We start from the raw sequence: 136,666 nt of genomic DNA, 5'->3' as shown, positions 1-136,666 counted from the left end.
GCAAAGCAAAGCTGCTCTCAGGGGCTGGCCCTGTGCTGGATTTTCCTCTCTGAGCAAACAACCCAGCTCCTTCCCTGGCGCGCTGACCGCATTCAGCTGGATGGGAGTGTTTCGTGCCCCAGACACTGTTCACATTTCAATCCCGTCAGCCCCCAGAGCCTTTCCGGGCTGGGGCTGTGTTCCTCCGGCTGTAGAAATGTCGCTGCATCCCGGAGAATGCCGCTAGTGCTGTTATTTAAACAATAATGGGGTTAAAGCTAATAATTAGGAGGAGAAACTGAGTGGCTTGCGCCGTTTCTGATTACTTTTCTCCTCTCGTCTGTGTGATCTGAGCTCTCTCTTCAGCATTCCCTGCGGTGGAGGCAGGGTAGGGGTTTAAATAGAAATAAATCCCTTTAACATCAGTTTTGCAGCAGCAGAGCTTGTGTTAAAATGCCTGTGCTGCATGGGGTGGGTTTGGGACCCTGCTGGTCCTCTGGCCAAGCATGGATGCAACATGGCTACAGATGAAGGGATATACTGCAAAAACCTGGTATTTTGCTGATGGACAGCAAGGGACGGGGCTGCACAGGGCCTTTCGAAGCATATTTGGGTCTCAAACTGGAATATGCCGAGGCTTTCATCCCCAAAAGCAGTGCAAATGTTGGCAGTGACTGGGAAGGATGCTGGAGGGAAGGCAGGAGCCTTGATTGTGCTGCAGATCCCCCGTGTCCAGCACCAGCACACCCCGGGGCACAGCTGGTGCTGGGTGCTGATGGGGTGGTTCATACTCTTCTGCCTTGATGAGCTCATTTGTGGGAGGATGGGTTAAACGGGAGGATGCATTTTAGAAGCATCCACCTGGGGAACGTGTCCCTGGAGAAGCGAGCATCAAACAACCGTTTGCTGGTAGAAACCAGGGTTGAATCATTGCTCCTTTGCCAACCCCCCAGTGTTTTGTGTTGGGCTCTCTGCAGCCACGCAGACAGGTTTGACTGTATCCAAGCACAGCCTTTTCCCTCCTTGGCTTCACCCACAGAAGTCCAGGCATGCCCGGGCAGCTCCAGTGGGGCCTTCATTGCAACACAGGCAGGAAGAAAACTGTATTTATCGTGTGCATCAGCACAGCTAATGAACGTGTGCACACAGACAGCTTTTGTAGAGGCAGAAAGCCCTGCATGGTTTTGAGGTGGAAAAGAGCCGAGTGCCGCTGCTTTTAGCACTTGCGTGGTTTTCTGCCTGTGCCACAGACCTGCTGTGGGTTCAGTCTGTGGGGTTTTGGGGTTGGTCTCTGTTGCAGAGTGAGCTTATAGGAGAGCTGCGGACCCTGGGGTGCGCAGCACAGACCTGCCTTCAGCTGGGGGCTGCCAGGACATAGAGGATGCTTCTCCTCCAGCTGAAGGTGTTGGCGTCTCACCAAGGTCACCCCATCCCCAGGCCCTGAGCTCAGCCCTGCTTGGGGCTGCTTGCTCCCACCACCAGCTCCCCTCTCCCCATCCTTGCCCCCAACCCCCCCAGTAGGACACCCCTCAGCAGCGGGGCCCTGCCACCCATCACCCCCCCTTCGCTTCCCGACATTTTCCTCGCGTTCCTCCCAGCGGAGCAGCTCTGGGTGCGTGTGTCCGGGATCCTCCCCCCGCCAGGAATACCCCCGATTCGTGGAGCGGGGCCGTGCCAGAACCCCCCCTTTTCCACTCCCCCCATCCCTATCCCGCAGCGCGGGGCGGGGCTCACCGCTTCCCCCCCCCCCCCCCCCCTTTCTCCGCTTCCCCCTTCCGCGCTCCCGCAGCGCGGCCGCGGCCGCTCCGCGCCTGCCGACGGAGGGTGCGTGTAACCAGGGGCACGCACACCCAGCGCGGCCCCGCGCCCATCGCTTTGCGCCCGAGCCCCGCTAACAAAGACCCGACCCGCACCCCCTGCATCCCGCTCCAGCCCCGGCCCCGGCCCCGCCGCGGGATGTAGCCGGGCCGGGTGCGGGCAGCGAGGCTCCGCGGCGCCCCCGATGCCCCCGCAGTGAGGCCGGGCGCGGTGCTGCGCGCTCCGCCGGGGCTGCCGGCCACCATGGGGAAATCCAACAGCAAGTTAAAGCCTGAAGTTGTGGAGGAGCTGACCAGGAAAACGTACTGTGAGTGACCGCAGCGGGCCGGGGACGGGCACGGGGGGGCCCTGGGCTGTGTTGGGCTCCGCGGGGCCGCCCCCCCGCGCCCGCAGCGCAGGGCTGTGATTTCTCCGGGCAGCGGCGTGGCCGGGGCCGTTCCGCGGGGAGGGCGCAGGCTCGGCCGGGCTTTGTTGCATGGATCCCGGGGTTAGCCCGGGAGGATAATACAGCGCACCCCACACGGCAGCAGGGACGAGGAGAGGGGCAGGGAGACGGGCGAACGCTCTGTTTCCTCGTTAAAACAACCCTTCGTGGCCTGTTTCTCAGTCTCCAGCAACCGCGGGGCAAGGGCCGCATCCTGCCTGCCCGGAGCAAGGCGCCTTCCCTTATTAATTCCCTGCTCCGAGCATCTTTGCTCCCAGGGCCCCGCTGCCGGCCGGGGATGCAGGGACCGTGCTGGTTGTCCTCGGGCGCTGCTTCCCAGGAGCCGGGGGGCTTCTCCATCAACAGGGAACCAAAGCGCCTGGGTGGGTGTCTTGCAAAGTTTGGGTGCGTTACCTGGAGGGTTTCCTTTGTTATTATGCTCTGAAGCGGAGCAAAGAGCCTGGCACCGGGGAGTTGGGTGTTTTTCTATGAGTATCTCAGTATCAGTTTAATAACCCGATTTTCTAAGTGAGTGGCTTTCCTGTCTGAATCTCCGCTGTAATCTTATTAACGTGGCTGCTGTCTGAGCCATCCAGTTTTAGCACAATCAGATGGGTTTGTTTCCCTGAAGGATGCACAAAGGAAACAAAGGGTTTGGTGGCTCAAGTTTGCCTCCCCGCTTGCAGGTCGGAGCTATTCCCCTCCTGTGCAGCAGCCCCGCGAGCTCTCCCCGCTGTCATTGCTGCAGTCCCATGGCAGCGCTTACCCAAAAAGGCAATAGATCAGGATGCAGCAAGTTCTCCCATATGGAGGAGAGGCAACACTGGTGCATTGCACAACCCTGCACGCGGGGCTGCTCTCTTGTCGGGCGCAGGCAGCAGGAGGGCAGGTTGTCTGCATGGCCAAACCGTGAGCGCTGGGAGGAGAGGTTGGGTACCCCATTGGACTCACGGGGAAGAAACAGTGAGAACGTGGCGGTGATGCTGGGCTGGAGCTGAGCGCCGGGTTGGTTTTGGTGTCCTCACTGCAGCGGTGACCCGCAGCAGGTGCCGCTGCGCTGGGTCAGGGACGGTTGTTGCTGTGCTGCAATCACCCGTGTGGTTTGCAGCCACCACGATGATCGAGTCTCCAATGGAAAGGGATCTGGGAAGAGCCGGCTCTGGTGCAGCCGCATCACCTGGGTGCTGGGCTTTCACAGCCCGGGGTGGCTCCTCTCTGTGCGGGGAGGATACTGGCCCCAGCGCGGCTGGTGATGATACCCCACGTCCTACCAGCAACCAAACACAGCACTGGTGAAACCATGCTCTGCTGGCACAGGGATGTCTCTTTTTCTGGATGAGGCCAGCAGAGAGTCATTGCCTTTGGAATCACTTTATTCCCAACTTTAACTCCTCTCTTTTGAGTGCTTTCCCCTTTCCATCACACCCCATCCAAGAACCACTCTGGTCCTCTGGTTGCTCCATCAATGACTTCGTGGCCTGTGTGGGGTTTTGCCTGCCTGCTCCAGGCCTCTCACTGCCTCTTTTTCAGAACCCATTTACCTGTGCAGGTGAGGCAGGAGCCCCGGCAGCCGTGCCATGGGGCAGCACGTGGCCGGCGGCTGGTGCAGCATCCCAACGTGCCCCGGCAGCACGCGGCTGGCGATGCAGTGCCCGTCAGGGAGAGCCCCGGCTAATTCCAGGCTCAGTTTTGAGCTCTGCTCGTTCCACCTCTCGTCTCTGGGATTCATGACTTCTGCTGGGTGTTTCTGCCCCTTTTCTGCAGCTGTCAAGGCGAGCGCGCGTTCCCTTGTCTGGTGAAGCCCTTCGCAGGGCCCTCCCAGGCACGTCTGAGAGCCTCTGATTTATCTCCATCCCCTGGGAGGCTGGGAAGGTATTCATTTCCTTTTGCGTTCTGGGGAATCCAGGCAGGGGAGGTGCAGGTAGGAGTGCAGGGTTGCACTGAGTGCAGTGGGAGGGACTGATCCGGACCCCTGTGTCATGGCTAATGGTGGTTGTACCCACAAATCCATGGCAAACTCAGGAATTCCTGGGACGTTTCTCCTTGGGAAAGGTTTTACTCCACAGCGCTGGCACCTTTCTGGCAGTGACCATCCTTCTAAGAGCATCCCTGCCATGTGCTGCCCATCCCGTGTGCTGGCTGCTGGCACTGGCTCTGCTTCATGCGTGGTGCTGCTTCTGCTGCTGTTACAACACATCTGGGCAGATGCTTCCAGGAGCCCGTACCTGGGTCCCACGTTTGTCCCGGGGAGGTTCCTATTGCACTGTGAGCTGTGGCTGTGGAATGTGCAGGGTTTCTCCCACACTGGGATTTCCTTCCATTGCATCATTTTCTGTCTGTGCCATTTCCAGACAAAATGAAGCAAATAACAAAAATCCCCTCCTTGGTTTTGTAGGACCAGAGAGATGGGGCTTTGTGTCAGATTTACCTCATCCATAGCACACAGAGGACCCACAGCCTGTGCCGGGTCCCCTCAGTGCTCTTCCAGTGCCTGGTAGCTTCTTGTGTCCCCCAGCCACTGTCCCCTCTGGTCTCTCCATCTCCTCTTTGTGGCATTTCTCTGGCTTGCCTTGGTCACAGCAATCTTGGGGCAAGCAGGCGCTGGGAGCGTGGCACTGTGGGTGCATGGCACGGTGCTGTGCCGAGGATGCTGCAGGCCCTCCATGAGATGTGACACTACTGCAGGCATTCAGAGCAGGTTGTCCCAGGCCCTGCTGGGGACTGCACACAGAAGGGCAGGAGTCTGTAAACCTCATCTCTTGGCTCCCCTTCCCACTCCACCCCTGACTTAACAGTGCTGGGGACCAGATTTTAATGGCCCTTGGACACCTGAAGGCGAGGGAGGACATCTGAGGGCTTCTCCATAGTGCTGGCTGCCCAAATCCTGTTGACTTGAGCCCATCACCGTGAGCCTTTCAGGATCTCCAGGCACCTGAATCCCAGGAATAGCTGTCAGTGCCAAGCTCACCTGTCTGGCTGCGGGCAAGGATTTAACCTTCCTCAGAGGCCAGGCCGGTGCCCTACAGGAGCATGTGGGAGAAACCAATGCTGAGTGATAACAATAATGAATAATAAATCATGTAATTCATAGAATAGAATCATAGAATAGGGTTAGAAAGGACCACAAGATCATCATGTACTTCCTTGTACTTCCATGGAGCCGTTCATCCCAAAGCTCCTAAAGTGCTTTATGATCATCCATTTATTCATCTTCCCGATGCCATGTTGAGGTACCTCCGAGATGCAGTTTTGGCCTCTGTGTGTTTTGTCCCAGGAGGTGATAACACCCGAGGCTTGAAGGAGCCACCGTCCTCCCTTTATCATGGCCCCTCTTTGGCAGGGATTTAAGCCAGGGCTTAACTTGGGCCAGGTGCTTGCTGCTGAGGGCTAAGGTGGGATTTGGGATTGTGTTTAAGAGCCTTGTGGGGATGAGGGCAAAGGGTTCTAAGCTGGAGCTTTATGAAGGTGCTGGGTACCGCTGCTCCCTGCAGCCTGCTTGGAGCTGTGTGAAGGGCATGTGTGCAGCTGTGGGTGCAGAGCATGTGTTGTGGGTGGAAGTGCTTCAGTGTGGACCATAGGAGGAAAACTTGGTGCTGAGCATCCCTACACGCAGCGGTGGTCCCAGCCACAGCATCCGCAACCCTTAAAATCATGAAACGGGCTTAAAAATAAGAGGTTGTTTCAGAAAACCACATTCTAGCTCCTATTTTAAGTCATTTGGGGCGGTTTGGATTTCAAGGTTCGTTTTCATCATGACTTCCCATGTCCAGAACTCCAAAACCTGGGTTTTTCTGATGCTGGCTGTGACAGCCGTGCAATCCCTCACCCTTGGAGCCATGCAGGTGCAGCAGCATCACTGCTGGCACAGGGTCAGGATGATGGTCCTGAGGCTCTGGTGAAGGTGTGGGAGCCGTGTTGAAGGTACCAACGTGATACCCACAGCACTGGGAGGCCCCGAGCTGCAGAGTGGGAGCAGGCAGAAGAAGATGCTCTTTTGCCAAGAACTGCATCCCACCCACTGTGATCTATTTTGTGGATTCTAAACTCACTCTGGCAGCATCATTTTCTGCTCTTTTACAATAAGCCGCAGAATTGGCTCTGTGGCTCGACAGTAATGCTCTGAATTAATGGGCATTAGCTTAAGAGCAAACTACAAACAGATTGATCTGTAGTTATGGGGGTGCGGCGTGGTGGGGAGGATTCAGCCGGAAAGAGAATTCTCCAATTGCAGCAGTTTTCAGCCAGGGAAATGGGTTGGTTCTTCCCTGGAAGCACTGGGATGGGGCTTTGCTCCATGGTTCCATCCTGCCAGTGGGCAGGAGCAGAGGAGGGACCTCAGTGGCTTCCTGCTGCTGGGTTGTTCTTAGCCTCCGAAGTGTTTGGCCTCGGGTGCTGGGTTTCTCTGCCAGGTTGGTTGGTGTTGAAATCCCTCCTGTTGCTCATCCAGCAGCAACAGGGCAGGACAGCCTGGCGGTTACACACCCGTTGTCCCTCAGCAGCAAACACTGGGTGAAATACCCAAAGCACAGAGCCCCCAAACAGCCCCGAAGCTCTTCTCTCCCTACAAGCACCCGTTTTGGGGCAGAGAACCGGGGGCAGCATTCCAGGCTGGGATGCGAGCCCTGTGGGACTTGCTGCTGGGAGAGGGGTATCAGGATGCTGAGGCGGATGCCTGCCTGGGTGTGAAGCTGGAGCTGGGCTGCTGCTCCCTGCTTCAAGTGCTCTCAGCGTGTAATAGGATTTGGAGGAGCCCAAAAGAGGAGTTCTGGGGGGGAGGACGAGAGCATCTGCACAAGCACCCTCGAGATGCACTGGGGAGAGGGGATAAGAGCAGGTCTGCTGTCCTGTGCCAGCCAGGGAGCCTGAGGGAGGGTGGTGGATGCGCTGGAGGGATGCCCATGGGCTGGCTTCTGGTTTGGGCCTGTTTTACCTGCAGCCGCATGGAACCCAGAGCTGCAATGATGGGAGCTGCGTGCAGGTTCACTGCAAGCTCGAAGTGGACCTGATGTGATGTACCCAGAGGGCTGTGGGGGTCTGGAGGCATCTCAAGCCCCTTCCTCAAGGAGACGCCAACCTGCTCCCAGCGAATCTCATGACTGGGCATCCCTTGTGCGTGTGGACCTGGGGCTCTGCAGATAGGTGCAAGAGAAGCAAGTTTTGGAGTGTCCTTGAAGCCACTGGGAGGTGGGAAGGGGAATACGTGCCCAAGGGTCCCTCGGGCTTCCTCTGCAGCAGAGCGGAGCATCAGTGCCCACCGGCCACACTGCTGCTGCTGCTCAGGCATCAGAAGAATCACGTTTCACTTATCCCCTGGCATGTTAATGGATCTGCTTAACCACTCTCCTGACCTTTGCTGCTGCCGCTATAATTAAGGTTGTGAAACAAGAAGCTCTGAAGGCATCAAAGGAAGCGGCTGCTTCAGGGAGGAGCCCGCGGATGCCCTCGCTCTGTTATCGGGGTGACACTTGCAGGGTCACTTTGTTCCTCCCTCCTCATCTCATCCTCCCGGGTCTTCTAGGGAGCTGGGTGGGAAAGGAGCCAGGATCCACGCCCTGCATCCCTGCTCGAGGGCCGGGGGACTGGGGGTTCTCAGCACGGTGGGTATCACTCCCATCACCACATTGCTCTGTGTTCCCAAGCCCAGTCGTGCTGGCACAGGACTTGATCCCCACACCTCCTGCACATTGTTCTCCCTTTAAGGCATCTTTTTGCTTCCTGCACGGCAGGAGAGCTGCCAGTGCTTCATCCATCTGTGTTTCTCCAGCATCTCCTGGCCAATGGCTTCACCTGTGGATTTGCCCTGGGTCTGTTACCTGCCATGGAGCAGCGGGTGTTCTGTGCCTGCAGCACCACCCCTCAGTGCAGTGTGGTCCCTGCTGAGACGGGGAGGTGGCAGAGGCCCTGTTTCCAGCGAGGCTTCACCCTGCAGCATCCTCTGGACCTCTCCTTGGCTCCAGAGTCCCATGGCTGAGTCAGAGAGACTTCCCTTCCCTTGCCTGCGGCAGGAATCACTCCGTGGGTCGGGACAGCACCTTGGAGCGCGGGGCCATGCTGAAACCCCCATTCAGGGGAGGACAGAGCAGGGGGACACAGTCAGTGGGGCTGCTCCATCGCTGCTCCCAGCAGCACTGGGGATGCTCTGCCTTGCCATGGGGTATTGTTGTGTGGGCTCACTGGGAAGCCGGGATTAAATCCAGCCTAGAACAGACCTGAGCCACAGGCTCTTGCTGTGGGTGTGTTTCAGCCCCATTCATTAACTTCCAAAGGAAGGCACCGTCCTTTGCCCTTCCTCTGCTGCCTTTGCTGCAAAGAGCGACTGCTGCTTGTTCCCTGAACCCAATTTCCAAAGCCTAATGTTGGGCCTTTAAATATTTAATAAAGTCTAAAAAGGATTTTAACTGCATCTTGGCTCTGCTGTTGGTGCCAGCCCCGGGGGAGATGAGAACAGAGCTGCTCATGGACCTGTTTATCCAGTCTGGGAGCAAGACAGACCACTAATGGCAACCGCCGGCAAGAAGGGTGCCAAACGCACATGCAGTTCTCTGCACATATTGCTCCGTGTCTCAGCAGTAACAAATGACACCAATAACGCTGTCGGGTTTGTGCTCTGAATGTCTCGGAGGCTCCTGGACCCGCTCTGTTGCCGGTGATGTCTGTGTCTGCTGGGGAGAGGAGCCAAATTGTGCATGGGGAGATGGGCAAGCTGGGATGGGGATGTTCCGCTCTGACAGGTAGGCAGCTCCAGCTGTGTTGTGCCTGCGGGGTGAGGCTGCTCCGACATCCCGTTGTGATGGGATGCTGCAGGGATGGGTGCTTGCATGGGGATGATCCCAGCACGGGGACACTACCGGTGTATTGCATTGAGGCTGGGAGCAGGGATGGGGTGCGCAGGGCTGAGATGGGGGCACGCTGATTCAGACAAGCTGCTGCTGGTCATCTCTGAGAGCAAAAGCAGATGTCATCGGGCAGGCTTGTGCCACGGTTGTGTCCATTGGGGTGACCCTGGTGCTGCAGGAGGGGTTTGGTGTTTTAATGCTGCTTCCCCAAAGCTAATGAGCAGGAGCAAACCTCAGCCCTGGGGCTACCAAACCTCCCTGGAGCTCGGATTGAGCCCTGATGGAGGGAGGGCGGCAGGAGGTGTGCTCTGTAATGTTTAACCAGGACACCGGTTGTGTACTGACACCTGAATTCGAATGGGCCCGAGTCACCAGGGCCAAACAACCCACGTGCCCAAGGTGCCGGTGTGCAGTGTGTCTTAAAAGTTACTGCATCAAATGGGGACCTGGGTGAGCCAGCACAAAGCCACCCAACAGCCCCGAATGGCTGGAGATGCTCTTAGCAGCAGATCCTGCCTGTCCCTGTGGAAGAAGCCCCACAGCTGCTGCACTCGTTGGTACCTCCAACACCTTGAGCTGCCGCCGTGCTCTTGGGTTTGTGTTTTGTAGGGATGAGGCCTGAAATTGGTGATGGCTGCTCAGGTTACAACGTGGTTACCCCCTGGTGACCTGCTCTGCAGAGAGCTGGGTCCGTCTCTGACTGATGGGACCACTTTGGGTCTGTGTTTGCAGGAGCAAGGTGCGAAGCTTGCACCGAGCATCCACTCAGGCTGCTGTGCTGAGCCCTGATTGCTGCTCTGCGGGCACCAGGGGCTGATCCTGCAGTTTGAGCTGTGGTGCTGAGCCCCGAATCTGGGTCCCAAGACAAGGAGTGAAATCCACAGGAGCGCATGTCCTGTCACCCACTAGGCAGGGAGGGAGGGGGGAGCTCATAATTGGTCAGTATTAACATCGCGGTGATGTTGTGAGTGGGGTTTGTAGCAGGTTTGTGTTCAGTCCTTAAATACACGTTCACAGAGGCGAGGGGTGAAATGTGTTGGGTGCAAATTGCAGGGTGTGCGGGATCACCCCGGAGCACCGTGGCATTTCGTGCATGAGGGGCCCATCAGCTCATGCGTGAGCACCCAGTCATTTCCGCATCAGCACCCAGTAAGTTCATGCATGAGCACCCGATTCATACACACATGAGAGCATAATTAACTTAACATAGAGCACCGGCGGGTTTATGCATGAGTGCCCACTTAGTTCACACTGGTCCGTGCATGGGCCCCCTGTTACGTGCTGCATGGGTGCCCAGTTGATGCATGTGCTCTCCATCAGTTCATGCCCCAGTGTCCAATTAATTTCTGCATGAGCACCTGATCCATTCACACCTGAGTGCCCCATTAGCACTTGCACAAGTGTGTCACCTACTAATTACACTAATTCACCCAATTAGCTCACGCAGGAGTGCCCAGAGAATTCACACCTGAGATCTCTATCAGTTTGCACATCACCACCCCACTGGCGTCAAGAGTGCCCATAAAATGTATGCATGAGCACCCCTCTCATTCACACCTGAGCACCCTGGTAGTTCATGCATGAGCACCCAATTAGTGCACCGAGAAGCGCCCAAATCTTTATGCTCAATTAGTCCATGCATGATCACCCGATTTATTTCTGCATGAGTGCCCAGCTGGCTCAGGCATGGGTGCTCAGTTAGTGCATGCGTAAGTGCCCCATTAATTCATGCCTGAGCACCCACTTTGCTCACGTGGGAGCACCCACTCTGCACATGCAGAGGTGCCAATCTGCCTTCATCTGGGCACTGCGCTGAGCATCTGCAGCAGGTTTAGGCAGCCCCAGACCTGGATGGGGGCCCCAGGATGGGGCAGTGCTGGCTCCCCTAGAGCAGGATGCGCAGGGAGCTGCGGGGACCCCTATAAATGCTGCAGGACCAACAGTGCCGTGCCTTGGTGGGTGATGCTGGACCTATTGCCAGTGGGTTGGTGGTGGAGACCAGGCCTGGCAGGGCTGCAGTGCCCTGCAGGGGAGGCAGAGCTGCTTTGTGCTGGAAATTATTAACTGTGGCTCCCCTGATAAGGCAGCGGTGGCACCATGGGATCAAGGTGCTGTCGTAGTGGCTGGAGCACAGGGGGACGTGCAGGGGCTTGGTCCAGGCTCCTGCTGGCTGCTACACTGAGACAGTGCTTGCTGAGCCTGTGGGAGCTCAAAGGGCTGGAGCATCATGTCACCTCCTGCATCCCACCGTGGCCAGGGGTCTCAAACCATTCTGAATCCATTCATCTCCTGTACTCCATACCGCTGTGGTCCAGTGAGCACCCAGCTCTCCTGCGGGCAGGGCGATGGATGGGGATTCCAGCCCCGGGCCCCTCCTCTCCTGCTGCCTGGCAAACACAAATTAACAGGCTTGAGCACTGATTAACCAGGGCTGCTTGCTGCAGTGGCAGCTGGGTGGTGGGTAGAGAGGGGGGCACGCAGAGGGCGGGTGGTGATGGAGCTGTCAGTCCTTGCTGCACTCTTGGGGGTTGATGGAAGGGTGGGGGTAGGGATTTAGGGGGTTTTGGGTACCGGTAGCTGGGAGGAGGGGGCTGGAGGCTGTTTGTAGTGCAACCGCATCCGATGCCTCTGCCCCTCTGTGCTGCGTGAGATGTGTGGCAGAACCCCCCCTCCCAGATGAGATGGGAGCAGGGATGGATGGCCAAGGGGCAGCTCCTGTGCTGCCCTGTGGTCCCTGTCCCTGCCTGTGGTGCGAGCCCCGGGCTCAGCGCTTCCCTGCGCTGTGCTAAGAGCATCAGAAACAAAGGTGCTGCTGGCACGAGCTGTGTGCGGTGCTGTACGTGCAGGAGGGTGCCTGCGGCGCGTACCCGGGGCTCCCGGCTCGGTGATGCCCCTTACAGCGTTGTGGCTCAGAATGAATGCTGATACCCTGCCTTTATTTAGTGCCTTCCATCCCTAAGGATCCCGGCGCACGCTGCATCCTCTAACAAGCTGCTACGTGAGCTATTTATAGTCATTCCCATAGCGGCTGCGGGAATGGTGGTCCCTGTGGAGCACGGTTCAGCCGGAGCGCAGGGAGGGAGCTGGCCCTGCTCCGGTGGGATGCTGCAGTGGGGATGCTGTGGGTCATCCCTGTGTCCTTGAGGAGTCAAACCTGGCGGAGGTTTATATCCCTGCAAATTGATTTGCATGGGCTCAGCATCGCGCTGTAATCGATGCCAGGGGAGGGAAATGCAGCAGCCGCCACTGCACAGGTACCTTCTATGGGCATGGTTGGGATCTGTGTGCCAGGGAGCTGCAGAGGATGGATTGGGGAGGGTGGAGGGACAGCCCTGCCCCTGCATGTGTCCCCTGTCCCCAGCCCCAGCACAGGTGGATTGGCCTGGCCAGGAGACTGCTGTCCCCAAGGCTTCCATGGCCACGGGTCCCTGCTGCAGGGATGGGTGTGAGCATCCCTAACCGGTGCCACTGGGAGTGTCAACACCCAGCAGGATCAGAGCGGCTGGAAGTGGCAGCACAGTCATCCTCTGCCTTGGATCCATAAGAGGGATGCAGGTACCTGCTCAGCCCCAGCTTTGCAGGTTCAGGACCGTGATGTTTCCTTGTGCAGGGCACACTCTGCCCGGGGAAGAGGGAAAACTTGGTGGCAGCAAAGGGATGCACCCAGAGGTGGTGGTTTTCCAAGGGAGATGAGGCTGCGTACCCATCCCAGAGCAAACCCCGCAGCTTCCCAGTGCAGGAGGTGCCAGCGCACTGGAAGAGGGATGCGCAGGAGCAAATCCAACCTCGGGAGCCCTGTGCTGACACCTGAACGTTCCGGTATCATCACACTTCCCTCTTCAGGCAAAGGGGAGCCGGCCCCATCCCTCCCCTCCCACCCCAGCCCAAGTGTGTCGCTAGCAGCATTTCTCCTGTACCAAAAAAAGCACAAATTCCTTAATTGTTTCCTACTGGGGTTGAAAGGCAGCTCCAGGGCCTGAAATAGGGCACTGGGAAACACAGCGAATGAATGAGGGAGAGCAGAAGGTGATTTGCCCCGAGGGGCTGAGCCGAGCCCTGTCCATAGCCCTGGGCTGCTCCTTCCTCCTGCCCGAGGGCTGCCTGGAGCCCTGCTGCTCACTCTCCTCCTCTTCCTCCCATCCGCCTTAGTCAGTGTCTGCAGGCAACTGGGGCTGCAGAGCCGGTGCCTGGGGCATCCCCCGAGCATCCTTGGGTGGAGGGCTTGGCTAGTGTCCCGATGCTTGCGGGGAAGCCTGTTTCTGTTAGAGACATCACTCAGCATCTTTCTTTTGGAGGGATGTTTCTGCACAACCCTTTCTATTGGGAAGGGGAATCCTTCAGGACTGGCACGATTGCTGGTTTTTGCCCGCCCCAGCTCAGCTGCTGGATGCAGCGCATCCTTCCCAGCTTCCTCCTGCCAAGAGACCTCTGTCCTTTCCCTTGTCTGCTCTTCCCCTGCCAAGCAGCCCTGCCAAGACAACCCTCCAAATCCCTCCTGCGGCACGGCCAAAGCCCTCAGTGTCCTTCAGCCCAGGATCTGAGCATCCCTGCGCCTGCTTCCCTTCTCTGGAGGTGCTGTGGTCCAGACACCCCATGGCAGTATGGTGGGCGCTGCTACCCTCCCAGCACAGCCCTGCAGCCCTTTGCCAGCTCCCTGGGGAAGGGGGGGAGATGCTGCTCCGTGCTGAGCCCTTCTTGAGGGGGTTTGCAGGCTCTGTCCCTCCAATGGAGCCTGAGCCGGGATGGAGAGACCCCCTGTATGTACAGGGACAGCAACTCCTGCCCATGGGGATGTGGGGCCCAGCACTGGTCTGTATGCGAGGTGGGGGCCGGCGTGTGTCCTGCAGCCCTTGCCTTCTGCAGTGTGCGCCTTCTGCCAGGCATGTTATAAATCTTTATGAGGGAGAATTGCTTTCTTCTCTTTGCCATGCAAGGTAATTGGCATCTGTTGATGTGTCTTGGGTCTCTATTTTTATCAGCCGTTTGCACACTGAGACATCTCCACTCTGCCTCATTATCCCAGCGCGGTCCAGACCTATTGCTTTTGTGTTATTATTTAGATGCAAGATGCAAAGGAAATGACTAACGGGGCTGTTCCCCCTGCCCCTGCCTCCTGGCACTGGGCTCTGTGCTGGCCGAGCACTGCTCTTGCAGTGGGACATGTGGGGACAGGTACCAGCGCCTTGCCCCATTGGGATCCCCAGCATCCCGCATCCCTTCAGAGCCCTTCCTCTGCTGAGGACATTGATGAGCTCAGCATCTGTCCCCAGGCTGGGGACGCTCGGGGTTGTCGGTGCTCACCATTTTCTAGCTTTTCACATTTTTGGGGTTTCTTCAGAGCCCAGAAGAGCTTCCTGGGGCCCTGGGATGGGTTTGGTGGTGTTTGTCCCTGTGGTTTACACGCAGGTGGTACATGGGGGGATGCTGGCTCCGGGGCTGTGCCTGTGCCATGTTCAGTGTCTTGATGTTGGGGCCTGGCTGGTGCTTGGGCAGATGTTTCCAGACACGTTTTGGCCTGGCCCCTGCGTGATCCACAGCACCTTGCAATGGTGGTGCTGCACTCCTGGGGCAGGGAGCAGCCCATCTTTGTGCTGTGATTTGGGGGCTGGAGGGACCCCATCATCCACCCGGGGTTAACCCAGGCTGTGCCTTGATGGCAGTGCTTGCATGCAGGGAACACATGGAAGCGCATGGAATGAGTGGGTCCTGGGGCATCCCTCGCAGGGAATCCACTTATGGGAGGTGCAGAAGCGCAGCTGTCGCTGGGAAAGCACTAAATTCCTTTCTTCTTTCTCTTTTCTCCTGTTTTCTCTTGCAGTTACGGAGAAGGAGGTGCAGCAGTGGTGAGTGTCTGGCGTGGTGGCGAGTGCTGGGGCGAGGGGATGGGAGCAGGGAACGCTCAGCTCAGAGAGCAGACAGCAGGAACAGAGGGGTTTTCCTTGCACACCTTCTGGTGTGGCTTGGCTCTGGCTGCTCTCGGCTGCCCATATGGGATGTCGCACGCTCCCTCTTGCCTCTTCCTCCCCATATGGGTGGCCAAGGCAAGCAGGGACATGCGGACAACCCAGCTGGTGGCCGTGGCCCTGGCTGGGGGATGCTGCTGCTGTCCCACCATGTCCCGGTTTGCAGCAGGGCTGGGGCTGGTGGCAGGCTCTCACCACCCCAGCCCCTCCACCCCACCGAGCACGATGCCCTAGAAAAGCCACCGCTTCCCTTTCATCTCCCCACCAGCCAAGGGTTGCTTTCTTTATCTCCTTCTCTCATCCTTCCCCCCTCCTCGGTGAGTCATAGCTGCAGCAGCGTGAAAAAGATGTCACCGGCGCTTCGGTTTCCCACCTCGCCACCCCCTTCCCCTCCTCCTCCAGCCCTAGGCCTGCTGCAACGGGCGCCTGACAGATCTGGGAGACACGTTGCATAATGTTCACACACCCTCCGTGGTCCCTGTGTGGTCCCTGGTGGTCCCTGCATGTCCCGGACTGGTCCCTGATGGTCCCTGCTTGGTCTCCTCATCCACGGAGCTGGCAAGCCTCTTCCCCTGCGCCCCCCCTCCCCATATGGCACTTTGCAGCATCCAGGTCCAAACCGGAGCAGGGATCAAGGGCACTGGGGGTGTTTAAGTGATGATGGGTTTGGGAGATGCCCTGGGCTGGACCACCCTGAGGACACAGTCACCCTGCTGTGCCCACAGCTCCTCTGAGCGGCTTTCATGTGGGGTCCTCCAAATAATGCTGTCATAGTCACGGTGCTTCAGGCCACTGTGCATGGTACATGGCCGCAGCTTGTGCTGAGTGGTGAGGCTGCAAATTGCCTGTGGGGTTGCTGCCGATCCCAAGTCCCTTTCCTGGCCATCTCCATGCTGGAAAGCCAATTGGATGAGTTGGTGGAGCCGTGGAGCAGCAGCGGAGGGGAAGGCAAGCTCTGGCACAGCGTCCCATTTACAGCTTCTTGCTCAGGAGCTGTGTGTATCCAGAGTTGTGAGAGGGGGATATAAGCACTGCTGCTGACCCCGGGATGCTTCAGTGCTGAGCAAGGCATCTCCTGCCCCAGCACCTCCGCCTGCAGCAGGTGACTCTGTGCAGGGGCTTTTTGTCTTGAAGGGGGTTTAGAAGACTCCCCATGGTGCTCGTGGTGCCCATCCGCTGCCTTTCCTCCGCAGGTACAAGGGCTTCATCAAGGACTGCCCCAGCGGGCAGCTGGATGCCGCGGGCTTCCAGAAGATCTATAAGCAGTTCTTCCCCTTTGGCGACCCAACCAAATTCGCCACCTTCGTTTTCAATGTCTTCGATGAGAACAAAGTAAGGCTGGGAGCGGGGGGCACGGTGTGAGGGGGGTCAGGGAAGTGATGCTGGGATGGGTTCGGAGTGCGGCTGCGGGGCACTGGAGAAGGACAATATTCCATCGTTCCTCCCGCCCCACGGCCTTTTGGGGGTGCCCCGCAGGCATGGGCAGGGAGGGCTTTGCGGGGCAGGGGTGGCAGCGGTGCCCTCACCCATCCTTCCCTCCCCCAGGACGGGAGGATCGAGTTTTCCGAGTTCATCCAGGCGCTGTCGGTCACCTCCCGGGGGACGCTGGACGAGAAGCTGAGGTGTAAGTGCTCCCCATGGCCAGCAGTGGGCTCAGCCCCATGACAGGGGTGGCGTGGGGACAGCTATGGGGGGGGGGGTGTGTGCAGGTGCCAGGGAGGATGCAGCCCCCAGCACCTCGGTATCACTCTGCCTTGCAGGGGCGTTTAAGCTGTACGACTTGGACAACGACGGGTACATCACGAGGAACGAGATGCTGGACATTGTGGATGCCATTTATCAGATGGTGGTAAGTGGGTGATGGGGACTGTAGGGAGGATGCTGAAACATCCCTGAGTCCCTCCCTGGGATTTTTTGGTGGGAGTTTATGGGCACGGTGGCCAGAGCAGGGCTTGGATCCGGCCACTGAGGATGGCTCTGGTGCCAGTGACGACTCCTTGTGCTCTGTCCTGATGTGGGGGATTTGGGGGAGGAAAACACATCTGCTTGCCTGGAGACACCATCCGGGCAGGGCACAGATGGGTGCGTGACCAGGTCCCATCTTGCTGCCACAGGGAAACACAGTGGAGCTTCCTGAGGAGGAGAACACACCGGAGAAGAGGGTGGATCGGATTTTTGCCATGATGGACAAGGTGAGGATGCTTGAGTGTTTTTTCCCCTGCAGTCAAGGGATTTAGGAATCAATTGTGGCCCCCCCTTGCTGCATCTCAGCTCTTGCATGTGCCTCCTTCCTTTGGCAATACAAGGTCTCAGCTGTTGCTGCAGACTGGATACAGGATCCCTGTATCTGGGATATCCGGCTCCCCAGTGTGCCGTTGTACCCTCTGTGGCGCTCCTCCCTGGCTGCAGGCACTGATGGCTTGACAGGGAGACTGAGGCTGCTGTGGTGGTGGGGACCTGTGTGGGATGGTGTGTGTCCATGGTGTGGTGCCAGGGCCCTGGGGTGCTCGGATCCGGGATGCTCGGTCCCGGCATCCCCTCACCAGGGCAAGGTGATGCTGAACAGGGGTGTTTTGCAGAACGCGGACGGGAAGCTGACCCTGCAGGAGTTTCAGGAGGGCTCCAAGGCTGACCCCTCCATTGTGCAGGCGCTTTCCCTCTACGATGGGCTCGTATAGTCCCGGGGCCAAGCGGCGGTGAGTGCAGTGCTGGGGAGTCCGGGGGTCCCCCATCTCCCACTTGCTTTGATGCCATTGCCACCTTTCCCAGGGATGGGTGGCTGGTTCTCCTCACCCCCCCCAAATCTAGCTGGATGGGGATGCTCCTACCCCATACCGATGTGTTTCTCCCAGTCCTCCCATCCCATAGAACACTCCTGGACCGCAGCCCATGAGGATGCAGTAGAGTCACCCAGCTGGCAGGCGTTTGTCCGTGGCACAGCTCAGCTCTTCCCTGTGGATGTGGCTGCAGAGGAGGCAGCTGGTGCGCTGAGGGCATGGGGATGCTCCGGAGAGAGATTATATTGAATGTTTTATTTATATTATATCTCATTATATCGCACCCTGGAGCTGGCAGGGTTGGGCATGGCCGTGTCAGGGATGCAGTGGTTCGCTGAGCACACTGGGATCCTCACCATCCCGCATGGGGCCATGCAGATGGGATGGGTTTGGTCATCACAACCCAGGCAGTGTCCAACCAGGGTGGTGATGGGGGTTTTTTAACCCCACTGGAGTTCTGAGCTATTCAAAACCATCACTGTGCTTCCAGCCTTGCCCTTCCAGCTGTGCTGCTGCTGTGTGCGGCGGCCGCGGCGCTTTCTGCCCTTATTCTCACCCTGTTTTTCTCCTCCCCACCCTCTCCTGCAGATGCCTGGGGGAAGATGCTCTCCGTGCCATCCGACCACCGCCGCGCGAAGCTTGCCTGCCCCTCTCGGCCTTCCTCTCTGTTCCGCGAGCAGAGGATGCCCTCGAAGCGCGAGCTCTCTCCCTCTCTCCGCACTCCGAACCAGCCGCTGCCATTCGCCAACTTCTGCTTTTCCCAATACAAAACCCACCTCAGACCCCGGGCTGAGCGGCAGCGAACACCCGAGACTGCAGCGCCGGGGGAGCGGGTCGAGCATCGCTGCGGGCACAGCCCGCCCCCGGCCTCCTCGCCCCCTTTGCTCCCCTTTTCCTATGTTTTCCGATGGGACTGTGGATGCGCCGGCGTTGTCCTCTCCCGGGAATCAGCCGGCTGGAGATGGAGCCCAAAGGTACCGGGGGACCCGCACCCCGGGGTGCTGCCTGCGCAGGGCAGGGGAGCCGAGGCACTGACGGCCATTGGGAACACACAGCGCTGGTGTCTCCAGCCCGGCCCGGCTCTCTAGGGATATATATTATTATATTATTATATTAATTTTTTTTGGTGAGACAGTATTGTGCTTTTTTCTCTATTTTTTTTTTTTCCTCTTTCCTTTGGTGAAAAAAAAGTGAGGTTTGGTTTTTTTTTACATGCCTATCTCAGCAATGGATATCCTTATTTATTTGTTGTAAATGTTGCTGCCGTGTTTAGTCTCTCGTGTGTGTGTCCGACCACCCAGGTGATGATGATACGTCAGGTTTACATGCTCGTACACTATTGCGGGGCACCGGGAGCCTGCAATAACAATGAAGCCAAAAAAATCTGCCTTCCCCCTTTCTCTTCCCACCCCCTGTATCCCGAGCTCCGTGGGCTGGCTGCTGTTTTAAGGGGGTGCTGTAGCTTCTTTTCCTCTTCCTGTTCCCCCCATTCCCTGTGTTTTTCTGGTCACCCTTCCCTTTGCAATCTCAGCCCAGGCTCTGGGCAGACTGAGCCAGCTCCATCCCTCAGCTGGGCAGGGCAAGGGAGCTGCCGGGCACCAGAACATCCTCGTTTCCTTTTCTTTTCCCCGTTTTCTCTCTGCATGATGAAGTATTAATGGAGCCGAGATTTGGGGTTTGCTTTCAGGGGGATTCCTTTACTCTTTTCTGGTGTGCTGATGGTGGGAAGGTCTGTTTGCACCCCAAGGGGGTGGCTGTGAAGTGTCACACATGTGGCGGGGCTGAGTGAGCTGAGAGGATGCCCATGCAAATGGCTTGGTCCATCTTCCTCATCCCCGCTGGGGTGATGCAGTAACTCCTGCCCTGTGGCCGCTGGGCCGAGAGATGCTTGAGGTGTCTCCTTATCCCCTTTCTCCCTGTTTAGGACATGGGAAGTTTTGCTGTAATCCAAGGGCACAGCTCCAAAGCAGAGCGGTCTGTGTCCATGGTGGGAAAAGGCTAGGGAAAAGTGACTGGAGACACCCAAGTGTGGGGCTTTGAAATGGTCCCCCATCCACAAGTGATACCTGTGTGGCTTCTCCATCACCTACCAGCACTCCGGATGTGCTCCAGCAGGGCTCAGCTCCAGGATACAGTTGGCATCTCCACTGAAGGACAAGATGCTGCCGCAGCTCTGTTTCCATTTGCCTTGGTCCCTGCAATGGGGAAGGAGAGATTTGCATCTCATCAGGAGCAAAGTGCAAGATGCCTGTGGGACCCCTAAAGCCAGCCGGGATGGCTCCAGCGTGGTTTGCTCCTGGCCCAGCAACCCCAATGCCATGCTCCTACCACCCCAGGGGCTCACGCCCCTGTCCCTGGTCAGGTTGATGCTGGCAGTATCTTTCCACCCGCTGTTTGCTGGGATGTCTGCAGCTCCCATGGCCAGGATTTGTCCCCATAGTGGTGGGAAGTGACATCTGGATGTGGAGGATGTTCTCAGATGATGTAGGAGACAAGGCAATACTCCAGCCAAGTGATGCTGATCCTTTGCCATGCAGCCCTAATCCCCAGTTTCGGGGCCCATGTGCTGGTGGCGTTTCCTGATGCCCATAAGAAACACTCTTCCCCATTCCCCAGGGAGACCGACCTCATGTCCATGTGCAATATTTCTGCCTCTTCTGCGGCTCCTGCCCCTGAGGGTGCCCATGTTTCTCTCCTGGAGGGTGTCACCTCGCTCCCTCCCATGGAACCCCCTTATCCTTGATGCTTTGTGGCCAAAACGCAACTCTCTTGGGTAGATCTTTGCAGTGCCTCCAACTTCTCTAACGCTTGCCTGCCAGACCGGTCCCTTCCTGGTGCCAATCAATGTTCCCACTGAATGTGACACTGCTGTAATCTCCTCTGCTGATAAATGATGGACCCTGCGGTGTTTGACACAATTCCCAGGCAAAGGCAAACCTCATTTGCTCTGATGCTTTGTTCTGAAAGGCTTTTAATTTTCAGAGGACCTGCCGTGCTTTGAGCTCCATCAGTGCTTGACAACGTCTGACCAGGAAGCAGCCCCATCACAGGGGGGATGAAGGACCAACATCAGCCTGGGAGAGCTTCAGACCCCCGAAATACCAACATTCAGTGTCCATCAGGATGGTGCTGACATTTCTACCAGCAACCTCCTGCTGCTGCTGGGCTCAGGGATGGAGCCCAAGGCCCTGCCCCTTGTTAAATATTTGCACATTATCCAAGAAAAAAAAAGAGCAAAAAGGGATTACGTTTTTGGCTGTATTCAAAGCTCTGTGCTGGCTGCGAGGACCCTGTTGGGTTGGTGGCAATGATGAGTGTTGCTGGGCAGGATTGGGGCTGGCTTTTGTCCTGGGTCTTGGCTCTGGCCCTGCAGTGGGTCTGTCCTGCCCTGCTCTTGGCATGCTCAGTGTCCCCATTCATATCGCTTTGTCCCCAGTATTCCCCCCTGGCTGTGGATCTGGGGCTCTAGCTGGATGCTTCTGGCCTGCCTTTGGGCAGCATTGGTGGCCCTGACTCCTGAACATCACCAGGACCTGCAGCTTCTCTGTACCACCACCAACAAGGCTTGAAGCATCTCTCGCTTGGCAATGTTGGCCTTAACCTTCTCGTGCCTCAGCTTCCCCATCGGTGAAATGGCCTGAGGGGTGAGCCATCCCCTCTGGAAAGTGATTCAATGCCTGTGCCCAGGGAGGCGCGAGCACCGGATATGGCTCCTGAGCTCACGACGGTTTGGCAGGACCCACCGAACATCAGGCACACCGGGGGCGGTGCAGGAACCACTGCATCGGAGCTCACGTCAGTGAACAGTTAAGTGTGGTCTTCTTCCACCCGCTCATGCTCAAAGCAAACAGCCAGCAAGACCGGGGTTGGTTCTGCTCATACCCAAGTGGGTTCCTGATGCCTGGATGAAAGCGGCTGCACCCTGGTGATGGGCAGGGGACCGGAGCAGAGCGCAGGGTCCAGCCCCGGCAGCTGCAGTGTCCCCTCCACGTCTCATCTGTCCCGTCGGTGTTGCCCCATTAAACTGCAGTGTCTGCACTTCCCATTCTTTTCACTCTTCTGTCCGTGCGCTGCCTGTTGCTGCTCTGTATCCGCCTTCCCGTGAGCTCTGGGGCTGGGCTGAGCTGTTCTCTCCCTGGAGAAGGCTCTGGGGGCAGATCCCAGTCCCCATCATGGCACAAACCAGGACCCAGGAGAGATGCAAAGCGGGTTTTTCCTCCACAGCAGCCCTTTAATTGCTGTGATTTGTAATGAGACCGGGTGGCCCCTGGAGTGCTCCCCATGGGGTTTATGGAGGCGGATGTTTGCTGTTTGTGCTGGGTACCAGCTGCATCCCACCCCACCGCACAGAAGCGGGTGCCTGTTGGTGCCTGCCTCCCATGCCACCAGGACATGCGTCCCAGTTGGATGCTGGGGAGGATGGGGCTGTGGAATCGCCATCCCAGAGCCACTGTTCCACTGGCATGGGCAGGGATGGAAGTAATACCACTGGCTGTCGTGGGGCTGTGCCATTCTGGAGGGTGGAATGGTTTTGGATTTGGGGCTTTGAAGCAGGGCCATATGTGGCAAGGGGGCAGCCAAAATCATTGGCATGGCTGCCCTCTTCCCATGTATTCCGAGCTGGGGGGGTTGGATGGGATGGATGGGTGACCCACAGCCAGCTCGCTGTCCCATCGTCCCCATCCTGGGGTACACAGGGAGACCTGGGGCATTTTGGGAGGGTATCAGTACACCTTCACAGTGGCGTTAGAGGGGATAGGTCCACCTGGGGTCATGATGGTGGCAAAGGTGGGAGCTGATGGCCCTGGCCTTGGCACACAGCTTGGGGGTCCCCTTGCAGAGCAGTTCCGGGTCTCGGTTCCATGTGCCAGCCCCAGCAGCACTGCAGGGAACCCTTTTGACCCCCCCTCTCTCTGCTCCTGCAGCCACCAGCGCCGGGTTGGGTGCTGTGTCCTATGGGACCCCTGCCTGGAGCCGCGGGCTGAGAAACAGCAGCTCCAGCAAAAGAGCCTTGTTTGTAAAGATGAAGCCTGTTTGTGCGTCCGTGCCGGTGTCTCGGCTTGCATGCCCTGCTGCCTTGTCTTGAGATGAATTCAAGAGCAAACCAAGCAAACAAAACAGTTTAATAACGACAAAGAAAACAAAACAAAACCCAGGAACTTTGTGACAGTGGAAATAAAAGCTTAATGACAATAACGAAGCACCCGTGGTCTGTGATGGTGGGGATCAGGTCAGGCTTATCCCAGCCTGGTTTGGGTTGAAGGGACCTTAAAGCTCACCCAGCTCCAAGCCCTGCCACGGGCAGGGACCCCTTCCACTGGAGCAGCTTGCTCCAAGCCCCTGTGTCCAACCTGGCCTTGAGCACTGCCAGGGATGGGGCAGCCACAGCTTCTCTGGGCACCCTGTGCCAATGCCCTGGGCTGGGAGCCATTGGGTCGCTTTGGGCATGCACTGGCAGCTGAGGAAGCTGGATATTAATATCCCATAATAGTGCCCCAATGGAGGTGCCCCTTGGCAATCCCCCATGGCTGGCGGGGTGAGCAGGGGCTCCCATTGGGCTTCTCACGTGCGGTGGCATCGCGTTTGCCGTTCTGCCCTGCCAAGTCCCCCGGAGCCCAGGGCCTCTCTGCCCACCCCTCTTCGTTTGTTTGCTCTCCTAACGAGGCCGGCTCATTAATTCCAGGAGGCCAGAGCTGGTGTCCTGATGGCCTAAACAAGGAGGCTGTGTTTGCACAGGGGGGCTTGCTCGGGGGGGTGCCCTGTGCCAGCGGGTGATGGGGGCACCCAGGGCTTTATCCCTTGTGCCGTGGAGCGGGTGAGGATGCGCACAGGCTCCAAATCACAGCGGTTACCCAAGGCTGTGCCTTGCGGTGCTGTGCCCACCAGCACAAAAGGGGTTAAAGCCCAGGTAGTTCAGGTGCTCCTGGCACTGGGAGCACTGGTGAGTGTGGGGAGGCATTAATTTGGTGGTGGGGAGGAGCTGCTGGGTTTCTTTGTGCCAGCAGCACTGGAGAGTGGTGCTTGCTGCTGGGGTGCAGGATGGAGCTGGGTGCAAGGTTCGTGGATGGGGGTGCTCTGTGGTAGGTTTGGGGGCACTGTGGGGTGGGGGAGCCCCCCTGGGCTTGCAGTGAGTGTGGGGCTGGGGGTGCCAAGCCTGGGGGGACAGGAGGAGGACAAGTCTCCAGCACAGCTCATGGCTCAGCCCCATGGAGCAGAGGTGCCAACCCCTGCCCTGCTGCAAGGGGGGTCCTTACCCACCCTAGGACTGTGCTGGGCTAAGCCCTGGCTTGTGGGGACGTATGGGGCAAAAGGGTGCACAGGAGGATCCCACTGTCCTGTGGGGGGGGTGTGGGATGGGTGGTCCCCGATCTCCCCCAGCCCTGTGCGTGCTGCCAGTGAGACGCTGGGGCTGGAGGAGGTGCTCAGCCCCCTGGGCTGGATTTGGTCCTTAGTGCACAGCTTCACCTGGAGCCAGCCCTTGGCCGCGGCCATTCCCTGGGTCCCGCTGGGAGGGAGTTGAGCAAGAGCAGAGCATCCCTGCGGAGCAGCCGTGAGCTCAGCGCTCCGCTTTGAGGGGAGCCAGGAAAAGCTCCTGTGCTCTGTCCAAGCGCTGCCTTTCCCAGCCAAGGGCTGCTTTTCCCACCCCTTGTCCTGGCTCCCGCTTTGTCTGCGCTTTACGTGGCTGTTTGCTCCCTGTTCCGGGGGCAGCTGCGCTGGGGAGCCCCCCCAGAGCCCCTTAATCCCCACCAGCCCCACCGCAGACCCCTATCCCAGGGAGGGCCCTTAGCCCAGCAGAGCAGGGTGATTCCTCAGTCCCTTTCCCAGCTGGCTCTCCCGCTGCCTGCATTTGGCAGGGTGTCCCTGCAGGTGCTCAGCTCCGAGCCCCCATGTCCTCCCCTAACCCCGGCTCCCCCCAGCAGAGCAGGGGCTCTCTGAGCTGTTGGGGGGGGGCTCTGAGATGGGCAGTGTTTCTGACAATCCTGTGGGCTGCAGGACCCGCTTCCCCATCCCTACATCCCCGTCCCAGCTTCCTCCAGCTCCCACCCACCTCCCTGCCGCGTCGCTGCCTCCAAAAGTCCTGTTTTCCCTCCCTCCATCCCTGCTTCCCTCCCAGAAGCTGAAGGCTGGAGGAGCCGGCGGTGGCCGGGTGTCCCCTGGCCGGGGTCCCTGCTGTGTCTCCACTGTGTGTGGCCCCTTGCACCCTGTATCCCTCCCTAGCGCAGGGACGGTGACCAGGGGGTCTGGGAGAAGGAGAGGGCAAGGACAAAGGGGTGTCCCCAGCGATGCCGCCCCATGGAGGGGTGTTTGTGGGTCTCTGGCTGCTGCTGGTCCCCAGTCTCACCGAGCACCCCCGCAGCTCAGGCTGGGCCACCTTAGCCTTCGTGTTCGATGTCACCGGCTCCATGTACGACGACCTGGTGCAGGTGATGGACGGGGCCTCGCGCATCCTGGAGCGGACGCTCAGCAGGAGCACAAAGCCCATCAACAACTACGTGCTGGTCCCATTCCATGACCCAGGTATGGCTGGGGCACAGGGAGGGCGCGTGTCTTGCTTGGGGACGGGGCTGTGGGGAGCTGGGGTATGGTTCTGGCGGAGTTCGGGGCTGGAACATGCACTTCACAAGTGCCTGCAGGTCCCTTCTCTCTGTTTTAATGCCCTGATGGGGATGGCATTGCAGGATGAGCTGCAGCTCCAGGGTATGGTGCTGAGCAGGGCTCCCATCCCAAGCCACCCTGCAGGCACAGGGCAAGTTGTACCTCTCTGCATTAATCCAAGGGATGCTGGCTCTCACATGCGGGTGGCTCTTCTACTTCCAGCCTGTTCCCGTCTCCCCGGACTAATCATGGGGGGAATTTCTGTACAGTCTATAACGTGCTGCTGCCAGAGGTTTTGGTAATTTACTGCAATTCCAGAATCATTCCTATCTGTCCCAGCCTTTGCCTTGGGATTTTTGTGCACACCCATAAATAGCAGCTGCTCTCCAATAGATCTCAGACCCCCTACGAAGAGAGCAGGACCGAGGGTTTATTCTCAGCAGAAACACTGAGTTTGAATGGAGCTGGGCAGGGATGGAGGCAGAGGCAGTAAATGGGTTTCAGCATCGCTTTGGTGGGAGCCTGCCCCAGCAGGAAAGGGTTTGCAGCTCACCCTGGCTGGGTCCACTGGTGTATCGAGGAGAGCTTTCCATGGGAGCGGTGTTCCCACATCCGCATCCCACTGGGATCCAAACCAGGGCAGATGCTCAACCCCGAGTCCCGCAGGTCCCATCAGGATGTTCAAGCCAGGGAGCGTGGCACCAAAGGAGGCTGGTGCCGGTGGGGGGAAGGCTGAAGCAGTGGTGTCCATGTGCTTGCAGAGGTGGGACCCGTCACCCTCACCACGGACCCTCGGCTCTTCCAGCGGCGCCTGCGGGAGCTCCATGTCCAGGTAGGCATCCTCAGCCCCATGGCGCTGAGCTTGGCGCATGGCCCTTGGCACTCGGTGGGAAGCCTGGCCCTGCATTCCTGCATGGTGCCGGGTCTCCAAACCGGTCCCTGGTGTCCCCTGGGAGAGTGGAGGGGCTCGGGGCTGACCACACCAGGGTGGGAGTAGAGAGGATGGTGACGGTGGCCCTGTGCCCCCGGGTCCTGCGATGGGGCAGAGTGCTCTCAGTTCACAGCTCAGTCACGTAATGGGAGTGCGTTCCCCAGGAGAGTCTGCGCAGACTCTCCATGGAACCAAAAATCTCTTCTTCTGGAAGTGCTGCTTGAAAATTGAGTTGTTTGTAATGTATCTGTTAACGATGTCAAAACACTCTCTGGGAATTCAATCATGCTTTATCCATCCCTGCCCTGCCTCCCGTGCATTGCTAAATATCTGCGGTGTTTCCCTTCGGACGCAGCTGTGTCTTGGCACGAGGTGTGAAGCTGTGGCTGCAAATCGTTTCCCAGCCCTTTGGAGTGCAAAGCCCTGTGGAAACAGGAGCTGGTCCTCCCTGTGCCTCTCTGCTTGCCTGGAGGGTGATGGGCAGGGGTGGGCATGAATGTGCTCACCCTGTAAGTTTGTGGGAAGCCAGCAGCTTCTGAGTCTGGATCCCAAAATGAGTGTTCTAGTCATCATTAGCAGTGAGACAGGGACGGGTCAATGTGATCCTGCATGTCCCTGAGGTCCCATCACGCTGCTTTGGCTGCGCTTGGGCTGATTGCATCAAACTGGTGCAGGTCCTCCCCATGAGCAGACGCTGGGTGGGATCCTGCTGGGAGCGGAGCGCTGGGTGTCTCGGTGCCTGTGCCACATCCCTCATGTGCGCAGGGTGGAGGGGACTGCCCGGAGATGAGTGTAGGAGCCATCAGGATGGCTGTGGAGGTCTCGCATCCCGGCTCCTTCATCTACGTCTTCTCTGATGCTCGGGCCAAGGACTACGAGCAGCAGGAGGAGCTGCTGCAGCTGCTGCAGCACAAGCAGAGCCAGGTGAGCTGCTTGTTAACGGTGGGGTTTGAGCATCCCCTGGGCTGGCTCTGCGGGAGCTGGTGCTGGATGCACAGACACCCTGTGGCTGTGGGATGCTATGGGCACCACTGCTTCTGCAGGTGGTGTTTGTGCTGACGGGGGACTGCGGGGACAGGAGCCACCCCGGGTACCGCGTGTACGAGCGCATCGCTACCACCAGCTCGGGGCAGATCTTCCACCTGGACAAGCAGCAGGTCACAGAGGTGAGCGGGAGCCTGCGGGAGCAGGGATGGTGTGCCCAGGGTGCGCGTGGTCCAGCACAGCCTGGCTGCTCCCATATTGTCCCTGGGGTTAATCCCCATGCTCAAAGCACCTCCAGCTTCATCGGGAGCCCTGCGTCAGCCTGAAGCCGGAGAAGGCTGGCTGCTCTTGAGCTTGCTGCTCTATGATCCCTGTGATGAGTCCTGTGCAGGGGAAGTGTTTGCTTGGGGCTGAGGCTGGCGTGCTCCCATTGCTCTCAGCATCCTGGGAATCAGGGAGGTGTCATGGTCATAGGGAGAGGAGCCTCTGCCTGTCCCTGATCTTGAAGCTCTTGACGGCCATGACATCTTGGAGACCTGAGGAACAGCAAAGTGCTTTTCTGCTCATTACTGGGCAGCATCTCCCTCATTGCCCCTGCCCAGCCTCCAGCCATTGTGTGTTTTAATGGTTTCTGTTCCCCTAAGCGAGCTGGGGGTAATAACATGCCTGCTCTGAGTGTCTGAGCAATAACAGTGACACCAAAGTACTCAATTCCTTTTGCCACTGCTTGTAGCAAAGTGGGGCTCAACAAGGGCTGCCACCTTCTGCCCACCGGTCCCTGTGCCACCTTTGTGTTGGCACCCAATGGGCATGGCTGGGGCTGGTCCCTTGACTGGGCGCTGTTTTGCAGCTGTGCCTGTGATTTTGACCCAGCGCAACCTGACCCCAAAATGGTTGTGCCTGCTGGTGGATAGGAATCCAGGTTAATGGCCCCCGCATGCCCCCAGGTGCTGAAGTGGGTGGAAGAAGCCATCCAAGCCTCCAAGGTCCATCTGCTGTCCACGGACCATGAGGATGGTGGGCAGCACACGTGGCCCGTCCCCTTTGACCCAAGCCTGAAGGAGGTCACCATCTCCCTGAGCGGTCCTGCCCCAGGGATCGAGGTCCGGGATCCATCAGGTAGGAGCCCAGGGGAGGGGAATGGGCAGGATGCGATGCTTTGCCTCCTGGAGAGCGTTCATACCAGAGGGGAGGCTGGGTGCTGGGCTCTGCAGTGCAGTGAGCCCTGAGGAAAGGGGCTTCTCGTTGGCTGTAGGGACCAGGGGATGGAGCTGGGTTGCCCATCCCAGAGGTTCACTCTCTGTTGTAGGAAAGATCCTTGAGAAAGGCCAAGGTCTGAAGGAATTGCTCAGCATCCCCAACTCAGCCATGGTGGTGGCTGTGGAGCCCCACGAGCCAGGGACATGGTCGGTCACGGTAAGCTGGTGGCAGATCCCTCACCCATCTCTTGAGGGACATTTAGCTGGACAGGCTTTGCCACCTCCAGCTGGGCAGAGGATGCAAGAACGGCCTCAAGGGGATGGCTGTTGCCTTCTCCCTTCCCCATCACCTCTCCCTTCCCCTGCCCTTGGTACATGCCTCTCAACCCACTTCCAGACCCAGAGCAGCGGCCGCCATTCTCTGAGGATCACAGGCATCAGCAGCATCAATTTCCAAGCCAGGTTCTCCACCCAGCCGGACTTCGATGCCAGCCAGCCCGGAGAGCGGCCGGTGCAGGGTGAGCCTGGTGCAGCCCAGGGCTGTGGATGCTGCATCTGGGCTTCCTGCATCCGGGAACGCAGCTGGGTTATTTCTTCCCTTCCCTGTCTCCAGGTCTGCCCATCTCCGTGCTGGTGAACTGCTCCGGCCTGAAGCCACCGGGGCACTTGCAGGAGGTTGAGCTCTTCGACACCTCCGGCCATGCCCTGCTCTCGGTCCCCATGCGGCCCCTCTCCAATACCTCCTCGGGGCAGCTCTGGGTGGCCTCGCCGCTCCTTGTCCCCCCAGGTGACTTTCTGCTGAAGGTGAAGGGTGAGGATGCTGAGGGCCACCCCCTGCACCGCCTCTCCGGGGTCACCTACACCAGTGTGGTCGCTGGTGAGTGGTCCCCATGGCCCCCGAGGGTGCTGAGATGGGATCAGAGGCTCCAGCACTGCCTCTGCTTTGGTTTTTGCTTGGGAATTCTTTCATCCTGCTTCCCAGCGCAGCTCTTGGTGAGCTCCTGATGAGTGCAATACATGTGTGTGTGTGTGTGTGTGTGTGTCCAACTACTTCCAGGTCTACCCAAAGTGAACATCTCCAGCAAGATCCAGGCTTACAACCGTGAGCCGCAGCTGATCTCCTGCTCCGCACGGAGCGAGGTCCCTTTCCGCCTGCAGCTCAGCCGCGGTAGGACCAAGCTTGGGGAAGAGCAGCTCTTCTGGTGAGCCTTTGGTCTGACCCGTGATGGACCTGTGTAGGCACCAACAGCCCCCTGAGCTGTGCTGGCCGGGGGGATGCTGTGTGTTGGATGGGTGCCTGCACATTCTGAGCATCCCAAGGCAGCAGAGGAAAATCCCATGGGATGTGTCTGCACCCTTTTGCCTCACTTGGATGGAAAAAGTCCCAGGGATTTGGAGCAGGGTGGTGCCATGGCAGCCATGCCATGGGGGTGACCCTGTAGTTTCTCCCTTTTCATAGGAATCTGGGGAACATCAGCTGGTTGATCCCTGCGGTGTCCAAGAGTGATGAAGGGTTTTATGAGTGCACAGCCAAGAGCAAGGTTGGGGTGACGCGGGCTCGTGCCTACATCTCTGTCTCAGGTGGGGACTGCTTCTGCCAAGCCTCGGTGCCCACCGGTCTCTGCTCTGCGATGGGCACAAGCTCATCTCGCCCTCTCATGCCGTGATTTCAGAGCCGCCACCGCGTCTCATAGCTCCGGCCAACATCACCGCATCCCCGGGCCAAGACGTGGTCATGTCCTGCCTGGTTCTGGGTGACGTCCCCTACAACCTGACGTGGAGCTGGGATGGGAAGGCGGCACAGCCAGGGGACGGCCGGACCCGGCTGCTGCAGAACCGCTCGCTGGAGATCAGCCACGTGCAGCCGGGGGACGGGGGCCAGTACGAGTGCACGGCACAGAGCGCCCACGGCACGGCCACTGCTTCCCTCTGGCTCCTCATCGAGGGTAGGTTTTGCCCCACTCTGGCCCGGGTGATGCCTCACCCCATGGATCAGTGGTGATGGCACACCAGGGCTGAGCCCTTTCCAACCCATGCAGAGGCTCCGTGGGTGATGGTTGACGCCAGCCCCCAGCGCTTTGGCAGGGGCCAGGAGCTGCGGCTGAACTGCACGGCCGGGGGCCACCCCGTGCCCCGCACCGCATGGAAGCGCTGGGGATGGGCACTGGAGCAGGGCGAGAGGTATCCCATGGGGATTTGGGTGCCCCCATCCTCCCTGTCCCATCGCGGATGAGCTCCCTTTATGGGGATGTATTGGTTGAGGGAGAGGAGATTGGGGTTGCTCATAGCGCCGGAAGGAGGAGGGCACTGCAATACCCCTGTGCCCTGCACCTGAGATGGTTGGAGCTCTGCTAAGCCTTAATTCCATATGTTTATTTTTAAGCCATCCTGCCTTATCCAGGTCGCTGTCCCCACCGGGGGCTGTTTGAGGCGCTCTGTACACCCAGCGTGTGCTCAAAATACTCCTTGTGCTTTCCCTTAATTTCTTCTGCCTTTCGGCTTCCACCTCCCTGCCCGTGTCGGGCTGTGAGCGCTGGAGTGGGCTTTGGGGAAGGTTTCTGTTGACTTTGAAGATGAAAAAGCCCAATTCTCAACGCTTTTCCCTGCTTCAAAGCAATGTCCTTCCCTGCAGCAGCTGATGGAGCTGGCTCTAAGTGCTAACCCACATCCGTCATACCCACCACTTGCTGTGTGTGTGGGATGGCCTTAAGCTTGCTCACTTATTTCAGCCCATTTTAAATTGGCTCTGTTTTCACAGGGCACGTTTTCCCCTCTCTCCCCGTTTGCCACAGGGTTTTCACGGATGCTCAGGGTACCCTGCACATCCGGGCCGCTATCCCAGAGGATGCAGGGAATTACAGCTGCTACGCCAGCAGTGCGCTGGGCTGGGATGAGCGAGTCATCACCCTGGAGTTCACTGGTACCTGCTTCCCACTGGGGAAAAACCCGGGCTCAGGGGGATTTGTTATCCCTCCTTGCTTCCCTCAGCTGCCAGCCGGCACCTTGCAGCATGCAAGCTATGGGATGGGGCTGTCTGCAGGGGAAGTTCCCTTTGGTGGGGGGGGAATGGCATCACACCAGTGCTGCAGGGAGTCACCGGAGCCTTGTGTCTCCCCATGGCACAGAGCCTCCTGTCATCCTGGCACTGACACCCAGCCTGAAGGCACTGGTTGGAGAAGACGTGACCCTGGAGTGCTGGGTTTTCGGGGTCCCCCCACCCTACATTGCATGGTACAAAGGTGAGACTGGGTCCGACCTGGGGGGCAAACCCCCTCCATGGAGGGACATCACTCACGGGGTCTCCTGGGGCACTGTGGTGCTGACGTGGGGTCCCCGGGGCAGGCGAGCAGGCGGTGGCCACGTTCCTCCCCGGCACGCAGCGTGCGGTCCTGCGGCTGCAGGCGGTGCGGGAGGAGGATGCGGGGCGATACGGCTGCGAGGGGCTCAGCGAGGCTGGCGTTGCCTTTGACAGCACCGAGCTGGACGTGGGGGGTAAGTCTCTGCCTCTCCTTCTGTGTCCCACCGAGCCTATCTCCGCTGCTCTCCCTCCGAGCTCATCTCCCACTCGCTGCTTCCCAAGGCTCCTTTTGCGCTCAATTCCTGTTGTTGCCCAGCATGCAGCAAACTCAGTACAAGCATGCTGAAGCCTGGCAGGATTTCCAAGGTTTAGGAGGATGGATGAGGCTCAACCAGTGTCAGAAGACCAGCACGGATGCTATTGCATGGGGACGTGGCAGCTGGGGACTGAACTGAGAATGCAAAGTACAAGCAGTGGGGATAGGCAGAGATGGAGACTTGCTTCTGGGTGCCTGGAAAACAAAGTACTCCAACTGGTGCTCAGGGGGGCGGAAGGGAGGGAAAAGCCTGAGGAGGAGGAGGAGGAGACGAGGTTCTGTGTTGAGGCAGCAAGATTTGAAGCAGTTAAAGGTGGAAAAGTGCAAGAGCTTTTGCTGAGTGTAAGGGATGGAAACTGCTGCGTCTACAACAGCTTTGGAGAAACACCAACCGCTTGAAGTCAGTCTCATAACCCCTCAGGGCCCTGCTCGTGGGTTCTGCAGTCCCATGTCTCTGGGCTATGGGGACACTGGGGTGCTGGACCTGCCTGACCCCTTCTCCGTGCTGTCTCCTCCAGCTGCCCCTCACTTTCCTGAGCCCCTGGGGGACGTGGTGGTGGAGGTCGGGGAGCCCCTGCGCCTGCTGTGCCGTGCCGAGGGCTCTCCAGCACCGCGGGTCTCCTGGTCCCGGCAGGATGGGAAGCCCGTGCCGGGCTGGCACGAGCCTCGTGGTGTTTCCAGCCAGCTGGATGCTGCCGAGCTCCTCGTGGACAGTAAGAGCCAAGCGCACGTTGCGTGGCTTCCAGCCCGGGTGATGCTTACACGGTGTCACCCTCGGGTGCTCTCCCCCTGCCTGCTGCAGGCTGGTGTCCCAGCAGTGGGATTAGCCCTGCACCCACTCATTCTGTGGTGGTAAAGCACGGACATAGCAGGTTTATTGGCACTTTTGAATCATGCAAGCTTAACAGCCTGCAAGCCTTCAGCATGGCAGGGTCTCTCCTCCATTGGAGGTAGTGGTGGGGCAGGGGAGGGTTGTGTCTCCCCATCCTGGAGCCCGCCCATCGCTCTTCAGCCCCGCGGGGCTCATCCTTCCCATCATGTTCCAGGCGCCTCGCTGGATGACCAAGCCATCTACATCTGCAAAGCCCAGAATGAGTTTGGGAAGATCCAAGCGGAGATCAAGCTCACGGTCACCGGTCACGGTTTGCTTTTACATGCTTTTCTTGGTGTGTTGACCCTGGCTGCTGCCAGCACCGGCACCCCGGTGCAGCCACGTCTGCTCCTGAGCAGGCCAATGAAAGCTCAGGGTTGGGATAATGCCCCTCCATTTCTTTTGGCTTAATGCACTGACACACACTTGAGCCCAAACCATGGATTAATATCCCCAAAGTCCTGGGGCAGCTGAGTGTTGGAGCTGGCTTGTGCCAAGCCGAGGTCTGGACCTTGGAAGCAAGGCGATCCAGAGCTGTTCTGAGCGTTCTTGGCCAGTTCAGCTCCAGTTAATATTGTTTCCCTTTCCTGTCTTTCAAGCAGCCCCAGAAATAGCTCTTGCATCCCCCGTGGTCCGAGTGCTCCTAGGCCAGCCCGTGTCACTGTCGTGTGTGATCCTGGCTGGGAGGCCATTCCCAGCCCGACGCTGGCTGAAGGATGGGCAGCCGGTGAGGGTCCTGTGCCCACTGCAATGGTGGGAGCTACAGTCATGGTGCTGTGGCTGGGGCTTTGCTACAGGATGGATGCCCCAACCTCCTGGGGCCAAAGCTGATGGTGAAAGATGCTGGGGAAACCCTTGGGTTGGGAGGATAATGTGGGTTTAACACCACATCAGGATGTTCCTGTTGCTCAAGATTCCGTTTCTAGATATGCCCCAAAGACAGAGGGATATGGTGATGTCTGACCCCCGGTCTGCCTTGTTTGTGCTCTCTGCCTGTGCCCAGGTAGCCCCAAGTGGACACTACTCCATCAGGGCTGATGGAAGCCTGCACATGGACCAGGCATCGCAGGGGGATGCGGGCAGGTACACTTGTGAGGTGACCAATGCCCTCGGCTCGCACAGGCAGGACGTGTCCCTGGTCATCCACAGTGAGTGGCAGGGCGCTGGCTGTCCCGGCATCTCTTGAGCAGCAAAAGCATGGCTCTGGTAAGTGTGGCCCTGGCCACAGGGATGAGATGCTTCTCTTCCTCCCCAGTTCCTCCCAGCATTGAGCTTGGCCCTGTGCTCATCACTGCCACTGAGGGAGCAGCCATCACCCTGCAGTGCAATGCCACCGGTGTGCCCCCCCCTACTGTCACCTGGACAAAGGTAGGTGACAGGGCCAGGCTGTGCCCCTGCCAGGCAGGCTGTGAGTCAGCCTTGGTGCAGGGCAATGTGTCTGGAGGGGGTATGGATCACCAGTGTGGCTGTGGTTGCCTCTGATGGGTCCAGAGCTGCTGCCTTGCCCTTGGAATGCTCAGCTCATGGGAGACTCTCTGCTGTCTTCCTCCCTTCCCTTTCTTCCGCAGGGCACAGAGCCCATTTCACTGAGCTCACGCTACCACCTTGACCCCGAGGGGAACCTCCTGATCCCTTCATCCTCGCCTGAGGACGCTGGGACCTACTTCTGCACAGCTACCAATGCAGCAGGCTTCTCCAGCCGGGAGATGCAGCTCTCCATCAGCAGTGAGTGCCCGGGCTGGCTCTGGCACCAGCTCCCAGTAAAGCAGCTCCGCAGGGTGACTGGCTGGGAGAGCAGGACCTGGGGACTCTCCTTGGCCACCTAGCCCAGTGCCAGAGGGGTTTGTGGGATAGGAACAGCAGCAATGAGGGCTGTGGGGTACCTGAACTGTTCCTGCACCAGCTGTGCTCCCTTTCCACCCAGCAAAGCCCAGGATCAGCGTGAACGGATCACAGGCATCGGATCCCATCACCATCCTGGCTGTGCTTGGGCAGGAGATCACCCTGCCCTGCGAGGTTCAGGGCTATCCCCCTCCCTTGGTGGTGTGGACCCGGGCATCCCAACCGCTGTCTCTTGCCACCACGAGGTAAGGAGAGTTGTGGGTGCCAGGGCTATGATCCCTCAGGGTTGTGTCTCCAGGCAGGAATTTTGTGCCATGACCTCTTGGGATTGTGTGAATCCCTTAGAGGGATGCTGGGTCCATGAAGGGACTCAGCTGCATGGTAGGGAGGTGCAAAGACACCCAGTGCTGATGCTCAGTGCTCTGGCAGTAGCTGAGACAAGAGGCATTATCTCTGAGACAAGGTATAGCATTATCTCTGCTCCTCAAGAAGAGCAGAACAAGAACCACCAGGCTGTTAATTCCATCATACAAACACCTGCAGGGATGGAGCAGCTGTGGCCTGGGGAAGCAGGGAAGGCATCTTGGGTTTGCTCTTCTTGAGGGACCGTGGTGCCTTGTGGTGTGCTCTTGGTTGACTTGTGCTGCTCCCCACATCTCAGCTGCCTTGTCCTTATGTACCCGGGTGATTTATGGAAGCACAGGAGCAGGGATCCCCAGCCGTGGGCTGAGATGATGTTATGTCTGTGGAACACAGTACTGGAAGTGAGAGCACGGCCAGCTCCAGCTGCAGGGGCTGTGCTCCATGGGGAACCCTGTCCCACTGCATCAGTGGCTTGTGCACTGCCTCGTGCTGAGCTCACATGGGGGCTGAGCAAAGGGGATTTGCCCCCATGGACAGCTCGGCCATCCTCCTTGTGCAGGAGGTGACCCTTCTCTTGGCTGTCTCAAAGCAATGGTGATGTCCCAGCTGTTAGCTCCTGCCCAGGGGTAGGTGATGGATGACATGGCTGTTCCTCCCATCCTCCCATTCCCTCTTCCCAAGCTACAGCATCCTCCCTTCGGGGTCCCTTCGCCTGACAGAGCCCCGGGTGATGGACGCAGGCCTCTACACGTGCACGGCCACGAATGCCGCAGGGAACGCCTCGCTCAGCTACAGCCTGCGTGTCCAAGGTCCATGTCTGCTGCTTGGAATGCTCCTCCTGTGGGCCTTAACGTACCACCGGGATCCTGCCCCCTCCAAGCCCTTGGTGGCTCTCGCATCCCCGTGCCAGGGCCTGAGGGTGATCCCAGGCTGACATCCTCTTCCCCACCAGTTCCCCCCGAGATGCTGATCGGTGATGGGGAAAGCCACCTGACGGCTGTCACCAATGACTCCCTGAGGATTCACTGTCGTGCCATGGGCATCCCGCCACCCCGGATCCAGTGAGTATTGCAGTGGTGGGTCCTGCTCATCTTCCCCCTGACCTCCCAGAGGAGCTGCAGAACTCCCTGGGGTGCCCTGCAGTGAGATCAGGATGGACTTGCAGCATCTCCTTTTCCTTGCAGGTGGCTGAAGGATGGGTATCCGCTGCATCAGCGGGATGGTGTGGTGGTCTCCGAGGATGGTGGGACTCTGCTGATCGCCCGTGTGGGGCTTGATGATGAAGGGCTTTACATCTGCCAGGGAAGCAGCCAGGCAGGGGTGGCAGAGGCAGAGGTGCAGGTTTTGGTGCAAGGTGAGCACAGCACCTGGGGTGAGGCCTGCTATCCATCCCATGTGTCAGGGAGAACATGGCTGGCCGAAGGGGTGCATGTTCTTGGTCCTGTTTTAGGGAGGTGTAGGGTCACTAGCTTGATCCATTGGGATCTTTCCCTTTGGAAAAGAGGCTGAGAGCTGGTGGGTGCTCCCCAGTGGAGGCTCTTCTCCCAGCCCCGTTTGCCCTTTGGCCAGGGAACCCCTCAATCAGCGTTTCAGGACGTGATGCTGAAAGATGTTGGTTGAGAAACCAGGCAGGGAGCGGAGTTCCCTGCGCTGGAAGGATGAATAGCTCATTAGGGCAGGGAACAGCTCTGCTATAGCTGACTTGGGGAGCAGCAGTGGCACCGTGTGGTGATGTGATCCCCTTCCAGAGCAGGGAATGAGCTCTGGCTGCTCCCAGGACTCAATACGTGCTGAGTGCCCCCGTGAGCCTGGCCATGCCCGTGCTGCTGCACTGTGTGCCTGTGGCCATGCGGAGCTGCTGACTGTGTGTGCTGTGTTGCAGTGCCTCCGAGCATCGAACCCAGCGCTGTGGACCTGGTCACCCCGGAGAACAGCACAGTGTCCCTGGAGTGCCTGGCCTCGGGGCTGCCTGCTCCTGGTGAGCTGCTCCTCTCCTTCATCTCAAGCATCCCTGGGGCTTTCCCTGGTCCCCTTGGCAAGATGGGCAGCAGCATCACTCCTGACAGCTCCCTGCTTCCCTCCAGACATCACCTGGTACAAGGAGGATGAGCAGCTCTCGGAGGGACCAGGCATGATGGTGTCCAAGGATGGGAAGCACCTGGAGATCCAGAGTGCCCAGCTCTCTGACACCGGCAGCTACCGCTGCGTGGCCTCCAATGTGGCCGGGGTCACTGAGCTCTGGTACAGGCTGCAGGTGACCGGTGAGTCCGTGGTGAGCAGGGGATGTGCCTGCTTCCCACATAGCATCTCATGAGTGCATGGGACCAATGTGGCTGTACCAGCCCTTGGGACACATCCCTGGAAAATGCTTTAGCAGAGCCACTGTCCTCTGCAATTCCAGCCATGCAATCCCCTGTGTTCATCCCAATGTCCTAGAAAATCATGGCCCAATGGATGGGTATTGCCTGGTCTGCATCAAGGTGTCTCCTACCTATTCCATCCTTTTTGCACCCTGCTGCTCCTGGTGACACTTCTCTGCTTCTCAGTGCCCCCATGGATCAGAACTGGCCCAAGGTCCCTCAGGGTGCTGGTGACAGAGCCGGTGACACTGGAGTGTGATGCCACGGGGACCCCAGCTCCGGTGCTGCTGTGGCTGAAGGATGGCAACCCGGTACCCAACGAAGTGGTGGGTGGCCCGCAGGTGAGACAGCTCCTGATGGAGGGGATGTCCCTCCAGGAAGAGGCTCCTATTCCTCATTCTGGCCTTTAAAAAAGCAATTGCTGGAGCTGAACAGGTACAGTGCTGCCCAGACCTGCCCCGTGTTTGGTCCATGGGAGCATGAACCTGCTCAGTCCTGTGCTGGGCTTCCCTGTTGTGAGGGCATAGATGGGCAGAGGGTCCATGGGATGTGACAAAGACGGGCTCAAGGCAGGCTTATGCCCACCCAGCCACCCCTGTTCCTGCTGGCTTGCAGCTCAAGCTGCCTGTGAGTTTCTTTGGTTTCATGCTCATCCGGGCTCTCTCTGCACCCCGGGGAAGCACAGATCCTCTCCAATGGGCACGTGCTGTCCCTGCCCACTGCTCGCCTCCAGGACTCGGGGACGTACACGTGTGTAGCCAGCAGTGCTGTGGGGGAAGACAGACACGAGGCTACCCTCGAGGTACAGTGTAAGTACCCCGGTGCATCCCCAGGCCCTTCCCAGCTCCATGGCTGTTGGGTTGGAGGTGATGCTCAGGATAACAGGGCTTTCCTTGTACCTCGCATGGGTACAAAGGGGGTGTCCTGGGGAAGGTGTTGCCCTGTTGATCTGTTTTCTAGTGCCCACCACCACATTGGGTGAGGAGGAGAACATCTCTGTCATCGTCAACCAGACGGTGACCCTGGAGTGCCCAGCTCCGAGGGTCCCTGCCCAGGGGTCCCACTGGCTGAAGGATGGGAATGTGCTCACACCACAGCCAGGCATGCAGCTCTCTGCGGAGGGGACCGTGCTCCAGGTGATGTTTTGGGGTATTGTGGAGGATGGGAGAGGAAATGGGGCTGAGAGGATCCCCCCATTTCCCCCTTCTCTCCCTTGGGTGCAGAGGGAAGGGGCGTCCCTCCTTTCTGCCTATGCTCAGCACCATTCACACCCCTCACACTGATCCCATCCCTGTGGTTGCTTCTGGCACCCAATCTCCTCATGGAGGGGCTGTGTGGGTCCAGTTCTACTGTGGATCATCTTAGTACCTCTACTTGTTCTGTAGATCGAGCGAGCCAGTGTGCAGGATGTGGGCAGATACACATGCCAGGAGAGACACTACAATCTCCATGTGTGGGGTAAGGTTGAAACAGCCCACTGGGGCAAAAATATATATAGTGTGTGAGTATATGTATATATACATGTATATACTTTATGCTATGCATGTATATACTATATGCTATACTGTTTATATTAAAATATGCACCTGGAGTACTTGAAAAACACTAAGACCTGAATTTTTCAGCTCTGCAAACAAGGTGGTAGGGAATCCCCACCAGAATAGGTGTCAGAGGGGAAGACCCCAATGTTTGCATGAGTCTTGAGGGGAGATTTCAGCGATGATGCAGATGTGGTGTCTTGGCAAAATTTGGGCAGGAGGCTGAAGGGATTTCCTTGGCATTGCCAGGACTCCTCTGTCCTTTCTTTGCACTCAGTGCAGCGGTCACTGTAAGTGTTGTTCCCCTTCTCTCCCAATGCCTGAGGTGCAAGCCAGCGATGATGCCCAGGATGGGCACCAGCCACTTTAGCTCTGATTTGAGCATCCCACAGCCTCCCATCCCATTCAGCATGTCTGCAGCACCCAGGGCTGAGCCAGGGCCTGGCTTTTCTCAGGGATGCTCTAGGCCAGTTGGTGGAAGTCCTGCAGGCAGGTAGCCAGAGAGTGGAGAAAATCCAGTTTGCCTGATCCGGGCTTGTTCCTGCGATCCCTTCCCGGGGAAACGTTTGCACGTCTGGTGGCCTGGCTCGGGTGGATTGTTTGGGTTCTGCTGTTTTTGTTTTCCTGGGGTTTCTGGGTGTTGGGGTTTTTCTTCTATGAACTGATATCCCTCCTGGGAAGGAGTTACCGTTTGCTAGCCAGCTGTATTTATGAGCAACTCGGAACAGCATCCGAGAATGGAAAGAGTTAGGTAACCTTCCCAGCAAGCAGCGCTACCTAATAAGGCTGCGTCTGGCCAACCAGGGTGGCTGGCACGGGATGCTCGGTTGTCCTCTGCTGTAGGCCACGTGCAGTTGAAAGCATCACTTGCTCAACAGCTGCAGAGTCAAGGTTATTGCTTCCACATGGAACCAGTGCAGGGGAGTCTTGCTGGTTCTTTCTGCATAGCCCAGCTAAGCTGCAGTGGTCAGGACTCGTCTGGTGCTGTCAGCAAACTGCTCCTCTCCTCTCTTCCCCTGCAGTGCCCCCTTTCTTCTCCTCACTGGAGCCCACCACCGTGTCTGTGCTGGAGGGACAGTCCATCAGGCTGGCCTGCGAGTGCCATGGCATCCCCTTCCCCACCCTGAGCTGGTGGAAGGACGGTAGGGTCCTGCTCCTCATCCTCATCCTTGCGCACTTGTTGACCCACCGGAGGGATGCCAGTCTCCCTGGAGCAAGGAGTGTTAATGTTCAGCAGTATCCAGGTGGGAGCTGGTCCTCCCGGGAACCTGAGAGGAGGTTGCTGTCCCTTCTCTGAGCAGGTGAGCCCCTCTCCACCCATCCCGGGAGCCAGAAGCTGGTGTCCACAGGAGGGAGCGTGCTGTACATGGAGAAGGTGCGGCTGGAGGACAAGGGGACGTATACCTGCGAGTGCAGCAGTGCCGCCGGCAGCAGCAGCAGGGAGCATCACCTGGAAGTGCATGGTGAGCCAGGGGAGCCAGAGACACAGAGAACCTGTAGGGGTGGCTGAAGGTGCCATGAACCATCTCAATGCAAGGTCCAGATGGATCCAAACGCTCACAGCCATTGCCTGCTGCCTTAGGTGCTTTGGAAAGGATGCTGCTAGCTGGGCTAGCTTTGCCCCCGCAGCGTTCCTCTTGTCTCCAGGCGGTTGCAGTTGGTTGTCACTGGTTGTGCCTACTCACATTTGCTTTGTCCTCTTGCTGCCATCATCCAGACCAGTGGTGTTTGTATATCCTCTTGCATGTAAGGGAGTAGCTACAGCATCACCTCCACCCTGTGTCCCTTTGCCCGCAGCGCTGCCGAGGATCCTGGGCAGCAGCAAAGCCCTGAGGAAGGTTTCTGTCATCAAGGCTGGCGAGGTGGTTTTGGAGTGCGAGGCCATGGGGACACCGACACCCACAGTGACGTGGGTGAAGGACGGGCAGCCCGTGGCCGGAGGGGCCGGGCTCCTGCTTACGGAGCAAGGGAAGCGGCTGCGCATCCGCAAGGCAGAGGTGGCCCATGCAGGACGCTACACTTGCCTGGTGGCAAACACAGTAGGGCAGGAGCAGAGGGAGTTTGATGTTGCAGTGCATGGTAAGGGTGTGGGATGGGGCTGGTGGTTGTGGGGTATGGATGCAGGCAGGCTCAGGAGGGTGGCTGTGTCCCACCATGGGTTTGATACAACCTGATGTGGAGGAGATACTGGACAACCCAGCACACAGAGGTCAGAAGGGGTATGCTCTAGGAATAGCTGTAGGACTGGCTCCATCAGGCAGGAGTTTCTTTCCAGGGCCATCACAGCAGGCCATCTCACACTTTATAAAGTCATTTACTTCCTAAGGCCTTGGGGAAAACTCACGGGTGAAGGCACCAAGCACTCGAGCTGAGAAAGGGCTGAGGTGGCTCAGAGCCTGTGGCCAGGTTTGTGGCACACCTGTAAGCACGGGCTTGGAGAGCAGGTAAGTGGCACATACTTGCTGTGGGTCACTTGTGCCATGACATCCTCAAAGCTGACAACTTCAGATGATGCTGATGGTCCTTCTGGGCTTGTGTCCTCAAAGTGTACAAAGCAGGAGGGTGGGAACAGGCTGGATTTACCCAGTTTTCCCCATTTGACTTGCTCCTCTCCCGTCTTGGCTGCTTTGCAAATGGATGCCCGTTGTTTTCTGCATCCCCAGTTCCTCCTGAGTTCATTCAAGGCTCGACAACCAATACCAGTGTCTCTCTGCAAGGATCCCTGACACTGACCTGCGAGGCCACCGGCGTTCCCTTGCCCACCGTCACCTGGTCCAGGGATGGGTCTCCCATCACCCCCAGCGAGCACACACACGTGCTGTCAGGTCAGGGATGAGGCACGGATGCTGTGAGAGACAAGTGCTTTGGGAACACGTCTTACCCTGATGCTGATGGGTTTAAACGTGGTGGAGCTCCCTGCAGGAGCACTGTGGGGATGGTGCCTGGATGTGGGGCCATGAGACCTCTCTGCTTCCAGGGGGCTGGCTGCTGAGGCTCACCCGTGCCCGAGCCCAGGATGGTGGCCACTATTCCTGCCTGGCCAGCAATGTAGCTGGGGAGGCCAGGAGGCATTTCTATGTGGAGGTCCTAGGTAAGGAGAGGGCTTCAAGGATTTCAGTTTCATCCTCGCAGGAAGAGGCACAAGTTAAGACTGGGCATGGTGGGGGCTGCAGTGCTTTGTGCCTTAGCATGTGAGCTCAGAGGCTCGGTGAGGCTGTCCAGCTGCTGAGGTCCCTGGTGCCTTGTGTTCCCAGTTCCCCCCCACATTGAGAACGTGGGTGAAGAAGAGATCACCAAAGTCCCCGAGGGTCACCCCGTCACCTGGTCCTGCCTGGCTGCGGGTGAGCATCACACGGGGTGGCACGAGGAGGTGGGAGCTGACCTGAGGCCTCCCTTTGGGGTGCAGAGCAAAGGGATGGCTCCAGCCGATGACATGAGAGCAGTTGAAGAGCTTTCTTGGGCTAGTTCCTGGCTTTGCAGTTGGGCTGTCCGGGAAGTGCTGGGGAGGGGGAGCCCGGGGGGAGCTTGTTCCACAACATAAGCTCCGATCTTTCCCAAATGGAGCTGAAATTCCTCTAATCTGGTTTCTCCTTTAGTGGTGGGAATAATCAATCACCTCCTACTCAGGACAGTTTTCTTTCTTCTTGCTGGCTCATACAGCAGCCTGTAAAATCCTGATCCAGATCATGACTATCTTGGATTTGGGCTGATGTTCCGGCTTCCCAGAAAAGCTCCAGCGCAGTGACCCCGGTCAGGCTGTGCTCACACATGGAAAAACTTGACTTTTGAAGGCTAAAGCCTGCTTTCCATCCCACACAGGCAACCCCCAGCCCCACATCACCTGGCTGAAAGACGGCCACCCTCTGCCCAGTGGGGACACCTTCTCCGTATCTCCTGATGGCTCCATGCTCCACATCCCCCGAGCCTCCCGGTCTGATGCTGGCCGCTACTCCTGCTCTGTGGCAAATCAAACCAAGCACTACCTGCTAGATGTTATGGGTATGAGATGCCTTTGGTGGAGACAGTCTCAGGTGTGAGCAGGGGTCATGGAATTAGAGGGCTTTGTCATTGCCTACCCTAGGTAGGTGGAGAGGATCCCTTGGTATGGGATGGCATAAGGTCCTGGATGTGACCCAAAGCACTTGTAAGACCTCTTGGAGGGTCCATGTAGTGCAGGACCCATTTCTGACGATGGTTTATGGGAAAGGGATGTGTATCTGCTGGTTTTGGAGGGTAGCAATTCAGGGCAGAGTCTAAAGCTGGACTTGTGTTGTACATGCTGTGTGGTGAAGTCCAACTTGGACATGATCTTGGATCATGCTCTCTGGTTGGGAGGTGAAGCGTTGGGAAGCCTAAGTGGGTGCTAAAGCTCATCAGCTACACAAACACATCTCTGCAGCCAGCCCTGCCTTGGTTGGAGATGCCCACAGCGCTGCTGCTGCTGAAGTCACAGTGATCATCAACAACCCCGTCTCCCTGGTCTGCGAGGCTCTGGAATACCCATCTCCCAACATCACCTGGCTAAAGGATGAGGTTCCCCTCAAAGCATCTAGAAACATCCTCCTGCTCCCTGGTACGGTGCTGGCATTCACTGACTGCATGACCACAGTGCCCCCTTGCTGCATGCCTGCGGGATTGGGAGCGGGGCCTCTTCGTGGTCTGGTTGTGGTCCAGGGCAATGGGATAGTGAGGTCCTGCAGGACACATCAGATGGATGCTGGTTTTCCATGTGCTGCATCATCCGCTAATCGCTAGAGCATCCTCAGCAGCATCAGTGGGACAGCACTGATTTCCATAAACCTGGAAACTGGGCTCCAGAAGAGCTTGCGGGTCAGACTTGCGGGTGGTCAGCAGGTCCCTTAGGATGCCTTCTGTGCTGCCTGGGGATAGACAGCTGAGGCTGTGAGTAGAGACCCTCTCAGGAGATCCCCTTTGCCCAGGTGGCCACGGGCTGCAGATCCTGAATGCGCAGGAAGAGGATGCAGGCACATACAGCTGCATTGTGGCCAATGGAGCCGGGGAGGCCATGAAGAACTACTCTGTGAAGGTCCTGGGTGCGGGAGCTTTCCATGTCCTTAATTCCTGCAGCGATCCCACCGCTGTAACCAAGCCAGTGCTCCTTCCTTCCCTTCCCATGCCTTCATCCTGGGGAGCTACACCTTGTGCAGCTGGTGCTGCCACCCCAAAAAGCATCTGGTCTCCTCCATCAGGTTAAAGCCATTCCCCCTTGTCCTGTCCCTACAGACCCTTGTCAAAGGCCCCTCTCCAGCTTTCTTGTTGGCCCCTTTAGGCACTGGAAAGTGCTCCGAGGTCTCCTCGGAGCCTTTTCTTCTCCAGGCTGACCAATCCCAACCCTCTCAGCCTGTCTTCACAGGAGAAGGGTGCATTTGCTGTCACTATGCCACTGATGTGGCACAAAACAGCACTGGTCCCAACACACCCCCAAAGGACACCGCTTGTCATGTCCATCAGTACCCTGAGGTGCTGCCTGTCATTGACTAAGGCAAAGCAAGGGCAATGAGAGCTCTTCTCTCATCTGTGCCATCTCTCCACACTAGTTCCTCCCTGGATTGCCAGGGATGAGCCTTCAGGGGAATATGCTGTGAAGGAGGTGAAAGCCAAGGTCAACAGCACAGTGATGCTGGAGTGCGAGACCTGGGCTGTGCCCGAGCCCACCATCCGCTGGTACAAGGACAAGCAGGTGAGGCCCTGACTGTGACTCCTAAAAGAGGAGGTGCTGGCTGGGCTCTATCCCCCTCCTGGCTGCGTCATCTCCTCCTACCATGGTTTCTTCTGTGCCCTGGGGCTGGTGTCCCCATGCAGCTCCTGGAAAGCGATGGCCACCTCCAGATCCTCAGCGAGGGGCAGGTCCTTCAGATCAAACCAGCCGGTGTCTCGGATTCGGGGCATTACAGCTGCGTGGCCACCAATGCTGTGGGTGAAGACGACAGGGACTTCATCGTGCATGTCCAAGGTGAGCCGGTGCCCATAGCAGTGGGGCCAGAGGAGGCGTCCTTGGTGGGGTCCTTGTGGGAGCAGAGCAGGGTGTGCAGGAAGGGAGCTTGTACCTGCAGGAAAACGAGCATCTCCTTGGCCCCGGTCAGGCCTGGGCAGATGCTCTGGTTGCATGGGGAGGCGTGAGTCCCCATTCCCCGCAGCTGACAACAGCCTGTCCCCACAGTGCCACCGCTCTTCCAGCAGCAGACAAGCTCCAGTGAAGCCCTTGAGGCCTTCTACAGGGAGGAAGACCAGGATGGGGAGGTGACGGAGCACCGGCAAGCTGTCCTCAACCAGCCCACCGCCCTGTACTGCGACACCAATGCCATCCCACCTCCCCAGCTCACCTGGTACAAGGATGGGGAGCCCCTCTCCCCTGGCCAGGGCGTGCAGATGCTGTTAGGTAATAGGCATGGACCCCCACGGTAGGGTTTGGAGAGGGCTCCTGCAGAAGCTTTGTGTGTTGAGAGCATCCATAGCATGGAGGAGGTTGGATCCTGCCTGTGGGACATGCAGGGATGCAGAAGGGACCCTCTGACTGCTGCTCTTTGCCACAGGGGGCTGGGTGCTGGAGCTGCCGGCAGTGCGGGAGGAGGATGCGGGCAGGTACACGTGCGAGGCAGCCAGCACAGCGGGACGGGGCCGCCTGCACTATGAGCTGGAGGTGCTGAGTGAGTACGGGGCTGGGGCAGGGAGAGGAGGGAGGCACACAGCAGCCCCATAACCGCCTGCTTCCAGCCGCCCCGGCCATCCACGGTGCCACAGAGGACCTGGCTGAGGAGGTGACGGCCACCATCAATGGCACCGTCCGCTTCAAGTGTGAGGCCACTGGGCACCCAGTGCCTGCGGTGTCCTGGCTCTGGAATGATGCCCCTGTTGTGGCTGGCCCACGGCATCAGCTCCTGGAGAGCGGCACAGTACTGCAGGTCGGCGTCCCCCTCGGCAGGGTGGTTGTGCTGGGGGGGAGCACAATAGAGATCAGATGAAGGGGATGAGATGCTCTTCCCTCCCAAAGATGCTCTTCCCTCCCTCGGTCTTGCCATTTGCCGAGGTCCCTAAGGGAGCCCCAGCAGCTCCGTGGGTCAGGGCAGCTCACAGCAGAGCTCTGCTCCCCCTTTTCAGGTGGCTGCAGTGGAGGTGGGTGACACGGGCGGTTACACGTGCGTGGCCGAGAACCCGGCCGGGTCAGCTGAGAAGCACTTTGCCCTCACTGTGCAGGGTAAGGTATTGCCAGCAAACCCTTCCCTGGGTTGCTGATTTACCACCCTCCTCCTCTTCCTCCTCTGCCAGCGGTGGCTCCCGAACCACGTGGCTGCCTCTGCCTCCTTGTGCTTTCACACTTACCTTGTGCCAGGAGGTTGAGGTGCCAGCACAAGATGCTCAGTGTGCATTTCCTCCTATGGAGAGCTCAGCCTCTGTGGTGATGGCTCCCCTTTGGCTCTGTCTTTTGGGGTGTTCTGGAGCAGAAGCTCCCTGGATTGTGGGCACAAACCCCGAAAGCATCAATGGTGTCATCAACGGCAGCATCTCGTTGGTGTGTGATGTCCGGTCCCACCCCACAGCAGAGATTGCCTGGTACAAGGATGGCCGCATCCTGCAGCTCAGTGAGGAGGTGACCGTCGCTCCAGGTACATCAGGACAGCCTCTCCCCTGGGGCTGGGCATCAGCCCTTCTGTATGGCACACATGGGACTCAAGCTCAGAGTTTTAGTTGTTCCATGCACTAACAACCTGCTTCTCTGGAGAGCACCAAGGGTTGCATCCTGCAGACTCCGCACTGCTGCTCCCCAGGAGCTCAGCACCCTTTGTTGCTGTGCACCATGAGGCCTCGGACCTCAAAGAGGGGTTTGGATGGTCATACACCTCTCGTATAGAGCTTGGCTGGCTGCTTTCCTGTGGGGTGGTCCAGACCTGCTCCTGACTCCTTGCTTTCTGCTTCCTGCAGGCTCACAGGTGCTGCAGCTCTCTCGCCTGCAGGCTTCCAGCTCGGGCACATACACGTGTGTGGCGCTGAACGTGGCTGGCCAGGACGAGAAGCGCTTCATCCTCACTGTGCATGGTAGGTGGTGAGGGCTTCGGAGGGAGCTTTGCCTCCCGAGTGCACACCGAGGAGCTGACAGCAAACACCATGCTCCTTTCCACACATCCCATCCCTGCCCCTTCTCCTCCTCAGAGCCCCCTGACATCCAAGACCCGCAGCAGGAGATGCTCAAAGCCAACGTGGGGACCCCCCTTGTCCTGACCTGCCAAGTCACCGGTGTGACCACCCCTGCCATCACCTGGCTGAAGGACGGGAGCCCGCTGGGTACGTGCACAGCACAGCCAGTGCCACGCTGCCATCCCCACCCTCGCTGCCGCGCTGTCTGAAGCAGTCCTGCCTCAGTTTCCCCATTGCTAATCCTGCTGCAAGAGACCTATAGGGCCTCACATTGGAGAGGATAGTGCATGAAGGGACTGGAATTTTCCCTATATATTTTTAACAGGCCTCAGATTTGTTCCTGAGGCTTAAAGCAATGGGATGTGGGCTTAAGATGTCATGGAGGGATGCGGGAGTGGGCCCTGTGGGTACCAGCTTTTGGGGTATCTGCTTGGACAGGGATTTGCCCCAGAACCTGCGGCCCTTTTCTCTTGCAAAGCTCTAGTGATGCCCAGTGCTCTGCAGACCCCATCCTCTGCTTCAACAATGTCCCCAAACCTGGGTCCTGGGGGTAGGAAGAGGGGAGCATGACAATACCCCTGGGAGAGGGCTTGGTGGAGCACTGCTGCTGCAGCCACCTTCATTCGCCCCGTCTCCTCGCAGACAACAGCCCGGAGCAGGGCCTGGTGTCCGGGGGGAGCCAGCTCCAGCTCAGCCCCCTCCAGCCCTTCCACCAGGGCCGGTACACTTGCCTGGTGCAGGGCGCAGGCACTGAGACACGCAAGGACTTCCTGGTGCTGGTGCGAGGTAGGGCTTCCTGCGGCGGCTCCTCCATCAGACAGGAGCCTTCATTCCCTTCCTCTCCCTCATCCTCCCTCTCTCCCCGGTGCAGTGGCACCCCGGATCACCAGCGTGGGGGTCCCCAGTGAGCACAGCGTGCTGGAGGGCGGAGGGGTGATGCTGGAGTGCCAGGCAGAGGGGCAGCCCCCCCCCCGGATCTCCTGGCTCAAGGATGGGCAGCCCCTAGAGCTGCAGCCCCCTTCCCACGCCCGGTGAGTCTGCACTGTCCGTGCCTCAGTTTCCCCATGGGCAGTGCGAGGCAGGCTGAGCTCTGCTGCTGCTTCCCCCTCTCTCTGCTTGGGCTGGGACATGCCCAAGCTGTGGCTGCCCCATCCTTGGCAGTGCTCAAGGCCAGGTTGGACACAGGGGCTCAGAGCAAGCTGCTCCAGTGGAAGGGGTCCCTGCCCGTGGCAGGGGTTGGAGCTGAGGAGCTTTAAGGTCCCTTCCCACCTAAACCACTCTGTGATTGCTGAGGAGCACCATTGCGCGTTAAGCCCTGGTGTCCTGGATGGCCCTGCATCCTGGCAGAGCCCCAGCCACTGCCCTGGCCTTGCAGCGCATCCCAAACCCTGCAGCCTGGGTTTGAGCCAAGCACAGAGCATCTCCGCCCCATGGGCACATCAGGGATGGACACACAGGTCACTGCTCCGTCCACCCTCTGCAGGATGTCCCCGGATGGCAGCTCCCTGCTCCTCGAGGGTCTCCAAGCTGCCGACTCGGGGGCATACACATGCCTGGCCCGAAACAGCGCGGGTGAAGACACACAGCTGCACACACTGAGCGTGCTGGGTGAGCAGAGCCGGGACCTAAGGGCAGTGCCAGGGCCGTCAGCCCCTTACAGCCACATCAGCCCCTCTGTCCCCTCGCCCAGTCCCTCCTGCCATCCAGAGAGGTGCTGATGACTCAGAGGTGGTCCGGGGTGTCCTGTCTGCAATGGTGACACTGGAGTGCCAGGCACGGGGGTCCCCTCCACTGCACGTGACCTGGCTGAAGGATGGGCTGCCCCTGCGCTTGTCCCCTCGTGTCACCCTGCTCTCAGCTGGACACGTTCTCCGGTAAGAAGCCACCCCTGGAGTGATGCTCGGATGTGGGCTTTGGGGCTGGTACCCAGGTTTGATTGATGGGGTGCCCACGGCTGCACCCTGAGGTGGCTGCATCTCAGTGTGGAGGCTTTGGTGGGCAGAGGGGGACCTGGAGGTGATGTCTCCACCCCATCCCTGTTTCCCATTCCATGGGATAGGATCTCCAAGGCACAGGTCTCTGACGCCGGGCTCTACACCTGCATTGCTTCCAGCCGGGCAGGGGTGGCCGATCGCAGCTTCGTCCTGCAGATACGGGGTATGGGAAATGAGGCATTAGGGGAGAGCAGACCAGAGGCTGCCCCGGCACTGACTCTGCTGTCAGAGCACGTGTTGTGCTTTGCAGCCTTGTTTCCAAGTGGGGTCCTGAGCTGTCCCTTAGTCAGGGTGTGCTCGGAGGAAATGGAACAAGGCAGAACCAGCTTGAAAGCAGTCCTAGAGCACCCTGTGGGGATGCTGAGCCACCTCTGGGTGCCCACAGGACAGCGGGGACCTGCCAAGCACATCCCCAGTGCCTGGGCATCCACCTTTCCTCCCATAACCCCCTGTAAAGGGAATTCCTCCCTCCCCAGTGCCCCCTGTCCTGGAGAGCCCGGACAGCAGCGAGGAACAGATGGTGGCCGAGGGTTCCGATGTCACCTTCACCTGCGATGCCACCGGGTCCCCAGCACCAGCAGTGACCTGGCTGAAGGATGGAGAGCCCCTGCGGTGGCAGAGCACCGGGGAGCCCAGCGGCCCGCAGCTGAGCCTGGGGGCCGTGGGGCCAGCTGATGCTGGGGTGTACTCCTGCCTGGCTGCAAACGAGGTGGGGGAGGCCAGCAAAGCCTTCCACCTCCTGGTGATGGGTGCGTGCCGTCCCCCGGGGATGTGGGAGCAAGGATGTGTGTTGGGTGCAAGGAGGGGATGAGCCCACCCATCTCACCGTGTGCCTTGCAGAGCCACCCCGCATCCAGGCTGCATCCCAGCCCACCGAGATGTCCATCACTGTGGGCACCCCGCTGGAGCTGACGTGCGTGGTGACGGGGGTCCCCGTGCCCACTGTCACCTGGGAGAAGGATGGACGGCTGCTGGCAGGGCCCTGGCTTGTGCTGGGGAATGAGAGCACCCTCCACATCGAGAGCACTAAGGTAGAGGCTCCTCTTTCCTCTCCCCACCTGCACTTTCTTTTTGTGCCGCAGTTTGTCTCTCTCCTGGCTCTGTGTAGGTGGCTGATGCTGGTTTGTACACCTGCCTGGCGACTAGTCCTGCTGGGGAGGACAGCAGGAGCTTCCACATCAACATCCAAGGTAGCATGGCCCTAGAGCAGGGGCCTCATGCATGATGTATGGGGACAAATATGTGGGTGCCCAACCCATTTACCACCCCCTGACTCCCCTGGTCTGTGTCCCACAGCACCTCTCAGCATGGCGAGCGTTGGAGAGACCCCCAGCATCACTGCTATGGCAGGGGGGCAGCTCATCCTGGAGTGCCCAGAGGATGCTGTGCCTTTCCCCCACATCGAGTGGCACCGGGAGGGCTCCCTGCTGCAGGTGTGTGTGCGATGGGATGGGACCTGGGCTGGTGCAGGGGCTGCGGTGCACCTCAATCAGCCCCTTCAGGCTCGTGGCCGTGGTGACTGGGGAGAAGCTGCTGATGGGAGGTTCTGGGGGGGTGTCAGGAGGATTCCCGCAGGCAGGTCCTGGCCGAGGGACGCTTCCTCCAGATCCAGGCTGTGGTGGCAGCGGATGGTGGGGAATACAGCTGCAGGGACACCAGTGCACTGGAGGGCACCAGCCGGAACGTCCACGTGGAGGTCCATGGTGAGTGCCACCCTGTCATGGGGCTTTGGTAGCGGTGAATGCTCCTTCGCCATTAGCTTAGGGATGTGCAATGCTATGGGGTGTCCTGGGGTTGGGGTAATGGGAAGGCGGGGTTGGGGCTGAGCTTCTCCATCCCCTGAGCCCTGTCTCTGGCTTTCTGCTCTGCCGCAGTGGCCCCGGAGATCCAGCCAGGCCCCGAGGAGGTGAGAGCACTGCTCAATGGCTCTGCCGTGCTGCCGTGCCGGGCGCAGGGCTGGCCCGTGCCCCGAGTGACGTGGCGGAGGGATGGACGGCTCCTGCCCCTCGGCGGGAGCAGCAGGTACGGGGCTCTGCGGGCACCAGGAGCTGGCTCTTGGGTTGTGCCACCCTCCCCATCAGTGGGTGCTTTGGTGTGCCTGGAGCACTGGCCCCTATGAAAAGCTGGCCCCACACTAGCTCAGTGGACACGTGCTGCATGGCTGCAATGGCACATGTCACCCTCCCCACATGCCTGAGCCCATGTGTTGCAGCCAGGACATGCAGAGCCTCAAGGGGCTGCTTTACTCTCCTTCTCCAGGCTGCAGCTCCTGCCAGGAGGCTCGCTGCACATCAACCCCGTTCAGGTCCAGGATTCAGGCTATTACCTCTGCATGGCATCCAGCCCCGCCGGCTCCGACTGGCGAGGCCTGGACCTCCAAATCCTGGGTAGGTGGACGAGCCAGATGGATCCTTCGGGGGCTCGGCCCTGTCCAACCCATGGCTGCTGGGCAGCTCCCATCAGTGCAACAATGTGCTGCCGTTCTCTGCTCATGACCGCCATGTGCTTCCACAGTCCCTCCTGCCATCGCCCCCGGGCCCTCCAACCTCACCCTGTTGGCTCAGCAGCCGGCCACACTGGGCTGTGATGCTTGGGGATCCCCTGAGCCCCACATCAGATGGGAGAAGGATGGTCACCCCCTGAACCCACACCTCCCGTCTGGCGCCTATAGGTACCCACTGCACCGGCCACCTCATCCACCGATGAGTGGCACCATAGGACCCTTTCTCCCCTTCTCACTGTTCCCCATGGAGCAGAGGTTGACCCCGATGCTCTGCCCATGCAGCCTGCAGTCATCGGGGTCACTGCTCATCACCAGCCCTGGTCCCCGGGATGAGGGGTGGTTCGAGTGCATCGCTACCAATGCTGCTGGAGAGGCACGCAAGGTCTTTGGTGTGTCCATCCATGGTGAGTGAGCTGTTAGGGCTGCGAGTCTTGCTGGGAGCAGCTTTCCCAGGTGACGTGGATCTCCTGTGGGGTTGGATCCTCTCTCTAGAACTGGGCAAGAAGGAAAGCAGTCAATGTCTGTGCCCAAGTGCATGGGGATGGAATCCCCTTCAGCATCTGCCATGCAGCCCTGCTCACCTTCTTGCCTCACCTCTCCAGTGCCTCCCACCATTGCCGATGACCTTACGGACGTGGTCGTCACCCGGCTGTCCCCCGCTGTCCTTACCTGCTACACCTCCGGTGTGCCCCCCCCTGCAGTGTCATGGAGCAAGGAGGGGGCTCGGCTGGGCAGCCGCGGAGGGGGGTACCGCATCCTGCCCACAGGTACAGGCACTGGGCAGCGCAGCCCCAGAGGGGCAGTGGGTCCCTGTCTGCCTTCTGCCTGCTGCCTCCCTCTGCTGCCTTTCAGGGGCTCTGGAGATCAGGCAGGCGCTGCCCGCACACGCTGGTCACTACACATGCACGGCGAGGAGCGCTGCTGGCACGGCCCGGAAGCACCTCCGGCTCATGGTGCATGGTACATGCAGCTCCCGGGGTCCTGATCCTGCGGGGTCCCGATCCTGGGGGGTCCCGCTCCCTGTTCCTTGGCACAGCTTGGAGGGGAGCCCTGGTGAGCAGCGCTGCCCTGCTGCTTGCAGACCCCCCTGCCTTGAAGCCCCTGCCTGGCATGGTGATGGTGATGGTCAACACTAGCACGGTGCTGTCCTGCGAGGCGACAGGCATCCCACAGCCAGAGGTCACCTGGCAGAAGGATGGTGTCGGCATTGCCGGAGGTGAGAGGGAGCCTGCCGGGGCTGGCAAAGCCCATGCTGCCTGCAGCCTTTGCCTGGGGTGGGGGGGGGGTTGGGTGCCATGGGTTGTGGGTGTCCTAGCAGGGTGCTGGGTGACACCGTGGATGGTCCTCCCGGCTCCTGACCAGGATGGGTGCAGTGGTCGCTGGAGCCATTCCCTGGAGACTCCCCAGGAAGGGTGGGAAGCAATCCCTGCACACCATCCATCCACACACTGGCATGGCTGCATTGCACATCCTGCCCTTCATTCCCCACAGGGCCTGGGCTGAAGGTGCTCCCCAATGGGCAGCTCCATCTCCTCCGAGCCTCCCCAGGGGATGCAGGCACCTACCTGTGTGTGGCTCGCAACCCCTCGGGCACTGCTGCGGGGAGGACCAGGCTGATTGTGCAAGGTAAGGCAGCAACCAGAGCCCCATCACTTGCCCTTGCCTCTTGCTCTGCTCCTTCCCCTGCACCTCACAGTGAAATGTGGCTGCCAAGGTGCAAGCAAGTCCCTGTCCTTGCCCCATCCAGTGCCCCCCGTCATTGCTGCTGGCCCGGCGGAGCTGGCTGTGCTGGAGGGGCTGGAGGTGCTGCTGCCCTGTGCTGCCCGCGGTGTTCCTGATCCTCGCGTGTCCTGGAGCCGGGACGGAGCCCCAGTGTGGGGCTGGGGGGGGAAGGCCACTGTCCTGCCCTCCGGGGACCTGCTGCTCCGGGATGTCCAGGTAAGGACCATCCCCTCCTGCTGCCAAGCCAGCTGTAAGGCCAGAGAGCTGAGAAACAAGCGTCTGCTGCTGAAAAGAAGGGGTTGATCCGCATCATGCTGTGTCCCTGGCTGCTTTCAGGGGCATTGGGTAGAGGGAAAACCCTGTTTGGTCCTTTGCAACAGGCTGTTTGGCTGGGGCAGTGTGGGTTTGCTGATGTGGGCTTCAATAAGCGGATGACCCAAAAATGGCTTTTTGGGTGCACAGAGCCACAGCCCAGTGAGCCAGGGCTGCAGCTGGAGCCCAGACTCAAGCTGGGCCCTCCTTATCCTCCCCTTTTCCCCATGCAGGAAGGGGATGCCGGGAGCTACTCCTGCACCGCGGTGAACTCGGCCGGGAGCGCTGTTCGCCGGCTCTCCCTTTCCATCCACAGCCTGCCCACCTTCACCCGCCTGCCCCAGGACGTCACCCTGAGCCGGGGCGAGCGGCTGGAGCTGGTGTGTGCTGCCACGGGCAGCCCCCAGCCCCGAGTGTCCTGGATGTCCAATGGGCAGCTCATCACTGGTGCGTCGGCAGCGGGCAGGGGATGCTGAGCCTGGGGAGGGATGTGATCCTGCTGCCATCCCAGGCCTTGTTCTGCTTACCGGAGTGCCGACGTGCCTGGTTGTGCAGGGCTTGTATGGCTGGTCCCCAACTATGCTGTTTGGGTGTTTTGCACCCACAGATGGCGTGGTGGGGCAGAGCGGCTGGAGCACCCTGAGACGGGAGGCAGCCACACGTGCCGACAGCGGGACCTACATCTGCCATGCAGAGAACAGAGTCGGTGCCATCAGGGCCACTGCCTTTGTCTCCATCAGAGGTAGGTGCTGGCAGGGAACCCGGGGTGCTCAGCTGGCCCCCTACCTCTACCATCCATCTCCCTTTCCTAGAGGCACCCATCATAGAGGGGGACCCCAGCACCTACCAGATGGAGCATCCCGGGGATGATGTCCTCCTCCATTGCGATGCCCGGGGCCACCCCCTGCCCCTTGTCCGCTGGAGCAAGGATGGGGTGCCGGTGGTGGCTGGTGGGCGCCTGCGTCTGCTGCACAATGGCTCCTTGGCCATCCGTGCCGTGCGGGTGAGTGGGGCTTGAGGGGTGCCAGTGCTTTCCACAACAAAGCCAAGCACCGCATCGATGCTGTTGGTACCACTAGAGCACTGACGAGGGTCACTACCGGTGTGTGGCGGAGAATGATGCAGGCACAGCGGCAAAGGTGGTCACCCTGGCCCTACAGAGTGAGTGCTGCCCCCTCTGCCCCCACTTTTTGAGGGACTGCCCATTGCATCACCCCTCAGCCCCCCCAGATCACCCCTTGGGGAATGGCCACAGTACCGCTGGGATGCTGCACTGCTCTCCTTGCCCAGGTGCCCCCATGGTGGTGGTGATGCCGCGGGTGGCGGTGGTGCGAGCCGGGCAGCAGGTGCTGCTGCACTGTGTGGTGTCTGGGGAGCCCACCCCATCTGTGGAGTGGCAGCGCGATGGGGAGCCATTGCCCGAGGGTCCCCGTGCCCGCATCCTGCTCAATGCCACGCTGCTCCTGCCCGCTGCTGCCCGCCGTGATGCTGGCAGATACTCCTGCCTCGCTCGCAACACCCTGGGGGCTGCTGTGGCCCATGCCTCCCTGGCTGTGCAAGGTGGGTGCCCTCCCCTGCAGCTGCATAGAACCATGGAATGGTTTGGGTTGGAAGGCATCTTTAGAGCTCATCCAGTTCCATGGGCAGGGACACCTTCCACTAGACCATGTTGCTTAAAGCCTAGGGCTGGGTCTGCCCCTAGTGCTGTTACACCCCGGGGTAAGACCTCCTGCAGGGTGTTTTGGAGGGCTATTTTCCGTCCTTGCTTGCTCTAAACCCCTTCAGTCACAGAATCACAGGATAGGGTTGGAAAGGCCCTTAAGATCATCTAGTTCCACCCCCCCTGCCATGCTCTGGTTTGCTCTCTCTTCTCTTCTGCTGCTCACCTAAAGGTTTGAGCCCAGTCAAATCCTTATCCCGCAGCTGCCGTGTGCCAGCCCACGTTCCTGTTGGCCTCTCCTCAGCCTTCCTGCTCATGATCAAATTCCCATTTTCCAGGGGCTCTGCTTGATGTACAGGCACATCCTCTCCCCCTCGGGGAGCAGAGGGCCAGGCTGGAGGAAGCTCTGCGTGCTCCTTGCATGGCTGCTGGCATTTGATGCTGCATATACCAGAGGAGAGGCAAATAAAAGCCTGGGGCTGTGGCCAGGACCAGGGGTTGATAGAGAGCAGGATTTGGGGGGTTTTGGTGCACATCTGTGTATGCAAGATACAGAGCCACACTTGCAGCATCCCCTGTCAACGTGGCTGCCCAGACCTATGGGGGGTCTTTGAGGGCTGTGCTTGCAGCCTTCACCTCCAGAAAATGAGGTTTTCTTAACACACAAACTATTGAGAGGGCAGATTCCCCGCTTTCCCAAGGGACCACAGCCCCAACACCACCGCCCCTGTCCCTCTCACCCCAGAGGAGCCGCGCCGGGTGCGGGGCAGCCTGGCCGGGGCCATCAACACCCATGAGCTCGGTGTCACCACCCTTGATGCCAGTGTGCTGGATGACCCGCAGTCCGGCACCACCGCCATCCGGAGCAGCATCGGCAGCATCCCACCCGCTGCAGGTAGGTCACCAGCCCTGCCCTCACCCCAGGGAGGGGTTTGACCTGTGTCAGGTGTAAATTTGGAGGGAAAGATGCATTTTAGTGATTTTCTGCCCCAAACCAGCACCCCGCAGCTGTGCTGTTCCCTATGGGAGAGGAGCCTGGGGTAGCTGGGGAGGGCTGGGTGCATGTTAGGAGGGTGACCCCTTTTCTCCCCCATCTTCAGGCCCACTGCTGCGGGTGCTGGTCGCTGTCATCGCCCCCATTTACTGGTCCTTGATGCACACCAGCGGTGAGGCCCGGAATGGGTTCCTGCTCAGCCGGGGCACATTCCATCAGGAATCTCAGCTGCAGTTTGGCACAGGTGAGCAGTGTTGGGAGCCCCAGGAGCTTCCATCTCCCCCATGCCCCATCCCGGGGACTCATGTCAGCGCGGGGCTGAGGTTCCCATTGGAGATGGAGCTGTGTTTAGGGGTGCTGTGGGCTGCTGCTCACTGTTTTCCCCTATGGCAGGAGAGCTCCTGCGGGTCACCCACCTCTCCCAGGGCACGGATGCTGCTGGTGCTCTGCTGCTGGACACCGTGATCAGCGGCTCTGTGCCCGAGAGCATCGGCGATGCCGCGGTGCTGCAGGTACCAGTGCTGCCCATTCTCCCTGCGGGGCAACCACTCCCATACTGGGAGCCTGGGGGGGGGTCCATGGCCTGAACCCACTCCCTGCCTCCCCCCAGGACTTCAGTGAGCGCTATGTGCAGACGGGCACAGGGCGGCTCTCGGGGGGCTCAGTGCAGAGATTCCTGCGGGATGGGCACATCATCCGTGCCCACTGCAACCACACCATCGTGTATGAACCCCCCGTGGGCCCGCAGCCCCCCCGGGTGCAGCATGTCCGGGCCAGCGCCATCAAAACCTCTTATGACCCAGCCTCAGAGCAGCTCCGCTTCCAGCTCCGTGCCTCGCTTGATGCTGGTAACAGGGGGATTCGTAGGGATGGGGATGGAGACACCGGGATCCCTTGTCAGCCCTGGGTGGCTCTGAGGGCACAAAGGCCACATCCCTGCAGTGACCTGTCCCTTCCCATCACCTCCGCTTGCTTCCCAGCAGCTGATGGAGACCAGTGCCCACTGGGATTCATCCTGGGCCCTGGGCAGCTGCACTGCACTGGTACGGACCCTTCCCAATGGGGTGTGAGGGTGGTGCTGCATGGTGCTACCTCCCCGTCACCCCAACCTTGTCTCTGCTCCCCAGATATCGATGAATGTGCCGCGGGGTCCCACGCCTGCCGCTACAACCAGCTCTGCCAGAACACTGCAGGGACCTACCGCTGCGTCTGCCCTCCCGGCTACCACTCGCTGGGCACCGGCTGGCCATGCCTGGGTATGAGCTGGGCACAGGGTCACAGTCGCTCTCCTGCCCTGCTCCAGCCTCAGTTTCCCCATCCAGCTGCAACTCCCCATCTCTCTCCTCCACCAGACATAAACGAGTGCCTGCAGCTTCCTCCACCGTGTGCCTTTGAGTGCCGCAACCTGCGGGGCTCCTATGAGTGCCTGTGTCCCTCCGGCAGGACCCTGCTGCCGGATGGAGAGTGTGGGGCTGCAGAGGTGGATGGAGGGGACACAACGGACAGCACCCACAGGGACACCCCCGTGGGCAGGCTGGGGCCAAGCAGCCCCTGGGGAGGGTCCTTATACACCCAGCTTGCCCTTCGCCGGGTGGCAAAGGATGTGGGGCTGGGTGCCCGGGGTCCTCCATGCCCCATGGGCTTCATCAGAAGGAATGGCACCTGCACTGGTGAGTGTGCATCAGGGAAGGGCTTTGCAGGGAGTTCAGAGGCCATAAAGGCAGCTCCTTTGCCAGTTGCTGCCCTGTCTCCCATTTGTTTGAGCCCCTGTTCATGGGGTTGGGGTCTCTCTGGGCTTGGCTGTTCTGGGGATGGTTGGTGAGAGCCAGGATGCTGCAGGGCAGTGGGCACCAGAGAGGACTGACACTTCCCAGCTTGTCTTCACCCCTCTCACCCCACAGACCTTGATGAGTGCCAGATGCTGAGGCAGTGCCAGCACGACTGCAGGAACGCCCCGGGCAGCTACCGCTGCATCTGCCCCACCGGGTACCGGCTGCTGCCCAATGGGAAGAGCTGCCATGGTCAGTGTGGGGGTGCAGGGGGGATGCCCCTGCTCTGCGGGATGCTGTATCCCTTGGGGTGTGAATGCAGTCCCCATGGTGCCCCGGGTGTCACCCCTTTGGGACTGCCGGTCTTTCTCCTTCTTCCTCCTTTGGTCTCTCTGCCCCAGTATCTGAGGGCCCAGTCAGGGGTTGGGAGCTGGGTTTGAATCCCTATTTCATCCTGGGACACTCTGCCACCCTCACATCAATCTCTCTTCTGCCTGCAGATGTGGATGAGTGTGCAGAGGGCACTATCCAGTGTGGCTTGGACCAGATGTGCTTCAACACCCGCGGAGGTGCCCAGTGTGTGGATGCGCTGTGCCCAGCTGGGTACCGGAGAGGCTCCAGCCCCGGGTGAGTGATGCTGGGGGGCCCATCCCATACTCCTCATGGCACCATGAGCCCCAGTGTCCCAGCTCTGACACCCCTCTGCGTCCCCCCGCTCTCGTGCAGGCTGTGTGTGGGTCTCTGCACCCCAGACTGCGGCTCTGCTGGTGCCCCCACGCTGCGGTACGAGCTGCTCACCCTGCCCCTCGGCATCGCTGCCGGCCGGGCCGTGGTGTACCTCACCCAGGCCTCTGCCCTTCACCGCCATCCCCTCTTCACGCTGCTGGAGCGGGAGCCAGGCAGCCCCTTCGCCCTCCGCACCGAGCACGGACGTGGCATCGTCTTCACCCTGCGCCCGCTGCGGGACCCCGGCATCCACCGCCTCAAGGTGCAGGCGCTGGCCCCGGGCAGGCAGCGGGCGCCCAGCATCTTCATCCTCATCATCTCCGTCTCGCCCTACCCCTACTGACACAGCCGAGGGACAGGAGTGGATGCGGGGTCTTATCTCCTCCTGTCCCTCGCCACCGCGGCTCAGGGAGAGCTGAGCTTGCACCTTTCCTCTCCCCCCAGACCCCTGGGTTGCCTTCGCCCTTGGCTGGTCCCTGACTCAGCAGGGCCCGGGGGGGGACAAGGTGCCCCACCAGCCTCTTGCAATCGGGTTTTGTTGCAACCTGCAGCTCAGAGCAAACACAGCCCTGGGTGGCCTTGGCCATTATCAGTCCTTGGATAGGGGATGGGCTGGGTGACAGGGGGCCAGTGAGGGTCCCCCTAGGGTGCAGGGTGGGATTCCCCGAGCTGGGCAACTCAGGCGCCCTGGCATTAACCCTGTTAAACTGAAATAGCCTTTTTGTTTTAGCCCACTTGGTTTCTGTGTACACTTAATTATTTATGGGGTTTTCCTAAATAAAGCTGGTTTGTGGCTAAATATCAGCGGTCCCTGAAGAAAGCAGCTTCCTTCCGTGTGCGGGAGGAGTGCCCTGACTTGCTGTCTTAGGCACCTCCCTGTGTGGCCTTGGACCGTAGAAGGCAGATTGTCCGGATGGGGCAATGCTGAATGGCCAATGTCCAGCATCTGAAGGTGCAATCCTGCCCCATGGTCGGGTCCTTTGGTCAACATGAGCAGAATGTGGCCTCTCTGCACATGGCGCAGATTGAGGCTGGTCCCAAAACGCTGCTCAGTCCTCCTTTACAGTGCTGGCCCCAAAGACCTGAGCCCACAGCTCCCCAGGTTAGAGCCATTAGGTGTGATGATGGGTGAGGTACTAGGTGCGGGTCACATCCCCATCCCTGGAGCTCACAGGTGTGCTGACATTCCCTGTAAAGGCTGTGTCCTTTGGCCTTAGGGGCTTCCTGTTCCTCAGGACTGCCTCTGCTGCTGGTCTGTGGGCCCCTGGGTACATGCAGTGGGGAAAGGTGGGTTTGCCCTATGCACAGCCCCTGCCCCATCCCTGCCTGCCCCACATTTTCTCTCCTTGGAGCAGAAGGCTCTGTGGAGGTCAGGAATGGGAGGACGTTGGTGACAGCACCGAAAGCAGATGGATTACAGCCGGGCACATCCTCCCCCCTGCTCAGAGTGGGACCGGCCCCCCCTTTGTGCTGGGGATGGTGCCCACGGAGGGGACAGTCCCGCAGCGGCTCCGCCTGCCCGCGCCCTGTTATAAAAGGGAGGAGGAGGAGGAGGATGCTCCAGGCACCGGACCGGAGCGACCAGGGCAGCCGGGCCCCGGAGCGGGTGAGTGCAGACACGGCATGGGGCAAGGGGGCCCTTTGCCGTGCAGGACCTGTCCCCTCTCCACCCAGCCACGGGTCTCCTACACCCCTGGGTGCCGGTGGAACGCTTGCTGGTCCCTGTAGGAGCAGGGCAGGGGGGTCCCAGTCCCTTCCCCGCGCTGGGAGGTGCAGTTGAGCCCCTTCTACCTCAGTTTGGGGATTCCAAGTGAGTCTCATCTCAGTGAGGGATCCCCTTGTCCACCCCGAGGGAGGGGAGCTGGGACCTCGGCTAGTGTTGTCCCCACTCTGGGGATGCCAGGGGGCAGGATGGGACCCTTGTAAGATGGAGGAGTGATGCTGAGGCGAAACCCAGCACCAGCGAGCGCAGCCCCACGTACCTCTGCTGCAGGGACCCCTGGAGAGCCCTTGCTGCTGCCTGCCCCATCCTCTTCCAGCCTGGCTGGTGAAGGTGGTTCCTCTCCTTCCCAAAGTTTCAGGCTTTTTATTCCTCTCCCCTTTGATTTCTTACTTTTCCCTTCGTTTCGAAGCAGAAACATGGTGTTTCTGTGGAGCTGGGCAGCCGCAGCCGCTCAGGCCAAAACCCTGCCCTAACCCACAAGGAAATGGCTACAGAATAATAATGAGGGCTGAGAAAGTCCCGACCACGTTCCCCTTCATTGAGCTTTGTTTGCTCTGATTTATTATCCCCTACCACCAAAAATCTGGGGCTCTCCCTTCCTGAGCAGGCAGGTTTGGCACAAGCCTCATTACCGGAGCTGGAAATACTGGTGCCCGCACACCACTCCTGGGATGCAGGATGTGTCCCCAGGGTAAACTGCCCCTGGGCATCATGTGGGCAGCAGGACGGGTCTGAGCAGGCAACAGTTGGATGCGTTTCCTTAACCTGCTGCCCTGCCGCTTGTGAAGTGAGCGTGCCCGGTCTCGGAGGTGCTGACTCAGGACAGTGATGCTGCAGCGGGGATGGGTTATGGGGGTAAAGAAGGGAATTTGCCCTGCAACGAGGAGCTGGTGCAGGGCCACGCTTGGGCTGGGCCCTTCTGGGAACTGTGTTTGCCTTCCTGTAAATGCCCCTGTGAGGAAGGGACTGGCTGAGCCTCCCCAGCTCAGTGCGTTGGCTGGTAGGGAAACACCGGTTGCACAAGCTGGGTGCTGTGCAGGCAGCACAACGGGCATGGGCAGGCTCAGGGAGCTGAGTTGTGGTTCTGGGGCTGCCAGATCCCTTTGCTTTTCAGCAAGAAACTGGCAGGAGCACGCCAGATCCTGCGCCGGCTCCAAGCCTTGCCCTGTGGGATGCTGGCCCCACACCGTGCTGGCAGGATCGGGGTGCTGGCATACACCTTGGCATAACCTCATCCTGCTGGGAAAGGTGCTGGGTGGGCCCAGGCTGGGGAGCTCAGCACAGTGCCTTCTCCACTGGCAAAAGCAGGATTGTGCTGACTTGGCAGCAGGAATGTTGCTCAGGATGGGATTTGGCTGGCTCTGTGGTCCAAGGGTCACCTGGCATCGCCTCCTCGAGAGGCCCTGGGATTCAGAGGACTGCAGGGACAGCCCCGAGCCCCTTCCCACAGCAGGACCCCCGTCACTCCCCAAGAGCTCTGGGCTGCCTCATCCTTCATCTCCTGCTGTTGGCTGAAGCCCATGATATCCTTGCCTGAAGGGTGAAAGGCACTGAACCCTTACGTAGATGTTTCAGGCTGGCAGAAACCTCGGGGCAGTGTAATTAAGACAAATGCCCAATAAGCATTAATTAGACTGGGGGCTGGCCAGTGCTGGTGGGTGCTGCACCCATCTGCCGCAGCAGCGCCTCTGGCACAGGGCTCTGATGTGCTGGGTCGTGCCTGAACAAGGCATTGGGCTGCATGTCCCCCACGGCTGAGTGCTGGCCCCCGGTGTTGCAGGGTACTTGCAGAGCACAGGGCAGGCTGTGCTGGGAGAGCTGCATGGAGCAAAGGTAAGAGCAAAGGAGACCTCTGTAACTGCACTGGTGTGCTCTATCGCACTGCCCGGCATGCATTCCTCCTGCCCCCAGCCCTTCCCTTGCTTGTTTTCATCAGAGAGCCTGTCCCAGCACCACCATGTGCTCTTCTACCTACTAAAGCCACTGGTGGTGTTTGGTTTGCTGTGGGTTGTGCTTCTTGCTTCCTGGTTATTTACCCCCTAGATAATGTTTGTGATGCCCAGAATATCCCACCCTCAGAGAGCCCTCAGCACCCGGCTGGACCGTGATGGCCCATGGCCAGTCCAGGGCACTGGGAAGTGTTTCATAGCTGATGGCTGCAGCATCCCTTTGCTGAGCAAGGGCAGGGGCTGGTGCCATCATAGAATGGTTTGGGTTGGAAAGGACCTTAAGATCATCCAGTTCCAACCCCCTGCCATGGGCAGGGACACCTCACACTAAAGCATGTCACCCAAGGCTTCGTCCAGCCTGGCCTTGAACACAGCCAGGGACGGAGCATTCACAACCTCCCTCAGCAACCCATTCATGAACCCCTTTGCTTTGCTAGCGCCATGGCTCAGACCAAGGGCACAGTGGTGCTTGCCTACAGCGGGGGCCTCGACACCTCGTGCATCCTGGTGTGGCTGAAGGAGCAGGGCTATGGTGTCATTGCCTACCTGGTGAGTCCTGTGCTTAACGCTGCCACATGGACCCTGTCCCCAGGGGCTGGGGATGGAGGGGATGCGGGGCTATGGGTCTGGGGACCTGGGTGGGTGACAGGGGTCCTGGTGTGTGCACATCCGTGGCCGTGACCCTGCTCTCCCTGGTTAACCCCAGCGCAGCCTGGGTGCTGCTCTGCTGAGCTCTCAGCCCTGTGCGGTACATCCCGTCCTGCCAGCAAATAACCCTCTGCTAATGAGGGCAGTGCACTGGGCAGAGCCAAGGGGCTTGGCAGAGGATGGAGGGGCCCCATGGTTTGTCATCCCATGAAGAACCCATCCTGAGTGGCCTCAAAGCTGGTCAGCATGGGCTCTGTTGTGCCTTTCATGATGCCCTGTTCCAGGCTGGGCTCACACTGTGTTTTGTGGTCTCCTTTCAAACTCAGCTTTGAGTTTTCCCCTCCCTTCCAGGCCAACATTGGGCAGAAGGAAGATTTTGAGGCAGCACGCAAGAAAGCTCTGGCACTGGGGGCTAAAAAGGTAACAGTGCCCCCTCCCTCTGGGTGCCTGGGGGGCTCTGAGCATCCTCTGCTCACTGCTGTGGGGCTGAGCCTTGGGGTCTCGCATCCCACGGCTGGGACCACTGCAGGGAGGGTGGACAGTGCCAGGAATCCCTTTCCCAGAGGTTTTGCTCCAAAGCAATCGAGGAAAGGTGGGAGGTGAAGGGACCCTTGGCTGCACTGGAGGAGCGGGATCTCCCTGCAGCCACCCTCCCATCACAAGGCTCCGTCCATCCCCGCAGGTTTACATCGAGGACATCAGCAAGGAGTTCGTGGAGCAGTTCATCTGGCCCGCGGTGCAGGCCAACGCTCTCTATGAGGACCGGTACCTGCTGGGCACGGCGCTGGCTCGGCCCTGCATCGCCCGCGGGCTGGTGGAGGTGGCCCAGCGGGAGGGAGCTCAGCACGTCGCCCATGGGGCCACTGGCAAGGTAAGGGAGGATGGGGGGATCAGGGGGGCCTGGTCAGTCCGTTGGCCAAGCTGTGGGTGCCAGGAGCGGTGCACAGTGTTTTGTGTAAAGCCCAGCCGCGTTTCGACACTTCCTCCTTATTTCTGGGAATTCTCTGCCCTATTTCGGTTCCATTTCCCCATCGGAAAGGTTTGGGTCATGGCCAAACCCTGGGTTTGGTAGCTGCTGTCTGAAAGCTGCTACGGACAGAAGCCGGGCAGGCACCCCGGGCAGGATGTGGGGATCCCGGTCCTCATCCCGATCCCCCTCCTGGCTCCCATCCCAATCTCCATCCCCCGCTGTCGCAGCCGGCCGCAGGGAGGCTGCGTTGCCACTAGAGGCAGCCAGAGACCGCGGAAAGGATGCTCGGGATGGAGGAATCCTCTATGTGGGGCCCCCCCCAGCACCTCCAGCCCCTGCCCTGTGCTGGGACACCATGGGCAGGGTGGCACTGTCGCTAGAAGACTGTGCAGGGCCCTTGGGTGCTGTGGGTGCACACAGGACCTGCCAGGTGCCCCTGGCTCCCCATCCTAAAGGGACCCAAAGTGTAGACCTTGCTTGTTTTGTCCCAGGAGCAAAGGTGAGGTGTCTGCGTAAGTCTCAGTGCAAGGAGCTGGAGTTGTGTGGGCTGGTTTGAGTGTCCCCACCTATAGGGAGGACCCTGCTAGAAGAGGGATGTTAGGTGCAGCTAGGAGATAGCCAAGGGGCATGCTGGGGCATGGAGAGATGGGGCAGAGAAGTAACTGTGGGGCTCCAGGGCTGAAATAACTCAATCCTGCTGCAATGGCTTCCCCATATCCCTTCCCCATCCACGTCACCCATCTCCAGCAGCCCCTTCTCGAAAGCCCTCGCTCGATGGGAATAGACCCCCAATGCTATGATGTCCTCTTTGCTCCTGGGTACCACCAGCACGTATGTCCCCACTCACAGGAGCACCCTCGGGTGCTCTCCGGGCTCTGCTCACTCCCCAAGCCATTAAGCCACAGGCGCAGGCAGGACTGACTGTGGGTAACTCAATCCTGGCCCTGAAGCCTTAAATGTGACCATCTGCAGTGTCCCCACTGCCCGAGCAGATGGGCTTGTTTTGGGCCTGTAAGGGAAATGAGTGCTTTGGTGGATGTACTTGCTTGTGTGTAATAGTCCTCAGGGATTTCCCAGCCCGGTTGTAAATGTATCCTCCAGAATGGGGCCAAGAGGAGGTGTGGAGGGGGGTCCTCACGCCCCTTGGAGCTGGTGGAAAACAGGCTTTGGTGAGAGCTATTCCCTTGGAAGCAATAAACTCCCAGGCTTGTTCTTCACCCCTTCCTGGCTACCTGCCCTTATTAGAGGGACCTCATCAGCATGGGCCAATTAAGATAAAGGGAGCTTCAGAGCTATATAATTACGAGCTGCTGCATCCTCCAGCACATCATGGTCTTCCTTCCCAGCTTGCCCTTTCCTTCCGTGTGTCCTCTGATGCTTGCAGGGGTGAAATACCCCAGTCTGGGTTTCTGCTCATTCAGGTTTTAGGAGTGTCAGCCCAGGGAAGAGTTCCACTCTTGGGTGAATGAGATGCCTCGGGGTTTTGCACACACAGCCATCAGGAGTACCAGGAAAGGTGATTTTGGGTTCAAACCAGCCATAGAGAGGGACCAGGAGCGACCCCGCTGCACAGAGCTAGACCAGGTCATAGCATCCTTCATCCCCTCCTGCTGTGGGAATGAAGGACATAGATGGGTCCTCATCCTTTGTTTTCCAATGGAAATTGCCAGCAATCCCATCCCAGTGGCATTCTCTGCTGAGAATGAGGTCCTGGCCCTGAGCAGGAGCAGGGAAGCAGTGGGTCCTTGCCCACCATGCCACAGGTCTCCAGTGTTGCATTGAAGACTTCAGCGTGTCAGAGGCTGCACATACGTGTTGTCACACACATGTGCACTGCTACACACGTGCTCTGCTAGCACCCAGCAGCTCATTAGCCTCCAAGCTCCATGAGTGAAGCCACAGAGCTGCTATTTCATCACTTCCACTTTTAATGCTCCTTTCCTTTTTAAGCAATTCCAACCAATTTTTCAGTTTCTTCCCCCAAATCCAAACCTGCAGCCATGCCAGGCCATGTTCCTCTCCTGTTCTGTATGGCTCTGGGTGAGCTGGTCCAGCGATGCTGCTTCATCCCCCATCAGTGGGACCAGTGCGGGGGCATCCACCTCCCATGCACCCTCAGCATCTCCCATCGATGTTTCAGGGCAACGACCAGGTTCGGTTTGAGCTCACCTGCTACGCTCTATGTCCTAAGATCAAGGTAAGGCCCCCAAAATTGCCCCCTGGGGCCCCATCCCTGGGCTTTTATCCCCCTCCCCAGCCGGTGGGGAATTTTAACACCGATGCAAGCGGCTGTGCTTCACTTTAACAATCTGCCAGCTGCACAGAGCCACGTTTTGGCATTTGAGGGGGCTGTAATGATCCTTAATTGACCTGTTTTTACCCCAAACACCATGAGGCCACAGAGGAAACAGCACCAAGGCAGCTGCCAGATAATCGATGCTGCCTGTTTCCCCCTTGCATCCAGCGCCTTGTTAGGGTCAGGGGTTTGAGTTACTCCATCCCTGAACACTGAGATTAGATTTCAGCTGTGGGACCAACAGCCCATGGGACCTTGTTCCCCCAGGGAGCCCTTTCCTATGTGGAAGCCTGTGGGGGGAGGAAAGGGGACCAAAGGGCTGACAGGGGGGCCAGGGTCTTCTCATCTCATACTCCTGCTTCCTACAACCAGGTCATCGCACCATGGAGGATGCCTGAGTTTTACCAACGCTTCCCTGGGCGCCGCGAGCTGATGGACTATGCCAAGGTAGGAACCGGTGTTGGGATGGATGCGGGATGCTCAGTGTGGCTGCGGGATGCTTGGGATGGACACAGGACTCTAGGCGCAGCTGCAGGATGCTTGGGGATGCTCACCATGGCTTGCAAGCCCTGCACAGCATCCCTGTGGTTGGGATTTATTATCCATTCTGGTTGGGATTTATCCTCCCCCCTTCTTTTTCTCTTTACTTTCTAAAAGCTCCATAATTACCTGGCTATTCATGTAACCTGCTTTCCAAGGAAACGGGTCCCAGCTCCCTGACTTGCGTAACAGACAAAGCAAATCCATTCACCTTTGTTGTCCCTTCCTTTTTGAAGTACAAGTTGCAATAAAACATATTAGAAGTTTTGCATCAGGTTTTTACGTGCCCACCAGGGTACCTTTCTTCCTTCGCCACTTCACGGCAATGCTTGACAACTCGGCTCAATCAATCAAAAGGGAAAAGGCAGCTCTGTGCATAAACCAGAAAATTACTTCAGCTCTTAAATAGCTGCCATCGAGGCTGCCTGGGTGAGCCCTGCGAAGGCGAGGTGTGGAGCCAGAGGGATGCCGTGCGGGGCGAGGAGCCCTCCGAGCCCATTAGGGCCGCTGAGAGCGGCGTGTCGAGGACTGTGTTTGCCATCTGCTGTTGTATTATGAAGGGGCGAGTTTACGAGAGCTTTCCATATGTTGCCAAACAAATTGTCAAATAGGGGAGTTATTAAGAGCGCTGCGGTTTTATTATATGGAAAATGGAGCATGTGTTTTGGGTTTGGGGGGTTTGTTTGGGGGGTTGCTCTTCGGGCTTTGTTTGGAAGCCGGGGGGGAAAGGGAAATGAAATGGGTTGGGGCCCCGCTCAAAGAGGAAAGGTGGAGGGTCTGCAGTACCTTTTGGTCTCTGGTTATGTGCAGTGTTAAAAACAACAGGGGTTTCCCTTCTCTTTCATGCTCAGGAGAGGGTGGTGAGTGGCCGGGTCCTTTCAGGACTTGATGCGCTCGCCTCAGTGCTCAGGGAGTTATAACGTGATGACATCTGGGGCTCTGCCGATGCTGGGGAAAGCGAGGATCCGTGTCATTGTGGCCCGGCTCTTGCTGTAGATTTGCTGCCCAGGGGCTGGACCCAGCCTTGCTCCTGCTCCCAGTTCATCCCCACAACCAGCCAACGCCAAAACACCTTCATAAGAAAGGTGAAGCTCTCCCGGATGCTGCTCCAGGAGGAGCCATCAAGCAGGCAGAGCCCAGTGGGACGCAGCAGAGCTGTTAGCTCCTCTGCAGCCTTAGGAGGCACCTCAGAACCTTGCTCCTATCTCAGGTGATTGGGTCGATGACCCCAGTTTAACAGCCACAAGCATTTCCTCCCCTCTTCCTGGCAAACAAGGAGTCTCCTCAGCTCCTGCTCCTCTACTCCTGGCAGAGCCCTTGGCTGATATCCCCGCTGCGGTGACACTGCACTGCCCGGGGTGTATGGGCTGTACAGACGCCCCAAGGCACAGCAGGAGCCCAGCGCTGCATCCTCCATCCCTGGCTCGCTGTGGCAGGGTGGGCGATGTTCCCGCTGGCTCCGGTTGTTGCTCACCACCATCCCCTCTCCCGCTAATTCCCCGGTGTATTCACCTCGTCTTCACAGGCAATTTCCCCCATTGAAATGTCAGCGGATAATGGAGCGCGCTGTGACCCTGTTAGGGAGCCGGGCTCGGCACTGCGCCGGGAGGCAGCCGAGCGGGGCCGTGTGTCCGTGGGCACCGTGGGCTCCCGGGAATGCCGCTGTGTGTCTGCATCACCGTGGGTCCGCGTGAGGCTGTGGGGATGCGCGCACTGTCCCCTGGCCTCAGCATCAGGCCTGTGTAGGCTGCAGAGCATCCGGTGGTCGTGGGGACTTCTGTCCCCACGTCACCTCCTCTTGCTGAGGAGCCCAACCGGGGGAATGCACCATACTGGAGCTGGGAAAAGCACACAGCATCCCTGCTGGCATCTCCATCGCTGGGGTTCCTGGGGTGCTTCCTGGGCTCCTTCTCCTCCCAGTCACACTGTGTCCCTGATAGCCAAGGCAGCCCTCATGGTGGGAGCTGATGTTGCCCAGGGTCAGGGATGCCCACCTTGCTGATGGCCAGAGCTGCGCTTTTGGGCTGACCCCAGCAGGAGCTGGTGCTGTTGTGGACTGGTTTTCCCTGTGGGCTGTCTCACTCCCTCTCTGTTCCTCTTTCCTTTGCAGAAACACGGGATCCCGGTGCCTGTGACGCCCCAGACACCCTGGAGCATGGATGAAAACCTTATGCACATCAGGTGAGAGGCCAAACGGGTGGGGAGCTCCTATGGGGTGAGGACCCAGATCCTGGGGGCTCCATTTCCCCTTGTGCTGCATGCCCAGGACAGCTCTTTGTACCCTATCACATCTTGGGTAAGAGTGAGCCCAAAACCTCCAACCTCCCTTTCTGCCCTGTTGACCACGTCCGCATGGCAGCATCCATCTCCCAAGCCTGGTACTCCTTGCAGGGTTGCTGCTAAAAGCCCGTGGAGACCCATTACATGTATTTACACCCATCCTCATGGGGTGGTTGGGACTGGGGGGGATTGTCCCGCTGGGTTTTGGAGTTGCAGGCGCTGCAGTGATTTCTCTCTCCTTCCCTGCCTGCTTGCAGCTACGAAGCCGGGATCCTGGAGAACCCCAAGGTAATGGATCACAGCCACAGGGCCGGGGTGTCTCGTGTGTTTGCAGCCTAATTGGGAATTTCACGGTGCTGTGCATGGTGCCGAGGCCCTGCTGCCTCTCCCGGCACGTTAATTGCCGCCGGCGTGAAAAGGGGAAGGGACCGTTCCAGGGTGACACTGGAGGGGACAATGTCATGGGGCAGCAATAAAGGAGCAATTAGACAGATGAGGCGCTGGTGGGAGAGCTGGTGGCGGAGGTCCGGGTTGGCCCCTGCAGCTCGGGTTCCCTGCTTGTGCCTGTAGGTCCCTCCGTGCTTTCCCATCCCCAGTATCCAAAGGGATGTGGGATAAAACATCCTCTTGCATGGAGTGATGCTTTGGACCCTTGGGACCACCAGATCCTGGGCAGCATTGCCTAGCAATAGGGCTAGGAGCCTGGTGGCAATGGGTGTCTGTGAGCATGGCAGCATATCACTCCTGGATGATCTTTAAGGTCTTTTCCATAGCTGATTCTATGTGCGGGTCCGGCCCTGGCTGCCTCCAGCAGTGCTCGTGGTCCGGCTGCCTGCTGGCCCCTGCCTGCACGGTTCATGCTCCAGCGGGTCACGATGCTCCTGAAACTATCCATCAGTGCTAATTAGACAATCAGGGAGAGGAGGGGGAGAGAGACAGGAGCTGGATGGAGCTCGGCGCCCGCAGCCTGCGCACCACAGGCGCGTGCCTCCGGCAGGGATGTGAGGCAGAGGAAGGTGGAAAAGGGGTCCTGCTCCCTCTTCAGTGCCCTCCGGAGGGGTGTCTGTGGGTCAGGCTTTGCAAAGCTGGGTTCTGGGGGGGGGGGGCTCTTCCTCCAGCCTGGTTGGCACAGGGTGGGGGTTTCATGCCTGTAGCTGGAGCTAGTGGAGGTCTGACTGTGCCCTTCCTTGTGCACCCATCCTGATCCCTCTACATCCAGCACCTCTTGGAGAAGACCTCCAATCCCAAGGCTTTGCCAAGCCTGCTTCCTTCCCAAAGCCAGCTTGGGAAACAGGGCAAACCAGTGCCCTGACCCGCTTGAGCATCCTCCACTCGGGTACCTGTCCCTCCACCAGCACTAGAGGTGGCTTCCAGGAGCATGGCATCACCACCATCCCCTTCCCCATCCCGGGTAGCAGCACTGGGCACCGTGGCAGGATCCGGGGTGCCAGGCACGGTGGGTTCCCCTCCCCAAACCCCCGGGACCTGCCAAACGCAGGGATTTGAAAGCAGATGGTTGAGCTATTTTCTGCCTCTGTGAGGCCCGATTGAAGGGCAATGAGGCAGCTAATGCGGAGAAAGATAGAAATTTACTTGCTTTAACTTCATATGGCACTCTGAAAGAGTTCATTCAGGCCCGGGCACAACAATATCAGCCGGATGAATAAACCATTTGCGGCATCGATAGCTCTGCATCATGGTTTACTTCATGGACCATTTGCTTCCAATTTCTTCTCTTCTTGCCCTGTTTTTCTTGCTTCTTTCTTCCCCCTCCCTTTCTCTCTTTCCACACACTCTTCCCCTTTTTTTCCCCCCTTTCCCCCCCGCCTTTCCCCTTTAAAGATGACATTGCAGGACTAGCCCCCCTGCGGGGAGGGATAAATAGAAGGCATTGATACACTGCAACAAACTATTTGTCATTTGAACTGTGCTTTTAGGAGGGAGAATAAAAAGAGGACAGCCTCGCACCCGTAATGATGGAATGCAAGCCAAATGTCACTTTTATTTCTATTTAGTTATTTTATTTAATAGGGGCTTTCATAGTTGGCTCGGAAAATTGGAAACTGCCTGACTTTGACTTCCAATGTTTAGTAAAGAGTTTTTAATACTTTCCAGTGTTCCCCCCGACATCTTTCCTTTTGAACTCCAAGTTTTCCATCATCTCGTGCAGGTTTGTCTGGTTAATAAGTGTGATCAGGGCTAGGAAAGGCCAGACGATGTAAAATTGAAATCCTCAGCGCGTGTAATCTGTGCGCGGGGGGCACTGGGGAGGCGCTTTGTGGTTAAAACAAGGGGAAAAGGGGCAAAAATGAGCTAAAATGGGCACCTCAGAGTGGTTTTGCTGGGGATTCGTGTCTGTATTCCTAGGATTTGGCAGCAGTTGCTGCTGGGATGTGTGTCCTGGGGTGCGTGGTGAGGTAAAGGGGGTCCCTGGCGTGCAGGGATCGGGCTTTGCTGTTTAGTAAGGGACCAAAAAGGAAGTTTTCACTGGAACGTTTATTGCCCATCCTCAAAAATATCGGATAAAAACAACTTCCACAGAGGAATTTATTTTCCCTTTAAAAAGCTTAAAATCCTTTTACAGCAGTCACTGCTGGTTTTCTATTCTAACTGGCTTTCTACCTTGTCCCTTTCTTGGAAAGGGGGAGAGAAGGGAGGAGAAGCGAGCAGGAGAAGGGTTGTGCTTTATAAGGGAGAGGAGAAACCAGGGCAGCCCCGAGTGCAGGCAGGGCCCTGCTGCCCAGGGATGCTCAGAGCCCCAGCTCCAACCAGCCACATTTTGAGGGGAAATACGAGGTTACCAGCACTAAACCAGTTACAGGAGCAGCTTGATTGGGAGATCCTTCACCTGTGGTGCTTACACAGCAGGTTTTAGGTCAGCGAAGGCTCCTTTGAACATTCCAATGTTGGCCAAGCACAGCCCTGCTCTGTGGTTCACTTGCTCACTGCTTCCTCCCTTCCCACAGCATTGGATGCTCCGTGCCTCAGTTTCCCCTCCACCTCCCATAGCTGCATGGAGGGGGTGTGGGGTGTGCGGAAATCCCTTTAGAGACAGGGCTTTGCAAACACCGGTCCCAAGACGTTTTGGGGTCAGATGAAATCGCAGAGCGTTTGCTCTCTGGGATGGAAAGCTTTTTCTTTTAATTACATTTCCCCCCCTCTCTTCTGGCGCGCACTTCAATTGCAGCAATTCAGCACCCGAGCCTCCGGTGGCCTGGCTCCGACAGAGATAAGATGCCACTTTCCCGTAAATCTAAGGGGGGGGGGGGTGAAAAAAAACCCAATATACATAAAGGTTGATGTGCTCTGAAATGGGTTTTTGCTTCGTTCCTCTATTTTCCCCCGTGTGTATTAACCCCGGGGACACCATGAAAGAGCCGGTGTGCCTGGAGCACCTGCTGGGGTCAGGCCTCCTCATTAGTTTCTTCGGTCAGCACGGAATGAGCCGGTCCCCGACGCGGGGACGTGCGGGCGCCCGCCCTGCCGCTCGCATCCCGCTTTTCCCTGCCTGACTTGCTTCTCCGCAGCCATCCCGCCTCCAGCTGAGGGGGCGGCGGAGGGAGAGATGAGATCAAGTTGAGGGGAAAAATTGGCTGATTCTGCCAACCCCTTTGTTCCTGGGGCCCGGGTAAGCACCCGTGCTGTGCGGTGCTGGCCCCGTGCTTTGGGATGGGGGATGCGCACCGGGGATGGGGACTGTACACCAGAGATGGGAGATGGACATCAGGGATGGAGGTTGTACACCAGGGATGGGGAATGTACACCAGAGATGGGAGATGGACATCAGGGATGGAGGTTGTACACCAGGGATGGGGAATGTACACCAGAGATGGGAGATGGACATCAGGGATGGAGGTTATACACCAGGGATGGGGAATGTACACCAGGGATGGGGAATGTACACCAGAGATGAGAGATGGACATCAGGGATGGAGGCTGCACATCAGGGATGGGGAATGTACACCAGGGATGGGAGATGCATATCAGGGATGGAGGTTATACACCAGGGATGGGGAATGTACACGAGGAATGGGGTTGCTGATAGTGTTGGCCATGCCAATGCCATTGACTCTCTTCTTTTCCCTTCCTGCAGAATCAGGCTCCCCCTGGGCTCTACACGAAGACTCGTGATCCAGCCACTTCTCCCGACACCCCGGATGTGCTGGAGATCAAGTTTGAGCGGGGTAAGCGTGTCCTCACAGCCCCTTGTGCTTCTGTCCCCAAAAGGCAAACCCCAATGAGGACCAGGGGCAGCCAGGATGAGCCCCAGCTCGTGGCATCAGGGCTTGGGATGGTGCATGCAAAGCGTTGGGGGGCTTTGAGTTGTGCAGAGGGTATTGGGGACATCTCAAGGGGCTTGATGTGACCCCCCCGAAGAGCAGAAAAGGATCTGAGCCCCTGCCCCAGCCATCAAAGTGCAGTGGGCACAGGGTCCCTCTCTTGCTCTGTGGCATAAAGGTGGCCCTGGCCAGTGTCGCAGCCTGGGAGAGGGTCCAGCAGGACACATCCAGTGGTGCCATCAGCGTTGCATGAAGATGGGGAGACCCCATTCCATCCTCAGGGACGAGCAGCAAGGCCCAGCCCTGGAGCCATCACCCGGGGATGGGATGTGGGGCAGCCACGCAGTCCCCATGCCACCATCCATCCTTGGCAGCAGCAGCAGCGAGCCCAGCCCAAGCTGGGGGTAACCCCTGCTCAAAGGCTCACCCCCTCCCCTCCGCCAGCATCCCTGCTCCATGATAATGATCCCCCTGCACCAAGCAGCACCCCCCCCCCCAACCCTCCCCTCCCAGCAGCCCATTCAGCCCCTAGTTAATTTATTTGAAGTTTTAATCTAATTATTAACTATTTTAAAGGCTAAGCAGCTTTCGCCAGCCCCGTCGGCTCTCTGCCGAGCGCACCCCGGCCAATTCCCCACTGGAGGATGCGAATAGAAAGAGCCGGGCCGAGGGGAGGGCGCAGAGTGGGGGGGCCCGCGCCGAGAAGCAGCTTAAGGTTCATTATTGCCGCGAGTTACATTTAATAGTAATTTACAACTGAGTTTATAAACCCCTGGAAAATAGGGGGTTTAAAGGGAGGGGGGTGCTTTGGTGCAAGGGGGGGAGCTGACAGCCCCCATCACTAGACAGGGCTGTAGCGGGGGTAATAAAGACTAGAAAGGGAGGCATTGAGGCTGATTGGCAACTGATAGTGCGTTAAATGGTAATGAGGAGGGCAGATGGAGGGGGGATTAGCCTCCAACTCCGCACCGCTTTTCTTTGTGGGCCCCGCAGCCCCCTTGTCAGCTTCCTAATACATTTATTGCTCATTTCACACCGCTAAAGAAAAATGCCTCTTTTCTATTCAGCATCACCCACACACCACCCCCCCACCCCCCCACCCCGACACCCCCCCCACCCCCATCTCCTGCCCAGTGCCCTTCAAATAAAAAAATTAAGGAAAAAAGAAGGGGGAAAAGGGAAAATGAAAGGTGCGATAATGGATTCATGGCGGGGAGCACCCCGCCGCGGGGTGCGTGTGCGTGCGTGTGCGAGCGCAGGGGTCCCCCTATAGACACCCCCCATGCTGGCAGGGGAAGGAGGAGGGGGGGGACGGGACACCCATTTGTCACACTCCCCCCCGTCCCCAACGCGGGTAGGGGCTGGTGGGACAGAAGGTGCTGCGCTGTAAGACAATTGCGGAGCGTGAAATTCAATTAGTTAAGGGCCTGGTTGCAATTTCACAGGCCCTAAAAAAGAGAGAAGGAGAAAAGAGGGGAAAAAGGGGGGGGGACGGGACGGGACATTTTTATGGCCTTTTTTATTTATTTATTTCACTTCTCTCCCGAGGTGGGCCCCCCCCCCCCCCAACCTCCCCCCTGCACCAGCTTGGATATGCCTTTTTAAGAAGTTATTTAGAGTTCATATCTGTCACATCTATTTAACGCCTGCGGGGTGATGTTCCAGAGGGGGGATCCTGACACCGGCTGATCCTGCCTGTCCTCCGCAGGTGTCCCTGTGAAGGTCACCAATGCTGGCGATGGAGCCACTCGTTGCACAGCACTGGAGCTCTTCGTGTACCTGAATGACATCGCGTGAGTGCCACGGCATCCCCTGCATCCTGCCCCCCGGATGGCAGCATCCCTGCGGTACCCAGCGTGGGGTGGAAGCGGGATGCTGGTCGCAGGCACATCCCAGCGAGCACAATGGGTAGTGGTCAGCAGTGAGAGGATGGGATGGCCCCACTTGGGTTCTAGTTGTGTCCCACTTGTACCAGTCATACCAACAAGTGGAGCTGGGCACTGAGGCTAGGAGCACAGGGGGTATTTAGGGCTTTGCTCACTGTGCGTGAGGAGGGGTAAAAAGTCTTATTAAGGTCCCCCGCATCTACTGTGTGCCCCAGCTGCATGGCTGGGTGAGGGGGGGCTTTGGCACCCCTACCTGCAGGATACTCCTCAGTCCGGACTCCAGCTCCTGCATCCTGGGGGCATCACCTCACCCTGCATGCCCGTGGGGCCTCCATGTCCCTTTTGGGTGTAGAGTTGGGGTTTTGGGGGCATGGACCCATACTTGGCTGAGTCTCTCACCCTGTGACTTTCTGCCCTGTGCCACCCCGTGCCCAGTTCCTGCTAGCTGGCACAAGAATACAGCAGCACCCACCAGGGCACCCGCTCCTCCCATCCCATGCTGAATGCCATCCTCCTTTGTGCCTCTGCCTTTATCTCCCTGGCACTGAATAGGAATGAACTTTTCCCATTCACTTCTTAAGTGTTAATTAAGTGGTTTTGAAATTACTTTGGCCATGGGGAATACAGCTGTGGAGCATCCTGTCTCCTTGCCCGGTCTATTTTCCAGTGGCCCAAGTGGCAATTGAGGATGGTCACACAGCCAGGAAGAGGGGAAAAGGAGAGAAAATCCATCTCCTTGTCACCTGCCCTACCTGGGGGTCATTACTGATGAGCACCAGTGCTCTCAGGGGCTGGCCACGCTGTCGTTTAGGGTTTATCCCCTATTGTCCACCCTTCTGACCCTCTGCTTGTGTCCTGCTGTGGATGCTGCAACCTCCCTTCTCCTTGGCAGGGGCAAGCATGGAGTCGGGCGCATCGACATCGTGGAGAACCGCTTTGTTGGGATGAAGTCCAGAGGTGAGCAGTGACCCATGGGCAGTGCCATCCCTGCCCTAAAAACAGCAGAAAAGGGAAAACCCAGATGGGATGTGGTGGGTGCGCAGCATCGCTGGGGTGCTGTGGCTCAGGTCACACCAGCAGCACTCAACTGCTTCATCCCCATCAGCTTCAGATTCCCCTTTGATAGGGACTTCCCATTGCTCTCTAATGAAGGCAGCTACCCGCTTGCTGCCAGTGCCACTGCTTGCACCAGTCTGGGGACCACCAGAGACCCAGGTCTTGGGTGAGACCTGTCTCCAGTGCAAAGATGCTCATGGGAGGTCCTGCAATACAGGTACAAAGCACAGAAGGCCAATGTGAGTCACTGAGGGATTTTAAAGCCAATTCTTTGATTTATCCATGCTTTTGAGGCTGTGACTCTTAGTATTGATCACCCATTAGGATCAGCTTCATTGGCAATCTCTGCAGGCAGCGAGCTGCCCCATGCAGAACTAGGTATCAGGGTTGCTTAGCATCATTTCCCATCTCCTCACCCCTGCTCTTTTGTTTTAAATCTCATAAATACCTAATTAAATGCTCCCTTTCTTTACACTTGCCCTCTGTGCAGAGGAGCAGCACATATTTTGGTAAGGCTCAGCCTGTGGTCTCCCTCCCCACTGCAGGGCACCAGAGAGCATCAGCTCTGAGAAGCGAGAGCTAAAACCACAAATCATTTGATGTGTGTTTGAATAACCAAATTCAAACCAAAAGAAGGAAGGAAAACGAAACCCCAGCCCCGCACGCGCCAGCCTGCGCATTTGCATGCAGGATGCTGAGTAATTTGTCAAAATCTGGTTTATTTTTCTAAGAGGCACTGACAAGCTCTAGTGACCCTTCAGCATTCAGTAATTTCTCTAAACCCCATTTATCTGTCATGTCTGTCTCCTGTGTGACATTGCCAAGCGATCGGTGCTCTGTGTGTGCCGGCACATGCACAAGGACCGGGCTTGCTGTGGGGATAGCAAGGCTGGGTGCTTCATGCAGCAGAACCAGACCACGACAGTGGGTTTTCCCCCTTGCTGTGAGCAGCATCCTGCCCCCATTTTGCTCTTGGGGATTAAGAGAAACCTCCCAGAAATCTGCTCTGAGAGATGGGGCAGAAGCAGGATGAAGCAGGAGGATGCTGCTGGTACCCACCTGATTTTGGGGTGCAGAGCAGCTCGGGGTGGCTCCATCACCTCACTGCCAGGAGCATTTTGGACCCTAATAGTATTAGGCCAAACAGAGAAGGAGACGGGACCTGGGTTTGCAGGTGGGACACGATCCCTTAAATCCCAGCAGCATCCGGAGGCCCTATGGACTTGAGTTGTGCAGGTTACTTGGGGCAGCACAGGGAGCTCCTTCTCTCCAGGGAACCCACTCTGCAGGGGAAACTGAGGCACGGGCAGCACAGCAGGACTCCTCCATGACCATGACCTCGTCCATGACTCCTCCATGGCCATAGAGGTGGCAGCAAAGGTGCCTCCTCTCCCTCACCTCCCAGACCCGGGGAGTGGGAGAAGAGCAAATCTCATTTGCATTGATTTTTACTAAGCTCCTAATTGAACTTCATTAAGGCCTAATGGGCGAGGGGCAAGCTGAGCGTGCCCCCACCAGCCTTTCCAGCCCTATTAGCTCGGTTTTGCCATATTTGTTTTACTGGGAGGACGGTGGCTAATTATGGGGTGCTGGGGAGCGGCGCTGCAGCCGGCTGGGGGGGCACAGCTCAGCCGGGGGCTCTTGGCTGCAGGCAGGAGCCCGGTGCTGCCTCCCCCGCCTTCCACATCCTCATTATCAAATTACCTTTTTAACTCCGAAGGGGGGCTAATTAAGTGAAGTAAATGAAATCAGTGGGGAGGAAGCGGGAAGGAGGGGATGGACGCTGCCAAAAGAGCCGAGCGCTGCCTTCAGCTGCGGCTTTTCCTCCCCTTGGCTCTCGCCTTTCCTTTTCCCTTTTCCTCCTCTCAATGCACTGAGCCGATGGAGGAGGAAGGTGGAAAACCCTTTCCCGGTGATGAACCCATAGCAGGCCACGCTCGGCCTCAACCCTGCACCAGCAGCGTCTTCCCATGGGCAGCATCACCATCCCCTTCCCCTCGGGAAGCCATCGCATCCCCTCCCGTCCCAGGGATGCCAGCCCGCACTCAGCGCAGCAGAACAGCTCGGATGGAGGTGAACTGACAGCAGAGGTTACAGATTTTAAGCAGCAGCAGCTGTCTCTTTGGCTGCCCCCCTACACGTCCCCCCCCCCCCCCGGTTCTGGTCCCCCCTTCCCCAGCAGTAATTACAGGGTGATTGAAGCATCGCCAGGCTGCGGTGCTGACACCTCTGTCTTTTCCCTGTAAACACGGGGAGATGAAAATAGACACTTGGAGACGCTGCGAGTGTCACTTTGAAGGTGCCTCTTGTCTCCTCGCTGGCTGGGAGAGCGGATGTCAGCTCCTCTCCCCTCTGCCCTGGCTGTCACGCTCTGGGCTGTGGTCCTTTAGCATCAGGTCAAATGGGACAGGCAGGGGTGCAGGCAAACAGCAGGAGGTAGGGGTCAAGACATAAACCCGTATCTTGGTTCAGTCCAAACTGGGTTTAGCACCTCCTAAGGGGAAGGAGAGGGAATATGAATTGTGTTAGTGGCATCTGGGCTTCATGGTCGGGGGCTGGAGGGGGCAAACAGCAGCCTTCTCTGCTCACCAAGTCCATGGGGATGGCTGGATTTGGTGTTAACTTGGCTGTCTCCTCCTGTAGCACTGTGGGGATGTGTGGATGGTGAGAACCCTGAAGCTGCCTTTGGGGACCAGGCTGCAGCACTGCTGGGGTGGCCTGAAGGGAGGGGGTAGCTCTTCTTCAGGACAGACGGAGCCTGTCCTGTGCCTGTAGGATGCTGAGATCATGGACACTGGTAGGGATGAGGTCTGATGAAGGGGCTTGGGCTGCCATGGTAGACACGGCTCGGGCCGTGTCCACGGGACTGTGGCTACCCTGGGACAGGACCCACTTGAGCAGAGTGGGCAGATCCTGGTGCAGGTTTGAGCCCCCATGGGCTCCTCTCACCCTCTCTCTCTGCTGTTTGCGAGGACATCCCTTTTGGCAGGTATGGTTTCCTATAGGGCTTCTTTATGTGCCAGCAAAACCCAACTGTGCAGATTCCCTTCATCATTCCCATGGCGGTGCCGTTGCACGGATGCTCGGCATTGGGAGGGGACAAGCAGGGGATGTGCTGGTGGAGCAGCTATGGGCAGGTAACATCCACACCAGACTGTTTCAGCATTTCCCCCCACATCTTTCCACCCACATCCAACCACTCTATGGCCACCCTCATCTTCATGGTAGGACTTGATGATCTTAGAGGTCTTTTCCAACCTGGTTGACTCTATGATACTTAAGCACCAAGTAAACACATTATACAGCAAATAATCCCCGAGCAGCTGCAACAAAGGGAGCAGCTCACCCGCAGCGTTAGCCCCCATCACCAAAATAATAAGCATCCCTCCATCCCCAGGCCTCATGCAATGGAAAGGGGGGGGGGGGGGGTGTTCTGCCATCCCCAAATGAGGTTGCCCTCCCAGCCCCCAGGTAGCCTCATTGCTTCCCAGCGGCCGAGGGGAGAGGAGGGTATTTCAGGCCCTCGCTCCCCGTGCCTGTGCCCCGCATCGTTCCTTTAATTACAGGTTTTCAGCGGCGCAGCGCTGGGCAGGGATCGGCGGGGGGATCGGTTCCCAAAGGCTGTCATTTACCCTCGTCAGAGTGCCTCTTCAAAGAGGGGAATCTAGACATTTTCTCCGCAAGGTGCGGAGTGGACTGTCTCGGCCCCAGCATGAATATAATGACAGATGCATTTTACAGCGAGCCGGGACTGAATGCGCTCGACCACGGCTCCTTCTGTCAGCCAAGTCATTATTTTTTGTCATTTGCTGACAGTTTTGGCCTCATTCGTTTCTCTCTCTTTTTCTGTTTTTCCCCCTGCCTGGCAAAATGGCTAGGTATCTATGAGACCCCAGCGGGAACGATCCTATACCACGCGCATTTAGATATCGAGGCCTTCACCATGGACCGGGAAGTACGGAAAATCAAGCAGGGGCTCGCCTTGAAATTCTCCGAGCTGGTTTACAACGGTATGTGTGGTCCTTCAGTCCATCCCTGCCACCGCAGCATCCTCCCAGCCTTCCTCCTCTTCCTCCCTTGTTGCTGCTGCAGGCTGCAGGTCCTACTCGTACATGTGCTGTAAAAATCAGGTGTGCATTTTAAGGCTGCTCACAGGGGTGAAAAACGGGTTTGCTCATGCCAAAGGCTGAGCTTGACCCCATACTCTGCCTGTTTTCGTGCCAAAAAAAGCTCTACGCCTGCCTCCGGGAGGTGATGTTGCCTTCCAGGAGGGTTTGCAGATGCAGGATGCTCCAGGCATCTTTCGCAGCCCCATCCAACACATTCACATCTCACAGGATCTAATTCGCTGCCCCTTTGTGTCCCTCCAGCCGCCGTGGTCCAGGGTCTATGGGACTGCAGGGTCCTGGCCGTGCTATGCGACGTGCAGCCCACACAGCGGCACTGCGGGTTGTGGCTTTGCAGGGATACAGGAGGGGCTCCCACCATGGCCAGGCTGGGCAGGGACAACACTGTCTGTGATGGGCAGGGGGCCATAGGGGACAAGGGGGCACTGGCTCTCACCAGCAGTTAGGGACAGAAACAAGCCCCTTGCCCTTCCTCCTGCAGTGCGGGTCTGCTCACATGTGATGAGTTTGAGGGGTCTCAGCTCAGTCCCTGCCCTGCACTGCCGGGGTGGGCACTGCCAGGATTGGGGGACCAGGAATGGCATCCCCGGGAAGGGACATCAGCACTGCCCCAGGGTCTGCTCTATGGATCAGCCCTCACCGGGCTGCTGGTGCTAAGTTGGAGGATGCATGTTCAGCCCAAAGAGAGCCATAGGTGGGTTCAGAACCCTGCTGCTCATAGCTGGTGCCTGCTGCATGGCTCCAAGTGATGTGCCCCCGTGTCCTGTACCCTGTCTAGCTCAGAGCTGATGTCCTTGGAACCCTGCACTGAGATTTTCCTGTCTCTCAGCCAAACAACGCTTTCATCTTTCCTACGTCCTGATCTCTCAGCCTCCCAATTCCTCCTCCCATCTCTTTCTAGGCATTTCCCTCTAAGCACGGCGGCTGGCATGATTCCCTTGTGATCTTCTATGGGAAAATCCCACAAAAACAACCTGATTCTGGGAGCTTGGGCCTCTGGAGCAGCAGATCCAGTGGGACTGGGTCAGGCTGTCTTCTCCCCTTTACTTTCTGATGTCTGTGCTTGTCCTCGCACCTTCCCTTTCAAGGATGCTCCTTCATGTATCTTCCCCTGCAGTGCCCAAGCCTCTTTGCTGCTTAAACCATACTTAGGGCTCTGGCAGGGCAAGAGCTTCTGGGGCTGCAGGCATCTTGGTTACCTTCCCCTTGATTCACAGCCTCTGATTCACTCTCTGATGCTGCTCTTGCCTCTGGCTGGTTTCATTAGACTTAGTCCTGCACTGCCCTCATTTTGACTATTTTATTCCTTAGTCTGAGCGTAAACCCATTGGTTTATTTCTCACCACTCACCCGGGAAGCCGCCACACTAAAGAGCCACTCGGGGAATCGTGATTTCACTTCTCCCTCCCCACCTCTGCCAGGCAAAGGCTGCTGTTTCCCTGGCTCCAGATGCTGAATCCCCAGGGATTCTCAGCATGGTCCCTTAGCAGCTGAGCCCAAAGCCAAGGAACACCCCCAAAGGGATGCAAACAGCACCCGTGGGTCCCCATGCCGGAGGCCAGGCTTTCAAGCCCACCTTCCTTTAACACCTCATTATTGCAACTAGTCCTGATTTTAGGAGAACTAGTGTTTATCTTCCCCCCCATCCCATTGATCCCATTGTGGAGGGGTGGCTTTGAAGCCAGTTCCCCTCCTGCAGGTACAGCCAGGTGTGGAAATGCCATTGTCCCTCCACCCGCACTGTGATTAGGGCAGGATGGAGGTTACAAGGCAGGAAGGTCATTAAGGGGGATCCGCTTCCAATGGGGAATGTGTGTGCAGTGGGGGGCGAGGAGAGGGGGGGATGCTTCCTCACACCTGGAGCTGTCAGAGTCAGGATTTAAGTACCTGGTTATTACTTCAATGTGTCTTGGATTGCTTTTTACAGGGATGCAACAGCCCTGCATCAATCCTGATGTCTGAAGAGTTGCCCCTGGGGGGTGGTTACCTAAATAGGGGTGTATCCGCCTGCATGGCAGTACTATTGATGGGATGGGGTCCCCGGACCCCTCGGATGTGCCATGGTGGGGTTTGGCTCAGGGATGTGGTTTCAGTGGTGAGGGGCTGCAGGGCTCTGATGCCGTGCTTTGGAGCAGGGCTGTGCGGATCCCAGGGATGAGGCTGCAGGATCCGGCCCCGCTCAGGGGCTGATGAGGGCAAACACAAAAGAAACTGTTTGTTGCTTTAATGGCTTCGGTGGGAGCGCAGCTGGGAAGGGAAAGGTGAGAGGGCACCGGTGTGCGAGAGCAGGGGGCGATGGGGGAGATAAAACCTGGGGCTGACCGGAGCGTGGTGAATGGGCTCTTTCTCTCTCCACCTCTATCTCCCTTTCCATCTCCCAGGCTTTATTCCAGGTCTCCCTGGCTAATTACCCCGCTTAGGGATAGGAGGGGGCACAGGGGCAGCAGGCAGGGCCGAGGCCCCTCCGTGCACCCAAGGTGGCCTCGATGGATGGCAATGCGAGGGGCTGCTCCCATAGGCTGTTATGGGGGGCTGCGGTGCGAACACATCACCCCAATACCCAGCCTGGGCAGTCATTGTCTGAGCTCTGGGGGACCTGAAGGGCTGGGGGGCTACTGTACCATCTGGAGCTGGTGTGGGGAGGGGAGGCACTTGCCATGACTGTGGGTTGGATGGAGCTTTCTGTGGGTGCCAGCACCGGTTGCCTGTGTCCCACCAGCCTCTTGCTCTGGGAACATAGGGATAACAAGTCAAACTTCCCCATGAGCAGAGCTTATGGTTGGGGTTGGCCCCTTGGGGCTGATCCCTGCCCATCCCAGGGGATAAGAGGTCAACCCCTTCCTGGGGGCTGGGAGTCGATCCCCCCCCCCCCCCCCCCAAATCTGTGTCCCTCTGTCTGTCTCTACTTGACCCTCCTGAGACGGTGTTTGTTGAGTGGCAGTTTCACACTTAAAGCTGAAAGCAGAATGGCCCCGCTAACTCTTCTTCACCAGCCAGTTCCAGCCTCCTTTTCCAAGTGGGAACCCAAGGCCCATCAAAGGGAAGGGACACATATGAGGTCTCCATCCCTCAGAGCTGAACCTGGGTGTCCCAGCACCTCATCTTCCTCTCCCAGTCCTGCAACCACATCCCTGCTTGGCCACCCTGGGCCCCCCCAGTCCTGCTCGCTGGCCCCATCACCCTTCCTCTCGCCTGCAGGCTTCTGGCACAGCCCGGAGTGCGCGTTCCTCCGGGAGTGCATCGGGCGCTCGCAGGAGGCCGTCGAGGGCACCGTGCGCCTCTCCGTGTTCAAGGGGCAGGTCTACATCCTGGGCAGGGAGTCCCCGCGCTCGCTGTACAACGAGGAGCTGGTGAGGTGAGCGGGGTCTGGGGGACCGGGGTGGGTGGCAGCGAGCGTCCCATCCCAACTCACCCCATCACATCCCATCCTACTCCATCCCGTTGCATCCCGCTCCGTCCCATCCCGTCTTATCCCATCCCCAGTGACGCCATCCTCCCAGCCAAAGCGCGAGCCATGTTTTCAAGTCAATATTATTCTTTTTCCCTCTGGCTTTTCCCTTTGCTTCGCGTTGTTTTCTCTTTCTCTCTTGCACTCGCTCCCCCCCAGCCCTCCCTCAACCCCTTTCAATCTCTCTAAACACTTTATAAGCCATAAATAAACCCGAATGAGTTTAGATCAGTCGGAGTAAATGTCAAATTATCTTCTCTCTTTCTCTTCTCTGGCTTTTTTTCCCCTCTTTCCCTCCCCCTCGAAATCAACAGCTCCTAATAATCCGTCCCAACCCTTCATTATGCTTCGCACTCTCACTTGGAGAGATTAAATGAATAAAGTATATAAAAAAATCAGGGGGAAAAAAAAAAGAAAAAGAGTGAAGAAAAAAAAAAAAGGAGGATGGAGGGGGGGTGGGATGGAGGAGAAAGAGAGAGGGAGAGAAAAGCAGGGGCACTTATTCTCCCTGCGTCTCCAACCATTTTCCTTTTCTTTTTGATTTCTACATCGCTGGTTTGAAAGCTTTTGAGTGACGGCGTCACAGGAACCCGAGAGAAAGCTGTGAGAGGCAGAGCTGTGTGGAAATGCCTCTGCACAGTAGGTAGAAAGTAACGTAATTATAGAGCAGGTCAGAACCACTCGAATGAGCAAAAATAAAAGCACAGAGGTTTTTCTGTAGCCCGTCAGGGGAGGTAAAATCGTTGTAAACTCTTTCTGGTTTTTAGTTCTTCTTCTTTATTTCCCTCCACTTCCTCCTTCAGGGTCTGTGGCTTCTGGGAAATGAGCCTTGTGTTTTGGGGATGCAGGAAAGCATCGGAGCTGGGATGTGGTGGGTGAGGCACCAGCCGCTGTGGCCATAAACCCTAGCAGTGCCAGGGGGTCCAAAGCACCACTGTCCTGCCTTGAACACTGATGGCCCTGCCTGGCATGGGACAGCCCTACCCAGGGGACAGCTCTGGGACAGGGCGAGCATCCCTGCTTGATGCAAGGAAGGGGAATGGTGATGATGCACATGAGGGACCATAGAGGGAAATTCAGGGCTGTGTTCTCTAGGAGTGACCTTGTGTCTCTGCTGTTCTCAAGGCCACGTGCCCCATTGGGATAATGGGGACCCTATCCCAAGCCCCCAGCAACTGAGGAGGGCAGAAGGACCAGGGGTCACCCATATCCTCTCCTTACCCAAACCACAACCCAAGCCCCCAGGACCTCCCAACCCATTGCTGGTGCCTTTCTCTCTGCAGCATGAACGTGCAAGGGGACTACGAGCCTGCCGATGCCACCGGCTTCATCAATATCAACTCTCTGAGGTGTGTGGGCTTGAAACGGGACCTTCCACAAGGGGGGAACCCCCCCCCCCCCTCCATGGGGCTCTTCCCCTTTGCTTTGGGGGTGCACCAAGACCTCCCTCTGAGCCCTCACCAACCAGCCCTGCCTAATTACAGCTTTCCCCAGCACAGCATCTTGTTATTTGACTTACTCCTCAGACCCCACTCTACAGATCATCCCGCCCAACACCAGGGCTGTAAAACACGCCGCATTTACATAATGGGCCCTTAATTTTTTCCATTGCCTGTTAACCGCTTTGTTCTCCCTATCCGCCATGTGCCCCCCCCCCCCCCCAAGATAAATTAATTACATTATCTCGTGGAAAAGGGAACAAAAAGAATTAAACTGTACAGGCCTTAACAAACGCCTGCTCTTCACGCCCCTCATTCTGCTTCAATTAACTGAAAGGAAATGTGTGTTATTACTGTTAATTTACAATTAATTCATTTAGGGTGTTTTTTTTTCCCCTCTAAACCCTGTTTTCCAGGCTGAAGGAATATCATCGTCTCCAGAGCAAGGTCACCGTACAGCAGGATGAATAGCAATCAATCGCGCAGGAGCCTTCCCCGGCTCCCCCCTTTTCTGATTTCTCTTCAGAACTAGCGCTAATTGTGGTGGTAATTTGTGATTGTAACTTGTCCTCCCGGAGGTGATGGCTTTGTTACGGGGCAGCAAGGGAAATGCAATCATTAAATAAAGGTGGTCGGCCGGAGGAGAAGTGGGGGAAAGGAATAAAACCCCAGCCACGCGCGCGGGGTCCGCTCATTGAGAGCCGGGCTTTATGCCTGCCTTGTTTGTTTGCTCTTCTGGCCCAGCGCTTCCCCGAGCCAGGCTTTGTGGAATTTGCAATGGATTAAGTGGCTCCGAAGGACATGGGGGGGGGTTTGGTGGTACCTTGGTGGGAAGGTGGGGAGCAAGGGACATCGCCCTGCACGGTGCTGGGCCTGAAGGGTGAGCAGGGCGGTGGGGATGGGTTTAAGAGGATTTGAGCCTTTTTCTTTTGTCGTCATTTTGGTGTGTTTGAGGAGCAGAGCTGGGGCTTGTTGAAACGGGAAAGACAAGGGGGGATAGCTTCGGATGGTGTTGCAGGACAGGCTGGGCAGCGGGTGCCTCTCCCATCCATCGTGCCTAGGTGTGTTGCGGGTCCCTCCATCCCTATGGCTCAGCCATGATGCAGGGATGGCTCAGTGAGGGACACGGGCTCCAAAACTACAGTGGAAGCAGGGGGAAAGAAAGAAAACACTTTCTGACCCATGCAAACACCTAGGATGTGCTTCTGCTCTGATGAGGATGGGGAAGGACCCACATTGGGATGGTGGGTATCCTCAGGCCGAGAGCAAAGATGCTCTGTGGGACTGGGAGTGATGCACCCTGTGTGGTGCCTAGCGCACAGCCACAGGGAACCAGTCACCCCCATCCCATTTTCCAACACGTTTAGGGAGCAAAAGCAGCGTTGCCACCAGAAAGGGGAACGTGTTTGGAGCCTGCAGGGGACAGCCAGGCCCCGTGGCCATTTGGGGACATTGAGGCGTGCCCTGCCTGCCCTGCTGCTGAGCCTGCGAGCGTGACAAGCTCTGACATCACAGCTGGGAAAATAACATGTTATTTTCCCAGCTTGGATGTGACTTTCCCTGCTATTACTGGCAGCGACCATCTTGGGAGGAGGCAGCAGCAAAGGCTGTCAGGTGAGGGGAGAGAAATGGGTTTCTGGGCTGGTGGAGCCTGTCCAACCCCTGTGGCGCGTGGGGATGCTGCGTGCGGCCGCCCCATTCCCTACATCCCATTGCTTATGGCAGCAAGCCCTTGCTGAAAGCGCAGCTTCATGCGGGGGTCTCACATGAGCTGCATCCCAGAGCCCTGCAGCAGCGGTGATGGTCAATGGGGATGTGGTGCTGAGCCTACATTGAGCCAGTGCTGCTCATCCCACAGCAACCCTCTTCCAGGAGGAGGAAAGGGCTTGAAACCTCATCAGGAGCCATCTTCTGGGGGGTATCATCTAAAACACAAGATGGGAACATTGCTGCTGCCCTTCAGGATGCTGTGCTGGTCCATGGGGCCTCCACTACTCACTCTCAGCAGCAACCAGGCTTGGCCATGCCAGAGGGCTCAGCTGGCAAAGTGGAGTTTGAAATAACTTGGTGCAATGAGGAGATGGTGTCTTAGGGGAAAAAAAAACCCAACCAAACAAGAAAGTGTCACAGCAGAAGCTTCTTATGTCCCAATGCTTGAGAAATGCCGGATGTGCTCGGCGAGGGCTCATGGGACCAAGGCCACCTTTCCCTGGGATGCTCAAATCCATTTAATTTCAAGGCTTCAAATTGGTTCCAGCACTTGTGCTGCAGCACTGCAGAGCCCAGACATGAGGGTCCTTGGCTGCCCAAGCCTTGCTGCACCCGCTGCGGTGTGCACTGAGGTTTTTGGCTGAGGACTGAGGATGCTGTGTACCGTGGCATCCGGCTTCTTGGGCAGCACAGCGGTGCTCTTGCAGGTGGTGATGGACATGGCTGTGGTCAGCCCTGGAGGAGCCGCATGTGTTGGCTTCCAACGGGGCTGAAAACACATTGTGCTGGCAAAGCAGAGCTCAGTGTGTTGGAAAAGCCAAGTCAAACCCAATGTGAGGAAATAAAACCTCTTGAAAGCCATGGGCTCACAGGATAGAGGAGACCCAGCACATGCCTGCCCCTTCCCTTTGGTGCAGCAACCAGGGCCTGCAGCAAGAGGATGCTGTGAGTTAAACACCACTTGTTTAATTGCTACTTTAATTACCATCAACCCTTCCAGGTCTCAGGATTTGGTGGTTTCTCATTATCCCCCTTGCATGTTCCCAGCATCCTTCCACCCCTGGTGCACATTGGGGAGGTATTTCAGGGGCTGCCGGTCTCACGTTGCAGCAGGAGGTGAGCAGCATGGTGTGAGAAGTTCCTGAACTGCCTGGTAACACCCTTCCGGAGGTATTTTTGGGTAAGATAGTGGGTTTTCGAGGCAGCAGGCTTGTTTCTGCAACACCCGGCTTTAAGAGCAGTGAGTGTGGGCTCCGATCCCCAGGGCAAAGCATCCCCCGGGAAGGGACCTGCATCACTGTTGGGCTTTGAAGCTCTTCTCTGCATCCATAGTAAGCATCACCCAAGCTCCAGCCTGCCCCAAGGCAGCCCCTGGTGCTGGAGGTCCCTTGGGGATGCCCTTGGGAAGCTGCACCCCCTCTTTACACCACGGGCCATGCTATGGGGCTGCTCTGCCGCCCTCCCGGGCTGTGGGGAAGGGCTCGTCCGGGGTCGCAGCAATCGATATCTCATCTGCAGGCTCTCCTAGCGGAAGTGATGGTATATTGGAACATGGTAATGGGTCTTGTCTAGTGGAAAAGGCTAATCTTCCCCAGCTGTAGAGCATCTCCGCAGGTGTCCTCCGGCTCTCCCCGCTGCCACCAGCCCTGCAGCCAGCCAAGGAGCACACACGCTGCTTTAAAGCTGCAGCACTCCAATTTATCCTGGTGCCGGTGAGGGAGAGCTGCCTCCATGCAGCCCCATGGGTGCAGAGCCATGGCTGGGGCATCCTGGTGAAGGACTGGCCCTTGGGGTGGCATCGTGCAGCTCACATTTGCTGGCTCAAAGTGGATAAGGTGATGTGGCTCCAGCCGCGCTCACACAGGGATGGCATTTCCCCAGGGAGAGGAGGAGGATGTGAGGATGATGGCAGGAGGGATGTGGGCCCCCTTGAGTGCCACCTGCAAGTGTAGGTGGGAGACATGGATGTACCATAGGGAAAAACATGGGTAAAAGCTCCTTGCTGTTAATTTGGCTTCTTTGGCAATGCACTTGCTGCTCCACGGGGCTCACTGCATGGGGCTTGGTCGGTTTTGTGCATCCCTGGTGATTGCAGAGGCAGATCTCCCCTTCCTGGGTGGCTCTTGCACCCAGTTGGGCTTTGTACAAGCGCAGGGTCCTGGTTTCTCTAAGCTCACCAGCCGATGCTGGCTACTGCAGCCTGCTGCATCACTATGGCAAAACCAATTTCCCTGTTTCTTTGGAGGTTCAGGTAATTACTGGCTTTAAGGTTAATGCGCATGTGGGGATGAGCGCAAGCGTTGCCAAGAACAGCTCAGAACAATGCACAGGTTTGGGCAGCACATCCTGAGGCATCAGGTGTGGCCTTGGTGTTTGGAGCCCCTGAATGTGGTCTGCAAAATGGGGGACTCGTGGGTGCCCCTCAGAGGCTGAGATCCCATCCGATCCCACCATCTGATCCCCTGGTTGTGCCAAAGATTGTGGCTGGCTTTGTCCAGGGCAGGGATTCTTTTCCTGCAAAGGGCCATAAGAATAGATGGGTTTTAAGAGAAAATCCCCAGGGGAACAGAGCAGCTGTGGGGCTGCTGGGTTTTTTTGCTGAAACTTTACTTTATTAGGCAGAGAAAGGGTCCATGTAAGCAAAAGTGATGATGCTTTGCAGGAGGGAAGCAGGGAGGTCTTGGGTGGTTGTGCCCTGTGGGACTGTGTCCCCATCACATCCCTTCCTGGGGCTCCATCCCTCCCAAATGAAGGACAGAAGATGCTCTTGTGTTGCCCAATACAGTGTAGCGCAGGTGGTGGTCCATGGGCTGCAGGGCCAAGGATGGAGTCCCCTCGACAGGGACACTGGTAGTGATGCACTCACAGGAACACTACGGAATCCTCTCGATGAGCATTTGTCTCCCCTTTTCCTTCAGAGACGCGGCTCCAGGCAGTTCATGGGAGCAGGGAAGGTGCCCTGGGCCCTGCACACAGGTCACAGGGCTGCAGCACAGCACGGCTATTGAGTGTTTCTATCTTTCCAAGGGAAAGCCATCCATCCCCCCGGTGCGGTTGGGAGTCGCTGGTCGTGAGCTTCCCAGGCAAGGGGGAGATGGTTGCCTTTGTAAACCCCTTAACAAGGTGGCTTTGTCTCCCCGTTTAACAAGAAGCTCCCTTGCTTCTTCCCGGGAGTTTCCCAACGCCGGGTCCCTGAAAGCCAGCTTTATGCTCCGGCCGGGGACGCGCTGCAGTGGGGCCGGCAGGGATCAGAGGGACACAGGGGCCCTTCTGCACGCCCCTGACAAAAGGCTGCCCCGGGGGGACACAGCGTCAAAGCTCAGCCGGCACTGGGCGGGGGGGACGGACAAGGGACCCTCAGAGGAGGCTGCGGTGTGAGCCCAATGTCCATCTGGTCACTCGATCGTGGCAGGCAGCGATGCTCGGGGAGGGCCAGGGGGGTCCTTGTGGTTCATCCCCATGGAGAGGGGCACAGGTAGGTTTTGTTGGCTGCAGGTAACCGGATCTGCAGCCGTTTGTGCCTTCCTACCCTCCCCTCTGGCTTTGGTGGGGGTTGAGAGATGGGAGGTGGGAGCCAGGAGCTGAAGGCTGGAAACTGAGACCTCTGTTCAGAGGGGATGGAAATGTGTTCGGAGAGAGCTCAGGGTTCCCCTGCTCCAGCACCCTGCAGCCCTCCCAGCTGGACCAGGCCGCATGCAGCAGCAGGAGGAACCACTCTGGAGTGATGCTTGGCTCTCAGCTACAAGGAGCATCCCGGCAGAGGCATCACCCAGCATCCGAGCTGTCCTCTCCCACCTCCTCTCCCTTCCTCTGCTGGACTCCTCTTGGTTTGGAAGCTTTTGCCCTTCTCCCATCCCACCACCAAGTGCCTGGTCTTGCCTCCCCCCTCCAGCCATCTGCCTCCGAGCCCCCTGCCCAGATTTACTGTCACACGCTAAAGCCAGGGCTCAGCGCCAGGGTCACTGTGTCACAGCGGCCCCTCATCGATTTGTTTTACCTCCCCTTGGCAAAAAAGCACTTTGGCCTCAACCCCCTCGGTGGTGTAAGGGGCTTCCCAAGGCCCTCAGTGTTCCCCTTGCCCATCCTGGTCCTGCATAGCCGGGCCCTATGGGCACGGGCAGCGGGCGGCCAGCTGAGCCGCTGATCTCCTGACCCCGGGGGCACCTAATGTGTCTCCTGGTTTATCTGGATCAATATTTCTGCAAGAGCATGGATGACCCCTCCAGGGAGGACGGAGATGATGGGGGTCCCGCTTGTTTAGCACAGACCCATGGCTGGTTTAAGTGCTTGGTCAGGAGGGAGACCTCAAATGAGGATGACCGCTCAGATTGTGGATGTTTAGGGTCTCCTCCTTCCAGTTTGCAGGTCTTGAGCTCTATGCTGGGGTGCAAATGGTCTAAAGCCTGAGGAGCAGGGGTGGTTTCAGCCCCCGAGCACCCCTCTCTGCAGGCATGGGGCTACCACGGGCAGGGGGTAGCATGGGTAGGGAGGGGTGCAAGGTGCTCACTGGGCCCTATATGCATAGAGGGATGCAGGTGGCTGCTGCAGGAGCACTCAGTGAGGTCTCCTCATGGCATGTGGGGCTGGGTGAGGGGTGTTTGAACAGTCTTATTTGGTGCAGGGGCCGTGGAAGCAAAGGTAAAGGATGCGCATTGGCTTAATAAGGCCAAGCAGTGGGCTGCTGGGGGACACGTCTGGGACAGCAGTCTCCAGCCCTTCCTAGTGCGCGCTGGGGGACACTGGAGGCACGGGGGCTCTTGTGGCTTGGCAAAGGGAATCAAGGCAGAGAAAACACGGACTGCAACCACCGTGCTGAAGGCACCATGTCCTCTGAACCCCTCCTGTCCCCAGCCCTGTCCCACAGCATCACCCCATCACCACCGAGCCACAGGTACCATCAGCCAGGGCAGATGCACGGCAGCGCGGGCAGCCCGAGGAGAAAGCAGGGGCTCTTGGCAACTCTGCCTTTTGCTTTCAGCCTCGCCCTCGCGCTATTTATCAGTGACTTTTGTCCTTGGCCAGCTTAGCGGCTGAAAGGGGCTGTATTATATCACATGGAGGCAGCTCCTGTGGGGAGAGGGCCGCGCTTTCTGCTGGAACAAAGCGCGGGTTGGCTAATTCCCCTCTCCTCCCGCGGCACCCGGGTCCCATCTGGTTGACACAGTTTGCTCCAGTGTCTCCTGCTATTAAGCCCCCACTTGCCTTCCTGAATCACTCGCACTCCCCCCGCCCCTGTACCCTCAGCCTCTTTTTCTTGCTTTATTTCTCGTTCTCCCCAAAGCCGGGCAGAACTTGCTCCATGCAGGGATGTCAGATGTGCGCGGAGCAGACCAATAAAACCTAATGCATCCCCTGCTTTGTCTGCCGGCCTCTCCAGTGCCTCACATTTTCCACTCAGAAAGCCACTCAAAACACATCAGCAACAATCCCTCACAAAACAGCCACTTGTTGGCTAATTGTGCCGGGGACCTGCATTGCGCTTTCCTGCCGAGGAGGGTCTGTTGAGCAGAGGGTGATGGGGACCCTCAGTATCCACTGGGATCGGCCGCAGGGTCTCAGCTGCTCCCCAGGGCTTGGTCACGCAGGGATGTGGGATGGGGATGTTGTTATTCCTTGTGGCCTCAGGTAGGTCCAGGTGAGCTGGGGAGGGTGGTTGCAGAGCCAGCAGTGGGGCTCAGCTCAGGATGCAGCAAGCAGATGGACCCTGCTGGAGCTCTGTGTCCTACCTGCTAACTCCTGTGCAGGCAGGAAAGCAGGCAGGTATGATGCCACTGGGATGGGAGCTCAAGGGGCAGATGAAAAGGATGCTGGGACCCCTCCAGGTTGGTGACTTTTTGCTCAGTGCCCGTGATCCTGGGTGATGTCCCTGTGTCTGAATGCTGAGGAGAGAGGTCCTTGCAGCTTGGAAGGATGCCAGTGGGATTCACCAGAGGGGACAGAGACCCAGATGTGCATTGGAGGGCAGATAGGGTGAAAGTGAGAGATGCTTCATGCTGGGAAGGAGACAGAGGGGCTTGGAGGTTTGCCTAACAGAGAAGCATCCAAAAATCCCTTCCAGGGACCTTTTGTGCCCTTTGGGACAGGAGAGAAGGGATCAGCAGGTGGTTAATCTCCCCCTTATGCATCCCAGGGGGGAAAGCATCCCTGTGGTGCAGAGGGTCCCTAAGCACACCCGTCCTTTTCCCAACACCCAAAGTGTGTAGAGTAGATGCGTTTATTTTTCTGCTGGAAAACTCCAGCAGCTTTTCCTGCTGCCACCCCGAGGGATCAGGACCGGAGCTGCATGTAGCCGAGGCAGCCTGCTCTTGGGGGGTATCGTCACACCTTTTAGCTTAAAACTGCTTAATTCCTCACCATTTTGGGGTAATTGGGAGGCAGGCGAGGAGGTTCAGTGCCAAAGCCAGGGGTAGCAGGAGGCTGCTGGTGGGTGCTGCGCTGGGCAGGCAGCCCAGAGCCCTCCCATTGAGCACCCTGCTGCAGAGCACATCTGCCTGCACTCACCTGCCTGCACTCACCTGCCTGCTTAAGTGTCACACAGGCAGAGCAACACGGGGAGCCCAACCAGAGCGGGGTCCCACTTTCCGCTTTCCCCACAGGGACCTGTTTCGGCTCTGTTTGGTGACCAGGATGAGCCTCTCTCACGCTGCCCCATGCAGTGATGCAGAGGGAGCTGGAGGGAGCTGCTTCCTCTTCCCAACCCCTTTCTTCGCTGCGGGACTCATCACACCTGGATGTGGGACCCCAGGGGCAGGTCGGACCCCACATACCTGGGGGCCACGGGAATAAGGGGTTAAGCTGCGCCAGTGGCAGAAATCAGAGGATTACAGGTTTGTCGCGGGACTGTCCCATCTGTCACCAGCACAAAGACGAGCCCTGTCTCGGGCTGGGCTGTCAGCAAAGAGCCCACCACTACATTAGGACTCCATTAGGGGAGGCTGGCGGTGGGAAATGGCAGCTGTCAGGGCACTATCATTTCTCCTGTAATTCCTCCCGCTCCCTTCTCAACGGCACTTAAATAGCAGGTCTGCCCACTGGGCCAATTGTGCGTTTCCTTCCTCCCGCTGCTCCTCTTCTTCCCTTAAAGCTGCAGCTCCCTGTGCCCCTTCCCTGGCAGCCTGCGTGGCCGGTGCTGCTGCTGCCCATGCAAGGAGAAGGGCTCATGAGTGTTGGCAGCATCCTGACTGTCGTGATGGCTAAGGAGCCAGCCTGGTCTGCAATGGGACCGGTGGGCTCAGCAATGAAACCAGTGACTCCTGACCTTGGCACAGGGAGGAAGGGAAGTGGGATACAATCTCCAAGGATAGGCATCATCCTTCCATTTCACATCTCTGAGCTGGTGAATGATTCCTGGTCTGTTCTGCCCTTGCCTACAAGCCTGGATGCCCATGCAGGGCTGGTGTTGCTCTGCAAAGAGTACCAGGACGGGTAGGACCCCTGGCCGGTGACCAGGGTTGGGGACCATGTCCAGTGACCATGGGCTGTGCTGGAGAAGGGTTTCTTCCTCTTTATTCCAAATCTGTTTCACCATTCAGTGCTAGGCAGAGCATATTGGGCTGTATTCCTTGCGCCATCATGGCCAACTTGGGGTGAGATGCTCCCCCAGCACCATGTGGTTTTGGGATCCATCTCACCATGGCATCAAACCATGGACAACCAGGTTTCCTAATGGGACAACAGCATCTGGAAACTTTCAGGAGCTGCAGGCAGCATCTGCTCCAGGAGGAGCCTCAGGGAAGCATCTCGGCATGATGGGGACCCCTCTCATGTGCTCAGTGATGGTCTCCACGCTCACACCTCTCTCAGGAGCCCCAGGGGCTGCCCACACCTTGCCCTATCCTCACCCCATCTCCTGCTGGACCCGACGTTGCCGCCACGCTGGTTTTCCTTGTGGAGCCTCCTTTTCCAGGGAGGGATCAAAACAAACACTTCTGCAGGGGAAGTGCATTGCAGTGGTGCTCGAAATAAATAACTAATTTCTCCCTACATGATCTCAAGGAGCAGGAGAGGCGTGAACAGCAGGGCCCGGTGTCGGGCTGACTGGACTCCCCGGTGCGGTAATTCAGAGGATGACAAACATAAGCCAAAGAAAAATGTTGAGAAATGGGCACTTCCCGCAGCCCTGAGCAAAGGAGCTATTGCAGGGTTTGGAAATAACGAAGGCAAAAAGAGGGAGAGGGGGGAAATTTTCTCATTGAGACCAAGTGAAGTGCCAAACAAGCTGCTATTATGGTGGCTTTGAGAGGCACAGGGAGGGGGTGATGGGGAGGAGAGGAGGGAGGTGGGGGAGAAGAGAGGGAGAAAGGGCTGGAGGGAGTGATAAGGATGGGGGATGAAGGGATAAGGGGGACACAAGGAGCCAAAGGTGGCATAAGGGAGATGGAGAGGGGACCAGGTCGTGTGATGCTGGCAGGGTCACCGCATGCCAGTGCCCCATCCCTCACCTCAGATCCCCTGTATCTCCCCATCCATCCCTCACCCTGGTTCCTGGCCACCTTCCAGCCCCCGCATCCACCACCACCGAAAGGGAATAAAAAACCAAACCAAAAACAAAACAGGAGAAAAAAAACCAAAAAGAGATGGAAAGAAGGAAAACAAAATATCTCCAGTTGTCGAGACAAGGGGAGAAAAATAGAGGCAAACATCCATAATTTTCTCTGTGGGGCTTTGCAGTAATTGAGCCATTTGGATAAAAATAAAGGCAGCAGGCCCTTTAGGTAAGAGGAGCTTTTGCAATCCAAGAAGCCTGAATTATGCGCCTTGGATCACTCGAAACCCCCCACCCCGTCACCCCCCTCCGCCTTCCCCAGGCGACAGCACACCGCTTTCCTTTTTCTTCTCCCTCTCCTATTTTGTGATGGGGGTTTTTTGTCCCCTCCTTTTTTAAGTACCCTGTCAAACGGCGTCCGACGAGGGCAGAATTTCAGCTGTCACAACTAATTTCAGTGTGTGTGTGAAGGTGTGTGCGTCTCCGGAGGGGGGGATGCGGGGGATGGAGGCATAGAATCACTCCTGGCTTTTTTTTCCTTTTCCTCTCAAAAAGGAAGATTTACATCAGAAATTTGTTTCTGGAAGTGTTTAAGGCCTGTAATTTCCCTCTTTTCTGTTGCTGCCTGATGTCTTCTTCGCTCCAGGCTCCCTCCCAGCCGTCCCTGCCTGTCCAGTGCTTGGGGTCGCTGTCTCCCTCCTAGCAGCCTGGTCCGTCAGCCTTGATCTTCAGCACCAAGGAGGTTCCTTCATCCCTAAGTAGGGCTTGATGCTGCCAAAACTTGGCTCTCCCAGCCCCGAGTGCGGGGCTGGCAGTGGATGCTACGGCTTCTCCCTACCGGCATCCCAGCACTGGGGGCTTTAGGGTTTAGATTTGGGCACCTTCCTTTGTAGTCACCTTGAGGTTGGCATCAACTGCGGGGCCACAGGGTGAATCTTGCTCAAAGCCAAGAGCTGAATGGGGTTGTTGGGGGGATCCCCCCCCAGGACCTGCATGGGGAAAAGAGATGGCTGGTGCTGAGCCAGGGTTAGGAGGGGAAAAATCCCTGCATCCAGCAAAGTCTTTGGGCTGTTTGCAAGAGAGGAAGAAGCAAAGCCCTGGGCATGGCTGGAGAAGGTGCCTCCACCATGGCTGGAAGACGATGGGCGGCTGCGTTAATACTGATCATCTTAAAATCCTTCCCCCATGGGCTCTGCTCCTTTCTCCTAAAATAAATGGGCATTTTGCTTAAGAAAATGATCCTGAAAGGAAGAGATCAGCAAGCCCACTGGTGTAACGTAGGTGAGCAGCAGCAGACTGTGCATCCCAGCGTGTTCCCTGCTCTTGGAAAGCCACCAGACAATTTCATGGGCCTCAGCAATTCCTGCCTACTCATGTGGGTGGGAATGAGATGCCTAAAACTGGAAGGAGCAAGAAACAGCTGAGATGGGGCTGACACAGCTTGGGGCATAAAATACTTGGTGGCTTTGGGAAAAGGGGTCTGGGATCAGTGAAGGTTGGGCTATTCCAGGCAAACGCGGCCATGCAGGAACTGGCCATGCAGGCTCCAATGTGGCAGACAGCACCTTTCATGCAGCTGCTCTGCAATGGAGGGGGTTAGTTCAAGATCCTCAATGGGGTCAAACTGGGGGGGGATCACCAGACAGGAGCCCCCATCACTGCCCGTTGTCCCCCTGTGCCATAAGCCGTGCCACCGGCCCACAGCCTGGCATTGCTCTCATATCCTGGAGGAATCATGAACCTGCAGCCAGTGTGTACCCCCAACAATGGGGTCTGTGCCCGAGCGGCAGCTTGGGTGGCAGCATTCATGGGACACCCCAAAAACCCCCACATTGCCCAGATCTACGAGACCAAAAGGGCTGTGCAGGGGCCCTGCAGCAGCGCCTTGCTCAGGGGAGAAGCTTTGCATGTTCTTTGCGTTACTCCTTGACTAACTGGTCCTTGCATCATCCCGGAGCCTCCTGCTCCACTGTGCTGGGAGCATGGTGGCTGTATTGGACCTGGGGGCTCTGGCACAGGGGATGGGGATGCTGGGCACCCCCAGGGGCTCCAACTCTCTAGGAGCAGGGCAGAGCTCTCCAGGAGCTTCATGCGGTGCCACAAGCACCATGGCAGGGTCCATCCACCATGAGCCAAAACCATGGTCCCCAAACACCAGAGTGGGCTGGAAACGGGCACTGTGGAATGAGGCATCTCCATGGAAGGTGTGAAACGCTGCGGGCCACCTCGGGAGCCACAATACAGCAGGGATGGAGGGGTTGGCACGGGCCGGCACGGCGGGGCAGAGGTGGGGACAGTGTGGCATGGGCTGGAAGCTGTGCGACGGGATGAGAACGGGATGTCACAAGCAGGACAGTGCGGCACGGACCGGCAGGGGATGGCCCACGCTGGGACCGGGCGAGCAGTGTCCGTGCCCGTGCCCGTGCCCGTGCCCCTGCCCCTGCCCCTGCCCCTGCCCCTGCCCCTGCCCCTGCCCCTGCCCCTGCCCCTGTCGACCCCGCGCGCTGCCGGTGCCGGTGGGAGGCGGTGGCATCGCCAGGCCCCTCCCGCCAGCACGTGAGCTGCCGCGCCGTGCTCCGCACGTACCCCCCCCCCCCCCCGCCCCGCCTCTCCGTGCCACTTCCGGCGGAAGCGGGGGGCTCTTTCCCTTTCCGGGTGCGGGTCCCCGGGGCGGCGCGACGGCGGGTGGGCGCGGGCCATGGCGGAGCTGGCGCAGGGGCAGAGCGCAGCGCCCGTGGGGATCAAGCCCGAGGGGTTCGCGGACGCGCTGCACCGGGTCCGGCAGGTGGGAGCTCTGCGGGCGGGCCGGGGGCGGGAGGAGGCCGCGGGGCGCCGCTAGGCCGAGGCGGGGCCGCTGTGAGGGGCTGGGCCGCGGCACCGCTGCCCCTTCGCCCGCAGGCCGGCACCAGCGGCCCCGCTTGGGAGCTCGGGGGCTGCCCAGTGCGGGCAGCGGGGAGGGAGCTCCGCGGAGGGGGAGAGGCGGGGGGCGGCGGCGGAGGGGCTGTGTGACGGGGCCCTGCAGCGCGGATCGCGCCGGCGCTGGTGACACGGCGGAGCGTTGCGGGAGCTGTCGTCTGCGGGGCTGTCGCCTTGCGCTTTGCAATGGTGGGGGGGGGGGGGTAACGATGGTAATGAGGCCCTAAGTGCGAGTTGGGCTGATCGATAGAAACCCTGGCAGAGGGGGAGCTTTGCATTCCCTCCTGCGAGGGAGAGACGGTGGGAGTGAAGCATTTCCCAAAGGAATCTCTTGAGTTTACACGGTGCTAGAAAGCAAAAGTGCCCGGACCTGCAAAAGTCTACACCCTCGTTGTCAGTGCAAGACATGCCCGGAGTTTGTGGTCCTCAGCTGGCGGAAAGTGGGGCCAGAAACAAGAAGCTGCTGCTCACAGCACAGATTTTGTGACTGTTCGTTGCACCTCTTGTTCCATGTCTGTCACTGGTGTTTATTCCATCTCTGAACAGGCTGCACTTTATTCATGCTTAATAACTGCACTGCAGTGAGATGTAAGACAGCTGAATACCAGGACCACAGCCCAGCTGGTGCTTAAAGGCGTGACTTTATTCCTTCCAGTGTTAAAGGCCAGGTGGGAGAAATCTCCTTGTTGCCCAGCCTCACTTCTCTCATGTCATGGGGAAGCTTCCGAAGAAACTAAACTGGACCTTGCGAGCGATTGCTCTGATGGAACTTCGGTGGTGCACCATCACTCACGGCTCACTGGTGAACTGGTGTGGCAGCAAGTCTGTGTTCTGTGTGGCCTTCAGCAGCCTGTACTGAGGTGCTTGCTGTTCTGGACAAACACCCTGCACTTCCCCAGAGGAGACCCCGAGCTGCTCTGCTCTTTGGTTGTCCATTTCTTTCTCAGCATAGGTGCTGCAGCAGGCAGGTTGTGTGTTAGCTGCCTCTTGGAAGAGGCTGTGCATCACTTTCTTCAGCGCTTACAAAGCGCTGTGGCCTTGGTGCTATGTGATGTCTGAAAGCTTTGCTGCTAGTCCAGCGTTATCTACTTGATGCAGTTAAATTGAGTGGTGATGCAGCTGTGTTTGTCTCAGCCTGGTTGTCTGTTACTGAAGGCCTCTCATTGCCAGAAAATCTCCTTGAGTATGTGATAATATTATTGCATGCTAGCAGATGGATAATCTCTGAATAACCTGTTTATGTAGAAGAAGGTGATTTGCTGTTAAGTTATACGTGATCTGAATCAGCATTGAGTGGTTGCAGTTGTCATGTTTGTTGGGTGACTCTGAGAGCCCCCTAAACCCTGACATAAAAGAGATGGAATATTAAACAATTCTGTAACCTAGCTATGCTCACTTCAACTTTGCTGTTCTTAAGTTAATCAGTACTTGTGAGAATAGGTCAGTTTTCCATGAGCCTGTGGCTTGAGTTAGTCTGAACTGGAAGCTGCCATCTGCAAGCCAGGCACTGCAGTGTAGCAACCTGTCTGCAGTCTTTTCCCCTTGGAAACAAGTGTGTTGAGAGGTGTGTGTGCTCTGCATGTGTTCGTGGGAGCACAGTGGCCTACATTTTTGTGCAGCGAGTTGTATGCTCTCTATTGAATGTGACTTTTTTCCATTGGTGTTTGTGGGATGAAAAGAATTGTTGACAAGCACTAAAATATTCCCCCCACCGCCCCCCGCGGAAGGACTTGGTTTAATCGGGCTCTATAGAGACGTTGTTGGTAGTCTTCTACTGCAAGGAATGGCAGGACTGAATCGTCACTAGGGACTTGTTTGCAAATGTGAATGAAGATGGTCTTAATTGCTCAGAGGATGGATATTTGCCTCATCACCCAAGCAATCTGTGATGGAACTTGCTGGCTGACAATCAGGTGGGATGTCAAGGCAGTTTGACCTAACACTTCTCTGGAGGTGATTGCAGAGCTTCCACTGTGTGTGTTTAATGTTGTATTTGCCTGTACTACGCTGATCTGGTGCATAGATGTCAGCTTTAGTACTGTTCTAGGCCAGTACCATGGCCCTTTCTGAGTATTACTTTTGCTTTAAGGGGATGAAGGAGCAGAGGAAAAAGATTCTGTTGTAGTTCTTGCTTCATGTGTTGGTGTGGCATCCCTGGGTTGACATTCAAACTCTTTCGGAGTTTAATCTTACACTTGAGACTAGTCATCAAATTTACTAACTTCAGCTCTCACGAGAGCCATAACACTAAAATCTGACTTAGCTACTAATAACTAAATAATTCAGGACAGGGAAGACTTTTCTGATCAAAGGGAAGTAACTGCATTCCTCAAAGTCACTGGGATACGAGGTGACATAAGAGTAAGAAATCTGGAATAGCTTTGAAAGAAATTATTTGGACATTGCTTTCAGTGTTTGTGCTGGACTTGCTTGGATTTTTTTGTGGACTCTTCAGTACTTGAGATGTATGAAAAGTTACTTACTCAAGTGAATGCTGGGACTTTGAGGTGGTCTGTCCTGTATCTTCTGCACTGTACATCAAGTGAGGGGATTAGTTTATGGATCACAGATGGTGACTGGTCTGTCTGACTGCTCCTCGGCAGGGTGGCTTTTCTTCTGTTGCATTTTGGGGTGAGGGGCACAGAGAAAGAGAATATTTGCTCCCCTTTTGAGAAGTGGGATCTGAAAATAAGCAAAGCTGCCTGTGCTTTGGACAGAAATGGATTTCTGTCCATCTGTCCTTGAGACTTATTCTGACAAAATAGCATCTTCCTTGTTTCTTACCCCCTCCTGTTCTTCTTGGCAGTCTCATTTTCAGTACAACAGCACAGGTGTTTGCAGCACTTACTGGTTCCCTCTTCTTACATTAGCTGTTTGTGTAATCTGCTGTATGTACATTCTGAATCCAGATTTCTGAGAATGCTCTAAAGAGGAAAGGCCGTGGCTTGGCAAGTCTGTTGTGTTCCATCTTGGGTACCTTGAAAGCGGATGAATATCCTCAGAGTTAACAGGCTGTATCCTTTTCTATTATGAGGATCTAACTTATAATTTCATGGAGATGGAAGACTCTTAGACTAACCTTATCCCTTGCAGTGTACTTGTTCAGCTCACCCTCTAGTATTTAGGAAATACACCTGCAACATGAAACTTCAGTGGTTGTGGATGGTTTTGCTACTTCCTGCAGAGCTTTGGCGAAGTGTCTGTCACGCAAACTTGAGTGTTCTGCTTGACACAAGGGAAGAGTAGCAGAAGCACTGGAATTGTTTGAAGGGTCAGGTGACAGCACCTTGTTGTTTTGTATCCTGTCAATACCTAGAATTGGTTATTTTGTCCATTGCAGTTCTTTCGCAGGACAGCATGGAGGGATTCTCCTCAGAAGCTAGGTGCTTTCTCTTCAGAGCTGAGTTCTGCAGACAGTGGTGCTTGAGTCCTGTTGTACCTAGCAAAGAAGCTTCATATTTAAAGCTGTTTTCATATTATACCATTTTTAGAGGGTGTTAACAGTATAGCAGGACAGAAGTGCAAGGTGCAGGAAAACATATATTCTTCATGCAACTTTGTGGGCTATTTTGTTTTTATTGGGTTTACTGTAGCAGTTTGTGCTGTCTCCTTTAAAGTGTTGAGGACGCTTATTTTGAGGAAATAAGGCGCAGAAACAGGTAGTAGTGAGTTTTTTCTAGTGTATTTCAGAGCTTAGTAATATGGATGTATTTGGTTTAGGAAAAAAAAGGAAGGGGGGAGGAATAAGACTGGCATAGAGCAGGACAAAAGCAGTGGCTAGCAGTACATCACTCAAGGTCATTCAGCCAGATAAGAGCTAGGTCTGCTTACTTTTGCTGTGTCCTAACTTTTCTGCTTATCTCCCTGCTGAACCTGTAGTAAAAACTGAGGCTCCCATTTTAAGTTGAACATAAGAAGTTAAAATCCATTTTAACTGCCACATCTACTGTAAAAGCTCAGCTCCTGAATTTTGCAGGGTGTTTTTCCCTGCTATTGTGAGGTGCTGTGTTGTGTGCCTGTAATCCGGTGGCAGCTGGGAGGCTGTGGAGATAAGGGGGCAAGTTTAAATAAAGTATGTGTGTGGGATATATCCCGAAAGCTGATAACATAAGGATTGCTTTGACTCTTATTTTGCCTTTTAGTTGGAGGGTTCTGTGCCAGGGTGGTAATTGTATGCTTAAGCACGAGTGGGGTTTGCAAAGCTCTGGGAGCAGCCAGCTTCAGTGCCAGTGATCTGTTCATGCACACCTTTGTACTCCGTGCAAGCTGCCTGTTGTAGGCCAGCTTCTGCTGTCCGTAGGCTATTTTTTTCTTTCCCTTACCATGTAGTGTGTGATTTCAGCTCAAAACTATCAGCTGGCAGTTTCCACAACAACAAACATTTAAAATCAAGTGTTCCAAAACATGCCAGGGTATGTTATACCTGACACTGTTCCTTTTGGCATCCTGGTAAGTTATTGTGTGAAAGCTGCTGATAGATTGTTATAAAATATGTCTTAACATTTATTTTTCAGCATTGAAGTAGTCAGGAAACATCAGTGCTCTTTGTACCGTCCTTAAAATCCTCTGCATCCCAAATGTGAGGGGAAAGCAAAGGGCTGGAACCAGGGATGGAGTTCGACAAAAAGCAAGGCATCACCTGGCATTCCCTAATATGAAGTGTACAGTGTGTTAATGCTTTCAGAATCAGATTTCTATGGGCTTATTAGTTTTTGGAGATGTTAATGTACAAGATGCTTGTCGTTAAAGCTTCACTACATGATCACTGTGCTGGTCCTGCAGGAAGATTTTGTTCTCTAGGTCCTGACATTTCTGACGCAACAAAGTTGTTGACTTCCTAAAAGAGGACAGGACAGAATGGGCTATGAGATGAAAATGTTCAGAACTTGGAGCCCTTTTCGTGCAAGGCATTGAAGAGAATGTTTTCTATTCTCTTTCTAACAGCAGTGCCCTCAATCTTTCAAGATTATTTCAAATAGCTTTTTTCAATACCCTGTGGTTCTGAATCTTGGGCAGTTGTTTATTCGACTGCAGCAGCCGATAGTGTCAACAACCACAGTTACTGTAGATGTCTTTCTGTTGCAGTAAAACTTGGATTTTAGAAACACCTATAGTTATATTTGTCATTTGCCCTTGTCTTCATTTAAAACCTATCTGTGTAAAATGCTCTTTCATCTGTTCCTGTAGTGTATTCTCTGGTGAAATCTCACTTATAATAGAGTGAGATCAGACTCCTAGTAAAGATCCTATCCATTGATTTTCCTTTTGCTGGAAAAGGAAGCAAATGCTGTAGCATACACAGTGCTTTGTATTTGTTCTGTAACTACTTTGTTCTGCACATGCTTATTAAAGTACTTTAGGTAGTCAAGGGGTGCTGTGAGACCGCAGCTTCCCTGTCCCTGCGGGGGGTATTAACATAGGTGCAGCACCGAAGTAATGTACCTCTGTTCTTCTAGGGTGATCTTATATCAGTTAGCTTGGAGAGCAGATGAATCTGTCAGCACCCATCTGTATAGGTATCTCCCAAATGTCATTAAAGATAAGCTTAACTTTTCACTTCTGGTAAGTGATGTTCAGGTGTTTCATCTAGTTTGTTTGCTTACCTCAGTCCCCTTACTGTGATACTTGACTGTGTCCTCTTTGCTGTAAGTATCCTCCTTGCATCCTGGCTTGGCAGGGAATGGCAGTTACCCCTCTGTAAGGGATGAAAACAGGGACACAGGCAGCATTAGTCCTGTTTATGCTGTACTTACCACGACAGGAAATTGAAACTAATTCTAGTCTAATAGTTTGCCCACTGGCTTATTCTTCATTCAGTAAACACAGGGTGATCCAGCCTCTGTGACTAGGAGCTCTCAAAGCTGGCCTTGTGCTGTCTGTTTTCACATTCTTCCCCCTCCAGTCCCCCTGCTGATGTGCATTTCGGTGTATCTGGATATGCATGGATGCAGGAGGAAGCTTGTGTCCTGCTACACAGCTACAGTGGTGGCAGCTTCACCAGGACAAAGCTGGTGAGCTAGTTAGAACTCTCCTCTTTGCAAGATTTAACTTGTCAGCTGTTCATTGAGTGAACAAACCTGAATATAATGTTCCAGGGAGTAAATGTCTGCTTATGATCAGAAAGAGGAACTGGGTGAATGTGATCTTAATTAAACAAATATGAAAAGCAAGCATTAAATTGTTTGCTTTACAAATGAAGCACTGCTGTCTTGGAACTGTTACCAAGCCACCTGTATAGTAAATAGCTGAGTCAAGACTGGACTGGGTTAAATGCCTTATTGGAGGAAAGAGTGTTTAGCTGTGATGGCTGAAACTTCAAGTATGCTAATCATGCTTTATCCCCTGTTTTTATAGATTGCTGCTAAAATTGGAGATATTCCTCACTTGAATAATTCTACAACACTTGTGGACCCATCAGTCTACGGTTATGGAGTGCAGAAACGGCCCCTGGATGATGGAGGTAAGCTGCTGTGATTAGTCTTGTGGATGCAGCCCCTGAAATTCAGCTATGGAGGCAGTTGTCTGGTTTAAGGACATAAGTCAATGTGTCTTCCTGTGTATATACATTTTATACAAGATGCCCTGTGCTGTTTAGTGTTATCTAGATAGCATGGACCTGCTAGGCATTGGTATTATTAACGTAAAGCAATTCTTTCTTAGTTCATGAACTTTGGGAATTAGCAAATGAACTCTGTAGTTTAAACCTTGTTCTTTGGTAGTTGTGGGAGGGAGGAAGGAGGAGGATGTGCTTATTGGAACTGTGATGGGAGCCTGTATATACAGTACTCGAGGTACATAATAAAGCTGTTTTTCCCTGGTGACCCCTATTTTCTGAGAACAGGGGGTGTACAGGGGCAGCACTACATGTTCCTTGCCGTGTGTAGCAGTGGCCACAGCACAGTAGCTGAGTCACTGACAAGAGTTCTAATGGCTTTGCACGTGAATTTTAAGGAGAAACGTATTGATATAAACTGATGCAAGTTGGAAAGAAACTGCCTGCTTTTTTTCATAATTTATTCTTTGAGATTTCTTTAATCTCTGAAGCATTTAGCATTGGCCACAGCCAAAGAAGAATTTATTGGTGTAGCATACCTGCTAATTGTAATGAGTTAATAATAAGTGTTACAATTTTAAAGTAATTTATTAGATTTTTATCTTTGGGAGCCAAAAAGTGTTAGAGCAGGTGTTTTCTTTATTACAAACTAATGATGTGCACTCTTACAAGAAGTGTTTGAACTGTCTTATCTGCTGCTGCGCAGATGAGAAGAGCTAACTTTTTCCTGTGGTTGGTTATTAAAAATAAATGTGACTACATCTCCTTTTGCTATCTCCTCTAGTATGTTACTGACGCAGGTAGCCCCGCAGGGTGATTCTGCCCCCGACAGATATGGTCAGGAGTACAGAGGAGATAAGCAAAGCTACTGCCTGGCACTTCGTTTTGGAAATAATTTGGGTTTTGTCTAATACAAAGGCTGAAAAATACTGCGTGTCTGCTTCTCATACTGAGAGCTGGAGCATGGGGGGAAGTTTCTTTCATTGGAGCCTTTGGCTTGCCAACTTCTGAACACATGCCACAACCCATTTTATTCTCTGGTGTTGGCTCTATTTGAGCAAGAGGTTGCAGCTCCTTTGGTTTTTTAGGAACGCATGGGTTTATCTGGGGGAGCCCCTGTGCCTTGTATCTCAGGCTGGAGCATCACTGTGTCCATGAGCAGCCAGAGCCCTGGTATTACTGGTGTGTGTTGACAGCCTTCTAGGAACTGGGCATTCATCACGTGAGCCCTGCCCATTTCTTTCACTGATCCATCAGACTGAACTAGGAAACGTGACCTCTTGATAAAATGTTGGTTTGATGAACTTTTAACAGGTGAAATGGTCATAGTGCTTAATGACAGCACAACTTAGACTTTGTACCTAAACTTTTACTCGTGAGCAGCCCTATTACGTGCTGGGCCTTGTTTATGTTGACACAACCAGTGTCAATACAGTTGCAGTCTGGGCTATAAATGTACGTTACTGCTAGATTCTTGTGTTGTGACAGAAAATTGCATGGAGCAGGTGTCGTTCCTGGGAGCGCCTTCTGGAGTGGCTGTACTCCTCCCTCTGGTTGTTCTGCTGGTGTGAAGACCTAGGGGTGTTTGCTCACCCTGTGGTTCAGCACTGGGCCTTGTCCATAGCTCTTTTAAAGTACCTCCAATGCTGTATTTGCCTTTAGGTTGTTCATGTACATCTGTAAGTTTTATAACTTTGTCCAATATCTTAGAGAAGAGAAATGATGGAAATTATATTTTCAAGGGCTGGAATTTCACAAAGAAACAGGAATTGTCAGGGGAGGAGCAAGTATTGCATTGCTTCTTTCAGCTTTGCTCATCTTACCTTTTATTTCTAAAGGTATTAGTAAGTCCTGTACTGAAAAACAATTGGGTGATGAGTTCCCCACCTCACGGCGTGATCCTCCTGTGCTTTTAAGACTGCATACCCAGAACTGCAGCCTGGCAAAGGAACTCCTGAAGCCTCATATGCTTCTTCTTCTCTGTTTGTGGTATGATCCATAACTTAGACTACCTGCTCTTGTTGCCGTGGCATTAAAAGTCTATAATGCAGCCTTAACTTTAAGCATCTGGAAGATGGCAGTTGCTTTTAATAGGGCACTTAAATTAGGAAAGCACTTCCCATTTGGATGATCTTAGCTGTCTGTTAGCTGCAAGCAAAGGGTGTTGGGGTTGCTTGCCCACACTCTTCTCCATTTTCTGCTTGTCTGTGAAGCACAGTTTGGAGACATGGTTGTCAAGAAGCAATTATTTATGTTGTTATGCATGCTCTAGGAATTTTATGGTGCGGGGGTTTGGGTACATTCTGCTGCTCTGGACAGCTTGGAAACAAACCTGGTGGTAAAGCATTTGATTGTTTACCTCCATATACTGTGTGTTCACGGCTGAGTGCAGGTCTCGCTGCTTCCTTATCCCCCTGTAGCTGTTAGAAAATTGCTTCTCTTCCTAATAATCCTGAAAAGAAAGGGGCCCAGAGGAAGTATTTAAGGTGACAGGAAAACTGTCTGTCTTTCCAGAAAGCCTTATTCTGCCTGTCCAGTTTTGTAAGCAGCTGCTGGTATGGCTGATTGATGTCAGCTTAGGAAGTGGTCTTCAGACAGGGTGACAGTGCACTGTCAAAACAAATCCAGCTGCTTTTAGAGCATTTCCAGGAAAAATAGGTTTGTCATAGTGTTGGAAACCAGAACATGTGGGTGCCTTTTGCACTTCCCTTAACGTAACCTTCATCTGAAACAAAGAGCTGCTGGGATTGGCCCTGGTGACCTGGTCTTTTGGGGGCTCGAGAGTCATTTATTTCTTTTTTCCCTGCCTTCCTTATTTCCTCTTTCTGGAAACAACTTTAAAGTAATCCTGCAAATAGCTGCAGTGCATGGAGGAGATCAGGTTTATTTGTACTGCTCACAGGAAATCATAGTCTGCATTTACATGGCCACTTGCAGGGGTTAATGTTTCTCTGCGGAGGTGTGCACTAGAGATGGGGTAAGCCTGAGCTGTACAGAGACCTGGTGACATCTTGCTTGTGGCCCACTGCTGAGGATGGATCTCAGCCCTCCTGTAATGGCCATGGCTGCTCTTGGCTTCCATCCTAATTAAAGGGTCTAATTACTAACACGATTTCATAAGTTTATTCAATGCTAAATAATCCTTAAAGAAACAGGCTCCTTTTGTTCAAAGGAAACAGGGATCTAGCCTGCTGGAAAGAGACTGATAACCAAAATGATGGCCTTTGTCTGCCCTAGTTTGAACTGCTTTGCAAAAGTTTCCAGTGATACACAAAGGGTTAAGCAGCAGTGTTGCAGCTGAAGGCTGAGACATCCTTGAGGCTGGGGAAACAAAGGTTAGAGATCTCAGAGAAACCTCACATCCCTCTGCCTTCCCCAAGCCTTTGTGGTGCTGATATGAAGAATAACTGTTTTGGTGTAATAAAACTTGATTGTAGTAACTGTGTACGATCCTGCTGTACATTATTCTTTTGCTTCAATGTGTTTTCAATGAAAATAGTGATGGGCAGAAGAAAATCTTACCTCTGTGTTACTGCTGCTGAAAGCTAGTGGTAATGCTCCTTGACACATCTGCAGCAGCACTAAGACTAAGACAGCACTAAGCACTAAGACCAGGGCAAAAGTCCAGATCTCTTAGCAAAAGGTTTAGTGTAATACACAGAATGGCAGTGTTCTCTGAAACTGCAACTTCACAGTTCACTGTTACTTAAATAGGGCAGCTTAAAGGAAGAGGAAAAAAGCCTATGAAGATTTGCAGTGAAAATTACTAGGTTGTGAGCATTTAATTAAAGAAAAGTCTAGCAATATTTAATGGTGAAGAATCAGGGTCACTAATGTCTTCCTTTCTGAAATGTACAGTGATCCTGTTTTAGTTCCAAAGTATGAAATGCAACCCTGTTCCACTGCTCTCCAGGAGACGTGTTGCTCTGATTTTATTCTAGCCATGAAGATATTCTTGATGAGATTGTATATTCCCTCCGTGCACATTAATTTAGTGGGAGGCAGTGCTCTGTTTTATCAGGTGGAAAAAAATCCACATTTGTTTTGAGTGTCTGTTAGGTAGAATTCAGTTAAGGTGAAGCCTAAAGAAGAGTGAAGAGTTTTCAACCAGCAGGTGCCATTAATAGGAAATTGTGCTGATTTTATGCAGTATTTTTCCTTATTTGCAGTAAAATGACTGCAGTTACGGTTAAATTGTACTCAATAGATGTAAAAGGGGGAAATATGTACGTGGCTTGTCAGAGTTCAGCCCCCTCCCTGGCATCAAGATTGAGATAGTGAAGCCAGTACATCAGCTTTTGGTATTGCAGTGAGCGTGGTCTGCCTCAGCCCTGCCTCTCTATTAGTCCCTGTCTTTCAGAGCAAAATGGGCATGTTGGAGAAGGAATGGACCTTTAGGTTATTAGAACCACGAGTTGGTTCTTTTTCCCCCCCAAATCAGGGAGAAATAACAACTGACTTCACGTAAATCACTCCCAGCTCTTTCCATCTGCCTTCTGTCTGAGCTCATGGAGGGGTTATCTGTGAAACGTGGAAGGAATGATCTCATCCATAAGTTATTGTGGCTTAATTGTTGTTAACTGATTTGTAATAGCTACACAGTGAGGCTGATATCTGCTTGGGGTGGTGAGTGGCTCGCCGTGTTTGTGTAGTGCTTGGAATGGGTTGGAGACATTTAGGTCCATGTAAAACATTATTTCCCTTTCTGGTTTAACTTCTCGTGCTCATATGTGTTTCCCTCAATGAAGTTGTCTTTTTCAAGTGTAGGATTCTGTTACAAAATGAAGGCTCTTCCGTTCCTTGCGTGAACTTCAGAAGTTGATTATAGGATGTGTGTCTGTCTCATAATTTGTGGGCAGCGGCTGCAGTGGAACAGGCTGCTAAAAGCTGTTCTGGTGAACTCAAATGTGAAGCGGATATTTAAATACAGCCTTGTCATGTTAAGACCACTCTTTCTGGCAGCTTGGGATAATGAGCGGCATGGTCTGTGGCAAGGGCAATGCCAAACACAGCCACCAGACCTACTGTGCATATCCAGAGCACAGTTTGGGGCAAGATGGTGTGATCCTGGCTTTGGTTGTGTTTGCTGAGCTCTGCAGTAGTATCTTATGAGCTAGAGCAAATATTCCTCATTACATCACTCGCCTTTTTCAGCTGCCATATTGATAGTTATCAAATTAGGGCTTTTTATATTCAGGGTGAGAATATGCAAAGACAAATCTAATGGAGTCAATAACACAGCAGTTGTCTTATCACTGAGCTGGGGAAAGTAATAAAATATATATGCTGTCAATATTTTGGTCCTGAACTATTATGCATGTATTGACACACAGCAGAAATACAATATTGACTCTCTTTGTCCGTTTTATTTGGGTGAGGTGTTTGGCCACAAACTTTATCCATCTTTCTCCTGGACTTAGGGAAAGTGGGATGCATCCGCTTTCTAACCCTGCCAGCTGATTGCCAATTTATTTCAGGTCAAAGAATGTGCAAGTTGCTGCAAGGTAGTTTGAAACAGCATCTTTATTATCACAGCTCACATGTTGACCGGTTTCATTTGGTTTGCTGCTTGTGCCCTCCAGGCATGCAATATAATCTTTCAACTGGTTGTTAGGACCAAATGGTCTGGTTTTTAGCTGGTTTGCTGCAGGCAAAGTCCAGTAGGAAGCCCAGCAGGGCGTGTGTTCCCACTTTGCATGAGCTGGTCTAATGATATTTTCCCCATTAACATTTGGAAGAAAGATCTAATCTGTTGAGGTTGGGTAGAGGGGGGGCAGAAATCTGGCTGAGGGTTGTCAGCTGGGGGGAGATAACTGCTAATCATAAATGGACCACCGGCTAACATGGCAGATACGTCTGGAATGTGTGCGTTCAGGAAAATGTGGTGCGTTTAAAAGCGAATACTGTTTGGGTGCCACAAGGTTACTTAACAGACGTATTCCTTTAACAGGTCTCCGTGTAAGTGGGCTTCATGGAGCACAGATAAGAGACGCAGAGAGAAGTATGTGCAAGCAGTCTTGAATGCTTTTTGCCTTGGCAAATCTGAGTCTGCTCGGCTTTCATTTTTGTTGTTCTTTTTTTAATGCACCGCAGTCTGCTCAAAATGTCTTTTCTCCCCCCTCTCTCCCTCCCTTTTCTTCCTTTTTTTTACTACTCTGGGCTTAATTTGGGAAGGGGGGAGGTTACTTGCAGGGATTTGGATTTGGGCAGGCAGGATTTTCTCCCATGACTCTCAGCATGGGGAGACGCAGATCAATTCCCTATCCTGTGTTCAGCTGGACACTGCGTTATGGTGTGTGTTGATCAAGAAATCCCCTCCTGTTTTGCACCACATAACGCATTCATTTCAGCCACTGAACCTAAATTACTGTTTTGCTTTTCTTTCTTTTTTTGATGAAATGGTAAGAACTCTTTTTCTATAGGGATGAAGTTAGTTTATCCGTGCTAATGCTTTGATTTTTTTCCTTTTTTCTCTCTCTGCCACAGTAGGTAACCAGTTAGGGGCCCTGGTACATCAAAGGTAAGCAGTGGGTTATGTTTTATTATTTATTGATCAATTCTAATTGTTTATTGATCCGCCATCTGTAGTAGTGTTAGCAAGTCAGAGGTTGAGGATGTGGAGAAACTGTCAGCTTGGGTTTTCTCCAGGCTGGGGTTTCTGCTAAGCCTTTAGTGTGGTTTGTTACGATGATGAAAGAAGAGTTAATGTGAAACTTGGATTTGGTTCCTGTAAATGTGCAGGACTGAGAAGAATAAATTCTGCCTCTTCTCCCTTTTCATGCCCTGGTGTGGGAGGAGAAGGAAAAAGTGGAAAACAGCTCTGGCGTTTTGACAGAAGTTGGAAGTATTAAATGGGCAGGTAGATGTTACTGTTGGTGCTAGTATTAGGATTTAGTTCTGTTGGTGTAATGTGACCTGGGATGACTCCGTTGTCAGAGATGGTCTGGGGAGACTGAAGCAAGTGTGAGTTATCATGTCTTAGCATTGAAGACAAAAGTAAAACTCTTAGATTTTCTTGAATCCTGGTCTTAAGGAGTTGTCTGTCTTTGTTTTGAGTAGGAAGAGGAGAGCATTTCTAAAGTTGGATTCGCCTTTGGGCTAATAGTAGTGCATTTCCATCATCCCCAGCTGCTTGCTGGGGGCCTCAGCAGAAAGGACAAGCAGTGTATGTGAAGACTGTAGAGCCTTCCATTTGTAGTGGTTAGGTTAATGCTGATGTGCGGCGTGGGCAGCACAGAAAGGGGTGGGCAGTGTTGTCTTCAGTGCTGCTACCTGCCACCTGTTTTCTGCCAGGAGCAGAAAAATGCAGGGAGCCGATGAGGCTGAAATACCTGAATTGGTTCCTTTGTGGTTTTGGTGGTTGGTTTGCTACTAGGTTAGGTGCTTTGCCTGCTGCAGCTGCTCCTCCAACACAGGGTGGCTAACAAATGGTGCAGGATAGGACATTTAGGAAACAGACATGTAAACCAGCAGTAATTCTGAAGCTCCCTATAGCAGGTGAGTTCTGCAGTGAGTGAAGTGAGGTGTGTTCTATTGCAGGTATGGATGGCACTGGTTGGTTTAACATCACTGCTAGTGAGCCTCAGGAGAGTGGAGGGTGCTTTATCTGCAGCTTAGTTGGTGAAGCCTTATACCTTCCCTAGCTGATACAGAGCAAAACAATCAGGAAGATTTAATATACCTCACCACAAAACCTGCATTGAGCTTATGCAGATGTTTCATTGCTTTGGAGATTGCTGAACAAATTGTATATGATTCATATCTAAATATATGCAAATTCCATATTTATTGTGTTGTGTTTTCTACAAGATAGAAATGCTAAGCAAAAAACCAAATTTAATTCCTTCCAACCTGCCTATGGTCAGGTCTTATGAAATTGTAGAGACACACTGAGAAAGCCCAAGGAGCAATAGATATGGAAGTCTTGAGATAGTGATGCTTCCAAGCATCATTGAAGACAGCTTTTATAAATTCCAAGGACAAGAATTATAAGGACAAGCAGGTCCTTATCTGTGAATATTGGAGGGTGCGTTCATACCAGGATTGGCTTTGGTTAGTGTCCGTTGGCAAGAGCATATGCAGAAGTAGTAGGCAGAGACTACAGCTTGGAAGGTCTAGGGTAAATATTAAAGAGAGCTTGCTGTTATTCTGTTAAACCTGTCTGGAGCAAGAATAAAGAGGTTCTTCCATTGGCTCTATTGAAGATGGTGGAGAGTAGAGTGGAGATGTGTCCAGCATAGGAGAAATTAGGTGACCACGAGAGTTCCCTTCCAAAACAGATGATTTTGACTTGACATGGTGTTTGTGTGCAGGAGCTTTAATGCTGTGCCTGGTTTCCGTGGCAGGGACATAGTTGTCTTCCAAACTGTTCTTTGTAATGACTACTTGATATTTTTCCTTCCTTTTTAGGGCTGTAATAACAGAAGAGTTCAAAGTGCCTGATAAAATGGTTGGATTTAGTAAGTACCTTGGATGTTTTTGATGTTTCTTGATGTGCTTTCTGTGTGGGAATGCTGTTTATTCTGACATGGTCACAAGATTTTGTGTTTATTAGCCTTGGATAGGCCTTGTCTGATGCTGTCTTCATGGGGACCAGATGACCTGTGTTTAAAATCCAGGTGCATACAGCATGGAAAAGCTTCATGTCCCAGTAATAAGAACAAGACCATGGTACAAATTACTGAGGGTTTTAGTGATTCTCTTCTTTAAATTACCACTAGCATAGTACATAAACAAGTCAAAAGTGAGTTTATCTCCCTTCACTGAAACATTTCACTTCTGTTGAGTATGCAAAACTGAGAGTTGAGGGAGGAAAACAGCATTTAAATGTTAAATTGCGTCGAATCAAGGGAAATTAAACAGAATTTTAATTCATTAAGAAAATCTCATACATTTGCTGCAGGGAAACACAAGCAGCATGCGGTGCTCAGATGGGAATTTTTCCTAGATCTGCATTCCTGATGCTGTTCTCTCTCGAGCTTGATCCTAATTTCTCTCTTCCTCTTGATGATCATTACTCTTCCTTTCAATGGCACCTCCTGCTGATGTGTTACTACAGTGATTGCATAGATTCTTCCACTGCTACATCTGTGTGTATCTTCAAATTTGATATATGGAGAGTAAAAAGGAAAATAACAGGCCGTGATAATCACCCCTTGGTGCGTGAAGTTTTGTCCCCATTCTAAAGGCACTATAAAACTGTAACTCAAATTCCTGCAAAGGAAACACTCACTCTTTGCCTGACAGACCTCTTGGTTTATTGGTCCTCGTGCTGCGTGTGGGGGAACATTGGAGGGATGCTGTAGCTCTGAGAGAAGGGAGCTGTCTCTGTTGGTGCATCATCTTTGTGTTAAGTCACATCTTGGTTTAGGGGCAGACAGATGCAGGAGGTTGGCAAACCCACAGCTTCTGTGGGATCATCTTGAGCCGGCATAGCTGTTTGACATGACAGTTCTGCTCTTTTTGCAATCTGGGAAGGATGTAAGTGGTGATTGGCACATAGTCTCTTCTCAGTGCTGTGAAGCAATGATGTGCCAACTTCAAGAGTTAAGGGAGATGGATATTTGTTTTCACTCAAGGTTGATAGAGCATTTCAGTACATGGCAGTTCTGTTTGAGTGCGGACGAGCCAGATAGTATTGAAAAGAGGTAGGAAAAGGTGAATTTTAAAGAAATAAAAGTCTTTGCCTTTTCTTAGTACCCCAAATAACTGGTTTATTTTTCAAGCTGAACAAGGTATACTTAAATGACTCTTCTAGCGGCACTCAAACTACTGCCTTATGTCTTGCATACTGTGTATTTCCATTCCAGTGCGAGACAGGCTTTTTTGTTTCCTTTTCTTTTTCCAAGCAAATAGAATAACTTTCAGCAGTATTTTAATGTTTTTCTGCTGTGATAAATCTGGTCATGCTGTGGATGCCTCTTCTGCAATCCTGGAGTCAAACTGTTCCTTTATAGATAGCTGCAGTGGAGTTAAAGGGGGAAGGTGCTCTGCAGTTACTTGGGAAATGGTATGTTCTGATGCTTGTTGAACTCGTTTCAGTAATCGGCAGGGGAGGAGAACAGATCTCACGGATTCAGGCAGAGTCTGGCTGCAAAATTCAAATTGCTCCAGGTAAGAGCCACTTTGTGTGGTGGGTGAACTGGTTTTCATGTTGAAGGATGTTGTGTCCATTAGAACAAGTGTCTTGCCATGCTCATGGCATGTTTATCGACTGATAAATACTAGGCTAACATGCATGGGGGAGCTGTCCTGGGACTGACCTCTCAACTAACATAGAAAACAGGTTTGTCAGGTGGCTTAGGGAATGAAACAATTAAGAAACTGTCTTTAGCCAACAGATGGGTACAGTGCAAACAGATAATCTGTGTTGTACTTAGACCTCGAATGGCAATGCTGAATTTTCTCCTGGTTGACCACTTGGCTCAGCTCTGCGGTTTGATAGTCTGGTCAGCTCCAGCCCTTGGCAGAAGACATCTCAAGAGGGTGGCAGCAGCTCACAGTACAACTGGCCTTGCATTGAAAAACTGGGACCCTCCATTTGTTCTGTGCTAGTGCCTGTTTGCTCTGGGAAAGACTACTGCAATGCTGCACTGAGAAATGTTGATGAATGTGGTCTAAGTTCTTACCCCTCCCTTTAATTGGTAGGGAAGGCTTTCAAAGAATGCAGACATCCAGCAAATCATTTAAAATATGTTGACCTTTGCATGTCTTAGAATTCATTAGCATGCTCTGTGTGCGGAGAGGGGGCAGTGCTTCCATTAGTGCTTGGTAGTTACTGAAACTGCTGCTGTTTTCTTAATTCCGTGTATTGAAAGTTTCCTTCTTGTTTCCTTTGTAGACAGTGGTGGGATGCCTGAGAGGCCCTGTGTACTCACCGGGACACCAGAGAGCATTGAGTGAGTTCTGATTTCATTTCTCTCCTTTTTCCTTCTTTCTCTTCTCCCTAATGCTATGCTCTGTCAGTGGTGCTACTTAGTTAGCCACACCAGCAAATGTTGGCCTAGAGAAACTTGAGGGTCTCTGGAGCATAGAACCTCTTGGTCTGATGCTTTAAACTGTGCACCTCAAAGGCTTTTTTCCAGTTGCAGTTTGAACCCGCTGCAGAAATTCCCATGGAATTCCCTTTTGCAGGGCAAGGTTGCTCTTAGGGCACCTAGGATGCAGTTTTCCAACTGCAGCTTTCCAGGATACTGAGCTAAGCTGCTGAAGGGCATTTCTCTTCTCCCCTTCGCTTCCCTACTCCTATTGAGATGACCATCCTTCCAGCTGAAGAAGGGCTGCATGAGGCCTCCAGAGCCTGTTGGTGCCACTCCAGAATACTCTGGAGATGTTGGTGTTGCAGAGCAGCATGAGGCCCATGGGTGTGTGCTTGCCTCTGCATCGCTGCCAACAAGAAGCAAAGGACTGAACCAAAGTCTTGAATTCTGATCCCTGCATGGTAGAGACACGTGGCCAGCCATCAGGGGTTTCTACTCTTTAGTCCTATAGAAACTTTAGGGACAGTGTTTCCTCCCTCCCCCTTCCCAGGAGCTGAGTTTGAGACTCTCACAAACCAGTTGAGGACCTCCTGCTGGAACTGGATCCAGGATCCTCAGGCTTACAGGAACACACTTAACATATGGAGCTGCTCTTTCTCTCCCCAGCCTTTGGGTAGGTGGGTTTTTTAAAATCCATCTGGAAATCTTTGAGTTGCATTTGATAGTGAAAATACATGGGCGCAAAGACTGTCTCTCTAAAGAGAAGACATTCATCATTCTTCCATTCCTAAGAGATTTAAGGCTACTTAAATCTCCTTATTCTACCATAATACTGCAAGCAGTGAGCCAGAATAAATATAATTGGCAAGCTCATATTATAGGGCACGCAGTGTATTCTTGCTGATATTGAAGTGCTTTTCCCCCTATAGCAAAGGCTATTTCAGAACAAGAGCAAAATATTAAAAAGCTGGGATGCTTTATGAGATGCAATTGGGGGAAAATGGGGGAGAAGCATAGTTAAAACGTCCTGGTTCTGAAATAAGCAGTTAAACGTAGTCATGTCCAAGGCTGTCTTTAAATAAAATAAAGATAAGCTTTTAAAAAGTGAGTACTCAATCTGTGAAGCAGAAAAGGTGTTGAGGGCATGGAATTAGGCAAAATTTAGTTTACTTTTGTGCTAAAACTCATGTCAGGTTGGTTGGTCGAACTGTGTTTTCGGGCTGCTTGTAGAAAAAGGGAATATAGTACGGAAACCAGTCTAGGTGTTAGAGTTCTTTGTGAGGATTCAGAGAGGAGTCATATCCAGTAGCAAATTAATAGGGTTAATTTCCAAATGACCTCTTCTTATCTGAAATAATTGTGCATTAACTGTTGTAGTCTTTATATTGTCACTAAAAGAACTTTGTGCAAGGTATAAAAGTAGATGAAGAAAACTTCCTAGAGAGTCATACAGAATATTTGAAGTGGGCTTCCGGAACTCCCACCTTTTGAGAAAGCAGTGCTCTGATCTGTGTGGCCTCAGATCACCACCCTCTGAGCTGTTTTGGGTGACTGTCTGCTTGTGAGGGGTGACTGTACTGTTCCTTCAACTCACCAGAGTGAAGGCAGTCATCTTAGAGTGTCTGATATGGCTTGGGGTGAATTGGAGAAAGGGGAAGACGCTGCTTTAGGCTGAATAGGGAACCAGTGGCTTTCTTCTCCCCTTTGAGAAGGGTTGTGGAAGAAGGACAGGATGGGGATGTGTAGGTACTAGGAGTCTTCAGGATGAAAGGAACATGGCCTAAAGGTTTTGGAAAAGAGATCTCTAATCTCCCAAATGCTTCTTTGTGTGTCTCTGCTCAGCAGGAGTAGAAGAACCCAGTCTTTCAGTGGTCGCTGCTGCAGTATCCTTGCCTTGCTTTGCGATGTAGCTTCAGCACCTACTGCTTGGGTAGAGGCTGTGTTAGAACAGTGTTCTGGTGCTGCTGGTAAGAGCAGGCAGAGAAGAACAAACAAGGCAGTTGCCTGTAGTCTGAGAGAGATTAACCAGTGTGCTGTGTTAGTATCAGGGCAGTGTGTGTTTTTTGTCTTGACCAAGCAGAACAGAGCTTGAGTTTTACCAAATACTATATATATATGTTAAAAAGTTTAGAGACGTTTAGAACCTAGAGCATCTTTGTTCAAAATAAGCACCCCAAATGGTATAGCTCAAGAATTATCCTTAACTTCCAAAGAGGTCAGAGCATGCTGCTGCTCTTCCTTCTTTCTTCCCCTTTCAAAACCCAAACTGCTTATAAGTAATCATGATAGGGGAAAATATACATTAAAGAGTTAAAAGCAAACATTGTGCTAACTATGGTTTCCTCCATCTTTTCACTTCTTCTCCTCTCCCTGATCGCTTCCCATTCCGATGGTTCCTGGTCTCTTGGTCACATGGAACAATGTTGTCTAATGGTTGTTTCCCTCGATTCTTTTCCAAAGACAAGCAAAACGGCTACTGGGGCAGATTGTAGATCGCTGTCGGAACGGACCTGGTTTTCACAACGATGTTGATGGCAACAGTACGATTCAGGAGATTTTGATCCCGGCATCCAAAGTGGGTCTAGTCATCGGCAAAGGAGGTGAAACAATAAAACAGTTGCAGGTGCGCAAGATGCATTTCCTTTAGGGCTCTCTTCCCTACTGCAGCTTCTCTAGATGAACAAGAGCGTGCTGAAGTGGAGAGCCTTAAATGCTCTAACCTTCTACAGCAGGGACTACTCTTCTGCCTTCGGAGAGCTGGACTCAAATCCAATCTTGTGTTACAAACCAAATCAGTTTGGCCCCAGCTACGCATGTAGTGGAGTTCTGCCAGAACTGTGAAAGAAACTCATGTGCTTTAGATAACATTTGGTGCGTGCTGTTTAGGAGGCGATCCCTGTAGCCGAGACAAGGCTATGTCTAGTCTGCTGCTGCCATAGCTTTTAATGCCAGCCATGCTGTTGTAGAGTGCTGTGCTTCTCTTTCGTTGCTGATCTGTGATAACGCTGGCGTGTGTCTTCTTTTTTTCTCATCCCACCCCTTTCTAATTCAGAGTGTTGTGTTATGTATGAATCTGTGTTCTTAGACATTCTTTATTCCTTCATTTGGTGCAAGTTTCATAAAGGACAGGGTTTTGGAAGAGCACCCAAGTAAAAAATGTAGGTTTTTTGAGTGCCCTGATTAGGCCTTTGTCATCCAGTAGTTGTAAGGCTGGTCACTTAATAACAAGTATATGCAGCCACAGACTTTGGAAAGGGCTGGAAAATCAGTTGTTGAGGTAGAAGGGATTCTCTTCGCAAAGGATTCAGCTGTTAGAGAACTTCAGGAGCAGCACACTTTCTGGCAGTCCTTTACACTCTGGGACTATTACTGAATTTGTGCTATAACTACCTGTGAAGAGCCAAAGTAGCGTTCTGATTTCACCTGCGTAATGTTTAGTAACCAAAATGTAGTCCCTTGCTTTAGGGACTCTGCTTAGCAAAGTGCTCTGTGCTTTTTCTTCAGGAGCGAACAGGTGTGAAAATGATCATGATCCAAGACGGTCCATTGCCTACTGGAGCAGATAAACCTCTCCGTATTACTGGAGATGCATTTAAAGTACAGGTATGTAATGAAAGTAAGCAGTTGCCCCAGAGAACTGAGGAGAAATTGAAACTTTAGCTTATTTGTGAGCATCTAAAGGAATTGAATCTGACTGTAAATGTAATGGTCCTTGCTGGTTTTGTTTGGTTTGTAAGGTGAGGTTTGAGTCGAGCAAGTTAAACTACCAGACTAGCAAGTGCTGGCTTGTTTGCAGCATAACCTGGGAGTTCTCACTCCACATAGATACTACCCATAGAGGGGAGAAGAGCTGAGGAGGAGAGTTTGGAGAAAGTAGCTTTGAAATGCTTTCCAGTCTGTATAAAATCATAGCTCTGCTACTTGAGCGGATGGGTTCTTAGTGACTTAATTCCACATTTGAGGAAGTTCTGTGGAGGGTTTGCCATGTCAGACAGCCAACTGACGCAGGTAATTAAAAAAGTAATCCCACAACAACTCCTGAAACCAAGGGGTTTGCTTAATAGTGGTACCTCAGTCTCCTTGTGTCAGGGTTCTACAGATACATTCATACCTGCGGTTCAAAGCAAAAACCCATGTTCAGCCGGGGACTGGAAGATTGCAGCATGATGGGAGTGATTGAATTACAGAATCAAAGGTTAGCTGTGGCATGTTCCACTTCTCAGCAAGTGCTTTACATACCTTGCTAAGTATTAAATCTAGCTAGTAAGTATTAATCTGGTCTGTTTCACAGGATCTCCCTAATCATAAATAGCTGCAGAAGTTGATGGTGTGTGTGGGCTGTATTTTACAAACCTCTTACTGCAAGTGGGTTTTTAGATTTGAATGGTTTTGCAAGCTACTTATTGTGGAGGTACAGACATGCAAGAAGGTGGTTAATGGCAGTCTTGCTGCTTCTGACCATATCATACTTCAAGTGTGGCTTCTTCTGCCTTGCAAAGATTTGCTGTTGTCACATCTTCCATGCCATAAATCATGCCAAGCAATCATGGAGACTGCATAGGCTGGAAGAGGTGCTTTGAGGCACTTAGAAAAGTTGAGCGTGTTTAGAAAGCACTGAAGAACTTGATGGATCCTTGGGTTTGGTGGGATTCTCTGGATGCTGCATTGCCCTTATTCATGCCTTGGCTTCTCTGAAGTGTATTGAGTTGTTTCCTTCTGTAAAAAATACCGTGGGGGCATGGAAAATGTGGAAGGAGTCAAGGAGTCAGATTCACCGGTGTCCCTCAACCATGGAAATAGAACCAAAATGTCAAAAGCTTGACTGGTGTTATATAGACACAAAGGCTTTGGGTTTGACATGTAGGCTTTTATTTGGTTTTTCAAACGGTGACTACTGTTGGGTTATTTCCAAGGTACACTTTTACTGGCAGGGTTATGTGCAAGCTTGTGAACAGCCTTGAGGGCTGCAAGTAGGTAGGAGCAATATTCATTTGTCTCAGAAAATGTCTTAGAATCATAGAATCACGGAATGGTTTGGGTTGGAAGGGACCTTAAAGATCATCCAGTTCCCTGCCATGGATTGCTGGATTGCTGCAGATTTGGACTTAACTTTTCAGGGTCAGTAAGATCACTTCTTCCCACCTGCCTCCTTGGTACGTGCGCTGTAGCTCTTAGTAGATATGATCTCTGCTGTGTTGTCACAGTTTCTACTATATTGGGGTCAGTTCTATGCAGTAAGAAAGGGCCTTTGCTTCCTTTAATTTAGAAACAAAGCAGAGATATTTTAGAAGCTAAAGGCCTTTTTGAAATCCTGAAGGAAGCAATTGCACACGAGAAACTGCCACCTTGCACACTGGGCAGGTTTTGTCAGACGTGGAAGATGCCATCAAGATCTCCATTGACTGTGGTAAAAGAGATTCTAAATCAGAATGCTATTTCCCTTGAGCAGATGGAGAGCACCTTGCCTGAAGCCTGACCATTAGCCACTGTTGAGGCCCTAACACCAGGATGGCAAGCAGAATCATTTGAAGCTAACTGTAACTTCTTTCCCCATGTAGCAAGCGAGGGAAATGGTACTGGAGATCATCCGAGAGAAAGATCAGGCAGACTTCCGAGGCGTACGCAATGATTTCAGTTCTAGAATGGGAGGAGGCAGCATAGAGGTATGTTTTCTTCACGACTACTCTGCTAACCTCCCTGTGGGATGGGTAGTGGGTGGAAGTCATCAAATTGCACATGTAACCTGTAAGCTTTATTTCTAAATGCATTGTGTTCTTTTGCCAGAAACGAGTCTGGCTGCAAAGAGGAGGAGTTCTCATGGACTCCCAGATGGCACTTTTCTAATTGACTTTTTAAGCTGCATTCTTGTAGTGCAGAGTTCATTTAGTGGGGAAGGAATTTGTGGCCACATGTTTGTTTTTCTTAAGTGATACGGTTCTGTAGCCTGGAGCTGCCTAACATGGCCTGTCCTCGTAGTTAAGAGCATCTCCTTGTAAAATCAGAGTCGTTCAGTTTAGTTCTCTGAGCTTTCATACTGCTTTGCCTTTCCCATCAGGTCTCTGTGCCCAGGTTTGCTGTTGGAATTGTGATAGGAAGAAATGGCGAAATGATCAAAAAGATTCAGAATGATGCTGGAGTTAGGATTCAATTTAAACCAGGTTTGTGTGAGGATGGAGAGACATTACTTTCCGACCAGTGTTCCGGTTTGGGATTGCTAAAGTGAATCTGATCTGAGGTTACAGCAGCTAGGCTTTCCTGATTTAAAGGTGCATTGCGTCTCTTTCTGAAACCCATTTAAATACAATGTGCTGCTTCCTTGTGCACTTTCTGATTTTCAGAGTGTAAGATTATATACAGCTGATTTGGAAACGTTAGATGTCACAGCAGTCATGTCTGGATAAACAAAATAACAATAATAAACCTTTTATTTCCTGTTAAAGAGCTCTCCTTCAGGACATTAAAGCCTTTGGGGATCAGGAGTTGATTAATTCTAAGTAACTTTCTCTGGGTCCTTGGCTGTCTGATCACCTATCAAAGCTGCCTTTGTCCTCTTCAAATTATAGCAGTCTCTTTCATGGCTTTTTGACATTTGAAGTGCTGCCTTTTGAATGTTGTTCCATCTGTGATGTGGGTTGGGTTTTGTCTTCTTTCAGTCCGTGAAAGAGGGGGCTGAAGGTGGAGGGAAGAGGCAGTTACGTTGTGTGAAAATGCTGCTAGCAGCAGTGGTGCTAGAAGGAGGCTTTTATTGAGGGGTGAATGTTTTCTGCTTTTAATTTAGTCTTTGCCACCTCTCTTCACAGATGATGGGATTAGTTCTGAAAGAGTCGCACAGGTCATGGGGCTTCCTGATAGGTGTCAACACGCAGCACACATCATCAGTGAGCTCATTCTCACAGCACAGGTGGGTTCTGGAGTCTCCCGGGAGCAAAGCGCTTGTGTGGGAATGTACTCTGCGTGCATGCAGCTGTGTGGATGAATGCCACCGTCTGAAGAACAGCACTGTGAAGTTTTCCCTCTGGCAGGCCACATATGTTGCCCAGGACAGAGCTGTTAGGCTTGGGTTTTGTTAATGTAATGCGGGTTAAACTGAGCTATGGAAAGTCTTCAATTCTTCGGCACTATTATGAGGCCTTATTGGAGCTCCATGTTTACCCCCCATGTTTAGTTGTTCTTAAATTACTTGGACATGGTGACCTGCTAGAGTGGAGTCCAGCAGTAGCAAGAGAGAGTGACTGGAGTCTCTGCTCAGTGGGGCTGAATAATGCTTAGACATCAAGGCATTAACCGTCCTCTGATACTTCCACTTCAGATACCAGTCCTCTTATCTAGTGGCTGTGGGAGGCAGGGGAAGGCAAGGAATGCTCACTGTCTCTGAGACACCAAAATATTGCATTGCCCAAGAGCAAGAAGTACAAAGATGGGTGAAGTAGCAGGGCAGACTCATGAAGGAGAGAAGTGAAGATGTTAGGTCATTTCAGTTTTGAGGTCTATCTGATAGCCTCTAACTGCCCATGGCCTTTGCTTTTGGAGAATTCAGTTACCCAGAATAGGTGTGTCCTTTAAGTGTCTTTGAACTTAAAAGCTTCCTTTGGAAGTTTTGGAAGATGTGCATTTCAGCTGAGTAATTCCAGCAGTTCTTTAAAGAATGACGTTTGAAAGGGTTTGGAAGCAATTTCTGTGTCAGTGCCAATATCTATTGGTTGCTCTAAGGAAAGCCCCCGCCACAAACTAAAAGTGTTTTAGTGGATGATGCTTATTTATAGGTTTATTTCAGCAAATATAAAGGCATGCATTTAGAAAATACAAATATCTTCCTGAGTCAGGAAGGCAGCTGCACCCTACGTTACTTGGCATTTCTTTAAAGTGCTTCAAAATCTTGGATGTGAATCTGAAGTCCAAGAATATCTGAATTCAGTGCTATTGATTATAAAGCAGCTTAACTTACCTTGCTTTATTTGGGTTTTAATGTGCATTGCACCAGCAAAAAATACCCACTGACACAGTTGTTTTGCCTCCCAAGGAACGAGATGGCTTTGGAAGCTTGGCTGTCGCCCGAGGAAGAGGTCGTGGCCGTGGTGACTGGAGTGTTGGGACACCTGGAGGCATGCAGGAGATAACCTACACCGTGCCAGCTGACAAGTGTGGTCTCGTTATAGGCAAAGGTAGGTCTGGTGACACTAAATACATCTTGCAGTCTTCTGCTCTTGGGATGGACGCATTCTTGCTGCCTGCCAGTGAGGCTTTGGAGTTTTCTGTAATTGCAGGTATTTAGTGGCCAGTGAATACAGCATAGGAATAAGCTGTAAGTGCTTGTGGTTGTTTCCTTTGTGGTGCTCTCACTCATAATTGTACTCTCTGGGCCCTTGTTCACAATCTGTAAGAGGGGCTCTTCATGCAGAGCTGTCAAGTAAGCTTGTTATAACAAGCAGCTGGTTGAGAAAAGGCAGGTTCATTTGTGCATGCTTTTTATAGAGAATTCATTTAAAGAGCAGTTTATCAGGGACAGGCAGAGCAGTCATTTCATCATTCTGGATGTCTGTGAGTGACGTCTGATAAAACAGGAGGTCTTTGAATGTGGTGATAACAGGAGCTGCTTCCAGCCACGTACCTGAAGTGTCTGATGAATAAAGTGAAATAGCAGAATCTAGGTGTATCCAGGCTTGCATCTGAGCAAGTACAACCCATGACAGTTTTGAAACCAGAGGATCAGCAGCAGTCTCAGTTTGTCATAGAGCATGAGCTACACATGGGGTAATGGCAGTACTTAGATTAGAGCCAGGAATAGAAGAGCTCTATCGCTCTGAATTGTTGTGATGCTTCACTGACGTGTCAAAGGAGTTGTATTTAATTTTTTCTCTCTGCTTATTTCAGAAAGAGTGACATATGCCTTAACTAGTATTTAAGTAATCACAGTTGGCTTTTAGCCTCAGCAGAGCTGAAGTGAATAGAATAGGAACCGATTAGCTACAGCAGTAAAGGAGGCAGAGACTTGAGGGCATTGTGCCGTGTTTCAGTGGCATTTAGTTTCCTGCTGTCCTGTTGAGCAGGAGTGAGCTTGCAATGAAACGTGCTGTGGCCTCTTTCCCCTGCTGCGCAGCCCTGCTGTTCCCTTCCATGCACCCTGAACTCCTGCCTTATTGGGTGACAAGGGACGCAGGCGTGTCAGCAGTGCATCTGCAGTCATTTTCAGATGATGTTCTTTGCTGTAAACCTGTTCACAAACCTGACAACACTTCTCAGTATGTAAATACACCTGCTCTACTTGTTACACAGAAATTGCAGAGCCATTGTGCTTGATCTCACTGAACAGTCCAGTTGGGCAAAAGATTAAGCAAAGCAAATTTTAAGCCCGCAAGTGAGAGTTATATGTATGGAAAACTCAAATTGTAATGAAACTTTATTGCTGTATCCATTAGTCACCCTTAATAAAAGATCAGAAAAGGTCACTTCTTCTGCAGTGCACTGAAGTGGAGCATTTGTGACTACTGAGAGCCCTGTGTGCTGTAAAGATAAATGCAGGTAGTGGAGTTGGATGTCCCAGAGCTCAAGTGCAAGGCCTGGCACAGGCTCGCTGTGGGGGTGAAGTGTAGCTTTTTACCTTTGTTTCCACAACAGCAAAATAGGGATTCTTAGCCAGCCAGATCAGAAGCTTTCTGGAGTGACTAATTACTGGTTGTATGGTGATTTGAGTGCTTGTAGCTTTGTAATGCCACCTTGTAATCGGTGTTCTTACAGTGCCTCTGCTCTTAGTGTGTTGCAGCTTTCATTTTTGTCAAGTGAGTGATGGCTGTAGCACTGCCTTTCGGGGCCTGGACCAGGATGGATGCAGTACACTCTCTGTCGATTCAAGACACCTGATTGTTCTTATTTCATCTCCCACTGCCTGTGGGGCAGTGAAGGGGAGGGGGGGATGTTAGTGGGGTTTTCTTAAGAGTGACCAATTGTAAAAGCTTTGCTCCCCACTTGCAGTTTCTGAGCAGTTTCCAGCTTGTTTTGGTTTTATCCCCTGTGATACAGGTGGTGGCTGTCACCCTCCTCTGTAAAATCTGGCCGAGTCCTCTGGGCACAAGGTAGCTTGGTCTCTGGGGTTAGCACCCAAGCAATGGGTATCTTGGGCGTAGTGTATGTGATGTGGCCAGGTGACTGCCACTGTGCTTCCAGCTCCATGTCACCACTCAAGGAGGAAAGAGGGAATGAGGTAGTTCCTCAGCTCAGTTTCTGTGATAGAAAGTTGAGGGCCCTTTTCAGATGGGCATCACTTCTCAGCTTAGCAGCGTGAGCCTTCAGGAGCCAATAAGAAGCATTCGGCTCCCTGCAAATCCTGTGCGTAGCTTTTTCCTCTAGAGGGTGGGTAGGTGCAGCTTTTCTTCCCTGAAAGACTCGAGGAAGGGTGGAGACGAGCGCCATACACATGTCAGGGGCTCTCTGTGTTTGGTGGTGCTTGGAAACAAACCGCAGCCTCTCTGGGCCCCCGCTGGATTTCCATGATAAATACAGCAATATTGACAGATACCGCGGCCGGCCTGGCTCTTGTCAGCTCTGCCTTTTAGCAGCTTTGATTAATTGCTTTACGATTTCACGTCCAGCTGGGGGGCCACTCTTGGATCACTTCTGCCCCCCATCAGGTAGAAGAATGGAGCGGGCTGCTGAATGCATCTATAGACAGCCACCATGTGCCGAGCGGGTCACCTCACCGTGGGGGAAGATGAACTCCTTCCGGCACCATGCAGCATCGTGTTGACTTCGTCACTTCATTTGCATGCTCTGGAGGCTGAATTGGGATAGCTCGGATGGGAGGGAGCACTTTGGTGTGCTCCAGGCTGGAGGGTTAGGAGGAGAAGGGCACCAAGTCCCAGTATGGGGATAGGAGCTTGCAGCCTCTTAGCAAACCTGGAGAGCTGACTAACTTGATCCTGCAGTATAGTCCAGGAGGGACCTGGTGTGGCAGTGATCCCAACAGCTACAGACTTGGTGCTGAATGTTAAATGGGAAAATTACTTGAAATCTATATTCTCCTTGCTTCCAGTTTAAGAATGCTTTAATTTTTAATCGCCTTTGGAAGGAGAAACGTGGTCTGCTGTGTGAGTACCAACCATTGGTTATGACTGTTGTCCAGTAAAGAAATTCTCCCCCTCCTTCATGATCCAAATTGGGAAGGGGTTCTCTGCTTTCATTAAGCTGATGAAGCGGCTGTAGATTCAGCTCTCACCTCAATATGTAAAAACCAGAGCTTCAGACAAGTCTGCCTCAGACAAAAGCATCACATTAAAAAAACCTTCTTAGTTTAGAAACTTCATCTCACCCTTTCCCATGCTTGACTTGAAAATCAGTGGGTTGGCTTTTCGGTGCACAGTACAATCGCTGGTGTCTGCCCAGGGATGTGACACGATTATCTTTTGTTAAACGCATCTTCAAAAATTCATTTAGAAAGAGTTAATTGCCCTTTGGCAACTTTTCCTCCTCCCTCCCCCAAGAAGGCTTTAAAATGTTAAAAAGGTCACGAGTCCATTACAATGAAATGAACAAGTGTCTGCAACATCCACAGTTTGTTTTGAAGTTGTGCGGGATGTATAGAGATGGAAATGCAGCAAAATTGAGGCCATTGTTTGTGGAGACTCTTTAATTAAAACCAAGCAAAAAGCTGGGGTTCCTTTCCTTTGCTCTTCCCTGCTTGCTGCATCCTTTTGGCTGGTGATTGTGGATTTGTGATTTGAAAGATATAAAACCCCTTCCATCCCTGCACCCTTTAATTTCTCCAGTTGAGTGGAGCTGGTCCCTAAGTTGTGTGAGCTTCCAAAAGAATTGAACCATTGTAACATTGGCAAAGGCTTTTGTTAAGCAAATTTCATTAAGAGACTGGGACATAGCAGGGCTCCAGGAAACCAGATCTACTTGGACTGGCCCTGCTGCATCCTGCTCAAAGCGCTCCTGTACCCAGATACGTTCACTGCACACGACTGATGCTGAAATAGCAGAGGACAGCCTGGAACCCTGCACTGCTGTGCTTGTGTGAAGGGGTGCATGTGCTGCAGTGTGAATAGGGAGCGTGGTAAGCAGAGCCTTCTTTAAGGCAACAACCTGAACAGCACATGATTGTGGGAAGGCTTAAGCTTTGTTTTTAAGCTACAAGATACGTAGCTGGTGGGTTTTGCCTTGGTGGAATGAAATGTGTAGTGATGGGGGGCGGGGGGTGAATAAAAGTCTCACAGGAGCAAGCAGCAGCACTGGTTGCAGGTGACTTTTTTTTCCCCTTGAGGATTGTGAAAGTTGTGCAAAAACCCCAGAATTCAGTCGGTTTTGGCATCTGCTTTGTCCAAGTGTATCTCAGGCACACAGCAGTTTGCTGGGAGCCTGGCAGTGTGCACACAGCAGAGCTGTGTGTTCTTACAACAGCACCGTCCATGACTCCAGGAGCCGTTGCTCACAGTTTTAGGTTATGCTTATGAAGCAGATTAAAAGGAGCAACATGAGCTCAGGTACTGTTGTTTCTTACGCTGTTGCCATCCTCAGCCCACTTCCCTTGAGGTACACAGAAGTTAGCTGAAACTATTCCATTACCAAAACCTGGCTTTGATACATTTTTATTGGAAGAGATGCTGGATATCCCTCCTTATGTCTTGGTTTTCTTTTCCTCAGGTGGTGAGAACATCAAGAGCATAAATCAGCAGTCGGGAGCCCATGTGGAGCTCCAGAGAAACCCACCTCCAAACACAGACCCTGGTGTACGAATATTCACAATCAGAGGAGTTCCCCAGCAAATTGAGCTCGCTAGACATCTCATAGATGAGAAAGTTGGTGTAAGTTCCGTCTCTGATCTTAGTCTTGTCTCTTTCAGACGTGATGTTTTCACTCTTAGGTACACGTGGGCCTGGACTTGGAGGATGGCACAGAACACACACGCTTGCATTATTCAGCTTCAAAACCATTGCCTGTTAGCAGCTGTCTTGAACTTTGGCCCTCCAGGATCCATTGGACTAATTGGTGCTGTGGTCCCAGAAGGATCTAACTGTTTGCTGACATGATCATGGGTATTGTGCAGCTCTGTGAGAGGGAAGAACAGCAATAATCAGGTGTGAGAAGGCTGTCAAAGGAGATTTTTTGAAGGGAAGACAGCAGTGTCACTGCGTGAGAATGACACAATCCTGGCATCATCATCCTGAAAGTAACACTCAACTCCTTGCTCCAGTAAATCCAGGATGACTTTAACTTCCACTTAATGCAGTGCTGTGGTATTGAAGCTTAATAATGTCAGGCTGGAATACTGCTGAAGGGGGACACTTGGGTAAAAGAAAGTATGGAAAATACTGAACTGGGGCATGGTAAAGCTGAAAAGCAACCTTTGTGCTGAACTACTTGAGAGGAGAAGGCTTGATACCAACCTCAGGATCCACGTGTCCCAGGCTGTCTTCTCCCCTTTCTTACTGCTCATACTTGCTGCCTCCACCTTGTGCTTAGAGCTGCCATTAAGTATTTGTGGATTCTGTGACAGGGTACCAGCATGGGTGGACCTGGAGGATTTGGTCAAAGTCCGTTCAGCCAAGCACCCGCTACACCTCATCAAAAGTAAGCTGCTTCCTCTCCTCATGGATGGGCTATGGGAAATGGCTGGGAGCTATAAAAGCATTGGAGAAGGGTGGAGGGCCCTGGAGGGGTGGTGTATAAGTGGAACCTTTTAAAGGTGGAGTATTCAGAAGCAAGAAGCAAGTGAGATTAAGCTTGAATACAGGAAGGATTTTATCGATTAAGTTACAAAGAAGGTAGGTATCAGCATCTCCAAAATTCCTGTCTCTAGTGGGACAGTGAGAGCATGGAAAGAAACCGGAACCGCTTGCAACACAAGGAGTGCTGTTCAGTGTATCTTCATCCTGGCTTCATGCGCAGACCAGTATCGAGGCAGTCACACCTACACGGCGTTCCCTTTGGTTCCCATGTTCACCTGCTTGCTCAGCAGTTGCTGACTGTAAATAACTTCAATTTCTGTGGCCTGTGAAGTGTTCTATTGCCTATTTCAGCATCCCTTTTTGTCCCCTGCAGTGGTCCTCAGGCGTTCATGACGCAGGGTTGGGGCAGTACCTACCAGACGTGGCAGCAGCCTGGACAGCAAGTCCCAAGTAAGTGTCTAGGACCTGGGCTGGCGAAGGGTTGGTGCTCCCTTTGCAGTTGCTGGTTCATGCCTGCCAAACGCAGGTTCACCCACGAGACAGCTTCGTTTCCCTGAGCAGAAGAGGTATGTGAAGACGTGTTGCAGTGTTTGAGCTCAGAATAAGCTGAAGTCCATTGAAAAGTGTAACGTTTTTGTGTGCTTAACTGCTTACTGCCTGTTTCTGCTGTCTCTGTGCCTGTCCTCTCTTAACAAAAACATTTCTGCCTTAGGATTCTCCCAGCAAGTGCTTGCCAACCCCACTTCCCCCAGCAGGCACGCAGTGGGCAGCGGTGAGCCTGCCCATCTCTTTGTTCTTGACCTTATCAGTTCTTGCTTACTTCCTTTTCCAAATGTCCCTTTTGAGCTCTTCTCACTGTTCATCTCCCAGTCTGATGGAAAGACTGGGAAAGGAGATACAGAAAATGCACCCCCGAGAGCACTGGACTTCCCTGAGCTTTGGGGAGCAGAGCAGTCAGTGCAGCAGGGAAAACTCCACCAAAAATGTAATCTTTATCTTCCCATAAAGCCTCTGAATAAATGCTTATCAAATGTACATTGCTATTTGCCTTTAGAGACTCACTTTAGTAACTTGTCTTTTCTCCCCTCCTTGAAACATCCTCTTATCCTGCCCACCAGCCATGAGGGAAAAGAAATCTCCCTTCCTGCCACATCAGCTCATGTCTTGAGCTTGCACATCGTGGCTTTGGAGCCCGTCATCATTTGGTATAATGGTGACAGACCCTTTTAATCCCCTGGTTACCAATAGTGCAGTTTGTATCCCGATGGATACACAGCTGCTTTACAGTGAGTTTGTCATGTTTCTGGTGGCTCTCAGGACCAGTGAGGCATCCATTATCCTTCCCCTCTATGGGTTTAGTACCATGACACCGTGTTTTGGGGCAGATGTTTTGTTTCTGCTATTGAACCCAATGGAAAATATTGGCTCTCTAATTCCACGTCTACTTAGGACCCTCCAAGCCCCTGTTTGTAGCCAGGCATACTGAAGGCAGTCTTGGTAAGGAGAGAGGACAGACAAGATAACGCTGTGCTTTAAGCAGCCTTCACCGCTTTCTTCTGCTGCAGATCGCAGTGGTACCCAGTCAGGCCAGGTGGAGCGCACCGAGGCATGGGAGGGTCATTGTAAGACACTGAGTAAATCCCTGCCTTTGCACTTTAATTTGACGACAGGCTTGAGGAGGGCCCTTTCCCTGAGAGCTGCAGCCTGTTTGCCTGCGGCTGTCAGAGAGCCACCGCGTCCTCCGAGTCGCTTCCTAGGGACAGAGCCAAGAGTGCCCTTAGCATGGGAGGAGGGGCAGGCCCCCACCCCCTACACATGTATTGAGGTTTTAATTACTTCCCCCATCTTCAATAAATGAACTGGCCGGGGAGACGTTTTGGTGTGAAGCGCATTTGGCTGCGTGTCCTTTCAGCCCGCTGCCGACTGTAACGCTGCTCGAAGAAAAGGCATTGAAGGAAGGGCCTTTGTTGGCATTAGCAGGTGGACAGTTGAGGCAGCCTTGACCTCTGCCAGAAAAGGTCCTGACTTGTAGCGTTGGGCAAGTCTTTTAACCCGCTTTTATGCCTCTGGACAGGACACTGCTGCCCTGTTCCCTCCACCCACTTCACACTTGCAGTGTATTATTGTCCCCCTTCCCCCCCACAACTTCAAAGCCCCCCTTAGGCCGGTGTCACAGGGCAGGGCTGTGCCTGGAGCATGGACGGGCTGGGAAGAGCTCTCCCCACTCGTGTCTCCTCTCCTTGCCTGCTGTCCATGGCTCCTGCGCAGCCCGGGCCTGTCTCTCGCTGCAGTTTCTGTTTGCTGTGTGCTCTGTTCAGGCCTTTCTCTGGTTGCTGTGTGTGTTGCTCAGGGCTCCTGGCTCCGACTGTGGCTGAGGGAAGCGCGGGCATCCTGCGGCTGCACCCAGACTCTCCCCTGCGATAGCACTTGGAGGCGCTGGGTTGGAGGGGCTCCAAAGAGGGGTGTCTCTGCTAGAGAAGCCCAAGGTTTTGGGGTCTGTGAGGCCTCTCGGTGCAGGCGATGGTGTCACAGAGCCGGTTGTGGCTGTTAGGAGGGTGTTGTGGATGTGCAGACTGAGCAGCTCCCAACCCATGGGCTTCAGCTTGAGCGGGTCCCAGCATGGGGAGGCTTGGCTTGATGCCCTTTAACTGTGCCCAAGTGAAGTGAAATCAGGAACTGGAGCTTTTCCTTGGCTTTCCCTGAATTGAAGATTCCCAATAGTGTAAGAAGGTGAAAGCTGCACTGTGAAGTCTGGGCAACAGAGGTAGATCCAGGGCCTGTCTAGTGCAAAGGTAGATGTCACTGGCTGGAAACTTACCTGTTCCACGCTGATGGGCCCCTTGTTGTCATCTCTGCACAGGCCAACAGAGCCAGCAGCAGAGCAGCCATCCCCTTATAGCAAAGCATGGGAAGAGCGTTTCAAAAAGCAGAGTGAGTGGAACAGGGTTACTGGAGATGAATAAACCCTTGTTTCAAGCAGTTACAGTAATCACGTAACTTACGTCTCCATTCCCTGCTGTTATGAGCTTCCAGTCCTCTACAGAACCCTTGGGTCCCCTCCTTTTGGTGATGGTGCGTGTAGTTCTCCCGAGGAAAGCTCTCAGTTGTGCTTTCTGCTGTTGCAGCTCAGGAGAGGTGCTCCCATTGCACCACAGTCCACAGCGGACCTCGTGCCCGTGCTCGCACTTGTGCTGCGTGGGGAGAACATCGTGCGCAGGGAACAAAGGCCAGAAACCTGAAGCTGGGCTGTTGTGAGGGCAGGAGAGCTCTGCACACGTGGGGTGACGTGGGCCTGGCTTCCCCATTAAGAAGCTCATGGTGCCGACTCCTGGATTTGCTCTTGCCGCTGTGCTGCTGGAGCCTTTGGGCTGAGGAGGAAGGGTGCAGGTGTCCAGACCGTGGCCCTGCAGCTGCAGGAATGATCTCTTGGTGCTTTCCAGCTGCTGTGGGCTTGCAGGCAGGCTCAGAGCCTGTCCTGTCCTGTCCAGCCAGCAGAGAGCCGCTGCCGTTCTTCCAGATGTCTGCACCTGGCTCTTCTTTAACCTTTACAAAAGCAGATCCTAAGCCTGGGCTTGGTCTCACGCAATTGCTCACCTCTTCCCTTCTTTTCCTCCATCCAGGTCATGCTGCCAGTGCTGCTTCTCAGGCAAGTTCCCAGCCGGACTACACAATGGCTTGGGCAGAGTATTACAGACAGCAAGCTGCTTACTATGGGCAGACACTAGGGCAGGCTCAGGCCCACAGCCAGGTCTGTATTCCTGTTCCCTGAACCCCACTGCTCTTTCCTGTAGGGAATTGGGTGCATTGGCCTTGTCCTGGTGGGTGGACTCTGCTTTGGGCTCACATGGTGAAGGCAGAGGTATTTTGTGGCTGAGGAAGTAATCGCTCAGCATCGGGATCTTACTGCCCTTTACAGAGTGAGGGCTTTCTTGGGAGGGGATTGGGAGGTTATTTCCTGGGGGCCTTTCCTTATAGGTTTCTTTGGGGAATAAAGGAATGATGGTGCCAGGCTGGTGAGGTAGCACAACCCTGGCGCGTCGCGCAGTGCAGGTCTGTGTGTGCAGGCTTTGCCTGTCCTCCTGCTTTGAGCCGGGATCGGGGTGCTCTTGCTTGGGGGGGGAGCGCCCTGTCCTGAAAGGGAGCAGAAAACTGTTGGAATAATAATTCGGATTAACCCGTTGCCAAGTAAAATCCCAGCCCAGTACAGGGCTGAGTGGGATGTATCCTGCTCGCACCCGCAGAGCTTTCCCGAGTGCCGGGTTTGCAGGGCGAATGTCTTAGCATCTGGCAAAAATCATGTGCGGAGCACGCACGCACCTTGGTGCGATCCGATCTCCCCACTGATCCATGCTTGCATCCTGACTCCGTGGGGCAGGAGGTGGTTGGGATGCCCCTGGGCTGCCAGCCCTGTCCTCAGGCAGCGGCTGCCGCTCGGCACCGCCGAGGTCGAGCCTGGTGCAGGAACCGGTGCTTGCCGCGGGCGCTGGCCAAGGGTGAGCTGGAAGCGGTGATGAAAGGGAGTTCTCTTCGTTCCCCGCTCAGAGTCTGGCCCTCTGGAGAAGAGGGATCTTGTTCCGCGAGAGCCTTGCGGAGCTCAGGGCTCACATCCCTTCCGTAGCGGCTCCGAGCATCGCTGGAGGTGCACATCCCGCTCGGCTGGAGCGGGGAATGAGCGACCTGCCTGTGGCCGGGGGGAGGAGGCTTGGACAGCGTTAAGGGTTTGCTGCCGCTGAGTAACTTTTCCTTTTTCCTCCCTCTTTAGGAGCAGTAGAACAAGGTCCTCGCGGCAATTTTATTTGGGGTTTGTTTCGGTTTTTTTGGGTTTTTTTTTGTTTTCTTTTTCCTTGGAATCATTGTGGAAGAAAAACCTTTTTGTAACAGAGGTTTCTAGATTTGCAGCCTTTTGATGAAGACTTTTCTGTTTGTGAAACACTAGTGGTAGGGTAATCGATACTGAACTTTGCTAAGAATCAGGAGCAATTTAGTCCCGTACTAAACTCACGGACGCGCTGGTCATTTTTGTTTCCAAATTCCTTTGCAAGAGAGAAATGGTGAGAATCGATTCTAATAAACCTCCGGGATCCTTTTTGGAGAGAAGCCAGAGAATTTGCCGGCACCAAAACGCACCCCAGAGCTGTGACATTTCAACACGTTGGGTTATTGTTGTGTGTGTGTGCTCTTATTTTGGGGGGGGGGGGGGGGGGGGATTTCCCCTCCTCCTTTTTCAGTCTCAATCTTTTCTGTTCCGACAGAAAGTGGCTTGGAAGTCTTAGGTGGTATGTAACAAATCCTGAAAAAAAAAAAAAAAAAACAGGAAAAAGGAAAAAAGAGAAAAAAAAGAAAAAAAAAAAGGTTTTAAACAGTATTTAAATATTCTTAAATATGTAAATTCCTGAAATGTTTTACTTCTAATTCCGTGTTCTTTGGCTGTCTTTTGATTTTTATTGCATTATTTTGTAAGGACTATGTATTGTAATTAATGATGTGAATTCTGTACTGAGACAGGGACCGTTTCGCTGTCAGGCAAGTGAGGGGCTGGGGAAAAAGGGGGGGGGGGACGGGGACACCCACACGTTTTGTAGGGTTTGTATAATTTCTAAGAGTCTAAAGGGGTAATATAAAGCGGTGTTGATTTTGTAGCAGCCCAGTTCCTGCTCCCGTTGCATTTCTGGATCTAAGACCTCCAAGCTTGGTTTAAAAAAGGATAATAATAATTAATAATAAAAAAAAAAAAAAGAAAATAAATTAAAAAAAATAATTAAAAAAATAAAACTTTTCCTCTATGCTCAGAAATATAAATACTGTTATTTTTAATATTAAAATGAATCTGCTATTAGTACCTTTAACAAACACTGTGGAACGCGGAGAGAAAAAGAACCATATAAAAGGTAGTGACTATTTTTTAATTCCAAGGTGGTTTTGGTTTGGGGGTTGTGGGGGTTTTGGTTTTTTTGTTGGTTTTTTTTTTTTTTTTTTTTTTGCTTTATTTTTCAGTTCTTTTAAATATTTTCTTATCTAATATTTGTCAGATTACCTAGAGAAAGAAATGAATCTAGTATTAACCACAGTACGCGCTGAGTACTTTTGATTTAATAAAAGGGATAATATGATTTCCTGATGTTTACTGTAGTGTTTCTTGTACAGATAACAGTGTATTTTTAAAGGAGAAACGGAATCGAAGCTATTTTTTCTTGCCTTTTTCATTGCCCGCGGGCCGTTCCGTTTTGCAATGTACCGAAGTTACCGTCCTTGGGTTCTTTCCTTGTATTTTTTTTTTTTCCTTCCTTATGCTTGAAATGTCTAACTATAAAAAAAAAAAAAAAGAAACCCACCCAACGGCAATTGGGTAATGTTGAGCATGGTGTTTAAACACAAAAAGTGTTCTTTTTATTTGACTGACAGTTGCATTTTACACTCTATATAATAAAATCTCCACAAGGTGTCTTGTGGCTCAAGTTATCTCCGGTCTGGTTCACTCGCTTTGCTCCCCGCGGCCCCTCGCCTTGCTGCTCGGTGCGGTCGGCTCCAGCCTTCGCTCTGGTGAGGCTCCATCAGTGTCACACCCGAGCATCTCTGGGTACCGTCACGCTGAGGAGTCCCGCAGTGAGGTGCTGTGATTGCGGCTGTTAAAGAGCTGGTTTAATCAAGGGATGGTTTCTGTAGGGAAGGTTCTATTGCTTGTTGAGGAGGTGGCAGCGCCGGGTTTTAATGCCCTGAACCTGTTGCTCTTCCTTAACTTTGAGGCTGGATCCATTCAGGATTCACCTTCCAGCCTGCACAGAGTGGGGGAC

General features: G+C 54.6%; 4 protein-coding genes across 7 annotated transcripts; all 4 read left to right on the top strand.

Annotated features, from left to right (window-relative positions):
• The first annotated feature begins 1,753 nt into the window (after window positions 1-1,753).
• Window positions 1,754-19,052, top strand: NCS1 (neuronal calcium sensor 1). Its single transcript, XM_065695555.1, has 8 exons — window positions 1,754-2,104; window positions 14,876-14,900; window positions 16,214-16,352; window positions 16,566-16,644; window positions 16,781-16,869; window positions 17,135-17,212; window positions 17,600-17,716; window positions 18,386-19,052. The coding sequence occupies exons 1-7, from the start codon at window positions 2,041-2,043 to the stop codon at window positions 17,696-17,698; spliced, it is 573 nt and encodes a 190-aa protein (XP_065551627.1). The 5' UTR covers window positions 1,754-2,040; the 3' UTR covers window positions 17,699-17,716; window positions 18,386-19,052.
• Window positions 19,053-25,067: 6,015 nt separating this feature from the next.
• On the top strand, window positions 25,068-59,733 carry HMCN2 (hemicentin 2). Its single transcript, XM_065695540.1, has 79 exons — window positions 25,068-25,315; window positions 26,155-26,225; window positions 27,090-27,248; window positions 27,368-27,490; window positions 28,256-28,427; window positions 28,618-28,724; window positions 28,905-29,025; window positions 29,121-29,384; window positions 29,565-29,709; window positions 29,967-30,088; window positions 30,181-30,453; window positions 30,547-30,688; window positions 31,300-31,427; window positions 31,633-31,746; window positions 31,850-31,999; window positions 32,640-32,834; window positions 33,168-33,263; window positions 33,595-33,719; window positions 33,996-34,140; window positions 34,248-34,360; window positions 34,561-34,717; window positions 34,917-35,079; window positions 35,879-36,006; window positions 36,150-36,258; window positions 36,382-36,551; window positions 37,080-37,175; window positions 37,282-37,458; window positions 40,118-40,237; window positions 40,397-40,558; window positions 40,893-41,174; window positions 41,759-41,920; window positions 42,073-42,186; window positions 42,350-42,436; window positions 42,915-43,094; window positions 43,495-43,668; window positions 44,036-44,149; window positions 44,654-44,796; window positions 44,919-45,069; window positions 45,277-45,495; window positions 45,650-45,763; window positions 45,831-46,018; window positions 46,215-46,311; window positions 46,559-46,720; window positions 47,037-47,150; window positions 47,265-47,396; window positions 47,892-48,035; window positions 48,121-48,280; window positions 48,733-48,857; window positions 48,940-49,123; window positions 49,309-49,406; window positions 49,720-49,992; window positions 50,084-50,274; window positions 50,352-50,433; window positions 50,540-50,676; window positions 50,805-50,946; window positions 51,118-51,265; window positions 51,503-51,630; window positions 51,758-51,914; window positions 52,029-52,150; window positions 52,349-52,513; window positions 52,599-52,706; window positions 52,828-52,962; window positions 53,238-53,372; window positions 53,494-53,684; window positions 54,014-54,227; window positions 54,388-54,522; window positions 54,593-54,783; window positions 54,860-54,941; window positions 55,071-55,340; window positions 56,186-56,335; window positions 56,541-56,678; window positions 56,828-56,946; window positions 57,045-57,282; window positions 57,415-57,477; window positions 57,562-57,690; window positions 57,787-58,104; window positions 58,336-58,455; window positions 58,704-58,830; window positions 58,930-59,733. Exons 1-79 carry the CDS (start codon window positions 25,081-25,083, stop codon window positions 59,270-59,272), a joined length of 12,177 nt encoding a protein of 4,058 aa, XP_065551612.1. The 5' UTR covers window positions 25,068-25,080; the 3' UTR covers window positions 59,273-59,733.
• A 457-nt stretch (window positions 59,734-60,190) lies between these two features.
• ASS1 (argininosuccinate synthase 1) lies at window positions 60,191-86,326 on the top strand. Of its 2 annotated transcripts, XM_065695609.1 has the most exons (16): window positions 60,191-60,535; window positions 62,433-62,485; window positions 63,039-63,150; window positions 63,601-63,669; window positions 63,932-64,120; window positions 66,360-66,416; window positions 66,888-66,962; window positions 69,166-69,236; window positions 69,593-69,623; window positions 73,429-73,519; window positions 75,324-75,408; window positions 76,394-76,458; window positions 80,436-80,567; window positions 83,883-84,039; window positions 85,416-85,481; window positions 85,988-86,326. In XM_065695609.1, the coding sequence occupies exons 1-16, from the start codon at window positions 60,230-60,232 to the stop codon at window positions 86,040-86,042; spliced, it is 1,614 nt and encodes a 537-aa protein (XP_065551681.1). In that variant the 5' UTR covers window positions 60,191-60,229; the 3' UTR covers window positions 86,043-86,326. The 2 variants fall into 2 exon arrangements, with proteins under 2 accessions (XP_065551681.1, XP_065551682.1); XM_065695610.1 differs by lacking the exon at window positions 62,433-62,485 and having other exon boundaries at window positions 60,194-60,535.
• A 12,077-nt stretch (window positions 86,327-98,403) lies between these two features.
• Window positions 98,404-136,334, top strand: FUBP3 (far upstream element binding protein 3). 3 transcript variants are annotated; one of them, XM_065695298.1, is made up of 18 exons: window positions 98,404-98,551; window positions 105,037-105,142; window positions 111,186-111,236; window positions 111,725-111,755; window positions 113,645-113,694; window positions 115,277-115,348; window positions 116,076-116,133; window positions 118,675-118,837; window positions 119,719-119,817; window positions 121,773-121,877; window positions 122,270-122,372; window positions 123,015-123,115; window positions 124,235-124,376; window positions 128,851-129,011; window positions 129,704-129,777; window positions 130,249-130,325; window positions 133,496-133,623; window positions 134,638-136,334. In XM_065695298.1, exons 1-18 carry the CDS (start codon window positions 98,465-98,467, stop codon window positions 134,644-134,646), a joined length of 1,617 nt encoding a protein of 538 aa, XP_065551370.1. In that variant the 5' UTR covers window positions 98,404-98,464; the 3' UTR covers window positions 134,647-136,334. The 3 variants fall into 3 exon arrangements, with proteins under 3 accessions (XP_065551370.1, XP_065551369.1, XP_065551371.1); XM_065695297.1 differs by having other exon boundaries at window positions 111,722-111,755; XM_065695299.1 differs by lacking the exon at window positions 98,404-98,551 and adding an exon at window positions 103,072-103,131 and having other exon boundaries at window positions 111,722-111,755.
• The last annotated feature ends 332 nt before the right edge of the window (window positions 136,335-136,666 follow it).

Source organism: Lathamus discolor, chromosome 15 (assembly GCF_037157495.1).
Source record: "Lathamus discolor isolate bLatDis1 chromosome 15, bLatDis1.hap1, whole genome shotgun sequence".
Classification (NCBI taxonomy): Eukaryota; Metazoa; Chordata; class Aves; order Psittaciformes; family Psittacidae; genus Lathamus; species Lathamus discolor.
This window is presented reverse-complemented; position numbering and strand designations above follow the sequence as displayed.

What these genes read in the sequence shown, in the direction of transcription:
- NCS1 (XM_065695555.1), top strand. Translation starts at nt 2,041, where the DNA reads ATGGGGAAATCCAACAGCAAGTTAAAGCCTGAAGTTGTGGAGGAGCTG. An exon ending in GCTGACCAGGAAAACGTACT is followed by an intron (nt 2,105 to 14,875) that starts GTGAGTGACCGC and finishes TTTCTCTTGCAG; the next exon opens with TTACGGAGAAGGAGGTGCAG. An exon ending in GCTGGACGAGAAGCTGAGGT is followed by an intron (nt 16,645 to 16,780) that starts GTAAGTGCTCCC and finishes TCTGCCTTGCAG; the next exon opens with GGGCGTTTAAGCTGTACGAC.
- HMCN2 (XM_065695540.1), top strand. Translation starts at nt 25,081, where the DNA reads ATGCCGCCCCATGGAGGGGTGTTTGTGGGTCTCTGGCTGCTGCTGGTC. An exon ending in CTACTCTGTGAAGGTCCTGG is followed by an intron (nt 44,150 to 44,653) that starts GTGCGGGAGCTT and finishes TCTCCACACTAG; the next exon opens with TTCCTCCCTGGATTGCCAGG. An exon ending in CTTCCACATCAACATCCAAG is followed by an intron (nt 50,434 to 50,539) that starts GTAGCATGGCCC and finishes TGTGTCCCACAG; the next exon opens with CACCTCTCAGCATGGCGAGC.
- ASS1 (XM_065695609.1), top strand. Translation starts at nt 60,230, where the DNA reads ATGCACAGCCCCTGCCCCATCCCTGCCTGCCCCACATTTTCTCTCCTT. An exon ending in AGCTGATGGACTATGCCAAG is followed by an intron (nt 66,963 to 69,165) that starts GTAGGAACCGGT and finishes TTTCCTTTGCAG; the next exon opens with AAACACGGGATCCCGGTGCC. An exon ending in GAAAACCTTATGCACATCAG is followed by an intron (nt 69,237 to 69,592) that starts GTGAGAGGCCAA and finishes GCCTGCTTGCAG; the next exon opens with CTACGAAGCCGGGATCCTGG.
- FUBP3 (XM_065695297.1), top strand. Translation starts at nt 98,465, where the DNA reads ATGGCGGAGCTGGCGCAGGGGCAGAGCGCAGCGCCCGTGGGGATCAAG. An exon ending in GATAAGAGACGCAGAGAGAA is followed by an intron (nt 111,237 to 111,721) that starts GTATGTGCAAGC and finishes TCTCTGCCACAG; the next exon opens with TAGGTAACCAGTTAGGGGCC. An exon ending in GGGACACCAGAGAGCATTGA is followed by an intron (nt 116,134 to 118,674) that starts GTGAGTTCTGAT and finishes TCTTTTCCAAAG; the next exon opens with ACAAGCAAAACGGCTACTGG.